The sequence below is a fragment of the Tachypleus tridentatus genome, chromosome 1, assembly GCF_004210375.1.
Source record: "Tachypleus tridentatus isolate NWPU-2018 chromosome 1, ASM421037v1, whole genome shotgun sequence".
Lineage (NCBI taxonomy): Eukaryota > Metazoa > Arthropoda > Merostomata > Xiphosura > Limulidae > Tachypleus > Tachypleus tridentatus.
The window spans coordinates 159,440,859-159,585,037 of record NC_134825.1 but is presented as its reverse complement, the minus strand read 5'-3'; the positions used below and the strand labels follow the sequence as shown (position 1 = coordinate 159,585,037).

The 144,179-nt window shown below is 32.2% G+C and overlaps 8 protein-coding genes and 1 long non-coding RNA gene across 21 annotated transcripts in view; 8 read left to right on the top strand and 1 right to left on the bottom strand.

Moving 5' to 3' along the window:
* The window catches only part of Nup133 (nuclear pore complex protein Nup133), a 60,230-nt gene extending 10,436 nt beyond the window's left edge, over positions 1-49,794 (top strand). The window contains exons 3-33 of one of the 2 annotated variants that reach the window (XM_076460457.1): positions 750-859; positions 5,941-6,162; positions 7,692-7,763; positions 10,300-10,410; positions 10,662-10,778; positions 13,542-13,601; positions 16,346-16,407; positions 16,737-16,804; positions 17,308-17,387; positions 18,179-18,281; positions 18,981-19,046; positions 21,568-21,655; positions 24,510-24,558; positions 24,900-24,977; positions 26,077-26,236; positions 26,488-26,600; positions 29,176-29,282; positions 33,812-33,911; positions 35,806-35,919; positions 37,718-37,852; positions 38,111-38,315; positions 39,510-39,643; positions 39,970-40,009; positions 40,224-40,402; positions 41,213-41,288; positions 46,349-46,410; positions 46,566-46,622; positions 47,041-47,121; positions 47,566-47,633; positions 48,981-49,066; positions 49,557-49,794. In XM_076460457.1, coding sequence (XP_076316572.1) covers positions 750-859; positions 5,941-6,162; positions 7,692-7,763; positions 10,300-10,410; positions 10,662-10,778; positions 13,542-13,601; positions 16,346-16,407; positions 16,737-16,804; positions 17,308-17,387; positions 18,179-18,281; positions 18,981-19,046; positions 21,568-21,655; positions 24,510-24,558; positions 24,900-24,977; positions 26,077-26,236; positions 26,488-26,600; positions 29,176-29,282; positions 33,812-33,911; positions 35,806-35,919; positions 37,718-37,852; positions 38,111-38,315; positions 39,510-39,643; positions 39,970-40,009; positions 40,224-40,402; positions 41,213-41,288; positions 46,349-46,410; positions 46,566-46,622; positions 47,041-47,121; positions 47,566-47,633; positions 48,981-49,066; positions 49,557-49,693 — 3,140 coding nt within the window. In that variant the 3' untranslated portion in view covers positions 49,694-49,794. Of the gene's footprint in view, positions 1-749; positions 860-5,940; positions 6,163-7,691; positions 7,764-10,299; positions 10,411-10,661; positions 10,779-13,541; positions 13,602-16,345; positions 16,408-16,736; positions 16,805-17,307; positions 17,388-18,178; positions 18,282-18,977; positions 19,047-21,567; positions 21,656-24,509; positions 24,559-24,899; positions 24,978-26,076; positions 26,237-26,487; positions 26,601-29,175; positions 29,283-33,811; positions 33,912-35,805; positions 35,920-37,717; positions 37,853-38,110; positions 38,316-39,509; positions 39,644-39,969; positions 40,010-40,223; positions 40,403-41,212; positions 41,289-46,348; positions 46,411-46,565; positions 46,623-47,040; positions 47,122-47,565; positions 47,634-48,980; positions 49,067-49,556 lie in introns of both variants that reach the window. The other variant, XM_076460446.1, reaches the window with a different exon arrangement.
* Positions 49,795-52,795: 3,001 nt separating this feature from the next.
* On the bottom strand, positions 52,796-54,659 carry LOC143228950 (uncharacterized). Its single transcript, XM_076460465.1, has 2 exons — positions 54,009-54,659; positions 52,796-52,932 (listed from the first exon to the last, which is right to left on the bottom strand). Exon 1 carries the CDS (start codon positions 54,507-54,509, stop codon positions 54,012-54,014), a length of 498 nt encoding a protein of 165 aa, XP_076316580.1. The 5' UTR covers positions 54,510-54,659; the 3' UTR covers positions 52,796-52,932; positions 54,009-54,011.
* Positions 54,660-60,766: 6,107 nt separating this feature from the next.
* On the top strand, positions 60,767-65,835 carry LOC143228925 (uncharacterized). Of its 12 annotated transcripts, none has more exons than XR_013015553.1 (4): positions 60,767-60,783; positions 62,565-62,620; positions 64,074-64,216; positions 65,182-65,835. It is a non-coding gene; the product is annotated as an uncharacterized LOC143228925 (long non-coding RNA). The 12 variants fall into 12 exon arrangements; XR_013015539.1 differs by having other exon boundaries at positions 62,502-62,620; XR_013015515.1 differs by having other exon boundaries at positions 60,769-60,783; positions 62,460-62,620.
* Positions 65,836-87,050: 21,215 nt separating this feature from the next.
* LOC143256378 (uncharacterized) lies at positions 87,051-88,482 on the top strand. The gene is made up of 4 exons (XM_076513595.1): positions 87,051-87,164; positions 87,515-87,567; positions 87,726-87,763; positions 87,962-88,482. The coding sequence occupies exons 2-4, from the start codon at positions 87,546-87,548 to the stop codon at positions 88,331-88,333; spliced, it is 432 nt and encodes a 143-aa protein (XP_076369710.1). The 5' UTR covers positions 87,051-87,164; positions 87,515-87,545; the 3' UTR covers positions 88,334-88,482.
* Positions 88,483-91,033: 2,551 nt separating this feature from the next.
* On the top strand, positions 91,034-92,234 carry LOC143256343 (uncharacterized). Its single transcript, XM_076513484.1, has 4 exons — positions 91,034-91,063; positions 91,401-91,453; positions 91,626-91,663; positions 91,862-92,234. Exons 2-4 carry the CDS (start codon positions 91,432-91,434, stop codon positions 92,231-92,233), a joined length of 432 nt encoding a protein of 143 aa, XP_076369599.1. The 5' UTR covers positions 91,034-91,063; positions 91,401-91,431; the 3' UTR covers position 92,234.
* A 2,728-nt stretch (positions 92,235-94,962) lies between these two features.
* Positions 94,963-96,254, top strand: LOC143256287 (uncharacterized). Its single transcript, XM_076513374.1, has 4 exons — positions 94,963-94,992; positions 95,345-95,397; positions 95,567-95,604; positions 95,803-96,254. Exons 2-4 carry the CDS (start codon positions 95,376-95,378, stop codon positions 96,172-96,174), a joined length of 432 nt encoding a protein of 143 aa, XP_076369489.1. The 5' UTR covers positions 94,963-94,992; positions 95,345-95,375; the 3' UTR covers positions 96,175-96,254.
* A 2,641-nt stretch (positions 96,255-98,895) lies between these two features.
* LOC143233351 (U-scoloptoxin(01)-Cw1a-like) lies at positions 98,896-100,064 on the top strand. The gene is made up of 4 exons (XM_076469522.1): positions 98,896-98,925; positions 99,278-99,330; positions 99,499-99,536; positions 99,735-100,064. Exons 2-4 carry the CDS (start codon positions 99,309-99,311, stop codon positions 100,062-100,064), a joined length of 390 nt encoding a protein of 129 aa, XP_076325637.1. The 5' UTR covers positions 98,896-98,925; positions 99,278-99,308.
* Positions 100,065-113,960: 13,896 nt separating this feature from the next.
* LOC143256245 (uncharacterized) lies at positions 113,961-127,877 on the top strand. The gene is made up of 4 exons (XM_076513237.1): positions 113,961-114,061; positions 114,466-114,519; positions 127,163-127,203; positions 127,474-127,877. Exons 2-4 carry the CDS (start codon positions 114,498-114,500, stop codon positions 127,807-127,809), a joined length of 399 nt encoding a protein of 132 aa, XP_076369352.1. The 5' UTR covers positions 113,961-114,061; positions 114,466-114,497; the 3' UTR covers positions 127,810-127,877.
* A 1,245-nt stretch (positions 127,878-129,122) lies between these two features.
* Positions 129,123-140,267, top strand: LOC143233346 (uncharacterized). Its single transcript, XM_076469507.1, has 4 exons — positions 129,123-129,213; positions 138,485-138,598; positions 139,538-139,575; positions 139,768-140,267. The coding sequence occupies exons 1-4, from the start codon at positions 129,123-129,125 to the stop codon at positions 140,137-140,139; spliced, it is 615 nt and encodes a 204-aa protein (XP_076325622.1). The 3' UTR covers positions 140,140-140,267.
* The last annotated feature ends 3,912 nt before the right edge of the window (positions 140,268-144,179 follow it).

Sequence of the window (144,179 nt, the reverse complement as noted above, 5' to 3'; positions counted from 1 at the left end):
TTGGGTAACTTATAACAAGTGCTGAATCAAATGGTAAATTTGCTTCATATTTATTCTTAGTGCTCTGTGTTTAGACAATAAAGAAAATAAGAATTAGCACTTAAGATTTCCAAATATCAAAAGCACTTTCTGAAGTAAGAAATAAAACAGTGAACTTTCTGTTAGGAAAGCTGATATGTTTGGCAGTCAATTTATGTTCAAATAATTTGATTTTGAAAGTTGATCTACATAAAAATATATATATATGTAAACATTCTGAAAAACATGGTTAACATTACTAGTGTTTAAACAAAAATAGTCTATATTGTTTGTTTTCTTAGGATAAAAAAACATTGACTTTGAGATTTTATTTAAAACAGACACAGAAAATATGACATGATCAATGCTTTCACCTCCATCAACCCAAAAATAATGTTGAATTTTAACTCGCTTTAAAAAACATAAAATTACAAAACCATAAGTGGGAAAAAAATTATAAATTTGATTCCTAGTACTTTATTTGTTCTCTAACAGTGTTTTCTGCACTTTAACAAGTAGGAAGAATTGGTCATGACTCTCACAAGTCTTATTTTCATTTTGTTAGTCAGTGTTTTTTCAAGATTGAAACTTTTAAACTTGTATGTACACAGTGCTTTTTTTGCTTATTTTATCCTTTGATACTTGGCTCATTCCTGAATGTGTTTTATATTTAGGCTTTAAGATAGTTGATAATCCAACTGTACTCCATTTCTGTCATTTTATTTTAACAGGAGGAACTGTTGTGAGTGTGAAAATATCAGAGTCTGGTTGGGCATGGTTGGTTTGTGGACGCCGTTTGTTTGTTTGGAGGTATAAACAACACTCAGGATCCCGCAGTGTTGTAAGTAGTAAAGCAAGTCTGTAAAGTACTAAGTTAAATTATGGTAGTTTAGAGACATTCTGTTCTCGTGATTAACACATTTTTGTGTTATAAAATGTAATGAAAGTAACTTTGTTTCTCTGGACACTCAACTTTGAAAGTCTCACTGAGACTTATGGAAGAACAACTTTAATTTTTATTGAAGTACAAATGAATTTTCATAAGTAGTGAGTACTACAAATTCTTGTATATTTTTTTTTGTCTATAATTATGTTTCTGAGAAAAGGGTAACAACAATTATAAACTTTTCAGGTTGGACCTAACACAACTTTAATAAAATGTTTTAAAATTCCTTAAACTCAAGGTAAACAGTGTGTTTTATTTCACTTGATGTTTGTATTTCCAGTGATGGTAACGGCAAATAGCTCCTATGATTTATTTTGCTGAGGGTGTTACTGCTTCAGAGAGTACAAGGTACTACAATAAAACAGTCATAAAATGTTAACAGTCGAGTTGGAACTGTTAAGTATATAATTTGAAATAATAATACTATTGTTATTAATGAATAATACTTGAGTCAGTTTTAATCAAAGAATATTATTAATGATTGTACTTTCCAACTGTACATTGATGATTTGTCAACAAACCAGAGAATGAATTATGTTGTTAATGTTAGGGTGGATAAAATATATAATTTTTGTGAAAAGAACATTTGATATTTAAGAGGGTCAAGTGGTTATGCAAATGAAATATGAAAACTGTAAGATGAAAAGAAATATTTAACATGAAATCACCTTTTACTTAGACATTGACTACTTAAAGACATTGGAAATTCAACCTTTTAGACAATTCTTCATTAAAACTTGTTTTACAGCAGACTTTTAATGGTTATTTAAAACTTGCTAAATTTCAGGAAGGTACATCTAGTCAGTATAGTTATAGTATGTTTAACTTCAGTTCTAATGTTGGTTTGATTATCAACTTTGTACTGAAAGTTATTCTGATTAGAAGACTACCAAATGCATATCTTTAACTACAGTTAAAGAAAGCTTATGTATGTGATGGCCACCTTTATTTACTGAACACTTGTGCAGACAGTTTGTTCTCAGCAAAACTTTGTGTGACAAATGTAATTTTCTGTCAGTTCTGGGATGCTATGAACAATAATTTTATTTTTATTGAATGTTTTTTTTGTTGTATTAAATGTATCTTCTTGGCAACTTCCAAATATCGAGTTTTTATTTATTAAGGTGCTAGTATTTTATATCAAAGTTGACAGATCCCCTTTCTTCAGTTTTGTAGTTAAATAATCTTAATGGTAAAACAAAATGTTAAAAATTCATTAACTTTTAATATGAATGTATATATAAAAATAGTGTATCTTTGTAAGAAACATGGTCATCATTTTGTAGCCTAAAACTACAACTTCCTCTTACTAACTTTGGAAAAATGTGATGAATGATCTACATCTTCCTTTGTTTATATCTATTTTTGTCAGTATTTTTGTCTAAATGATTTATCATCATTTACCTCAACCATTTGTTACTAATAGCTAGTTGAGACCTGTTATTGGTGAAATGTTTGGTAGGTATACAAGAGAAGAGAGAACCACACGGATGCTTGAATGATAGTCATTGTATTAGGGATAGTTTTTCCAATGATAATAGTTCACCATGTAATAGCTGGGTACATGTTAACTTTGGAAATCTATAACGTTTTGTTTTTTGTCAGCATTAAAATATCATTGAGTTTCATTTCTTGGATTTCTTTATATTGAGGCTGCATCTATTTCTTTATTAGGTAAAATGTAGAAAACATCTAATATTCTAATTGTATTTTTAATGTTATTTAATAATGTATAACTATGTCTATAGATAATGTATCCATATGTTTTTTTTTTTTAAGGGTATTGTTGATTATTTAAGACTGAACTTGAAACTTAACTGGAATATAAATGGCACAAAATAATGATTTTTCCTTAAGGTTAAAATAACAGATCATAATTACAACTTTTAGGTCAAACCTTGAATGGTTGTGTAATGTATTTAATATAATATCTAATTTATTTTAATAATAATTCTTGAAAAATGACATTTAAAAAAAATCTTGTTTTTAATAATAAAAAAAAATAATTTTCTTGTACTTTCTGACAAGCTATTTAGTAGATAAATAACAAAACCAACTTTAGCATTATTTGAGCAGAATTGTAATCGGGTTCAGTTTTATAAAAAAGGTTGTATAAAAACATTTATAGATCTAGTTATGACAATATTGATGTACAAAGACCCTAAAAATGACCAATTTACAAACATTTTGATGTTTTATTTGGCAATGTTATGTCTTTACTCAACAATTTATTTTATGTCTAATTTCCTTGGAAGTTTCATTACATTGGGGAAAAAAAATAAAATTAAACCATGCATGTTAATATTACCTGGTATCTTAAGGAAACAAACGATCAACAGCCTGTAAAACTTTTAAGGGAAACGGTGATCGTGGGCAATCATATTCAATGGTTTAATTCTAACCAGCTTAACCTGCCTGCCAAGTACAGTATAGTCTGTAGTAAGACTAGATTTACCATTAGAACTCTTATACATACTACTAAAATGTAATACATACCCAAAGCCTGAGTATTGCACATACTCACTCATTCTGCTGGTATGTACTGTTGTTCATACTTGTTGTTTGTTTTTTTACCTGGTCAAAAGACCACACTAACCTTATCTTATTTATTCTTCTGTTTACATGATGGATTTTCCCAGGCTAGGCCTTCTGTATTTTGTAGACGTGATTGGTTGTGTCTCTTTAACACATTATCTTAAGCCTACATTCATGTAATTGAAAAAGGGTCAGTGTTTCCACTAACGATTATTGATGAAAATTCTGAGTTTGATTTTGTAGATTTGTGTACTTTAGTTCATACTGAAGTTTTATTGGTAACATTTGAAACAACCATGTTAGTTCTATTGTTGTATGTAAGCATTGATACTAGGAATTAATCTCATTATTTATGTTAATGTTCATTTTCATTGCAAGTTACTGTCCATCCATGTTTATGCATACAACATCACACAGTAAAATGTGTGATAACTGAGCTATGTAAATTGTACTGTGCTACTACATACAGTCATTAATGCTCAGTCTAATTCCATATGAAATTTACAGGTATAAAACACCACAGAGTTGCAGCTTGTCATGATAGAAAGTTTAGTGACTAAAGCACCAATATTATTGGCCAATCACAAAAGCAAACTTTTTATAATGTTTTTAGTCCATTTTGGTGGATTGTACCAACATTTCTCTTGTACAAAATATAATCTTTTTCAAAAAACAAACAAACCAAGAGTTTTGTGGGGGCTGAAATGTTCAAGTTTGTAGTTGGGGAGCATGCTCGTAATTTTGTTAAATGCTCAGAATCAATGTTGTGTGTGGTCATGGATAATTGTTCAGTAGACTAGAATGCTGTTTCAAGTAAGGATCTGTTTCAGAGCAGTACTTGGGTATAAGTTGGTGATCTGAGGAAGTTTCAGTCATTTTGGATAGCCATTAATATGAAGCTTTTATCTTAATATGTTAACTTAAGTGAATTAAAGTATAAGTTTCTTCCATAGCTCTAATAGTGCTTAAAACAGTTGTTTTCATTTGGAATTTCTTGTTTGTTATGCAAACACAACAGTAGAAACAATTAAAATAGAAGTGTTTTCAATGTACTTGATATTTGATTAAAAAAACAGCAACAATGAATTACCAAATAAAAACTTTTCACATATAAATGTCATAAATTACTTGTATGACATCTGTGATAAGGCAGTTCACTTTAGTAGGTCTTAAATTTGAAGTAACAAGGTACAATATGTTTATGATACTAAATAATTTTAGTTTTGAATATTATACAAATTAGTAATGCTGATACTAGTTTGGTTTTACCACAAAACTGTTCTAATAACCAGTGAAAAAGACTGAAGTGCTTTTAGAGCTTCCACCTACAGAATAATCAAATCTAGTGCTTTTGCATATAAGTTTGGTAGATGTATATGTACAAACACTAACTCTAATTACAAATTATAAATCAGGGAGTGTGTGACTTCTCTAACAGACTAGTTTTGATACCCTTTTAACCTGATGAAGAGAAGCTGCTTAAGTTGTTTTTTTTCATTCAATTTGATGTGTCATTATAGCTGTTCTTGTAAAAGCATGGGTGAAAGTTCTCTGTCTGTAGAAGGAAAGATTTTAAAATGGCATGATTTAAATTTAATGTTAAATAAACATCTTTTGCATTTCATTACTAACACTGTTTTAATCTTTATTTACTTAAACCCCCAGCTGTTTTCGTTTGTATTAGGAAAGAACCATAACTTGTTAATTCAATGATAATTTTTATGTAACTGAGGTTTTGTAATTTTAATTGTGCATACATGTAAAAGGTTTCATTATTAAAATTAAATATTAAATAGCCTTACATGATTATCAAGATGGTCCATCTAGTAATATAGTAAGTCTTAAGTGATTTCTAAATTTCTTTTTACAGCAAAGTCGAGTTAAAATTTTATCATGAAAGTTGCCCAGTATAGTTCAGAATGCACCTGAGAAAATATACAACCTCAGAACTTTTGTGAGACAAGGCAGACCTCAATCTTCTTGTTAACAGATTTGTTTCACTTCAAATGAACACTTTCACCATGTAAATTTTACAACTTTCATATGTTGAGAACGTTTTTTTTTATAGGTGACTTTGGCAGTGTTTATGGTGAACATAGCTGAAATGACACTTTGAGAAGAAAGTCTTGGTAAATTAATCTACTAATAAGGCTAATAAGTTACTGAAGTAAAGGACGATCTTTTTAGAAGACTTCAATTTTTCATATTCAGGAAGTCTTTTGAAACATTGTCTCTATATCTGAGCTGCTTTTATAAATTAGTCTGCCAATACTTTCTCTTCATCATTCTGAACTAGACAGTTGCCCCACATTTCAACTTTATTTGTTGAGTAAATTGTAACTTATAAACAAATAGTTGAAGGTTTACTACTATGTAGTACTACTGTTTTTTATTTATTTCTTTTAAATTCTTATTGAATTTTAACTCGTACATGTTCTAAGGTAACCCAATGCAGGGAGTTGAACTTACCCCCAAGTGACTTGGCTCATCGAGCAGATTTGGTATGCATCTTGATGACAAAAGATTCTCATCTTCCATCAGCAATAGCAGTGTCACCAGAAGGTATTGTTCGGTATTGGCCAAACATTGCACACGAAGGGTCATCGATTGAAACAGCTGCAGACCTTCAGGGGCAAGAATGTTTCTCTCTGATCAATATACAAGTAAGTTGAAAACAACTGTACCTGTGACAAATGTTACCAGATGCACCACAGATTTCTTCTGTGACATTTTTGCACTGTAAATCATATAGCCAATGACAAAGTTCATCCACTAAAATGGATTGCTGTTCTGACACAGATTTGAATGAGCCTGTGTCTCACAGACTCACGGAAGTTTGAATTAATGTAATAAAAGCATACCATGAAGTATCTGGAAAAACTGACAGAAACCAGATTATCACAAAAGATGTTTTGTGTACAATAAAACCAGTTTTAATAAAGAAAACCAAATTTTTAACATTTTATGTAAGTAAGTGGGAGTTTCATTTGTTTGTTTTCAGTTTTTTTTTTCATCATTAGTTATAATAACTTTGCTTCTAAATAATCTGAAACTGAAAACAAATCTTCATGTAATATAACTGGTAAAATTATGTGCAGTGTGAAAAAGTGAAATAATTGATTTAATTTATTAGAATAGTGATAATAATTTTCAAATCTTGGTCAAATTCATAAAATATGTCTTTTTCAAAATGTAATGTTTAAGATACTGGATGGTGAGGTAGTTATGACACTAAACTTGCACCTATTGAATTTTCATCTCACCAAACATGCTGTCCCTTTTAGCTGTAAGGGACATGATAATGTGATAGTCAATCCCACTCATCATTGGTAAAAGTTGTCTTGGACATAGCAGTGAGTGGTGATGACTAGTTGCCTTCCCACCAGTCTTTTACTGCTAAATTAGGGAAGGTTAATGCAGATAGCCATCATATAGCTATGTCCAAAATTTGAAACCAATCAAAACAAACAACTTTTCTTGACTTCCACCAGGTCATTGAACTTAAAGTTTCTGACATGCATGCACAGGCTGAAAATGGAGTAATTATTTCTTTAAACAAAGAGGCATTTGTAGATGCCTTTGTTTTTTTTTTTCCTTGAAATAGGTAATACATCCATGCTTGTAAAGAAAGAGCATATGTCCTAGTATATCACTCTAAAATAATTCAAGGTTGAAATGATGTCCACAGGTTTAACAGTGAGTAGTTTTTCCATTGGTTTGAATCACATAAAATGTTGTCTTTGTATATTGACATATTCACAAATTGAACTGTATTCTGCCAAGTGGGGCACAGCTATATGTCTGTAGTCTTGCAATGCAAGAAACTGGGTTTTGAAACCTGTGATAGGAAGAGCACAAATAGCCAATTGTATAAGTTTGTGCTTAATTTCAAACAGTCTTTAAGCCAAATACAAACAACTAACTCAAGACCACCATTCCTTCTCTGAAATGATTTAATGTGATGTACAATACAAATTTAAATGTTTATCGTATATTACTAGTGTTTATTTATTATTTTTCTTTGAAAAGAACAACAAGTAACAAACAAACTGCATACGTTACCTAGCAAATTTCTTACATAGTAATTTTAAAATTACTTAATATTTTACAACATAACTGAAGTAATTGATTATTCAAATTTATTGTTGAAAAATTAAAGCTGAAACTTTGACCTTTTATTCTATATTCCTAGCCACTAGGATGCCTTCTGGCTACAACCACTTGTTCCTTGGTACTTTTGTCTCCTGATGTTACAGATGGTCAAGTAGGTAGACAACATTAACTCATCAGTAAATATAAAGCTATAAAAATATTTGTTTGTACATTTTTATGCCAACACTATATATATACAGCACATATCTCTATGATGATTTTCTTTTTTTTATTACACTGACCTGGTCAATCATAACTTAAACTTCTTTCAATGAAGACAGCCTTTTATATGTATAATTTGTTAATGCTTTTCGAGATTGGGTTGTGATATAAATTAATCTAATCTACTCATGGTAAGCAATGGCATGTTCAATATGGAGTATGTTTTCTGAATAAAATAAGTCTCAGTGCACTTGTAAATAGCTGTTTGTAAGTTTACAGTGTAATACATGAATAGTTGTAATTGAACATTATGGTTCTTTAGAAATGAAACTGGATTTAAATTGTTACACCTAACCCCTCTCATACAGGTTTGTATTCAGGTTGAAGCATTTATAGAAGGTTATAGCAAACTGTTTCTTTGTTTTTCATTTGTAGAAGTATGTAACATTTAATTGAAATTTTAAAATAAAGTATTTTATTTCGGGAGTATTAGCTTTAAACATTGCTGTTTTTGTTTTTCTCTCTCTCACAGTTTGATTCTTAGTGGAAGTACTTAACCAAATTGTGTGAAACTTGGTGAAAACTTTGTATCTAGTTTTGGCTTTAAAGTCATATAACTTAATTTTACTGTTTGAAAAAAAACTTGCTTGAAATTTCCAAAATTTTTTTCATCCCATAATTTCATTTTTTTGTTGTTGTTGATTAGAAAAATCTTTTGTTTTTAATACACATTAAGTTTAAACTTGATTATTTATTATTATATTTCATTTGGTACATTATTTTGCTTGTTGCAGTAGTAATCATAGTGAAAATTGACAAAGATTTCTTAATGATTTAAAACCGGACCTGTCACAATGGCTTAAGGTTAGGATAGGTAACTATTTTTTCTGACAATCTTAAACAAGATCAGTTTGTCTTACTAAATGCAGTTTCTTTTTAGATTGATAATAAATTATCTTATCTACATTGTTTTAATATGATAAATTTGATAATAATCAATAAATATGGATTTGAGTCATCAGAATATTTACCATCATCTATGGAACTCTAAATGTAGCTGAGCTTGTCCAGTGTTTGCCATTGAAACAATATTTGTTGCTTTCAAACAAATATAATTTAGTAATGTCGAGAAAACCCACTTGTAGAGAAAAATATATATGTAAAAACGGCTCGTTTGGGTTGAGAAAATATTTTACATTTGAGGAGCGAACAACGTTTCGACCTTCTTTGGTCATCATCAGGTTCACGATAACCAAAGAAGGTCGAAATATTGTTCACTCCTCTACGTAAAATATTTTGTTAACCCAAACAAGCCATTTTTACATATATAAATATAATTTGACCTGAAAATATTTCCAGATGTGAAAAGAACACTTCAATAACTTTGAAAAAAATTCTCAGATGATCTGTGGTTTGCTTCTAAGTCTTCCAAACTTCCCATTACATTCTGATCTACTTTGCATGAACTAGGTGTAGTAACTTTCTGCTGAAACCATAAATTACTTCTTACTAATTTTATTCACTCCACAATGACTCAAAGTTTAAAATATGCTCTATCCTATGGAAGTTAAATATTGCCTCTAGCTTCATTACTAGTTGACTGTTGTTCAATCACCTGCCATGGGATCATAAAAAGGTGAGACAACCAAGAGGCTGTACTAACATACTTCAGAGAAAGAAGGTTAAATCACATAAACATAACCTTGCTAATTTTATTCTTGAGGGATGATTGTAGTACAGGTCAAATACACATTTTTGCTATTGGACAGGCAGACAAATTGTACAAAAAAAAAAGTACATTGTTGACAAGTGTGGCTTCTCAATTTGTATTTTTTATTTCATGTTTCTTTAAGAATTACTTGACATAAATGTTCATATTAACAAAATATTAATCCTCAAGAATTTTTGTTAATGGTTGAAATTATTATTTTTGCCTAAATTTTGAAATTTTACATGCACATGTGCACTAGACACACAAGATGTTCATCAACACAGAAAGGACCATTGATGCTGTTGTATAAGTTCTACAGTACATCACAGGCCTTGTCATTATAACTGTTCTAAAAGATGTTGGAGAAAGTTTTTCCAATTAAAATTTCATTAATGCTTTAATTTAATACAAATACCTTTTTCACAATATTTTCCCTAAAATTTGTATTTCTAAGCAGTTATTTAAAAAAACTGTGATATGCCTTAGAATCTGATGATAAATGTTGCATTAACATTTAGGTCTTACTAGCATAGATTGTCCATTAAGTAGTACACGTACGAATGCAATTCCGAATGTAAATCTTACACCGACATCAAGATGCATTTGATATATTTCAACTGAACTAAAATATGGAGAACTTTTAATTACTAATGGAGGTCCTGGCTTTGGAATATAATTATTCTGGAGTCATCAAGGTAGTTTGCTCAACTCTTTGGTTTTTTTCCTTATGATCAAACAGTATGAAAGCATATTAATTTCTTGTGTCATGTATTAGAACAACATCTCATGTCGAACACTAAAGACTCCTCAAGGTGTGTTGGCTGGTCTTGGCAAAAGAGTGTCATCATTTATTTTTGGAGCTGTACCAAATCAGTCAATGGAATTGGTAAGTTTGCTTTATTAGTCATTTTTGTCTGTTAAATAAATATCTCAGAGAATAACCTTTAAAATATTGTGACCAATTAAACACTAGATGTCACTGTTTTATTTTATTTGATATTTAATATTTAGCCAAAGTCATGTTATTGAGCAGAATATTGATTTGTATGGTTGTACTAAAATATAATCTGTGTATATATCATTAATGTATAAACTGCTAGTCTTGTTTCAATTGAATTTCTCTGGTATTTGGAACAGAAACATCTGGTTCAAGTTGTTGCTGAGAATGGGGAAGAAGAGGAAGAAAAATATGTCTATGTTCTGAGCAGGAACACTCTTCAGAAATGGTCTCTTGATATACAACTTCCAGATAAAGTAACTATATCTTATTATTCAGTTACTTTTTCTAGACATCAAACATTATATAAACGTTAAGATACCCTCTTTAAGATGAGTAGTGTACACTGGTAACCCATTTCTCTGTTTTCATATATCTTATCAAATTGCATGAAGCTTGGTGTACAAACTTTCACAAGTTTCATGCTGTTTGAACAAACAAACAAATATCTACTTCTAAGAGGAATAGAGAGTATCATCAGAAATTATAAAACAATACCACCAAGACCTTTAATTAGCTGGTATTTCTAAACTTTGTTTCTTCAATACTATTAGCTGCACCATTTTCATCTTTACAAAAGTACAACTAATTCTGTACAACAGTATTTTATTCTTGACTACAGAGCATTAAAACATAAGCATTCCTCACCCCCTCCACTTCCCTAGTGTCTTCCAGGTGGCACTGTAAATATGATTTCAACTAAATAATTTACAGCTCTGTGTAAACAGAAAGCATAGAAATATAAAGTAAACATCAAACTAACCAAACATGTTGAATTTTATAGTGAGAATGGTGGTGTAAATGTGTTCTGAGAAGCCAGCCAAAAAAAATAAAAATCTGAAGTAAAGTTTATTGTAAGATACCTAAAAATATAATAGTAATGATGTGAACATTTTACTTTTTAAATGAACTACATAAGCATTATACAATGCTAAAATATAATTTGCTGTATTTTGAAAAAGGTATCAGAGTTCAAGGTGTTTAAAATCAGTGATTTTCAATTAGGTTACTGGAAATGTTTTCACTTGCAGTTTCCTGTTAAGGTTTCAAACCATCTTGATTACATTTAAGTGTATGTGTACAGTTCAGATACTTATTACAACAAATAGTTGTGACTTGGAACCTAGCAGAATGTGGCTTAGCACTTGTTCAGTTGGTTATGTTGGAAACTTTTTAGTAACATTTAAAGTGAATTGATTTATATAAATGTATTTCCTATACAGAGAGAAACACTTCATTGGTCTGTGGAATTGAGTGAACTTTATACAGTATCTTTATCACTGAAAATCATTTTCACATTAACAATGTCATGGCATAGATTTCACAACAACAACCTCAAAATTAAAATGAAGATAATTTGTTTAGGATAATAACACCTAGTATTTTATTATTGGCATGAAAATGTAATATGTATATATTCATGAGGTATGTATTTTATAAAACCTGTTTAATGAAGAAATTCATTAAACGTTTTTTGTGGTGTTTCATTATAACATAAAAGGCTTTTGTTATGCATCCACAAGGTCTATTGAGACATGCATGATTAATCACACAATACCTGTTACATATCCACCACTTGTGTTCAGGTTTGCATTTGGGAAGAGTTTTTGGGAATAGAGAAAGCCTGCCAATCAGACCATACATGCTAAACAAAAATTTATATTATGCTATTTGAAATTGATAATGACATGGACATGAACTACTTTATTTTTTGGGTTTTAAATCGTTTCATTATGATAGGTGTATTATTAAACTGATCCAGTGTTAATATGCAATATCTTGCATGACCATTTTTTCTGCACTGAGGATGTATGTAATAGAGAAAAAATTATGGTGTGAGAGTATTATAAAACAATTTTAAGGTATTTATTATTTGCGTACTTCACAACGTATTAGTATCTTCTCTGTTTTGAAAAAGCATTTTGACTAGAGCAGAGACTACAAGTTGAATTAACACAACAAAGTTTTCCTTAGTTTATAGTTGAGTAAGCTTTTTTTTTATGCACACTATTTTCATTATTGGCCCTTGCTAAGATTGTAAAATGATTTTTGATGAGCATTTGGCAAGTGTGTCTCATTTATCTTGGGTTTGTTCCAATATACCAATTTATTTGATATTTTTAAATTTTCACATTCTTTCACTTGTGTCGGGAATATACTTCATGGAGAATTGGTGTGATATTACTTGCAATAGGGAAAGATAAATTAATAAATTAAATTTAATGTTTTCAATATGTTAAATACTTGTATGTGAAAAATACTGCAAATGATATCTGGTTTTTAAAAAAATGCATTGCAACTGTGCATAACAGATAATACTATGAAGAAATGCACAGTTATTTCCACATGCAAAAAATATTTTTCAGCATGACAGGGTTACGCAAAGTGGAATTTAGGTACATGTTATGTTAGAAGCCTAATAGACATTCTTTAGCTCAATTAATCAAAGTATTTGTTGATCAAATAAATAGGAAACTTTGAAATAGAACATTTGATATTGCACAGTTTCATGTGTGATATAGTTGTCTGCTCAGATTAACATCATAGTTAGAACTAAATATAAACATAGCCTTTCTATGAAAGAGAGCTTTCTTATTCATAAACCGATTCCAGAACTCTGTCATTGCTAAGTTATTGTGGTGGTGCTTTAGGGGCTGCAGCCAGGGGCCTCGTTTTATGGATTGCCCAAAATATATATTATTTAGGATACAATATATAAAATAAATGAATGTAACAATATGGACTGGAACAATGTGGCAGTTGTACCACATTCTATTTTGTTGGAAATGTTTTGCAATTGTTTATCACATTTAAAAATCAGAATTGAAATAACAGATCACTTACCTACAGTGTGTATGGGAAGTGACGAAACAGTAAAGGGAAGGAACTTGAAAATCGAAGGCAGGCACATAAAACTATAACAGCTTCCCCTCCATGAAACTTGAGCTATTTTAACAACAATACAAGAAATAACATAGGTTATCCAGAACACATTATTTTTATTCTCTTATGTTTTATAGTTGCTGTTTGAGAGTGACATTGAACGACTCATGAAAGAAGGTTTTTTCCAAGCTTTATGGGTAAGTTTCTGGATGAGCTAGCTATCTACATAGTATCAGAACAAGAATTGTCACAGAAATCTTTCTAGGTTAATTAAATCATAACATTAATTATGATCAAGAGACTTGGTATGAATACTTCTTTAATTAATGCTAGTGAGAATGTGTTCACTAACAGTTATCAAACTGTGACTACCCTGGTATTCATGATTTGTGACATACCCAAACTGTGACTACCCTGGTATTCATGATTTGTGACATACCCAAACTGTGACTACCCTGGTATTCATGATTTGTGACATACCCAAACTGTGACTACCCTGGTATTTATGATTTGTGACATACCCAAACTGTGACTACCCTGGTATTTATGATTTGTGACATACCCAAACTGTGACTACCCTGGTATTCATGATTTGTGACATACCCAAACTGTGACTACCCTGGTATTCATGATTTGTGACATACCCAAACTGTGACTACCCTGGTATTCATGATTTGTGACCACTGTTGCTTGCACTCCACATTTTTAGACCTTGGTGGGACTATAAGAATCAATTAACTTTTTAAATTCCACTGTTTGATCAGGTCAATTGATGGAAGGTATTGTTGACTAGCCATTGCTCCTTTAGTTTGGTATATCTCTACCTGTGTGTTGTTAGACATGATTTATGTTGTAGAATGTTGAAAAAGTTGCACATGGGAAAAAAAGTAAATGAAATGTTTCATTTACATGATTTAGTATAGTCTGTCTTGTTTTCTCAAGGTACAAGTGTGAGAAGTCCCATTATGTTCCAATGACCTTGTACTTCACTTGGTAATAAGAGTTATGTGTTAAGCTGAGTTTTCATAATGTGCTGAGGTGGGATGTACTGCATAACCTTTGTTTTAAAGTAAGTGTGACTTGGGATGGAAAAGGTTAGGAATCACTGTCCTAGTCTGTCAGCTCAGATTTAGAGAATGCTAAGTGCAGACAGCTGTAATGTAGCTTTGCTTAGCATTTCTAAACACTTAATGTTGATGCAGTACATAAAGGCCTCTGCCATTGTTTTCCAGAAGATATTAGCTTACTGCTTTTGTTTTTATTGACTTTGATGGTTTTAATTAGTGTGTTTTCTATAGTTGTGTGATTACTGTAGGTATTTTGAATTAACAGATCTCAGATCTTGTACGTAATCATAAGAGTATAGTTAAACATAGTTCTTTTTCAAAATAATGCTGAAATGAAAGTCAAAATTCTGTTAAATTTTTAAAATTTAATATGAACTTTACAAAATGGAAAAAGGATCATTAGCATATGGACTATTTTCAGTATTCTTCCTAAGGCATTAGTTTGACATCTGTCAATCCCTAAAGTTTTGTTAAGAAGTTTAAAGAACTGATATTTTTCCATGTCGTGTATACAGTGTTTGCTCTAGTTTAGCTTTGGCTTATTTTTATGTCTATTAACCCTTAAACAGCAGGAATATTGTAGGTATTAGCATCACTTGATGATGACTGCCATGTAAGGGTTAATTAAAAATATCTGAATGAGTGCACAAGCTGTTATTAAACTTGGAAAACTTACTAAGGTAAGTACAACAAAATTAGTTGAAAGAAACATGACAGTAATATGGAAAAAAGAAAATATGAGGAGAAAGCCAGTGATATATTAAATAACAGAATCTTTGAAACCAACCAAAGATCCAAACCTAAAAGAAAAATAAAGTTGTTGTAGTAGTTTCTACATTACATAAAGAACAGTTTTAAATAAGACTGGCTAGAGAGAAACTAGACCAGTTAGTTATCGTGCTAGAATAGCTTGTGATTTAACTCATTCACAAAGCAAACTGGTTGTAAAACATAGTTTTAAACATTGATACTTTAGTTGTAAACTGTCTAATTTGTTTGTAGATATGAGTATTGGGTTCATTACTAAAGATAATCAAGTTTTTGATTTTAGTGCCATATTTTATAGTTTAATTAAAATTTGTATATAGCTAGCTTTGATGTGGAATCTCATGTTATTGTGCAACTACAAAATGGTTGATCTTTCTTCAAGCTAATTTTATCTTCTTATGAAGAGCAGTTTTTGTAAACATGCCAATGACTTTTGTAATTAAAGAATCTTGTTTGATGGAACAATTTGACACTGGATTTATGGTGTCAATAAAGGATCTAAGCATTTTATGAAATATTTGTCAGAAGTCTCCCATTGAATATAAGCCATTTTTTTTATAGATTTTTGGTAGATTGTACTTAGATTTTGTATTTCTGAATTTAAAGTATAATTTGAAAGATGTACACATGTTTTAGATTATGGAGTGTACTATGGAAAGGCTTTAGTGCACTGATTTTTTATGACCATTTATGTAGATGCAGTTATTTTGCAGTTTATTACATATTGTATATTTGACTGATTTTAGAAAAACTAGGGTGTACATATAACAGTGATAAACAGTTTGAGCAAAGATTTTTCTTAAAGCCAGATAGCTTGTATATATATCAAAATCAGGTTTAAAGTCATAGATTTTAAAGTAGGAAATTATTTTTGAAAACTTCAGTTGTGAAATTACCATGAGATGCAAATCTCTTAAATTTTAATAAATAATTCTCAGGCTTCTTATTTCAGTTGTTTGTAGCTAGTCTGTATTAAATCATAGTTTCAAAGACAGTATTAATTTTTGTTTTCTTTAGAAGTCTAATACATTTGTAAGAGCATAATTTAGTTGTCAAATCATCCTGCAATTAAAAACTACTTTTTATTATTATTTTTATTACTGTAGAACCGAGACTCCACACACTTGCACCAACTAAAAGCTTGGGCCATTGACATGCAGTTAACCAAGTAAGTTTACTCTTATATAAACATGTTTACTTAGTGTGTATATTTTGAGTAGTTTATTTTTTATTTTTAAGAAAGAAGAAATACTGTCAGTGTTGTGTAGAATGATTACAGCTGTACAATATTATATATGTAACAGTATGAGCCAACATAAGCAGCAGTGGTCTCTCTCCTCTCCCTTTTTGTTTTAATTGGTAATATCTTTAGCAGCTACAAATAAAATCTTTTATGAGTTGCATCTATAAAAAAAAAAAAAAAAAAATGTGAATTTTAAAAGTTGACAAATTATTTTAAATTTGAGGATTGAAATCAAACTTGTTTTTGTGTATCAGGAATGGAGTTTTGCTTCTCATGGTTGGATTGAATCCACAAGTTTCTCAACAGGTTTATTATGCATTTGGTAAGTGGCCCATACTATTTTAAATACTTTAAATGATACATTTTTTTTAATTATGAAAATAGCTTTATCCTGTCAGTTGCTTTTGATAATTAATTTTGATCACTTATTTTAAAAAAATCGTATCGTGTGCACGCAAGGCTGGCACTTATTAGAAATATTTTAATGTACTTTTGTGATTTCAAACATTTTAGTTTCATTCATGTGGTATTTTTAGACCAACTGTATTATTCAGTTCTGTATGTGTTTTGTATCACACTAGTATTTATTTCTGTTATAGCCATTATATCATGTTAATTCTTATATCTGTAAAAAAAATGTGTTTCTATTTCTATTATAAAATAGCTCATACTTAGTGTTGTACTTTAGTTTAATATTTTCATTTATGCACTTACATTTTAACATCTACAGATTTTTTTTTATCTTTAACTTTCTAAAACCTACTTGAACACTTTCATACATTATGCAGATTAGGCTGCAGTTTTATATGAAGTGTTGTTTTTCAGGTAAAATTGACACAACGAGAGGGAACTGTGTGGTAGGATTCTCTACTTTCTGTGTAATTAAACCAACAGAAGTTTACACGGTAAGACTGCTGATGTTTGAGATATATAAAGCATTGACTGGCAAGGAAAATTATAACAAAGACAAAAGCCTCCTATTTTATTATGTCTTATTCTTTTTTTTTTATAATTAGCAAATGTCAGAGGTCCTTTGAAAAGAGTTATTTGTAAAATATGAAACTCATATTGTGGCTAATTGTGTGATAAGTGTTAGTTCTTGGTGTTTTGAACTAATTATATCAAGTTATTTGTGTCTTTCAAATTAACATCATTACTTGGCAATATACAGTAAATTTTTTTTTACATGGTTATCTTTTGAATTATATAAATCAAATCTACAATTCAAATTTTACATTGAACTGTAAATTTGCAAATCAAAATGTTAATGTATGTATTTATTTTAAGCAGTAGTAGAATGTAGTATAAAAAATCCAGCTAAAATGTGTCATTAGAAGTTTTATTAAATAACCTTGTGCACCACAAATCAGTTTTTAAAATAGTATTAAGTGAAATCCCTGAAAAGGACATCTGAAAAAAAGGTCATACCTTGTATTCAGGTTGGCCTAATGTGTAGGATATTGTTATATGTATTGAGTTTGAAACTTATATTAGCTCAAAAAAAACCAACACAAAATCAGTTTGTTATTGAATGGTAAAATGCATTCAGTGTTTGCAGAGTTGCACTGTAGTGTATGTTTTGATTCTGTATATTGGTAGAAAACTGATTTTTATAAACAAAATGTAACCACATTGCGATATTATCACTGGACTCAACATGTGATTTGACTTGACCATTAATTATTTTCTTATACAGGAATCAGAGGAGGAGAAAATTCTCAACTACAAATTTGTTTTGCCTCAGTTGGGTTCTCAGCTGGCTTATGTTTACAATCAACATAAAGTCAAGTGTGTATCAGGTACTACAGTATAGTTCTCCCTCACTGCTGCTTCATATATATATATATATATATATATATATAAAACTGTTTTGCTTTTGACATAGTAATGTATTTTCTGGTATCTTTTTAAAAATCTACAGGGAACTCACTAACTAAAATAACATGAAGAGATGTCATAATTATCATATCTGTGTTGTGGTTTATCTCATATATATTTCTTGGTAAATGATTTTAGTTTATTAAATGAAGCTTAATTTAAAGCATTAGAGTGATCAGTGGTTTAGCATATTCTTCTTATAATTGGTTGGAAAGATGCAGCTGGTAGTTATATCTCAAATATTTCACTGATTGGTAAGCCTGTTACATTAGATAATATACTAGATCTTTGGACAAATCTGGTAACAGTTAAAACCACTTGGTTAAGCTGTTTGTACTTCAATAATAATAAAACAACTGAATTTTTAGGCTGAAGTAGGAAACTTTCTTAACATTTTTAGGTATTTAAATGGGAAAGTGCCACTATTTTTACCTACTGAGAAATTTGTAGGTTTTTTTTATTAATTTAAAAAAACAAAAACTCATCATTGATGTTGAATTTCAAAGATTCAATAATTTGATGTTTTAAAAAATGCATATCACATGTAGACAGTATCACACAATTTGTAATAAATGTATGTAGCTTCTGCATCAATATTTAATATTTGTTTTATTTAGTAGTGACCTCTAATGAAGAACCAGATGTTTTGGAGTTTAGTAACCATGGAGACAAGATACTTGGAGCAGGTAAAACAAGATATTTCAGACATCTTCTCTATACAATGGTACCTCGGTTCTGGAATGACTCCTTCTCGAACAAGTAGGTTTTCAAACATATTGTTTGAGAAAAAAATGTCTCGGTTGTCGAACATAAACTCTGTTCCTGAACCAAGCTATCATGGCTAGGACCCCTGAAATAACACGACTGATGACCTAAACAAACCTTCGACCATTTTCGGCCCACGCCAAGCTTGCCCAAAACATTTTACCCGCACCTGTTGCTCAGTCCACACCCCCACTAAAATCTGCTGTGAACGTTCTCGTTTTATTTTTTGTTGTTTTTTTTCTAAATATTCTGATTAAATAAGCCACCATGGGATCAAAGAAGGATAATGAAAGCAGTAAACCAAAAAGAAAGGTTGTTAGAGCCACAATAGAGATGAAAAAAGATCTCATAGCAAAGTATGAGAGTGGTGTTTGCGTGTCTGACCTTTCTACACAGCTTGATATGGTGAAATCTACAGTCTGCACCATACTGAAAAATAGAGGTCATCAAAGGAGCTGATGTTGCAAAAGGAGTGGCAGTGCTTACAAAACAAAGATCACAAACAATGGAAGAGGTTGAAAAACTGTTGTTGATTTGGGTAAATGAAAAACAGTTGGTGATAGCATTTCTGAGACCATCATTTGTGAGAAAGCAAAGCAGTTGCATGCTGACTTCCTGAAAAACACCCCTGGAACGAGTACTGATACAAGTGATGCCTTTAAGGCTAGTAGGGAGTGGTTTGAAAAGTTTAGGAAGAGAACTGGCATACATAATGTGGTGAGATATAGGGAGGGTGCCAGGCAGAAACAAAAATGGTGCTGATAAATTTGTTAGGGAATTTAAGGACTATGTAGAAGCTGAAGATTTTATTCCCCAACAAGTGTTTAACTGTGATCAGACAGGCATCTTTAAGAAGAAAATGCCAAAGAGGACCTACGACACCAAGGAGAAATCACTACTAGAACGCAAACCAATGAAGGACAGGCTAACTCTATTGTTATGTAGTAATGCAAGTGGGGACTTAAAACTTTAGCCTTTGCTTGTGTATCATTCTGAGAACCAGAGGATTTTTAAGAAAAATAATGTCCTGAAAAGTAAACTTAATGTCATGTGGAGGGCTAATAGTAAAGCATGGGTAACCAGGTAATTTTTTATGGAATGGGTCCATGAACTGTTTGCCCCAAGTGTAAAGAATTACCTCTTGGTAAAACAGTTGCCACTTGAGGCCCTTCTTGTGATGGACAATGCACCTGCTCACCCACCAGGCATGGAGGATGGGTTGGTGGAGGAGTATAGTTTCATTATGGTGAAGCTCTTGACCCTTAACATGACTCCTCTCATTCAGCCCATGGACCAGCAGGTCATATCGAACTTTACAAAACTCTGCACCAAAGCATTGTTTCAAAAGTGCTTTGAAGTGACCTCTGACACAGAGTTAACCTTCAGAGAGTTCTGGAAAAATCACTTTAATATCCTCCATTGCTTGAGGATCATAGACAAAGCCTGGAGGGAAGTGTCTTTGAGGACCATGAACTCAGCCTGGAAGAAATTGTGGCCAGACTCAGTAGCAGATAGGCTCAGCCTCAAAGCCTTTAAAGTCTCTGTTGTTGAGGATATTGTCTCACTAGGCAAGTGTATGGGCTTGAATGTGAGTGGTGATGATGTGGAGGACTTGGTGGAAGACCACAACACTGAGCTCACCACAGAAGAACTCCAAGACCAACTGAGGCAACTGAGTGTCTTCAGATGAGGAGGAGGGAAGGGAGGATGTTCCTACTTCACTAATCAAGGAAATGTGTGGAAAATGGGGAGAGTTACAAAGTTTTGTGGAAAATTTCACCCTGACAAAGCTGTAGCAAACTGCAACATAAACCTTTTCAATTACACTGCCATGTGTTACTTCAAAAACATTTTAAAATGCAGTCAGAAACAAACCTCATTAGACAAGTTTTTAGTGAGAAATAGGTCCAATGAGTCTCAAGCAGGTTGTAGCGGTGCAAAGAGACAGAAAATAGAAAGAACCCCAGAAGGAGAGTTACCTGACATTTTTATGGAAGGTGACTCCCCTTCCAAACAATAATAACCTTCCTACTCTCCATGTTCTTCACCACCTTTTACTTATGTCATCAGCTCTCCTCAGCACAGGTAAAGTGCAGTTAAATTTTCATATATTGTTTTTTTATTGTGTTTATAGTTTTTGTGGTTGACTTTATGCATGTAAGTATTATTTATACAGGTATAAATAAGCAATATTTTTACTTAAAATGCTTCATAATGCATAATTTTTGGAGGTTTATAACAGATTAATTTAATTTACAGTATTTCTTATGGGAAAAATTGATTAGGTTTTCGAACAAATCTGTTTCTGAACAGCCTTGTGGAACGAATTAAGTTCGAGAACCGAGGTACCACTGTACTTAAAAAATATTTTTACACTGTTTTTTTAATTTCTTGATGTATACATTCAGTTACTGTTAGGTCTGAGTCAATATTTTATTCTAGGATCATGTGATGGCATATGTTTGTTCTTCTCTAACAAATATGGCCTGTTGTCTCTTCAACCTATTGGAGCTACTGCTACAAAGATAAGGTTAGACTGTACAAACTTTTGACTTATTGTATACCTTATGTGTCAGATTGTGAGCTTCACAAAATTTATATAAAGAACAAAAGTAGAAATTAAAAAAAAATGATTTTTTTTAATGATAAAGCTTTCTTAACTGCTTCCAGGTGAAGATTGATTGTCCACATTTTCTGAGTATTCTAATTATTTATTTGAAGCATATTACTTGAAAGGTGGGAATTTTCTGCAAGCTTTAAATAAACGTCAGTCTTTGCTTTGGTGTGATCATAAATCTTTCAGACTGTTGAAGTAGTTGGTTTTGTTTAACTTAGTAATTTATAGACTCAAATTTATAATAATTACTAGTTGTATCATATATAAACATCAAAATGTTATGTTAGAAAGTAAAAGTTATATAATTGGGCTTCTGATACAGTGAGTTATACAAGAACTGTGTTGATGTAGATGTTAGCCATGTATTCATAATGTATAATTCAACATGAATGATTTAAAACAGATCTTTCATGCTAATGCTGATTTTTAGAAATAAGCTTTAAAGATTTTATGTGTAACAAAGTTTTTGATGTTTAAAATGTCTTTCAGTGACCACTGGAGTTGCTTTAAGTATGAAGTGACAAATTGGGAAACTAACAAACACTCTGATTGTTTGGTCATGTATTTGAACTGTTATCATTGCCCACATACATATTACTATCACTACTGTTACCAACTGAATTATCGAGAACCTTACCTAAAGTTTATGAATGAATGGGCTAAGAGACAATATCTATTGTTAGTTTGCTCCAGGTGATATCATATAATCCTCAAACTAAGAGACAATATCTATTGTTAGTTTGCTCCAGGTGATATCATATAATCCTCAAACTAAGAGACAATATCTATTGTTAGTTTGCTCCAGGTGATATCATATAATCCTCAAACTAAGAGACAATATCTATTGTTAGTTTGCTCCAGGTGATATCATATAATCCTCAAACTAAGAGAATATCTATTGTTAGTTTGCTCCAGGTGATATCATATAATCCTCAAACTAAGAGACAATATCTATTGTTAGTTTGCTCCAGGTGATATCATATAATCCTCAAACTAAGAGACAATATCTATTGTTAGTTTGCTCCAGGTGATATCATATAATCCTCAAACTAAGAGACAATATCTATTGTTAGTTTGCTCCAGGTGATATCATATAATCCTCAAACTAAGAGACAATATCTATTGTTAGTTTGCTCCAGGTGATATCATATAATCCTCAAACTAAGAGACAATATCTATTGTTAGTTTGCTCCAGGTGATATCATATTATCCTCAAACTAAGAGACAATATCTATTGTTAGTTTGCTCCAGGTGATATCATATAATCCTCAAACTAAGAGACAATATCTATTGTTAGTTTGCTCCAGGTGATATCATATAATCCTCAAACTAAGAGACTATATCTATTGTTAGTTTGCTCCAGGTGATATCATATAATCCTCAAACTAAGAGACAATATCTATTGTTAGTTTGCTCCAGGTGATATCATATAATCCTCAAACTAAGAGACAATATCTATTGTTAGTTTGCTCCAGGTGATATCATATAATCCTCAAACTAAGAGACAATATCTATTGTTAGTTTGCTCCAGGTGATATCATATAATCCTCAAACTAAGAGACAATATCTATTGTTAGTTTGCTCCAGGTGATATCATATAATCCTCAAACTAAGAGACAATATCTATTGTTAGTTTGCTCCAGGTGATATCATATTATCCTCAAACTAAGAGACAATATCTATTGTTAGTTTGCTCCAGGTGATATCATATAATCCTCAAACTAAGAGACAATATCTATTGTTAGTTTGCTCCAGGTGATATCATATTATCCTCAAACTATGACAGTGATTTATGCTTATCATTCAGGAAGCTACGGATATTTGACCAGGAACATTTAGAGATTTCAAATATTGCAAACTGTTCAATTTCAGCAGATTACCATCAGATGTTAGTTAGTATATATACGAAAGCATTATATAATTTCAGTGGTTAAAAACAAAAACACTTGCATGTGAAGAGTAGGCTAGCTAGCTTCCCATTAAGTGAAATGTACAGATATCGACTTGAAATTAATTTGATCATCATGAACCATCAATAACATTTTCAGTTCTAGAGTAGATAGTTTGTAAAACTTTTGTATATGAATCATTATTTGTGATAACTGTTATTATGAGTTGTATTATTGTTTGTATATTAGAATATATTTGTATCAAGAAAGAAAATTGTGTGTATCAATTGTGTTGACACATAAAATAAGTCTAACACATACTAACATTAATTAACTTGTAAATCAAAATTACAGTTTAACTCAGTTGAGGATGTTTCAAATTTTATATATATGTTTCAAATATATATATATAATATAATTATACATAACACAATAAATTGGAGACTTTTCCAGGATAAATTATAATGTGTAACATGATAAATTGGAGGCTCATTTTCAATGAATTATGGTACATAACAAAACTAATTACTCATGAACTCATGGATAATTTCATCATATTTACATTATCAACATTTTTTAAATGATTTTGCTTTTTTTAAAAAAAAAATGACCAGTTTTAATCCACATTTATTTTAGGCACTTTTTGTTGGTAAAACTTTTTTATTTTTGTGAGCTGTGTAACACCTAAATATTGTTTTGTTGTTGTTGGAGTTAAGTTAATAAAGCAAAGTATTTAAATTATTTATGTCAACTTAATAAATTTAATGCTTGACATTATGTACCAGTAATGAAGTAGTTATTTAATTATCATATTTATTTACCTTATGTGTAGAAATTGTTCATATTTTAAAAACATATCCTATATTGTTTTTTTTCAGCCAGTTAAACCAATCCATCCCAGCAGAATTGTCCATGAAGGAATCAGAGGTGATTTTATTGTCATTATTTCGAAATGGATGTTAATTACTATAATGACTTTTATTTCAATATTAATCCTGTTATGAGTTTGTTTTTGATTTAAAACAAAAATTTTTTTAATTGGTAAAATGTTAAAGTTCAGTTAGCTGAACTTTAGTTAGTTCAATTTGTAGATTTCAATTTATGAAATTTTGTAATAACTCCTTTTTCCAATTATCTTATTTTGTGTAGCTGTATGTAATTAATATCAGTTTCTTAAACAGTGTAATAGATTAATTCAAGCAGAGCAGTGAATTAAAATTAATCAAAAGTTTTGCACCAAAAAATAATGAAATGTTCAAATAATACAGGTTGAAGAGCTTTGTGTAAGTGATGAGAAAACAGATAAACTGAAAGCAGCTCTTAATCTCTACTTCAGGAATGACCTGGTATGTAGAACTTGATTTAATACAAAGAGTACTGTTAAATATAAAATTAATAACAGTATGGTAAAGAAATGTCCAGTTTGACAAATATACAAGTGATTTAGTATAGGAAGAAGCAAAAGATGAAATTACTGTTTTGAAAACTATAAATATATTTTTTCCGTTAATACAATTTCATGAATTGTTTTGTAGTCTGCTTTCTTTTTTAAATGATTGGTAATTTAAGGTAGATAAATGTTTATCCTAATTGTTTTGTATTATACAATATCTTTCTTATTAATGGTATACTGGACTGTAAATCCAATGCCGACTATCTTCGTTTCATTACTGCAAAATTACACTCTGCACATTGGGACCATAGGCATGTGCTATGAGTGAAATTCAAATTGTGCAATTCAACTTTAGCAGTGGGTGGTGTTAATTAGCTGATTTCCCATTAGTGAATATTAGCAATGACTAGTACAAGCATCGCTCATGTATTTTTGGGATGTCTTCTAATTAATATTTGAAAATTATATTTTTTTCCTACCTTATAGGACTTTTTTCATCACTGAGATTGTTTAAGTGGGTATTTAGTAACAAATTAGCATTTTTGTCAAAAATGAACTTAAGTCTAAAATAACATACACACACAATATAGGTTAAATTTTGACAGTTTTTTTTTTCTTCTGTATTTGCTATTTATAATTTTTGTTTTGTTTTTAAATTTCTGGTATGTATTTTACATTTTGACATGTTTTAAAAATCGTTAGTTTTGTCATATTTTCAGTAGTACTAAAAGTGGAAAAGAATTTAACATTTAGTAAATGAGAGTATAGGTTACGAGCATAGATTTTTAGGCTTAGAAAAGCATAATAAACAACTATACCTGATATACTGTTTGATTTTTAGTTGTTTATTATCTTACAATAGTGGAATATTTATTTGACCTTCCACTTCTACAATTCTTTGAGTATTTTTTCTTGCGTTCATATTATGTTTGCTGACGTCAAGTAAACGAAATTTTAAAGTGTACAATACTGAGTGAAAAATGTTTTATTATATGACAATACTTCCATAATTGTATTTATTGTTTAGTTGGTTATTAATTTCTTTGATTTAGGCAAAGAGCCAAGCAATAATTGATGAAATGTTTCCACCATCTCCACTGCCTGCCGTGGAAACTGACTCTTATCTGGATGTTACAGTAGCATTAGTGAGTCAGATGTTGATAGATGATTACCCAGCTTCTGACCCTCGTTGGGCAGAGTCCATTCCTGCAGGTAAACTTAAACATTCAGAGAGTCAGTAGAAAAAGCATTAGTTGAAGTCTGTAATGTGAGAAAGGGCATATTCAGGAAAGTAAAGTTTTTAAAGCTTTGTCTTTTCCTTATGGCAGGTTTAAAATTGCTCTTTGAAAGATTAATGTAAACAATGTTTTTAAAAATATTAATATAACACATTGATTTAAAAGAAAACCTAATATTCTAAACATCTGTTTTTCTTTGTTAAAGTGATGTTTGTTCTGTAACAGAAACATTTGGTTCATCTTCCACTTCTTTGATTCTTCTTCACCAACTGCAAGATAAGATGAGAGCCCATGAACTGCTGATAACATTTTTCAAAGGGATTGGACTCTGGGAAAGGGTAATTATAAAACAGATCTTGTACTTTGTGTAAGAAAACATTATGAACATAAGAAAGGTTGATGGCTTAGGGTGTACAACTTATAGTAAAGTCATGTTTGTAAATATTATGTCTTTGTATAATTTGGTAAAATAACCAATTACTAGAAGTAATGTTAAAAACTTAATAGTTTGACTTTTAAATATTAAACATTTCCATTGTTAATTAATTGTAGTTGGTCTCTAATCACACAGGTCTGTGAATTTAAACTTCATAAAAGTTGTTGTGGTTTTAATAGCAATTTTTTCATAATTCAGCTATATAGATTTCAAAATAATTTTTTTCCTTTTATAAGGATTTTTTTTTTTACATATTTGGGATGAAAAATACTTACATCAATCTTACCACAAATATAAGAGTGTTTGGGTCATTTACACAACCTTCTGTTGCCCTAGCAACAAATAAATGTGTTGAAATGAAAAAAAACATTAAAGTGCATGCACAAAAATATCAAGAAATGACATGTAATGCAACATTTTAACCATTTATAAACTATGAGTGTTTCCTGCTGGTTTGTGAATGATTCAAACTTTGCATCGTAATTGGTCTAGAGAAATCAATAGCCAGTGGTTTTTAACATTTTAAACTCAACAAAATGTGACCCAATTTCAATGAAAATGGGCAAACAAATTGTCAAACTGTAATATGTTTTCTAAGTAAATATTCCTGCTTACATATGAAACTAAAAGATGTATTTTTCTCTTTTTTTCTTTCTCTAAGTTCATTAGAAAACTTTAAAAGTTTAGTCTGTGTTCCAAACAATATTAAATCCCTTGCTAAGGCTTGCTCAATTCAGCCTAAAAACTGATGCTTAGAATTTATGTACCATGACTTTTAATATGTTTTTGTATCTTCACACAATTTTACCAGCTTTCAGTGATCCTCGAGTCATTTGTAAGAAACAAAAATCAATTTTTAATGGAGTTTGTCACAAACATTTTATCAATGAATTTTGGCTGCTGCAAGTAAAAAGTGGTTTTCATGTAAACATTTAAAATACTAATCTTCGTCTGAAAAAACTAAACTTTCATTTGTATTTGCTAAACCTGACCACCTTGTAATAGTGAAAAGAAAATTTGAAATAAATCTAAATTACACTTTCTTTCTAGAATGTCTTCAAATTTTAACATGAAACTTCATTTTTTCCATTTGAAATAGTTTACATTTGATAACAATATACATTTGTATATGCAAAAACGGCTTGTTTGGGTTGAAAATATTTTACGTAGAAGAGCGAACAACGTTTCGACCTTCTTCGGTCATCGTCAGGTTCACAAAGAAAGAAAGAGGTAACTGACTGAAAGCTGACCACATGTTTGGAAAGGGTTGTGTAATATGTAGTCAGCTTCCAGTCAGTTACCTCTTTCTTTCTTTGTGAACCTGATGATGACCTAAGAAGGTCGAAACGTTGTTTGCTCTTCTACGTAAAATATTTTTTCAATCCAAACGAGCCATTTTTGCATATATATTTCTCTACAAGTGGGTTTTCTCAACATCACTGAATATACATTTGTTTATACTTAATTTTTATTTTTACTTCCTTTGAATTGTTTAAACTAATATTCTTGCCATAAAAATTGTAAACAGTTTTAACATATTTGGAGCTTGTGTTATCCTGTAGAATTACATTGTGCATGGGCTACACATAAATTGCTTGCAAGTGTATTTTGTCCAAAAATATTATTCCTTATTTTATGTAATCTAATCTAAAATGTTTCTAATTTTAGTTCCATTTATAATAATAATTAAAAAACACATGTTAAAAACAAGAAATAAAGTATTTATTTGGGACTTCTATTGTTTTTTCCTGCATCCTGTTGATGATAAATAACCTTGGTTTTACATTTATGGTGCTACTGCACTAAATAATTTTTTATTTGATTAAATAATACACTAAAGAATACAGAATAATAACATGCAAGAGCAGATAATGTCTCTTAGCTATTACAATTTTTTGGCTTTAAAACTGAGCTTATTGGTGTGTTTTCCACAGTGATAATTTGAACTGGAAGCAAAATAGACAATTTTCTGTACAGAAAACATGATACAATACACTATTTGATGGATTAAAACCTTAGCTTTCTACTGATTATAAATAATATACTATTAAATGTCAGAGAGAACCATTGGCAATTTCTGAAAGAGAGGATGTAATAAATGGGTGTGACAAGAAATGTCTCATTTTCTGTTTTATGACTCTGTAACCAAATATGATTGACAATATTATAATGAGTAATTTATATTAAATTTCATACTTTTTAAAGGTGTTAACTCACAATTCCTGTACCAAAGAAAATTCAGGATTTGTTTGTATTGCCTTATAAAATTGAAAACTTGAATCTTGCATAATATTAAAATTTCAATTATTAACTGTGTATTTGTGCCAGTTGTATTCATATACTGTGATAATAAAGTAGTTTAAATTTTGAAAGTAACTCATAAACTTCATTACATGTGCAGAAAAAGATGTTGATAGTGAAAGTGTTAATTAATAATCCTGATGTATGTCAAATGTTCTTGTTGTAATATGTTTCAGTTATCAACAGTTACTGTGAGAGAAACTCCTATGCAGACAACAATGCTGCTTTGCGAACATGCTGAAAAGCTAATTGCAGCAATGTCTTTGAGAAACTTACATTCACAGTAAGTAACCTGGAAAACTAAAAACAAAGATAAAATAGTATATTTTTTTTTTTTCATAAAATAAACCATTTTAGTGTATTTTTTATACTTTGTCATAATTGCTTAAAAATATAAGTCATTTTCCAAAATTCCAAGTTTTCAAGACTGAATATTCCAGACCTTTAATTTTATTGGTCCAGTATATACAGAAAAGTTGTTTACAATGTATCAATATTGAGATAATCTCTGTGAAAACTTGGATTCAGCACAAAATTGGAAAACAAACACGTTTGAGAAAACTAATAACATTCATAAGACTGGATGGTAAGTGACTGATAATTTTCCAAGTGTCATGTAAACATTATATATTTTTGCTGTTTTATGTTTCTTTATTTTCCACGATGTGCAGTAAAGGTTTGGTTGAATGAACAAAGAAATCTCTCTCTACGGAAATTTTTTTTTTTTTCCAATTTGATGTGATTTCAATTTTTGTGCACTTTAATACTCTAGTATCTCCTCTGTTGTTTCTATGTCAGATGTTGATGGTTAATTAATTTAAAAGAAATGCAGGTATTACAACATAAATGCACTTTCTTTAACCTAGGCTAATATATGAAAGATCACTTTATCTTTTTGGAAATAGATTACAGATAGCACTGTCTTTAACAAAATAAATAAATGTGATAATGAGTGAGGTGATATGACTACTTCCAAGTCACCCTGGTAGAAAGTCTGACTGTGGCATGGTTAATGTTAACAGTATAAACTACTTCCAGGTCACCCTGGTAGAAAGTCTGACTGTGGCATGGTTAATGTTAACAGTATAAACTACTTCCAGGTCACCCTGGTAGAAAGTCTGACTGTGGCATGGTTAATGTTAACAGTATAAACTACTTCCAGGTCACCCTGGTAGAAAGTCTGACTGTGGCATGGTTAATGTTAACAGTATAAACTACTTCCAGGTCACCCTGGTAGAAAGTCTGACTGTGGCATGGTTAATGTTAACAGTATAAACTACTTCCAGGTCACCCTGGTAGAAAGTTTGACTGTGGCATGGTTAATGTTAACAGTATAAACTACTTCCAGGTCACCCTGGTAGAAAGTTTGACTGTGGCATGGTTAATGTTAACAGTATAAACTACTTCCAGGTCACCCTGGTAGAAAGTTTGACTGTGGCATGGTTAATGTTAACAGTATAAACTACTTCCAGGTCACCCTGGTAGAAAGTTTGACTGTGGCATGGTTAATGTTAACAGTATAAACTACTTCCAGGTCACCCTGGTAGAAAGTTTGACTGTGGCATGGTTAATGTTAACAGTATAAACTACTTCATGGTTAGGTCACCCTGGTAGAAAGTTTGACTGTGGCATGGTTAATGTTAACAGTATAAACTACTTCCAGGTCACCCTGGTAGAAAGTTTGACTGTGGCATGGTTAATGTTAACAGTATAAACTACTTCCAGGTCACCCTGGTAGAAAGTTTGACTGTGGCATGGTTAATGTTAACAGTATAAACTACTTCCAGGTCACCCTGGTAGAAAGTTTGACTGTGGCATGGTTAATGTTAACAGTATAAACTACTTCCAGGTCACCCTGGTAGAAAGTTTGACTGTGGCATGGTTAATGTTAACAGTATAAACTACTTCCAGGTCACCCTGGTAGAAAGTCTGACTGTGGCATGGTTAATGTTAACAGTATAAACTACTTCCAGGTCACCCTGGTAGAAAGTCTGACTGTGGCATGGTTAATGTTAACAGTATAAACTACTTCCAGGTCACCCTGGTAGAAAGTCTGACTGTGGCATGGTTAATGTTAACAGTATAAACTACTTCCAGGTCACCCTGGTAGAAAGTCTGACTGTGGCATGGTTAATGTTAACAGTATAAACTACTTCCAGGTCACCCTGGTAGAAAGTCTGACTGTGGCATGGTTAATGTTAACAGTATAAACTACTTCCAGGTCACCCTGGTAGAAAGTCTGACTGTGGCATGGTTAATGTTAACAGTATAAACTACTTCCAGGTCACCCTGGTAGAAAGTTTGACTGTGGCATGGTTAATGTTAACAGTATAAACTACTTCCAGGTCACCCTGGTAGAAAGTTTGACTGTGGCATGGTTAATGTTAACAGTATAAACTACTTCCAGGTCACCCTGGTAGAAAGTTTGACTGTGGCATGGTTAATGTTAACAGTATAAACTACTTCCAGGTCACCCTGGTAGAAAGTCTGACTGTGGCATGGTTAATGTTAACAGTATAAACTACTTCCAGGTCACCCTGGTAGAAAGTTTGACTGTGGCATGGTTAATGTTAACAGTATAAACTACTTCCAGGTCACCCTGGTAGAAAGTTTGACTGTGGCATGGTTAATGTTAACAGTATAAACTACTTCCAGGTCACCCTGGTAGAAAGTTTGACTGTGGCATGGTTAATGTTAACAGTATAAACTACTTCGAGGTCACCCTGGTAGAAAGTTTGACTGTGGCATGGTTAATGTTAACAGTATAAACTACTTCCAGGTCACCCTGGTAGAAAGTTTGACTGTGGCATGGTTAATGTTAACAGTATAAACTACTTCCAGGTCACCCTGGTAGAAAGTTTGATTGTGGCATGGTTAATGTTAACAGTATAAACTACTTCCAGGTCACCCTGGTAGAAAGTCTGACTGTGGCATGGTTAATGTTAACAGTATAAACTACTTCCAGGTCACCCTGGTAGAAAGTTTGACTGTGGCATGGTTAATGTTAACAGTATAAACTACTTCAGGTCACCCTGGTAGAAAGTTTGACTGTGGCATGGTTAATGTTAACAGTATAAACTACTTCCAGGTCACCCTGGTAGAAAGTTTGACTGTGGCATGGTTAATGTTAACAGTATAAACTACTTCCAGGTCACCCTGGTAGAAAGTTTGACTGTGGCATGGTTAATGTTAACAGTATAAACTACTTCCAGGTCACCCTGGTAGAAAGTCTGACTGTGGCATGGTTAATGTTAACAGTATAAACTACTTCCAGGTCACCCTGGTAGAAAGTTTGACTGTGGCATGGTTAATGTTAACAGTATAAACTACTTCCAGGTCACCCTGGTAGAAAGTTTGACTGTGGCATGGTTAATGTTAACAGTATAAACTACTTCCAGGTCACCCTGGTAGAAAGTTTGACTGTGGCATGGTTAATGTTAACAGTATAAACTACTTCCAGGTCACCCTGGTAGAAAGTCTGACTGTGGCATGGTTAATGTTAACAGTATAAACTACTTCCAGGTCACCCTGGTAGAAAGTTTGACTGTGGCATGGTTAATGTTAACAGTATAAACTACTTCCAGGTCACCCTGGTAGAAAGTCTGACTGTGGCATGGTTAATGTTAACAGTATAAACTACTTCCAGGTCACCCTGGTAGAAAGTCTGACTGTGGCATGGTTAATGTTAACAGTATAAACTACTTCGAGGTCACCCTGGTAGAAAGTTTGACTGTGGCATGGTTAATGTTAACAGTATAAACTACTTCCAGGTCACCCTGGTAGAAAGTCTGACTGTGGCATGGTTAATGTTAACAGTATAAACTACTTGAGGTCACCCTGGTAGAAAGTTTGACTGTGGCATGGTTAATGTTAACAGTATAAACTACTTCCAGGTCACCCTGGTAGAAAGTTTGACTGTGGCATGGTTAATGTTAACAGTATAAACTACTTCCAGGTCACCCTGGTAGAAAGTTTGACTGTGGCATGGTTAATGTTAACAGTATAAACTACTTCCAGGTCACCCTGGTAGAAAGTCTGACTGTGGCATGGTTAATGTTAACAGTATAAACTACTTCCAGGTCACCCTGGTAGAAAGTTTGACTGTGGCATGGTTAATGTTAACAGTATAAACTACTTCCAGGTCACCCTGGTAGAAAGTCTGACTGTGGCATGGTTAATGTTAACAGTATAAACTACTTCCAGGTCACCCTGGTAGAAAGTCTGACTGTGGCATGGTTAATGTTAACAGTATAAACTACTTCCAGGTCACCCTGGTAGAAAGTCTGACTGTGGCATGGTTAATGTTGACAGTATAATATGAATTTTTTTTTAGAAGTGGAACACTCCTTTTGAATTGATACTGTTATAATGAGTAATCAAGTCATAAAGTGTGTAGAGAGAGTTTTTATATGGTTTGTTTTTTAATGCATTGTGCTACCATGTTAAAGTAAAAAACAAACTTTTTTTGCACTCAAAGGTAAAGTCTCTTAGTTACAGCTAACTGTGTTACCAGAACTAGTTGGCTGTAACTAATAAAAAGTTTACTTTCACTTTGCCACAAAATATCAGTTTTAGTGTTTTTGTTTTGCTCTGTCTTGTAGGTTTTAGCAAAAGTACACATTCTAATCTTATTACAGTTTTGCATACACAACATACATGTAAAAGACTTGTGCTGAGCATAAGTTAACACTTCTAAGAAGTGTATAAACAGCTTGTTTGTTAAATTATGTAACTATGGTTTATAGGATTCATTTAGAAATGTTATTAATTGTTTATATTCCCCCCCCCCCTCCGTACATTTGTGTTACATAGGTATGGTAAGTTGTTGGGGGATGCTATCCAGCTAGTCTTACAGCAGAGAGGGAAATGTGCTTCTGAGAAACTGACTCATTTGGATGTTTTCTACAGAGAGGTAAGATGACTGACTTAAATATGAAACTATATTTTGAAACTTCTGATTATTACAAAATCACTAAGTGGTATAAATATAAACAACGTGGTGAAGTCATATTTCTGAATTACAACTGTTAACAGTTTTATTCAAATTTGCTAGTCTCTGGGGCAGGTTCATTATTTTTAATTATCCAGAAATTTTTTTTATTACTTGCTTTTTGTTTTAATTTAACAAAAAATTTATTTAGTAATTTATTTCACAAACTTTCAAGTTGTATAGGTGTAGTATTTACTGAACCAGAGATAAAATGAAATTTAATTTATTTATGTAATTTGGGTATCACGTATGAAAAAAACGGTAATTCCAAATATGGATTTATTTTAACACCAAATTATTCTTATGTGGATAATAGTATAGTAGAAATTTAGACAGTTTATTATTACCTAAGTTACAAACTGCATATCAGATAAGATACTAACACTCATCACTTCCTCACCATCCAGTATAATTTCAATTTTACTTTTTTATCACTATTATTCCTCTTCAACACTCCCTCCTTTCCAATTTTAACAAACTTTCAAACCCCCATCTGTTATGATATCAGTTTCTTTCTGTAATATCCTGTGAACACCATCTATTAGGTTGTCCAGAAATAAATGTTGGAATTCTCACAATGACATTTAGAAGCTGAATATTGAGTAACTTGTTGGTTGGTTGGTTTAATTCAATGTTTATCTCTTACAAGGTGTCTTAATTGTCTACTGTTTCAACTCTGTTTAAACTAAGTTTCACAACCACCAAGGCACCATGAACAAGGACTTTTGTCTGATTTTCCTCTATGACTTCAAACTTGAATGTAAAGCTACCAAAACTACATGGCCATGGATCTGTTACTTAATGTAGAGTTAAACATTGATTCCAAAGGTTGTGACATGGAAATGAAAGTCTAAAAGACCACGAAGGTTGTGGAAGGAAGCCATCATAAGATGAAAACACATTAAATGAAGCAGTTGAGACAGACCTGAGTGCAATTGGAAAGATAGAACGTTGGATAAGTGGATTCTGCATGAGCTGACTGAAAATCAACAAAATTGGCATTGAGACCTGTCAAAGATAATGTTCCAAAAATTGAATAAATTTGAAATCGAGGTTCTGCCTCATTCACTTTATTCCCCAGATATTTCCCCAACAAATTTTCATTTTTTCAAGCACTTTGAGAACTTTTTGAACAACAAACTTTTTCAAAAGCAGGCAGCTGCTGGAGAAGCTTTCAGGGAGTTCATTGACCATAGAAACTCTGATTTCTACAACAGGGGGTACAAACAGTGTCATTACACATTGGCAAAAGTGTGAAGCAAATGATGCTTTCTCTGATTAAAGAATGTTTTACAACACTGGTTTTTTCTTTTCCAAACTTCACAGTTCAAAAACAATGCTTATTTTTAAACAACCTAATAATATATCCTCTAGTTTTACTCAGCCACCTCAAGTCTTACAATGGCATTTTGTCAATCTGTGTTAGTCTTACACCATCTGCTAAGTTTTACAGTAAGTGCTTTAGAGCAGTATTTATTTGAATCTAAAGAACACTCTTGTTCTTTATATACACTTTAGAAAGCACTTTCTATAGGTTATTTCAAACTTTAGAAATTGTCTTTTGCTTATTTGAGATTTAAATATACCTACATTAAGATTGTATGAATATTTTAAGGTCACAATGTTATAATGTCCCTCCCTTTTCTTTTTGTATTGTTGGGTTTAGTATTTTTTTGGTTAATTATTTTTATAATTCAGTCTCTAAGTGTGAGTGTGCTTATTAATGCTGTTTTTTTCCTCCATTCTTAGATTTTTTTTGTGTACTGAAGTACCTTGTGTAAGTGTAACTTGTATGGTTTATTTCATGGTTTTGCAGGTATCTTTAGTAGATAGCATATTTCCTGCTCTAGTTACACAAGATCAAATCTCCAGTGATATCTCCAGTACAGAAATCTTGGACATCATAACTGCAATAAATGACATCTTTTTGGTATAAGAACAAATATTTCTTATATTTTCAAGTTTCTTAATGTCTAAACAAGTCATAATAAGCCTATTGAAGATTGTTTTCATTTCATCTGTTTATTCTTGTATTGCATAGAAAGTTTTTCAAAAGTGTAGAAGTCCTGTGTAACATTTTTGTCTGTTTATCCACTTCCATTGCTATAATATAGAGGCCAAATATTCTTAAGTTCTGTCAACCGGTTTGTGTAGTGACAAAGCCTAAATGTTACAAGTTTAACCCTATGTGCACTGCAGGATAAAAATACTTGTGTCATCAATTTAAACAAAGATGCATTCAAAGTTTGATTAAACAACTGAGTCGATGTATATCAATAACCTTGATATCAAAATATTATTTATAATTTTAATATTATTTAAGCTTTAATATCTTGACTTAAAAATAAAATAAAAAACTTGGTCTTTACTGTCCTGTAATAAGTGATGCATCTGCTCTCTAAATTTCCCAATATAGATTTTCTTTCTACCCTTGTATGATTTTCTAAGTGTTCCACAAATTAAAGCGCATATTCTACATATTAACAAACCAAAATATAAATTTAAAACATTCCATTATTTTTCTTCACTGAGATATAAAAACAAATGTCAAGCCCATATGATGCACCCCTCCATTGTCATTAATTCTCTCTGAAATTGATATTAAATTGTTTAGAACGAATAGAGAGCTGTTTTTTACTTCACCATATTCATTATAGTTTGTTTTGAAATGTATAAATAGATATTTATCTTTAGTTTCATTCTTCGTGATTGGGTTTTTCTCTTCTGAGAAATTAATGGAATTTTTTAACTATTTATAGTTTAGTTAGAAAGTGTTATTTTTTAACAATCTGTTTTAATACCTAATTAAAATGCATATTTGAAAGGAATATTAATGGTTTTGTGTAGGATGAATATAGTGTGATAAAACTAACACTAAAGTATATTCTAGAGTAAGTCTGGAATTATTTGTTTATGTATAACATGTTATACATTTGTTATCTGTTTTTAAGAAAAGTAAAGTGTAAACACAAAAAAATGAAAGAAACTGTTAAAATAATAATAATAAAAAAGTTTCACATGATCAACGAGAGCTAACTGCATCATGAGATTTGCAATTTTATTGGTTGTTTATGCTAAGTTCTCCAACTGAGGTTATTTGCCTATCATATACTAAGATAAGGTTTAGAGGGAATTGTAAAGTAATGAAATTAAAAGTAAGTAGATGTGAAAAAGGTTAAATAACTGAGGTTTTTATAGTGAATAACTGATTGTAACTTGTGGTCACTCTGGAAACAAATGTACATCGATTTCTCTTTTAATTGCTCTGCCCTAACACTAACTACAAGCTAAATACAGGGTGTTCGGAAAGTCACTGTGCACTTATATATTTATTAACAGACATGTTTAAATATAGAATACAGGAGGTATATATGAATGACAATTATAAACAATGTTGAAGGTGGCTTCAATTGGCATCAATACAGGCCTGAATCCTTCTTATTTTGTTTCTAAACACTGCTATCAGGTGCTGGCTTGAAATAGAGTGAATAAAATATGATTACAAAACTGCACAGTGACTTTCCGAACACCCTGTATAAAACTTTTGATATTGAGGTTATGCAAATGAAATTAACAACTATAAGATGAAAATTAATGATCATACATCTTAGTTGTGTTTTTAAAAAGTGGTAAAATAGGTTTCAATATTCATCAGATAAAATGTAATCTAAATGTTGCAAGTTAAAGTGAGATATACAATGTATCATACAATGAGTACATTTTTACAGACTGTACTAAAAGAGGTTTGTCAGTATCGGGTGAACAAGGCTTCTGTCTATGAATCCTCTGGAAATTCTGCACAATATATCCCATGGACAGCCACCAGTGGTGGAAATGGAATGAGAGTTATCCTGATGAAACAGGTAAGAATGAATGGTTTATTAATCTTAAATTCATATTTTAGTAACAATGGAAGAAATACCCTAGTTTTTAAAGTTATTAAAGACAAAGCACTATCACAGTTTATTAATTTTTTAAAACAAAAATTGTCATATATAAATTAGTGATTGTGACATATTTATGTATGTTAGTATTACTTAATTCACAATTTTAAAGTATTTGAGTCATGCCAGGATTTACCTCATTTTCAACAGTGATTAAACAACATTCTCTTCCACCAGCACTCTCTGACTGCTGAACATGCTGTCCCACTAGCTGAAGATACACAGTCACGTGGTGCCATCTACCAGCAGCTACTTGATATAGCTGATATAATACTAGATGGTTACAAGTGTCAGTTAAAGTCTCTGGATAAACACACTGAACGATACGAAACTGTGGAACAAAAGTATACACAGGACAGACACAAACTAATTCTTCCCTTATGTAAGTATATATCAAGATACCTTGTGCAGTTTAATAACTCAAAAATGCACAAATACAAAAACAGTAATTCCTTCTTGTGCACTTACAAACTGAATTATTTTGTCATTTTGTGCTCATATAGTCCTTCCTTTATATAAATACTAAAATATCCTTTATACCCTTTGGTTTTTTTCCCTCAGTACAGAGAAAATACCCAAACTGCATGAAACGTAAGATAACTTACAAATATCTTATTTGATTTAAAGTTCATATAATTTGATTTTAGTTTATGATAATTTCTTATTTGGTTTGTTCGTTTTTTTTTTTACAGTATTTTGAAGAAACATTAAAAAATACACCATTCTGTTTTAAAATGTAATTTTTTGATATTCATGACAGAGTTCCATTTTATATATCAACCATCTTCAAAATTATTTTCAGAAATAAGTATCAGCAATACATAGACCAGAATCTGTTTTCAGAATTTGAGGTTAACTTCAATATTTTTAATGATTCATTTATATTTAGTTCATGTTTCCCATTGGAATATTTAGCCAGTTTTAACATTTTTTACTTTTAACTCGGAGAAAGACCATTACTCTCCTTCTGTCCAGCTATAATAACCATTACATTTACCTGCCTTTCATTTAAAATATTTCGGACTTCACGCTGTGTTTATGTTCTGTTCTAATGTTAACTGTATTGCAGGCAATACCGAATTAATGTGTGTTGAAATCTTTGTTAATATGTCACTGCCACTTTAATTAACTGCATTACATGCAGGGTTAATTTTTATATCTGATATGCATATGTAGCTTGCTTTGACCTGAAAATATTAACCTTGAGCATTTTAAGATGTCAAATTTTTTCTGTATTGCATTTACTTTGTTTTTGTCCATAACCTTTATAGCACTAAAAAGTTATGGTTTTCTGAAAGTAAATTTGCACATGTGTGTGAAGCCTAACATGTTTTATGTGATTCATAAGTACTGATGTTTTTTTTTATTCAAATATTTTAAGTTTCCAAGTTTTTATGATGAACATGTCAGTATCAGACAAATGATCTAAAAATGTTTTATTTTCTTGTATATTATTGGAGAAATGTTAGAGTAATATTTCAGTTAAAAGAGAAAGGCTTATTACTATTTTTTAGCAGAAACACTTTTATCAATTAAATTTTGTAAATATACAGTTTTTTTTCCCATTTATTTCTAGTGAAAATGGGTCAGTATGAACGAGCAGCATCTTTAGCTGAGAAATACTGTGATTTTGGTATTCTTGTTCAACTTTGTGAGGATACCAATAACCAAGAAAAGCTTCAGAGATACATGCATCAATTTGTTGACCAGGTTATTGAAGTTTTAATATTTAGGTTTATTTTGAAAAGATTCTTATTAACCACAGTCTTTTATATGACTTGGACATGCAATTCCAGCCTTGATGAAGAATTTTATTTACTTTTAAATTTGGACTTTGTAAATTTTAAATCTCCTCTGAACATATTTAAAAATAATGTTAATTTCTTATGAGAATTTGAACAAGTTAAAATTCACTCCGATTTCATTCTAATATTCTTCTAAATACAGAAGTATTTCTGTCTGATATTTCAACATATATTTGCTCTTATTCAATTATTTGTTATGATTAATTATTCTTGATTGTTATTTTTTTTCAGGGCTTTTCGGACTTTGCTTTCAAGTGGTATCTTGATAAAGGTATCTTGCACTTATTTTAAATTTGTCACACCTTGGTATTTATAGGTTGTTTAAGTAATGTTAATATTCTTAATATATTAAAACCTGTATTCTGTGTCTTCATTTTTTTTACAGACATTTCCTTCGATAAAGTTCTTGGTTGAGAAACCTTTTTTTACACTAGATATATTTAGAACATTTATTCAGAAGTGTTATAAGATCTCTACTTAACCAGGTAAAAGAGGAAAGTTGTTCTCTCAACTTGGAAGTCATTCTGATGACTTGGCAAAATTTCTGCAAGGCCACAACACACTCAGCTGGCTTCATCATGTCACTACTGGTCATTTTAGTTCTGCTCAGAAAATCCTGATGGCATTAGCCTCTGAAGAAGTCCACTATTTGTCAAAGAAAAAGGCAAGAGACATATGCAAATTATTTTTTAAAATCTTTCCCAAAATTATATTATTGTTATTGTGTTGTTTTTAAGGAGGGCATTCCATATTGTAGAGTTTGGTTTTAATAATACAGAAGCATCAATCATTGCAATCATGTTGTTGTTTTTTTTTTTTTCATGTAGCAGCCATTACAAATATTTAGTTAGCTTGTGAAATATATCAAAAAATGTTTATAAATGTTGCTTTAGCAGTTATGTGTAACTTTAACATTGTCCCTTTATATATCGTCTTTATTTAGCTTTCTCATAACTGTTGCTACTTTTTGCTCGTAACCTAATCACCTAGTTAAACGTCTGTAATGTATTAACATTCCAATGAGAGGTACTTGGTAGCTACTGTAAAACAATGTATAATAAAAACATAATCTGTCATTTTAAAAATATTTCACTCTTGAATGTGTAATTATGTATAGATTTCACCAATTTAATGTTTTCTTTATCTGTGTCAAATAACATTTGGTTTGAAGGATTCTGCACACAAACCTTAATTAAATAAAACAACCATAGTGTATGCATACAGTGCAGGAAAATAACTTACTAATGTTTCAGTAGTGTAATAGAACACTCAGATACACTTAATGTAAACTGGAATGGAAAAGTTTGTCAGGAGTTTTTTAATGTAACTTGATTAAAATGCAAGGTGTTTAAACGTATGTTGCTTTGTAACATTTAAGTTATTATTGGTTGATATTTTGTTCTTAAAGCAACATAATATTGTACTGCAAGTAAAACTTAGATGTAGATAATTTTCTCTTTTTTTTTGTATACAGACTTTCCTTAGTCTGAGTAAGCTTGCATCCTTAACCAGTGATGAATCTTTTGAAACTGTTGATGCTACTGTTGAGGGTAAGTGTTTAAGATGTTTTTATTATACATTGGAATTGTGTTATTAAAACAATAAATATAAAGTGCTAATTTCAATATATTTAATGACAGATGCAACAAACATTCCTATGTGATACATTGGTCAGCAAAACATCTTTTCTTCAGTGTGGATTCCTGTACATGGTGAGGGGACCTCCCAGAGAAAGTTCTGTACTTTCAGTTTACCTCAGATCTAAACATCCACCCATGTGTTTACCATGCATGAAGACACACGAAAGGAAGGAGAGTATCCTGGTAGTTTAGGGTTCTAATAATAGATAGGCAGCCTTGGGGTGGCCCTCCAGGGTTATTCAGCTGGTCCACTTGGGCTAGGATCAACCAAGTATCAGTGCTGGGCATTCTCAACAGGTGTTGTGGACATTATCTGATGTTGATATTTGGGCATAGTGCTCATGAAACCTTGGCATTGCTGCAGTGTCCTTGTTTGGCACTGTAGTGTATCTCCTCATAGGGGTCCATGGTGGGTGAGGTCAGTTGGCACTGAAATATTCTTTCTTTATTATGGATCCCCCAAATAAAAATTTAAATAAAATAGTGAAAAAAAATAGTCCATAGGCAAATGACCACGTCTTGAAGATTCTGAGCAGCAATCTTCAACATCTGTAACACTTCTACCTCATTTTCTTACATTACATTCTCTTTCAGACAAATCTTTAGAACAAATGTCTCTCTTTTTCATTTAGAAGACCTTGCTTGCTCTCTAAGTCAGTCAAAAAACTTTGCTCTGGTGACATATTGGTGGAAACATCCACACCTAAACACAGTGAACTCCTCTTGCTTTTGAAAGTCATCGGGGATATATCTATTGAGGTTACTTCATGTGCTACTTTGAATTCATCACAGAGTTATTGTTGAGAGGGATTTGAAGAACATCCCAGAGTCAGATCCTTACTGGTTTCTCCACCCAAGGAGTTTACAGTGAGGTGTATCTCTTTTCACAAAAACCAGAATTATGATGCCAACCAATGTCCTAATTTTGACGTTTATATTGCCACGTCCACCTGCCATCATCAAGGCAGGTTATATTAATTGCAAGGTACGACCATATATGCTGAACCCTCTCAGATGTTTCCAATGTCAGCAGTTCAGTCACTCTAAGACATCATGTCGTGGTTCCTTGTGCTAGGTTTGGTGGCAAGGACCATGATCCATATGAGTGTGAAACAGACTCTCACTGCATTAATTGTAAAGACTCGCCTATCCTGCTTTTGTTCTTGCTCTAAGTGGGTGGAACAAAAAGAGGTACAGCTTTTCAAGAAGGTTCAAAACATTTCTTACCCTGAGGCTCAAAAGTTACTGTCCACCACTTCACCTCGGATGTATACTGCTGCATTTCATTCCACAACTAAAGTGGGAGTGCAGGCAGCTCTCTCTGTGCATCCAAAATAATTGTTCTCAAACTATATGAAAAGTCTTTTAACTTCCATGGTTAAGAAAGTTAATGAATGAACGTCAATACCCATCTCTGTCCCTAACTTTCATTTCAGCAGACCCCCAGATCCACTTCCTATGGTTCTGGGTACAGGTACATCTTCTTTTTTTGGCCCTGAGATGCAAAATGATCATTCATTCACATCCTCATTTGCTGGAATCTTCTTTCAATGACAGACACCTGCCCAATTGTACCAGGATAGGATACATGGAGGTTGATAGACCTCCTTTGAATAAAGAAAAGGATGTGCTCAAAAATAAAAGGGCTCTTCACCAAATTTACCTGCAGATAAATAAAAATGGTCACTTTTATACAATGGAAATGTTGAGGTTTACGTTCTAATCTGGATAATATCAAAGCACTGATTTGATTCTTACTATCCTATATGTCCTTCTTCACAGGAAACATTTCTGAAACCTGCTGATAGTCATCTTTCAGCAGTTTTCATTGTACAGAAATAAGAGGTTGTATGAGGGAGGGGTGGCACTATTGGTAAATCATCATGTGCCCATCCTTTCTTTGCCACTCGACATATCCTTGGAGGCTGTAGCCATCTGCGTTTTCTTGGGTTGCACCATCACTGTTTATTCTCTCTACCTGTCTCCTGAAGTGACCTATGATCAGTCAGACCTTGATGCTCTCATTGAACAGTTGGCATCTCCCTTTTTGATCGTGGGTGACTTTAAAGGACATAATCCCCTCTTGAGGGGTGCTGATATTGCTGGGAGGGGTTGCTCCTTAGAGCATATACTTTTCTGATGGATCTCAAACTGGCCCTTCTTCAGTCTGGCAGTACACTGGTTGGACCTGCATCATCTATCTCCTGCTTCTCTTCCTATCCTTCTGATTGTTTTTAACCAGATCTGGCAGGAGAATGTTTTCCTGATGCCTGGTGCCAGGCTATTGTCCTCCATTTCTCTAAGCCTGGGAAGGATCCCAAGATTTCTTCAAACTACTATCCAATTGCTTTAACGAACTGTCTCTGAAAGACCTTTGAGAGATGGTTAATGCTCGTCTTGTTTGATTCCAAGGAATCAAACAATCTCCTCTCATCCACCCAGTGTGGGTTCAGATAACAATGATTCACCATGGACCACCTGATTTGACTAGAAACATCAATCAGAGAAGCCTTTCTCAAATTACATCTTATATCAAGGTTCTTTGACCTGGAGAAGGCTTATGATACCACATGGAGATGTAGCATTTTGCAAGACTTCCACTTATGTGGGTTATGTGGTCATTTGTCCTTTTTTTAATTTTTTAATGAACAGGCAATTCCTAGTTTTTGTGGGTTTGACACTTTCCTACAGGAACTTGGAGTAACTCAGGGTTGTTTTGAGTGTCACACTTGCAGTATAAAGATTAATGCCATCACTGAACAACTCTCTCTTACTGTTCCAAATGGACTTTATGTTGACAACTTTCACATCTAATATCAGTCATCGAACATGAGGTATATTGAGCAGCAGCTACAGACTGCCCTCAATTGTCTACTGAAGTGGACCACAGCAAACGGTTTTAACTTCTCTCTCTAAAACCGTTTGCATGCACTTTTGCTGCCAACAGGATATTCACCCCAATCCTGAACTCCGTGTCAGTGAAGTTGTGCTACCTTTTATTCCTGAGGCAAAGTTCTTGGTGCTTATCTTTGACTGTAAACTGACTTTTATACAACACATCAAGCAGCTATGAGTCAAATGTACAAGAACATTGAACATCCTGTGTTCTGTCTTCCACCACTTGGGGAGTGGATCGATGTTCTGTGCTAAAGATGTATGGTGTTCTTATTTGATCAAAACTGGACTATGGGTCTCTGGTCTATGGCTCTGCCAGGACCTCAGCCTTGAAGATCTTGGACCCCATTCATCATCATGGACTTCAACTCTGCACTGGGGCTTTCCCCATTCCAGAGCTTGTACATAGTCTCATGAACTTCCTCTACAACTTTGCTGTTTGTAACTTTTTTTACTGTATGATTTGAAACTTCGATTATTATTTACCACAGCATCCCACCTGGTATTTTGTTTTCCTTCATCAGTGGGCCATGCTTTTTCAGAAATGCCATTGTTCCTTTTGGCCTTTGAATCCAAGTGCACTTGGATGAATTGGATCTGTCCATGGATAAAATTGTTGTATCCATTGGTCAGCCCATCCCATCATAGCTTAGTACCATCCCCAAATGTGACCTTTTTTTAAGTCATCTGAGAAAAGCAGATACTCCCAATTTGAAGTACAGTCTTTTATTTGCTGAACATCTTTCGAACCATCCCTCCATTCCCATTCATACAAATGGTTTGAAATCAGGTGACTCTGTGGGCTCTGTCATGGTTTGTTATAGTTCAGTGGTTGTGCACAGAATCCCCTCTACATTTTGTGTTCACTGCTGAACTGTATGCCATTTCTCTTGCCCTGAATCTCATAGAAACTAAGCAGCACTTGAATTTCACTATTTATACTGACTTGCTTAGTTCTCTACTGGCCCTGAAATCACTTCACATTAGCTCTCACCCTGTTCTTCCCAATATTCAAAACCAACTGGCCCATTTCTTTTTAACATCTACTTCTCTCCATTTCTTCTGGATACCAGGCTACGTTGGTATTCTTGGGAATGAGCTTACCGACACCACAGCTAAATCTGTCCACTTTGGTTCTATCACTGCTGTACCTGTTCCATAATGGACTATGATCCTATATTCAAGGCTCAGCCCATTGGCAGTTGACTTGGAGGGAGCAACGTGAAAATGTTTTCCAAATAAAACCTCTATTGGACTAGCCATCTTGTTTCTTTAAGGATCAGAATTAGGAAGTTGTCTTAACTAGATTGTGCATTGGTCACAGTTTTTTAACTCATCATTTTCTTATATCTGGGACTGATGCATTAATGTGTGGCTTGTATGACACTTGGGTAACAATAAGCCACGTTTTAATGTCTTGCCATTGTTACAACTCTCAACAACTGCAACATTTTAGATGTGTTTTGTCCCAAGCTTTATTTGTAAGATTGAACAGTATCATTGGTGATAGTGACACTGTCCAACTTAAAAATGTTTAAGTTTTTAAAGGCCATTGACCTTTTTAACATTGTTTTAGTTTTTAATTCATATTAGACCTTTTTAATATAATTTCTTTTTACAACTTGAAGTACAACTGGTTCAATATGGCCATAATGTCAAATAACTCAACCAGGACCTGAATTTCCAACCTCAGGTCACTAGCACTGATGTTTGAACTTACCAGTTAGTCATCCTGGTGAGTTACAATAATTAAAATTATGCTACAGAAAGTCCTTTACACCTTGTATTACTGTAGTTTCTTTCTTATTGCTGTAAACTAGATATAAAAACTGATTTTAATGCTATTTAAGTTTTTAATAATTTTACTTTACTTTTAACTTTGCACCATAAAATGCCAAACCAGCCAACAAAACATCTTTATTCATAGACAGGAAAATGAAGAATGAGGTATTTCTACACCATATCCATCATGGATATTATGAAACTTCATAGTCTATAGAAATGAATCCAAATCTTTAAGTTCCCATATTTTAACTGTAAAGATTAACTTGTTAATCTCATATTTTTGTCCTTAGATTTGAACAGTCAACTTGATTTGGTGCTTTATCAGGAGACTCTGCCAGGTTGTGTTTTAGAGGTGAGGACCTTGTAAAGTTCTAGACACAAGTAGAATCTGTATTAGAATATTAGTGTTACATACACATAATTTAAAAAAGACAAACTTATTTTGATGTAAAGAGAAATGGTAGTTTATTTAAAAGTAACAATGAATAAATTATACTTGTTTTATAGGCATATGGGATAGACCCCGACACAATGAGAGTTCTAACTCCGGAAGAATTAATAAAAGTAAGTATTGGTTTCCAGTACATATTGAAAATATATATAAAAAATCAGAATGATGTACCTATTAATGTTGCACTTATTATTATTATTATTATTATAAGGTACTGTTAGAGATGGGTGAATTTTTTAATAAGGTTACTTACGAGAGAAACTTGTTACATTTTTGTTTAGTAATTAAACTTGAGCAAAACGTTTAATAAAATATTTCACTTTAAAACTTCATCAGTATTTGATTTGAAATGATTAAATCATTTTTGTGAAATATTTCAACTGATTAATGTGTAGAAATAATTAAACTCAACAGTTTATGTATATTTGTATTCAAGTGGATTGTTGAAGGACCATTCATAAATCCCTTCTGTTAAATGTGGCAAACAGTTCCTATTTTAAAGCTACTGAGTTAGAAAACATGTTTTTGCAGATGTACATCAGTGAAGATAACACGTCAGCTAATGAATATGACTTCAAGAAGGCTCTCGACCTCCTGGAGTTCATGAAGAAGGTAACTTCTTTTTTTTTTACTTGGTCACAGTTGATTTTATTTATATTTTACGTGTGTTAAATGAATTAATACGTAAATGTTATATTCTCTAATTTTTTTTTTTTTTTCAATTTTCGGTTAGGGTACAATGTTTGAAGTAATAAAAGTGGGTAAATGTATATTATATATACATCCTATTTCCTTCAATGCTTTATGTTCCTGTGTAAATGTCTCGGTTTTGTTGGGAATACCTAGTATTTGATTTAGTGTACATTGTATTTAGAAGTGTTGAGGACTGTGGTGGATGACAAAAGAACTGATCAATTGTGAATGAGGAAATAGTGTATAATGAATTATTTATTGTGTGATAAAGTTGTTCTTGATTGAAAGGTACATTATTAGTTATAGAAATTTGCTGTATTGACTCGGTTCCTAATCTTGTTAACTCTGTAACCTTGATTTCAGCCTCCAGGGGATGAAGAGGTAGAAGCCTTACGACTACAGATCTGGAGTCAGGCTATATTACGAGATAGGTAAGAATCTTACTTTTGGAAGCCTCATTAGCTGTGGCACTAGTACTGCTTTGAGATTTTTTATGTATTCCAATATTAAGCATCAATGAAAATATTAAACTTGTGCTGTTGTTGTTTTAAAGATGAATGCAGTAATTTGCTTTTTTGAAATCAATATGTTAAAGTAGTTATAAAATTAGTATTCTTCTGGTATTTACAACTTTGAGAGAAATTTATTTGGAAACCTTATTAATGGAATACTTAGATAATTAAACTATGGCTGTTTTTTTTGTAAAAATTCACTGTTAAATTATTTATTACAGAAATTGCTATTTTATTGTTTATTGAAATTTTTAATAAAAGGAAATTAATTAACTAGATATCTGTAGTAAATGTTTAAATATTTTGAAGGTATAGTGAATTATGATGTAATATTTCTTAAAAATTGATTAATTGAAATTATAATTTAGTTATAAAATTAATCAACTTGTCAAAATTACTGTTTTAGATTACTGCTACATTTATTTCAACTATCCAAATCTGATGCAAGAATAATAGATTAGCTGGATATAGTCCAACAGTTATAAAATGTACAGTTTTACACTTGTGCTTTGTTAGAATTTTCTCAAGTTGTGCATCACAATCAGTCATTAGGTTTCTTGATACTGTTATTAAGGCTACATTAAGAGGTTCTCCCCTGCATCATTATTTATATTTATAAATATTATAAGAGAACAAAACTGTGCATTGTAACATAGCTAACGACACATTTATTGTATTTCTGTGATGATGAGAAAACCAACTTGTAGAGAGAAATATATATGTTAAGAAAAAAATTTCTCATTTTTTAACAAGTGATTTTTGATTTAACCAGAAAAAATTAAAGTGGTTTCCTAACTGGGCAGGACCCACACCAAATTCCAAGAAGCTGAGTAAATTACAGGGTTAGGTAGAGTGAGCCCTGCCACAAATTTTACTGCAATTTGAAAGATTCAAGGCTGTATAGGCAAAGAGTTATTTAATATCTAAGTTGAGCAGTTTTGGGTGATTTGTATACAAATGTTCTGGTTAAATCAGATCCGGTTTGAAGGTTAGATCAGAGCCTGTAGGCCCTTGAATTAATCTGTTCATAATTTTCAGTAAAATATAGTTAAAATGTAATGGTGTCCATAACATTTTCTTTGTTTTACTTTCACATCGGGATACAAGTTATGTCTCATAACTATATAATTTTAATGTTACATTTGTAAACTTAGTCACTGTTGTAACTCTGGAATCTTGGAATCACTGTTTTGAAAAGTTTAGTAAGACTACTTTTATAGCTGTTAAGCCTCAAAGTTCACACATAACTGCTACTCTTTTGTATAGTTGGGAAGATCTAGACACTGATAATCCACTAGAAGCTATCAAAGATACTATTTTCTTCAGGACAATTGAACTAGCTTTCACACAAGGTAACGACAGTTTTGAATGATGTGAAATTAATTTAACATTTCATCTTCTTATGATGAAAATTTGTTAAATCTACAAGAAACATTCTGTGAGAGAGAGACTTGGTTGTCAACCTTGTTTTTTAAAGTGTGGATTTTATAGTTATGAAATAGATGTTATCGCTAATATAATTTTCACAAAATCTTTTCTTTGTTCAAGGTTTGCTGAAATATGAAGGGTAAATAAAATTGACTAAAATAACTTGCAGGTAATAAACACCATGAACAGTTGTTACTTTTGAATGCATACTTCAAATTAAGAAGCTGAGAAAATCATCTTTTTTATAATAAAATGATTGATGTTTGTAATTCCTCTAAATGTTTACTGTGATGTAAACTTGTTTTTATTTTAAGGCAGAACAGTTTGCTTTCATTTAAAACTCTAACAGACGTTTTCTTTAAATTTCCACTGCAACTGTGGTTTAAAAAAAATTCATTTGTTTTAATTTTACAGGTGTGAAACTTCAGGAGTTTCTTCCACCAGTGGAAGATCTTATTAATGAACCAGAACTATCTTTTTACGCTGCTAACCCAAGTTTTTCTTACCTAATTCAAGCTGGATATGAACACCTTAATCGGTTAATTCACTAATATTTGGTATAAATTTCGTAGTTACATTAATGTTTTTTTTAAGATTGTATATAGAATGTTATTAAGACTGAAATAAAGTTTAGCCCTCGAGCTTTTTAAAGTGATGCAAGTATTTATTTTTGCATGTGTGTACAAAAATTCCAAACTTTGTACTTATGACTAACTATGAAAAACAAACCACATTACATTTTTGAATATAAATGAAGTTAACTGTGTTGCAAATGATTGTTTTTCAAATCTACCTACTTAATTTTATGTTACTCTGTAGTTGACAAATGAATGCATTGTGCAGGTACTTAAAGTTCCTTCTATTTAATAATATAATATGTATTGATATTTCAAGGAGAAATAACATCAGTAGCTTCCTTCACATTTTGTTGTTTATCAAACGTATTTTTAAGTATATTTTTTTATCCAAGACTAGCTTGTCATTTATTGTTCTTGGTGCAACATGTTTTTCTACGTTTTCTCAAAATAATGCACAACCTTACATTTGTTTAATTCAATGGGAAACTTTATTTTTAAGATTTATCTTTCAAACTTACAACTTCTAATATCTACCACAATCAAATATAGAAAATATCTGTACAGTTATTGACTGTGTAATATTTAGAAATATAACATGAAGAAGACTATTTCATCAGTCATATATCTGTGACCGGATACTATTGAAACTTCTTAGCTAGCAAAAATATGAAAATCAATAAACTGACAAATAACTATTGTTTCTCAGCTATAGAACAACTATGAAAAATGTATTAAGGGGCTAAACATCTATTCAAGAAATTAACTACATGTTAATTAAATGTAAATATCACATTTTCTATTCTTTCAGAATATTTCATATATGTTGAAGGTCAACGTTTGTTTAAAAAACCCTGACAGTTTTTGTTTCATGTAGCTATATTTTAACCATTTTTGTATTTTCCGAAATTACAGCATTGTTATTGAAAGTGTTTGTCCTTGGTGTTATAATTTTAGCTTTTAATGTTTTTTACAGGCTTGAAAGTATTGTGTAATTAGTAAAATGTGGGTTAATAAGCACAAAACTTTTAATGTGTTAGAATTTATGGTATATGTAACAGAATTTTAACACTTACTAGTGAATGTCATATTCCTTACATTAATGTTCTTTGACTGAATTAGTTGAGTAAAGTTTGTGACATTATTTATAGAGATTATGAAATTATGCAACATATTAGCTCTCCACAAATCCAAATGTTGCATGCCAAAAGTGTATACTGTGCATAATTAGCCCTCCACTATCAAGTAATATTTAATAAAGACGTATTACTTCGATGTGTTCTCTAACACTTCAACTGAAAAGTAAGATATTAATTCATTTCTATCATTGTATATGGAAAATTAAAAGCATATTAGCACATATTACTTTGGAAGACTGCTAAGTTACTATATAAAACTGTAAATATAGCTGTAACAGATTGTTATATGAAGTTACACCATCCACATTTTTAAAAACAAATTGTCTTTAACAGTGTATGATTAAATATGGATAACTTGCTCTGGACAGTATACAGAGATTTCCATACATGGGATAATTGTAAGATGTCGGTGTGACAAGTTACTTTTGACATGTCTGTATATGGCGAGAACAACAACTATTTACACCTTGATTATAAACAGCTTTGAGACTATAATAAATCAAACTAGACCATGTACAATCTATACTACATCACTGAGTATTCATTAGTACATTGTTATGTTTTCAGAGAAAATTCTATAAAATATTGCAGTTAAAGTCGTATTAGTCGGTAGCATTCAATTATATGATATGTTATTTGCTATCTATATTTAATCTAAATTCCTGGAACTAGTGTCTTCTGCAGGTTGTTACAGGAGTTAGATGCTGTAAACTTGACTATTTTTGTGTTAAAATTTAATGTACAACACCTAACCATTTGGTTCTTTTATCAAGCTGTGTGCCCATGTACATTAATCTGAAACAAGGGAAAATTTTAAAAACTCTGTACTACTTTCAGTCAACTAATGTTTGAACTACCCTGACCAGTGTTGAGTTGGTCACTACAAAAAAAAAATGTCCATGGATGACACGTGTGTATAAGGAAGAACAGAAAATATAGTCGTTGTACTATGTTTTAGGCCCACTGTTTACCATAAATTAGATCTTGTGCTGGAAAGCATGATTTAAAAAAATTCATTTTCACAGAAATATTTCCTCGAAAACAACAACAGCTAAAAATTGTGTAAAACTAAATGAAAACTGTTTTATAAAATAACTTTAATGTCAATAAATAGAATTTGTATGCCAGAAAATGCCCTCATTTGACGAATAACTCAAAGGAAGATTTCTTTATTGAAATGTTCTGTAAGTCAAATATTGTGTGCAATAATATGATTGTTTAATCCAAAAATGTGTTTGTTTCTACATTTTTCACTTCAATGTTTTCCACATTGTTGCTAGTCTTTAGTAACGACACCACTGATTAATTTAATGAAATTATTCAGTCGCCCTGTCCCCTGCTGGGTGCAGATAGTTTATTTTATAGCTCTGTGTTAAAACGATAAACAGACTAAACAAATTATGCAAAAATACACCATTAGATCCGTATCTACATCATAACCTCTATCGTCGATTGTTTATGAAAACTTTTTATAATAACCTATTTTAGTAACTTAAGGGTTGGTATTAATAAAATTAATTGAATCTTATAGCTATAACTCTAAGTTCGCTTATAAGACAAAAGCTGGAGAAAAAATAGATGAAACACTGAGGGTTATAATTAACCTGAAACTAAAACTTCGTAACGAACGACTGTTTCAAATGATAAACATAAACTTAGGTTTTCTCCTACATTACAATCTGGTGCCCAAGGTGCTAAAATTGTGTATTTAACAATTTATAAACGCATCTTGACACAGTATGCCTAAGTTAAGTCTATGTGTATGTATATATGACTCGTCCGATGGCTTTTCTTGAGATCTGCCGTATTTATCGGAACTGCAGTAAAATGAAATATTTTATTTATAATGTCTCTAGTATATTATTTGAAACTAAAAACGTTAAAAATAAATGTGTTAAAAACCTAAGCCATCTATCAGTGTCTAACGATAGTTTAAGTATTTAGAAGTTTTAATATGTTTATAAGTCTGGCAATTCTACAATTTCTTCTTGGAACCGATGTCTGTTAAGAAACTGGATAATTAACACCTTGTTAGGGAATGTATGTCAAAGTCCATAATCTTTTTGGTTCTGCCACCTAAAATAAAGATATATATGTATCATGTAAAGTCCGGAAAGATAAGACAACGTTTTTCTTTACTTTATTTCACATATATATTAAAATTAAATCAACAGTATTGTTTCTCGTTTGATATTATTTATTGCAAAAGAACTTGGCTACGAGTAACTTTCCACGTATAAGACAACCTAACATTAGTTTTATTTGTCAGGTATACCTTTGTTTTTAAACTTGACTATATATTTAGTTAACTTAAAGATTCCTACAAACAAATTCCAGGGAAACGCGCACACTTATAACCAGCTATGAAACTTCTAAAGCTAATTTCTAATCCTGTGATTTTGTTATTTAACAGTGAGGCCAACCAGTTTCTGATACTTTCTATTGTTTAGACCACTCGGTTATGGTCTCCGTCGCGTTTCGATAACTAACATCGACTTAAAGTGTTAGAGGTAATTTAATTGTGATTTGAAAGCAATTGTAAACGTAAGTAAAGTAATAAAACCGAAGTTATATTCACATTACAAATCACCGAGTTTTTTACAGATGTCAATAAATATTCTGTATTTGTAAACTTGTTGTCTGCTGAAACGAGAAAAAAAATTACGAGTAGATAATTCATAAAAGCGATAATAATACATCGCATTAGTAAATGTATCTAAAATAATTTGATATTATCAACCTGATGGCCATCCTGTTGGGTGAACTGTCAGATTGCGAACCCTAAGGTTTAGTTATAGTTAATTGTAATTTAGAAGTGTTGATTATAGAAGGAAACGTAGTAACTATTCGGTAACATTTGTCGTCAGCACAGCTAGTTGTTTCAGGTATTACGACACCAAACCTCTAGTCAGCGAAATATCGCGTCTTGGATCTTTCTAACCGTAGGCCATGCCTACCCCTCGCACAATTAAGAAGAGTTGAAAACACAGTATCAAACAAAAGGGGTTGATTTATTTAGACAACATAGATGTATTTTTATATTCATGAAACTTACTTTTGTCACTAGTAATGACACGCTCGTATTACTCTATTAGTATAAATATTCTATTATGTTTCAGGATGTTAAAGCAATGTTTACAGCAAAAAATTACCGTTTAAAGTTTTCTTGGATTCTCGGGCAAGACAGAATTTCGGTCGTCCGTCTTTCTACGAGAAAGTTGTTTTTCGGCTCTCTCCGTGGTGTAGTTGCCCTTAAGGTTCCAGTTTATTTCAGCTAACTTAGGTTTGGTTTCAAAGTAAGCAAGATCGTCGCCAGAAACCGATTGCTCCGTAAAGTGTGGAGATACCTGAACATATTGGAAGGGAAATTCAAGTTCTCTGTTAGCAACAAGGGCTTGTGGAGTAGCTGGAGTTTCGCTTTCTGTATCCATCGCTGGATCCCAGAGGAATACATAATAAAGAGACAAGACTATTGCTGCTAAAGAAACAGAAAACACGTATGCGAACACAGTCATAAGTCGTATGATCTTTTTGTTTCTCTTCGTTTCGTAAATTTTGGAGGGATTCTGTTCGTTAGAGAGTTTCACTTCACCATCTCTTTCAACTGTCGTTGTCCCGCGTTCGCTATCACTCATACTGTTAGGTACACTCATCTTGAGCTCGATGTTTGATGATATGGCGGTAAAGACACAATATTGTAAACTGTTGTAATGGAGGAAGTAAATTACCAGCCAGACTTTAAAGACAGACGAGTTTCAAGGAGCCAGAAAGACTAGAGACGATTAAAATAATATAAAGATAGCTGATTAATAAGATTAGTTGCAGGTAGTGCACGAAGGTTTGTTGTTAGTGGTGAACGTAGCTGTTATATAACATATTGATCCATAACCGAACATTTCTGAACTAGCGCTATCTTCTGGCCGCCGAAACAACGACAATATTTAAGTTACTAGCGAATAGCCATTGCGGTATTATATAATACAATGCAGGGTTTCAGTTTATTTGGACGCAATATCGATTTTGTTTTTTAGTTTATTGACGAAAACCTGTATATAAGAGGCAATTAAGAAACATAATACTTAATTGAATGCAAAATATTTATTACAAATCAACCAACTCGCCTAAAAGATACAAGCATCGTTATTGTTTAAATCGTTGCTAACGTAATTTTGTATTTTTATACGGATAGAAAAATAAATTGTATTTAAATATAAGTAAATAGACTGGACGTAGCCTAGTGATTAGCATATAAATCTATGGATTGCGGTATACAAGGTTCAATCTGGGACGCTACTGAATTACTGAATAAATATCTTTCGTGCTTTGAATTGTTGTCGCTTTTATATTTATTATTTACGTAAGTGATAGTTCAAAGAAACACACAAAAACCTACTGGCGGCAAAGAATACTGACTGGCAGTCCTCGCTCTGGTCAGCAGATGAAAAGAAAAGACAGTTATATGTGGATACTAATGATCTCTGACATGCTTCTTCATCCTATGTGCACGAGCATATGGTGCCATTGAAGTTGAAAATTCCGATTTCATTACTAAATAAATTAATAATGTGTTAAAACCTGAATAAATAAATTGTTTTCGTAAACAACACCAAGGGTTTTCTTAGTGTGCAGTTGATCACAAATTGCGCACTCACCTGTAAAAGTATTTGCGCCGTTCAGACGCAGAGCAGTATGTCTGCGAACTCATACTGCTAAAAACGGAATTTCGATACCCGTGGTGGTCATAGCACAGATAACCTATTGTGTAGCTTTTTGCTTAATTCTGAATGAACAAACAAACAAATAAAAGTATTTGTGTAGTTAAAATTCAACTAAATAAGTTGAAGTGGATAAACAATAAAAAACAAACAAAAACAAGAGATTACTTAATACCGGTCGACTCGTAATCTGAGGGTTGCGGGTTCGAATCCCCGTCGCACCAAACATGCTCGCCCTTTCGGCCGATGGGGCGTTATAATGTGACGGTCAATCCCATTATTCGTTGGTAAAAGAGTAGCCCAAGAGTTGACGGTGGGTGGTGATGACGAGCTGCCTTCCCTCTAGTCTTACACTACTAAATTAGGGATGGCTAGCGCAGATAGCCCTCGAGTAGCTTTGCGCGAAATTAAAGAAAAATTCTAAACAATAGAAATCCGGAGTAGATGAATAAATGTATTTATCAAAATATTCTTCGTTGTTTTTTCATAATTTGTTACTAGGCCTGTGTATGTTAGATACAATACGTCCTATGTATGTAAACAAATTAAGTAAAATGTTATTTTGTAGTCTAAAAAAATCATTACGAAAACTTCGAAGTAACAGATAAAGTTTTTATTACGCCTTAATCCTGAATTTTTACAGTAAGTTTCTAGAAGAGGTCATAAAGTTATGGAAGGTAAGTGTTTGTTTGTTTGTTTTACATTTCGTATAAGACTACACGAGGGCTATCTGTGCTAGCCGTCCTTAATTATAACGCCCCCACGGCAGAAAGGGCGAGCATGTTTGTTGTGGCAGGAATCCGAACCTGTTTACACAGCGGGCCACAATTATTCTTTATATATATATTTTTAAAAGCAAGTCCAGTTAGTAGCATAAAAGCGTGTGTTTTTCTTGTAACAAAGCCACATCGGGATATCTGCTGAGTCAACCGAGGGGAATCGAGCCCCTCATTTTAGAGTTGTAAATTCGTAAACTTACCGCTCTAACAGCTGGGAAAAGCATAAAAGGATACCATTATAACAACATTCAGGCTAATATTTATTGTTGATTTACATATTTCTATATGAGAGGACTAACATTAATTATCCTCAAACATACAATCATAATTACATTTTCTAAACGATATTGTTTTTTTGTTGTTAGGCAGAAATTACATCAACGGCTGTCTGTGCTGTGCCTACCACCGATATATAAACCCAGTTTTTTTGTGTTATAAGCCTTCTGACTTACCACTAAGTCACTAGGTCGCTCAAAGTGACTTATTCATAAAGGGTAAACATTTGAAATATATATATATTCAAATTTAAGCTTGTGTAAATGTAGGCTCGTTTTTTATTTTATAGAACTATTAGAAGTTACTTAAAGTAAAGCAATTCGAAACTACAATAAGCTATTTTATGCCAACCTCGCGAGTTCGAACCCCTGTCACACCAAACATGTTCACCCTTTCAACCGTGTAAGCGTTATAATGTGACGGTCAATCCCACTATTCGTTGGTAAAAGAGTAGCCCAAGAGTTGGCGGTGATGACTAGCTGCTTCCCTCTAGTCTTACACTACTCAATTATGGACGGATGGCACTTTGCGCGAAATTAAACATACAAACAAACAAACCCTTAAATTGACTGGTGAGCCATCAGAAAACTTTCAAAACTTTTTTGGTTGGTATAGATTGAAAGGATGAGCATGTTTGGTGCAGCGGAGGATTCGAACCCGCAACTCTCAAAATAGGAATCGAACGCCTTAACCCACTTGGCCATGCAGGGCCTGTAAAAGTTTGTGATAATCTAAAATTCGAGTATAGATAGTTTCAGTTGCCATAGCTACACCATTGTGTAGTTCTGTGCTTAATAAGAAAATTAAATGCATGACAGTTTTATCTGTTTAAAGTTATTTTGTAGTTGTCTAATGCACCAACTGGGAACTGTTAAATCATTTATTGTTCGAAGATTTCAGTTGTCGAAAACTAGTTTCTTTTCCTTATCTTAACCTTAATAAACATTACACTTGCTAAAACAGTAATTCGTTGCAATAATTAAACGATATTTTTCAGTGGCATTCTGTAAGGCTTTTGTTATTTTAAGACAGACACGTGTTAAATGCTTCAAATACTATTTCGACAAACTAGCAGAGGCTGAAATGATAACCAGTTCTCGAAATCAAAACCTTTCTCAAGCAGAATCTTTGAAATTATCATAATGTAAGTTATCCTTTAATATTGCTTCAAAATACGTCACACGTTATTTCAGAATACAATATGCAAAAGAACTTTCGCTATACATCAAAGATGTGGATTGAACCCCAGAACCACTGTTACATTTAGATTATGTATATATGTAATATTGGATATTATAATATATACATATATATATATCGAATGTTATGTATCTCAGTTTCTAGCCACAGTTTTATATATTACTGAAATTCTCTCTGCAATCATTTCTAGGTGATTAACAGTGTTGAATCTCTAAATTAATTTCATCAGTTTTCAAACGATAAGTACTCCTGTATAAAGTTCATTGTCTTAAAATTAACAGGATGACAAATTCTCGTTGTGAGATATTTATACCTTAAATAACCAGAGCTTACTTATCACTCAAGTGCATCACCAAGCCATGTTCAATGGGCTTTTATTTAAATTTTGAGAGTTTCGCTCTGTCAATCTTTTTAAAAAATCTGGTTAAAGCTTTGCTAAATAGTTTTAAAATGTCAGGAAATAAAAACATTTTCGAAATAGAAATTTAGGGCATTAAAGAAATGTTCAAGAGAACTGTTCCCTATTGTCGTTGTTAAACAGAATAATCCACACCAAAAGTGAAAACTAAATATTCCACCCAATGTTATATTAGACGTTTCAAATAAAACTCTTACTTTATTCCTGTTCTAATTAGACATTGTTTCATATATGAATAAAAATAAAATAATAAAACAGATATATTCACAGGCTCAGTGGCACTATGACTTCAAAACAGAGTCTAGGCCGAAAGGGTTTTGCAATTTTAAAAACAAACAACACTCATTGAATACCTAGCTAGTGGTACGTAAGGAAGAGAAAAGCGAAAAGTTTCTGACCTCTGGGTTGTCTTTAGGCCTAAAAATCTTTTTTGAGGCTAGAAAGATTTTTAAACGTAAATTTCTGCCACGTATTTGATTTGCAGAGTATTAACAGCAAGTGACTAAATGAACATAATATTCTGCCTACCTACAGTTTCTTTCATCGTCATTCTTCATTCTGGGGAATAATTCAATCTTATTTATAATAATATTTTGTCATTAAGCAAAGAAATTAGCTCTTAACCCCTGCCACAACATTTTTGACTGTGAAAATGTAAAAAACAAGAAAAAAAGAGAGGATAGAACATCGATCTTAAAAAACAACAACATAAACACAAGTCATTACGGCTGATTTAAAAGAATCGTGTTGTGTACTTCATCAAATTAACGTGTAATACAACATGTTAGTCATATTTATACTCATGGTTTCTGAACGCTGGTAATGCACGATGTAAAACGAACTGCCATTTTTATAGTAGAAGGTCCACAATTCGAGTGAAATGTGTTGCTGAAATGGTTGATGAATTTTTCAAAATCCGGAAATGATTATTGCACGCTAAATAACAGCATTGAACTTGTGTAATGTAGTCATTGAACACCGTATGAGCCAACAAAAGGAAAATTACCAACGAATTGTCCTTCAGATGCTTAAATCTATAACAAAAAATAAAATATATAGAAAATACATCAAATGATGCCGAGAATCTCACTGTTTTGTTAAGTTTTAGACTTAATGCTGATGGAATAGTCTTTGAGGATCATTTTAAAACCGCCAAGTCGAGCATTAGATATGAAGTCGTTAACGTTTGTCATTCTTAGATTAAAGAAAATATGTCAATGGTATACGAAAGTCTGGCCCATTCCGTGTTCTTACATTTGAATAATTGATTCAAGAAAACAAACAACAACTAACCCTTATATTATGCTGTATTGATAGACCAATAATATCAAGGGAAGATTTTGTAGGAGTTTTGGATTGTGAAGACTGTGTATCGGGGGAAGCACCTGCATAGTTAATTAAAAAAACAAAGAATCTTGACTTGGACATTATAGAACTATATAACAAATATATAGATAATGAGTGTATCAGGCAAGTACAAATGTGCCTCTGCAATAATTTGGAATCACTATCCTCATTATTTATATTCAAATTGTATAGATTATTGGCTCAGTCTTTGTGTATTTAGGATTTGTAAGCTTCAAAGCATTAAACACTTGGTGATATAAATAAATACTCTTTCTTATCTTCTACCTGATACAGGAATTGTTTCTAAATATGAAACTTATAAAAATTCTTTATGCATGTTAGATCAGCTAAATTTAAAGAATCAGTGCCACAGAAATGTTTTCAACATTACACGAACCAATATTACTACTACTACTACTATGGATTACACAGGGAAAGTGGAGACAGGGAGTGTAAAGTTGGGACCTGAAAATGAGTGGATGTCGCTTTAAAATAATAAATTTCTAGTTTATCACAACACTAACAGTAGCTCGTGAATGTTTAAGTTTTACTAATGGAATCATGCCGTCATCATCGTGATGTTAAATAGCACTTTATTGAATATGTGCACTGCCTACTTCAATATTAAATCTACTTTATCACGTGTAAGATCGCACATTGATAATGTATGGGATAATTGTATACTTTATATTACTTATTAAAAATGTATAAATGTCATTATTCCTTCTCACCCTTACTCGGTGGGCTGAGCAGATAACCCGATGTGGCTTTGCTATAAGAAAAACACACACACCTTCTCACCCAAACCACAAAAGTATGCTGTATTATTATCCAATGCGGATTATACAATTTACAACGCTAAAATCAGGGGTTCGATTCCCCCGGTGCGCTCCGCAGATAGTCCGATGTGGCTTTGCTATAAGAAAAACACATACACTCCAACTTTTTTGCCTTATAAATTATGCCAAACCTCCCTTAGAGAATTATGTCTGCAGACTTACAACGCTAAAAACCGGGTTTCGATGCCCGTGATAGGCAGAGCACAGATAGCCTTTTGTATAACGTTGTACTTAATTCAAAACAACAAGAGCCTCAGAGAATAGTTTCTGCAAACGCCGCCGTCTCGTTTGTTATAAAATAGAAATGTGCCTGTATGTTTAGTGTAACGAACACCTTCACACTATTCCTACAGGTAATTTCGCGTAGCTTTTGCAGTATTTCTTGAAAATGTTCGATAGTACACTACCGGTAGAAATGTTTTTTTTTGTTTGAAATGTTATTTCAAATCGTTTGTTATATGAAAGTTGCGTATCAGATATTGTAATTTTTAATATTAAGGTTGGATGCCTTACATTTTATTTCATCGCGAAAACGTAGCCAACTCGGGTGTATAAATTTATATTTGTGTTAGTGTTACTTTTATGAACGTATGTTGATGAATATATTTTAGTATTTCTTGAAATATTTAAGGAAATTGTCAAATCACAGTTTAATTAAACATAAGTACAATTGTAAAAACGTTAATTTGCTGGTGTTTACTTGTACTCAAATAAACAAGTCACCCAATTCATATAAAGAATTGTACAAAAGCATTAATCAAGGAATGTCTATAAATACAATGCTAATACTAGTAAGAGTGCATTATGTATTGGTATATGCAATAATGTAGTTTAAAAGTAGATCAATACCCGAACGACATTCAAAGGCATGCACATAGAGAAGGTTATACCAGCAGTTTGAATAAAAGTTTGCAATAAATCACTTGTTAAAAAGGAGAGTACCCCTACCATGTAGTCATACAACTAAAATTAGGCTTAAAAAATAATATTCACTAGCAGTACTGGAATGAGGGTGAGTTGTTAAGGGCTCAAAATTTTTAAGACAATAATAGATAACTAAAAGCATTGAGCAATAGCTATTTTTTTTGCTTATATATTTTACAAATACTGTATTTCTTTACATTTATGTAAGGTGATAATTGCCCCAACTGGCTATAATTGGTCTAAACTAAAGTGAAAATCACCACTTACGTTAACATTTTGATGGGAGTTACAATGGAAGTACATAAGAGAATTGCTCTAATAATAATGGTACTACTAATAATGAAAAGTTGTAGAAAATACAACTGTTTCTTCCTTCATTCACTCAAAAGAAATTGCATTTTGATTTTTACCTTTTTACTAAGAACCTGTGTTAGCTGTGTGTCTTGTGAAAAGATATATGTAGCTGACATAATTAACCCTAGGATTACTGATGTCACTATTTACACACCATGTTATTTGCAGATACTAGACGTACTGGTTACAGGGTCCCAGAAATGCCATTCATATTCTAAGTAATACTACTATCTACAGCTGGGGTACACTGTTTATTATTTAAAATATGAGTGATTTCACCAAACTTATCACAGTCAGTTGTTCATGCTAAGTGTTTTAACAGTCAAAGACATAACATTTTTAATATGTAAACCCCATTAGTAGTGAATGATAAAAACATATTAGTCATTTGAGGGTTAAATAAAATCTTCCAGATATTTTGTTATATTGCCATTTGGAGCTAAAAGCTGCTTGAGCTGGGCAAGATGTTATTAGTATTACATCCAAGAGATTAATCAGAGCATCCTAATAAGTAATAGCATGTTTTTATCATTTTGCATTCACCTTGTAAAGTAGCTTCCAGTTAAATTGTCTGGACTTGTTTTGTGGATGTTTTTACTTGGTTGTATGTTAGGTTTAGACAATAAGTTTTGTATAAGAAGGATAGATTGCTAAAACAGACAGTCACAGTTAATGTTGTTTTTTTTTAGCCTAAGTTGTCATCTTTACAAATGAAATGGAAATATGTATCCTAAGACTATTGTTATTTCAGAATCTAGAAAGAACAAATACTTTAGAAAATATATTTCTTTAGCTGAATACAAGCAGTCTCTTTTTTTTATACCACATTGTTATGATGTGTTGTTCTTAATACCAGCTTCCAACCAGAATAAGCTTCCTACTTAAAGAGTGAAACTACAAATCAACCTAGTAGTGTGTACAGCTAATTAAGTTTACTTTTTTTGTGTATAAAGATTAGAATCCAGTTCAGAAGACAGTTTAGTTTTTCTAAGAGGGTGGTTGAGCTTTGCAATGGATTGCCTTTAAATGTGTTAGATGGTAGATATAATAAATTTAAGTGAGGGTTTGATAAATATTAGACTGAGAAGGGTTGGCCTTGAGTCTTTTATTTTGATTTAAATGTACAAATGGGAAGGCCTAGCTGGACCAAGATTCCTTGTTGTCATTAGATTATATGCTATATCAATTTTTATTATTTTAATGTTTATTAGTAAGAATATAACAAAAGTATTATTTCTTAATTATACTCATTACTGTGGCAACCATGTACTTACACTAATTGCGTACGAAAATACGTTGATCTTGTAAGTGTAGACCATTAAAAGGGGGAAGTAGAAAAAGGCAGAAAAATAAATAGTTGGAATGCAAATACCCAGACAAATATTTAGAATATGTATTATAGGTAAGTGTCTACCCGAATTACATTAAATATCACAAACATGTAAAAACAAATCAACAGTTTGCTCTAAAATGTATAGCCAATCTATGTCAGAACAAATTTTTCTGTACCTTGATTATATTATTGTTACAGTACTTAAATACATGTAAATAAAGTGTGGTTATTCTTGTAATGGAAATTAAATTACTCAAAGATTTATTATGCACTTAGTTTTTAAGACCAATAGGTAAGTTTTAAACATTGCTGTAATAAAACTGTTAAGAAAACAAGTTATATATAAAAGTAGAAAATTACAAAAGTGTTAAGAATAAAGAAATTAGACTTTTGGACGTAACTCACGTTAAAAGAAGCTATGGTTGTAGTTTATTTGTTGGGGGATGTTTTGAGTAAACACTTTTTAAAACTATGGAAAACCTGTTAATTACTGACAACTACAGGAACATATTGTATCATATAAGGGTATTGTTTCATTTCAAATAAACTGCAACCATGGTTTTTAAGGTGATTTATCTCCAGAAGTCTAATTTATATATATATAGTTTTTCAAAATTATAGTTTTGTATTTCTTCTTACAACCAGAAAATATTTTATACCTACAATATTAATACTTTTCTAGTGGCAGACACTAAATAAAAAATATTTGTATCACTTAGTGTATTAGGTTAAAAAAAAAATGTTTAATTATGGAAAATAACCACATGTGCTCAAACATTCGCAATCTCATACAGGATAGAAATAAGGTGTGTAATGGATTAGGAGATTTAACAGTAAAGTTTGAACTTATATAGAATGTAGTGGAATAAATAATAATCTTGTTCTGAATTTATAGAAATATAGTGGAACAAACAATAATGTTCTGGTTTTGAATTTATATAGAATGTAGTGGAACAAATAATAATGTTCTTGTTTTAAATTTATAGGAATGTAGTGGAACAATAATGTTCTGGTTTTGAATTTTTCATTTAGGTTTACCGACAGTGTTTTAGAATCCAAACGTGATGTATCAGTTGTCAAGAAGCCTGAAATCAGTTTTATATATGGGAATTTCAGTATTTGCTGGTTTCATGTTTGTTTACGTGATATCTCCTAGTCCCAGTGAAATATTGAGGGTAACTGTATGGTTTCAAAAATATATCTTAAGTTGTTACACTAATGTACTTCATGTTTTATTTTACCTTGTGAGATTAAACTAAATGTGGACAGCATATAAATATATATATATTAGTACATTAAGAATAAGCACAGAGGGCTTTTTTGTAGCTTTGTATGAAATTCAAAAACAAACGTTAAGTCTAAATGTGAGATTATTATTATTTATATGATTGTGCTGAGTGTTTGTGTACCTACTATGATTTTTTTAAAAACTGAATAGTAGTTTTACTGAATATTTTTAACTGTAGTAGTTATAATAGCTAATAGTATCAACCTTCATGACCAGTGTAGAATATACCTTTATTCATGTATTCAGTGTCTGCATCTAGTTAATCACTTTATGTTGACCAGATGTTGGATGGTTATATACATGCTAATCCTTTTATCGACATAAAGGTTATATACAGCATTCTTTGCTTTTTTTAAGTTTCAAGGTATTGTGTAGGTGTTTCTGTATAGATTTCTAAGAAGGTAGATAGCTTGTTGAAACCAGTGATACAGAAACTTGTACTCACCAGTTTGTTGTAGATTACATTCATGTGTAGACTGTTGATTAATGTATTTAACCTAATGACTTTTAGGATACCAAGCTAAGATTTCAGTGTGAATATAAAAGTTTAGTATTTCCATGAATCTTTCTCTTGTTTCTGGTCCTATTCACCTCTTGTTTTTCTAACCTTGAACTTATTAGATAGACAGTAGTCATACAGATTGGAAACCAACCAATAAAGTATTTCAACATACAGTTTTGTGAATAAAGATTGTGTTCATTTGTTCACTAGTGTGTTTGTTTCTCCTCTTCTGTCCTTGCTCAGTTTATGCTTAACCTATATTTTGCAGATACTATAGACTTGTATTTATGGAATCTGGAAATATCCAAACTTATCGCTTAAGATACAAACCAGTTTTTTATTTTCTCCAGAAACTACCTTGGATTGAAATGACAGATGAAGAACAAATAAGAGGAAATTTTTTGGACTTTCTGGAACAAACATCAAACAAGAGTGAAGAAAAACAAGAATCACAAAAATAAGAAGCAAAGTAGATCCTACAAAAATGTTTTTTAAAGTACATTAAATATGAGTGGCATAGACCAGTTTACTTTTGTCATTTAAACAATGTTATTGAGAAGCCAACATTATTCAAGTATACTTCAGATGTTTTAAATGAGACAGATGCAATTTTTCCTACTTGTAAAGGAGCTGCCAACAATAGTAATTATAACTTATTTGTAATATTTTATTATAGCTAACAAATGATAGTCATTAAAATGGCAAATGTATGCTTCCTGAAGCAATTGCCAAAATAAAATCATTTTTGGGTTTTTGCATTAGTGGATATTAATTTAATCACTGGATATATTCTCATGCATAATGTAAAAAACAAAGCATTTGTTCTATTGTGTATCATAGCAGAATGTAAATAAACTTTTGTCTAAACACAAGTTTCTTCTTCCAAAAATACCTCGTTGGTTGAATACTTGAGTGAAACAGTTTATTAATTGTAAAATGTCTCTTCCATAAGTGAGGTTAAAAAATGTAACCATATTTTAAATAAAATTATAGTGAATCATTAACCTGTTCTTGCAACCTTTTTTACCAAAGTGAAGGCCTGAAATGGATAGCATCTTCTAATATTGTAAATAAACTAGTTTTCAAAAGTGTTACAAGCCAACAACTGAATCATGTCACAAATTCTTACTTGTTGTGTTGCATGTTCCTGACTTTTTGTTCTCCTGTATGATTGTCATTGTCAAAAGTGAGATAAACTAGTAAGCTGGTCATTTCAGCCAAGATACTGGACAACTAATTCAGAGCTGAGTATTTTTACATATAAAACCTTTACCATTGGTTTACAGATTATACCTGAAGCAAATGGATCAGTGTTCTGTTGAAACGTCTAGTATGTTTCCAGCATGAATAAATCACCTAATTTTGCTTATAAATCATTGTTGCCTTCTTATTTTAATCACTACATCGAAGATGCTCTTTATTGACTCAGAGGAATAATGCTAAAAATTGAGTTTTTATTCTCGTGGTTTCAAAAAGAAGACCCGTTGTAATATATTTATGCTTTATATTAAAAATATAAAATGCACTATGCGTTTCATTGAGAAAATAATCCATAGCTTCATAATCATTCTCGTAAAATCTTACGTCTTCCTGTTTATTTCACATGAATTATTTATATTAGATCTTTACAAATACACTAATGTAACTCAGACAACTTTTCCCTTAAATACATTTCATCTGAGAATAAAACATCCAGATACTGTGCTATTACGATTATCAAAATTACTTCTAACATTGTAAAAGAGCAGATTTTTATCCTTAAGACAGAAATATTTTAAAATAAAACTTTAAAAAAAACATCGAATAGAAACGTTTTGTTTTTATAAAAGAGGTGAATTAATAGCTTCTGAACTTTTTGCATTTTTTAATTTTTACAGTAGCTTCATCGATATAAAAATTTGCCATCTTCTCACTGATCACACAGACAATTAACTGGCATTTCGTTCATATTAAAAGATATCCGAAACGTCGTTGCTCATTGTTTGATTATTTCTGTTATTCAGAAGATTCAGTGTATCCAACGTTGTTGGAATCTATGAGTATTCATCTTAAGATCTTAGGCCTAATAAAGATGTAAATTATTTTATAATAATTTGAGTAAAATATTATCCCATTTTCATAAATTCAGAACCAAACTTATAAGTGCTGAGTGCACAAACACGTTTCAACTAATCACATAAAATATTATTAGTAATAAAAACTGATCTAATTTCGAACTTTGAATTTTGCTATGAAAACAATATTTAAGTAGATTAAGAAAAGGCGAGCCTAACTTGGTCTTACAGTAAAACTATGACAAAAACAAAATTATCAAGACACTGAGCGACAGGTTTTGGCGAAGATAAGCTAATCTTTGGGAGTGGAAATATAATTTAGGCTTTTAGTTTATTCTGTTATGACCAATGCGGGCATATTTCTAATTTCAAAAAAAAAATTTTTTTGTAAAAATTATTGTTTGGATCTGATTTGTTCGGTTTGTTTTGAATATCGAGTAAAGCTACTCCAGGGCTATCTGCGCTAGTCGTCCCTAATTCAGCAGTGTAAGACCAGAGGGAAAGCAGCTAGTGATCACCACCCACCGCCAGGTCTTCGATTACTCTTTCACCAAAGAATAGTGGAATTGGCCGTGACTTTATAACGCCCCCACGGCTGAAAGGGCGAGCATGTTTGCTGTGACGGGGATTCAAATCCGCGACACGTTTAGATCTAACGTTTCAAAGATAATGATATTGAAACTAATCTTAAAGCTAGCTTTTCAGGCCTGAATAGATGGTGTGTTAATTCAGGAACTAACCCTTAGTTCTAAGAAATTATTTTACCCTTTAACTTAAATTATACAAACTATGAAACTTCTTATCCCGTAAGAATATAATATTTTCTCATCAAAGTTTGTTTAGTGCAAGCATATTCCTTAATGATTTATTTTTCAAAAAAACTACAATTATATTTGCAAAGTAATAATTATAGTTCCTAATATTTAATAATGGGCTATTTCATGTGTAACAAGGCATAACTATTACACTATGTAATACAAATTTTGTTCCTGGATAGTATGTGTTATTTCTTAACTGCTTATGTTGTAAAAGTACAGAAAGTGGCCATTATTCCCTTCAAACTTTGTTTTTGTGACCTGGATAATGGAAATATAGAAACTAACCTATTTTCTATGTAAAAACGGGCAAATTTGCATATTTTCATTTACATAAGGTCTAAATAAAACAACATATGAATCAAGATTTACATGTATTTATACTAAAGTTATATAAAAATGTTTAGAAGCGAGTAGTGTTTCGAGATTTGCGACTGTAATTTAAATCACTTTCACGTATCAGCCCCCAAATATAGTCTCCCACCATGTTTTCGTTATACGCTCCCAGGTCACAAAAGCAAAGTTTGAAGAGAAAAATAGGTCTTTTCCATTTACTTTAGGCATAAGTAATTGGGAAATAACACTTTTTGCCCAGGAACAAGAAAAAGTAAAAATTTTGTTACATAGTATTAACACGAGAATATGCAATACAATTTAGTTTGAAGTCAAGTTACCATAAATAGAATTATAAATTGTACTTTAGGGTGTACCTTATTGTTATGATTTTTCATAAAATTATTTTTTTTGTGAAAAATGATATAACTTATAAAAGAAGCGAATATTGATATAAAGATGAATTTAATTCAGGTTTGATAATAAAAAACGATCACTCTATTTTATGGGACTCGGACGTAATGTAGTTAAACAAGCACAGAAAGAAAATTGCGTTTTACTATTATTGCCCCCACATACATTGGTTTGGTTTATTTTGAATTTCGCGCAAAGCTACTTGAGGACTATCTGCACTAGCCGTCCCTAGTTTAGCAATGTAAGACTAGAGAAAAGGCAGCTAGTCATCATCACCCACCGCCAGCTCTTGGGCTACTCCTTTACCAACGAATAATGAGATTCAGCGTCACATTGTAACGCCCCTACGGCTGAAAGGGCGATCACGTTTGGTGCAACCGAGATTCAAACCCGCGACCCTCAGATTACGAGTCGAACGTCTTAACCCACCTGACCGTGCCGGGCCTCTATTAAAACGAACTTTAATTAATGTATAGTTGCCTAAAACACATTTCTTTAAGTCACATGATTAAACGAAAGCGTTTTAAGTGGCATTGGAGATTGATAAAGTAGAATATATTAAGCTGAAGATTTATCTTATGGAAGAGAGACGACTGGTAGAAGTGCAACATCTACAATGAAGCATGCTGGGTAAGCAATGAAAGTGTGGGCTGCATCTGAGCCGATAACGCTGGAGACCTGCGTAAGATGGATTGCACCGTAACAGCTGAAAGGTACGTCAAGTTCTTTTTCATAACAACATTCTTTCAGAAATAATATCTCTTGGGCAGAAATGCATCCTCCTGGAAAACATAATGCCAATAAAACGTGTTTAGACGATACTAGGAAAAAATGCCGATCTGACACTCAGGGTTATGAACTGAACTGCATATGTCTCAAAACACACGCAGCCAGATGGACACTATTTTAATGCTATAAAGTTACAAACCAAATTTAATAATTACAATATAATTATATAAAGCTAACAAAAAATTGAGTGTTATTCAAAATATTATGTGATATTATGATAGTTTAAGAGCTAAGTAAGATTTCAAATTACATTTTATTTTTGTGAGTTTTCAGGTTTTAAAATCAGTGCTTAACTCTGTGACAGTCGCTAGTTCGAGGAACAACTTTATTTCCGTGTATTAATCTAGTAAATGTTCTCGCACTTCGCGCGATATTTGTTTTGTTGTCCTCAAATTTGCAAACTTTCGGACTTTGAGGCAATAGAAGAAAAAGAAAAACAGGTATTGGAAACTGGCTGGTTAAAGAATAGGGAAGAACAATGAGTTACTTAAAATTAACTGGATTCAACGAAGAAAAGAAACAGTTACTGTACAGAAGTAGGGCTAGACTGGAAAGAAACAATTACTTTACAGAAGTAGGGCTAAACTAGAAAGAAACAATTACTGTGCAGAAGTAGGGCTAAACTGGAAAGAATTAATTACTGTACAGAAGTAGGGCTAAACTGGAAAGAATTAATTACTGTACAGAAGTAGGGCTAGACTGGAAAGAAACAATTACTGTACAGAAGCAGGGCTAGACTGGAAAGAAACAATTACTGTACAGAAGTAGGGCTAGACTGGAAAGAAACAATTAGTATACAGAATTAGGGCTGGACTGGAAAGAAACAATTACTGTACAGAAGTAGAGCTAGATTGGAAAGAAACAATTACTGGATGGAAACTGTTGGATTAGACAACAGAAAGAAAGGTCACTGGAGAACGGTTAAACTAAACAATGTATATAAAAGTTTCTGCATGTTCACTGGCCAAATCAGCTAATTTGTAACTTCAGGTAAACTGACCTATCTGGACAAAGGAAATAAACGATCATTGGAAACTGGTAAGGTTAGACAATGGAAAACGGTTAGACAATAGAAGGTTATTGAAAACTGGTGAAAGTAGACGATAGAAAGAAACAATTATTGGAAACTAATGAATCCAGATTAGACGTAGAAAATAACAGTTAAAGAATGACATATTACAGACTAATAAAAACGGACAACAGAAAGAAACTTTTACTTGAAGGTTGATGAAACTAGACAGTAGCAAAAATTTCCTATTTAGTAATATCAAGTTTATAAGTCTCAATATACTTTACAATGCTGACAGATATTTCTTATATTTAAAACTTTGCCACCAGAGGTGTAGTTATTAAGAGACGCTATACTATCTGTGAAAACAAACAAACAAAAATATATAAATCATTTTAAATAATTACGCGTATCAATTATATTAATATAATTTGAAATTTTCCTAGCTACGAATAATAAAGTTATGAAATTATTTTGTTTGAATTCAGACATGCGTCGTATTTAATACAAGTACAAAAAAATAATACATCACAATGTGTGTCTTATTCTGAGGGCGCTGCCTGTAGCTACAATAGTTTGGTTTGGTTTGTTATGAATTTCACGTAAAGCTACATGAGGGCTATCTGCGCTAGCAGTCTCTAACTTAGCAGTGTAGGACTAGAAAGAAGGGAGTTAGTCTTCATCACCCACCGCCAACTCTTGGTTACTCTTTTACCAATGAATAGTGTGATTGAACATCACATTATAACGTCCTCACGGCTGAAAGGGCGAGCATGTTTGGCGTGACGGAAATTCGAACCTTCGACCCTTAGATTACAAGTCGAGCGCCGTAACCACCTGGCCATGCCCACCTAGCTCCAATAACTGTTACATCTGAGTATTACTGTAACAGAACGTGGCCTATGCATCTTTGAATCTATACATCAGGCACGTTAACTACCATGCCGCGTTATGTTCAGATTATTTAACGAAAGTAACATAATTACAATGTATATAGCAGAAATGAATTAGTTCATCATTACGTATTCGACCAGTTGTAGCACAACATACAAAAAAAAAACAAGCTACAAAAAAGACATCGTGATAACATTCAACGCATTAGTGAATAACGGATAAAATCGCAATGACAAGAGGATTCGAGTACCTGGATATTGATTAAGAAGTAGGGATGTGTGTAAGAAATGGTTGTCATTCGAAGTTCTGGAAATGGATCTTGTAAATGTGTTGAACAAATTCATGAGCGCCTTTTTTATGAATCACCACAAAAACTTTATTTTCACAAAACACAATATATATTCTATCTAGAGTTTAGTCCCTTTACGGCTTGGCTTGGCCAGGTGGGTTAAGGCGTTCGACTTGTAATCTGTGGGTCGCGGGTTCGAATCCCCCTTACACCAAACATGCTCGCCCTTTCAGCCGTGGGGGCGTTATAATGTGATGGTCAATCCCACTATTCGTTGGTAAAAGAGTAGCCCGAGAGCGGTGGGTGGTGATGACTAGCTGCTTTCTTTCTAGTATGCGGGTTCGAATCCCCGTAACACCAAACATGCTCGCCATATCAACCATGGGGGCGTTATAATGTTACGGTCAATCCCACTATTCGTTTGTAAAAGAGTAGCTCAATAGTTGGCGGTGGGTGGTGATGACTAGTTGCCCTCCCTCTAGTCTTACCCTGCTAAATTAGGGACGGCTAGTGCAGATAGCCCTCGTGTAGCTTTGCGCGAAATTCCAAAAAACAAACAGTCCTTTTGTGGTTTGTTAAGTGTTTAATAGCTTAGATATTAAGCTTTGAATAAGTAAAGGATTTGTAATTATTGTCCAAATTTAAGTTTAAAACAATATTTTGAATGCAAAAAAAAATCAAGAAAAGCAAACGTATGAAGTACCTTGTTTGAGACCAGCTTATAGGTGAATTCTGGCATAAAGTATTAAAGAGCACCCGTCTGGTACTGGCTAACACATATATTTATGTATTGAATGAGATATAACACCCACTTGAACGAACATACGAACTACAAGCAGTAATTCAGAATAACTTGGAAATATAATTGCTTCAAACTAATTCCACCTATCACAGCAGAGGATTAGACTTCACTGTATTTCCATAACAACGTTAAAAAAGTTCTCAGATATCCGATTAATCAGCACGTGTAAAGACAAAGACTAGACTCCCCTAGTGGTACAGCGGTATGTCTGCGGACTCACACCACTAAACATGGTGATACTGGTGGTGGGCAGAGCGCAAATAGCTCATTGTGTAGTTTTGTGCTTAATTCTAAACAGACAAACTCTCAAGACAAGAGCTTAATCAGCAGCTAAAGTCTTAAAGTGCATGTGTATACAGTGAAATCCATCAGTAGCAAACTCATCGAGACAAATTAAAGTCAAGGAAATTGTCAAGGAACGGAGGGCAAAATTGTCAAGGAACGGAGGGCAAAATTGCCAATAGAAAACTTCTATTGACGAACAAAAGTCTAGAATTATAAGAACATTATCAAGGGGCTGGCATAGTGGGAATCAACAACAGCAGACTTATAATAACAAACTATAGCCTAACATCCCAGAAACATTATCAAGATGGAGGTGTAGCGGAAGTCAGTTGCGGCAGACTTATAGTTATAAACTATAGTCTAAACGAACACAAAGTTCTCAAGATGTAGTCTAGTTGTAGCCAGCAGAATCAGCTGACAAATCAAGTACAGAAATATAAAAAATTCTCAAATGGCAGGCGTAGTGACAAACTTTAAGACTGGAAGTCTAATAAAATTCTCAAGGTACTGGCATAGTCTAAAATAGCTCACCAACAATAGTTTGCAATTAATCACAAAATTCAATGGGCTATCTGTGTTATTCCCACCACGGGTATCGAAATCTAAATTCTAGAGTTATAAGGCCGCACACACACCGCTGTGTCACTGGTGTGGGGGTGAGGCGCCAACAATAGAAACTACTATAAGAAAAGTTTGAGTCTACAATTAAAATAAAATGTTTTGTAAACGTATAAATTGTGTAAATGACATGAGGAAAAACCAACAACTACTAAATAGTGAGTGTCTCCATTTGGACACATTAATTGAGTGAAATACTTAACTCCCATTGCTTTGGATTTGTGGCATTTCACCACATTCACTACATTTGGATTACCATCTTATTAAAAGATTAAGATATTCCCAAGAGGTCTTGTTCTTGGGTGAATGACATGATGGATAAAAAGATAATTATTGTACCTGTCAGCAGTCAGGGTGCCATCAATTTTCTGTAGATCCGAAACATTAACGACCCACAACGCTTCTCTACAGATTTTTTTTTAAATTCAGTATGATACAATTTCTCTCTCTGTCTTGTTGAACAAACTAACACTTACTCTATTACCAGTTTATTATTAATTAAACATTAGTTTTATAATTTATGTCATAAGGAGTCTAGAGTAAAGTAATGCTCGTATATATACGTGATTACCTATACACTATTTCATATGTTTTACTTATTAATAGGAAAACGCTGTATATAGCGCCATTTCAAACTACTTTTCAAATAATTTCATAAAATAGTGTCTGAGCTGTGTACTTGTCAACTTTTTCAAAATAAAATATGGTGATAAAAATTGGTCTTTTCTGGTGCCTTTATATGTCTGTTTTTATCACTTTTAAAAAGTTACATTGGTTTCAAATGTTTTGTTGTTTAAATCAAAATATTTGCAGTTTAATGGAATAAGGAATATAATGTGGCCGAAGAAAATTTAAATTATGAACACAAGATGGCAACAAAATCATTTAATTTTCCGTGTTGAACTAGTGAGTGCCCCAATATTTACTTTAGTATCTCTAACTAACTATATTTGAATATTACAGATGATACATATACTGGAAATCCTGGAATGATATCTTTAAATACATATAATAGAAATCTCCGACATATAGTGTGTGAAAAGTATGTACACATATGTCATAAAATTTGTGTAATAGCTTTACTCGTGGCGTCTGTAGTAATCTATAATAGTTTAGTTTTGTGTAATCTGTGAAGTCTGATTCAGAAGTCGAGTTCGTTATATGAAAATGATTTTATAACTTCGCTACTTTATTATATATATGAGGGGATGTTTTAGATGGATCAGCATGGGCACCTTTTTATTTTTCAAATACTTTAGGGATGTGATAGTGTCAATGGATATTATAGTGAAAGCAGTTTGTGTGAACGTAAATTGTGTCGCTTTTCCAGACAGGATTTTATCTTGATTACGTTGTTTACTGTTTATTTCAGTAGATACATGTACACCCCTTTCCACTGAAGTTTATGTTCGTGAAATCTCTCTTGTTACAACACAACGTACTTTACTTACTACAACAGTGCAGGTCTATTTCATGGTGTCCTATGTTAATTCAAATTTCATCATTTTCAAATGCCATTAATCATAAAGGGTACTTCGTATTAAAAATATTATAATAAATTTTTTTATGATCTGAGTGTATTGAATATTTAAAGTTGGAAAGGGCTATTGCAAATTCTGTGAAAAAGTGCTCAATGTTCCATGGCATCACACTATTTCCGCAAAAACAATGTCAAAATGTAGTTCTTATACATTCCGTTCTACCGCAACTTTATACTTACTGTGTGGTTATCCATTATTGTTGTCCATAATGTTAGTGGAAGTCCTCTGACATTCTTTTTAAGATAATAGTGTTGTTCTATTTCATTGTAATAGCGACTTTTACGTCTCTTTGGAGCTTCAATGTGGATATTTGAACTTGATTATAAGCATTTCGTCAGGAGTCAGTCTCTCATCAGCACTCAAACCCATGTTTTAGTAATCATTATTCTTAACAAAATAGTAGAATTTTCCTTAAACTGATGTGATTTGTTAACTTGGAGTTTTTCCAATCCCCCAAAGACAACCTGAAAAATATATCAAGAACTCTTATCATGTGTAAAAGTAAATTGTAATAAAACTTTATGTTTTGTCTTCCTTCTCTCAAAAATTGATTGGGTAAGTGAGAAAAACATCTCTAAGCAGTTTAGTTTGTTTTTACACATTAAAGATATTACAAGATTTGTATAGTATATTTATAAATATCGACATACACGCCTTTCTTAAACAGAGTTTGGCTAATTTGACTGTAATGTAATATTTATATCTGAATAACAACTGTCCGGATATCGGTGTAACATTTCAAATTTACTTTACAAGATTGTACTGGGCATTTAATAATTCAGCTCAGCTAAAGGTGGGACCTGGCATGGCCAGGTGGGTTATGGCGTTCGACTCGTAATCTGAGGGTTGCGGGTTCAAATCCCCGTCGCACCAGACATGCTGGCCCTTTCAGCCGTGGGGGCGTTATAATGTGACGGTTAATCCCACTATTCGTTGGTAAAAGAGTACCTCGAGAGTTGGCAGAGGGTGGTAATGACTAGTTATCTACCCTCTAATCTTACACTGTTAAATTAGGGACAGCTAGCACAGTTAGCCCTCGTGTAGCTTTGCGCGAAATTTAAAACAAACTCAATCCAACCTCCGCCCTCACACAACCAAATAAAATACTAAAAGATTTTAAATACAATTATCTTAAATAGAACCACAAGTTCTACCTTAGTATTTTTATATAAATCACACTCCTATATTTATATACTTCAAATGTAACTTCACACAACTGACTACAGACAGCAAAAGTCAGAAGAAGTTGAGACGTTGCAGGTGTAAGCACTCAATTCCATACCCTTAACTGTTTTTATATAATTACTGTCTAGGTTAACATCAACGTTTGGATTTCATGTGGTAGATGGGACATCTCCAATGCTTTTGGGAGCTATTACCACAGAGAATATTCGTTATTAATTCAAAGTGGTGACTGTAATTAACAATGAATTTCGCAAAATGTTTCTTAATTAATGTTTGTTATATATATTCACACACACACACATGTATTTTGAAGTTTACGACACTACATGTTATATTATTCGAGATACATATAGTAGAATAGACCATTTATCTTCATTTCTATACGTAATTATTTTTATTTTCGTCATGTTTATTCAAATTGGAGTATCTATAAATCTTTAAGGCAAAGCTTAATGACTTTAACACTGGCTTGAAATATTGAGATGTATTATAAATAGTGAAAAATTACAAGAAACGACAAGGCAGCATTGAGATGTAAAACTTTGTGTGTTTTGTGTTTTTTTAATGCAAGAATACATATATACAGTTTGGTTCCAAACTTCAATATTCGTAAACATGTGATTTTCTTTCTCTGAGAGGAAGACACAGATTTGTTTTAAATTCTACACCACACCAGATTAAAATGTGTTGGAATCCTGGTTGCAGCTGAAGCTAGTGAACCTTTAGGTTTGGTAAGTAAAATATTCATAGTTTATGTGACTTGGTCTTTTCAAGGTGACGTCATTACATCAACATTTGTTAGTTCAAAATGAAAGAAAACTCCTAGTGTTTTCAAGTAGTTATGATACAGAATTTTTTATTAATTTGTATGATCTAACATTTTATGAACTTTGACATATATCAATAAACGTTTTATCTTGATACTGTTTCCCAAAACGATAGTCGTAATTTATGAACTTTGAACTTTTAGATTATTTTTAAAGCTTATGAGAAAGTATGTCGTAGCAAAAAAACCATGAAATCTTCTGAATTAAAAGTTTTGGCCACTGCTTCTAAAATAGCTGGATCAGCATCACTTACCGTTGTATGATTTCTTCTTGCAATGTACCTGGTTCAGCATCAGTTACCGTTGTATGATTTCTTCTTGCAATGTACCTGGTTCAGCATCAGTTACCGTTGTATGATTTCTTCTTGCAATGTAGCTGGTTCAGCATCAGTTACCACTGTATGATTTCTTCTTGCAATGTAGCTGGTTCAGCATCAGTTACCGTTGTATGATTTCTTCTTGCAATGTACCTGGTTCAGCATCAGTTACCACTGTATGATTTCTTCTTGCAGTGTAGCTGGTTCAGCATCAGTTACCGTTGTATGATTTCTTCTTGCAATGTACCTGGTTCAGCATCAGTTACCGTTGTATGATTTCTTCTTGCAGTGTACCTGGTTCAGCATCAGTTACCACTGTATGATTTCTTCTTGCAGTGTAGCTGGTTCAGCATGAGTTACCACTGTATGATTTCTCCTTGTAGTTTTATCGAATCTTACTCATTGTATTCAGATTTTTGTCTCCATGATATCCAGGCAATGGTAGAATAATTTACATGTAAATTAAATGGCTGAACTCTCTTATTAGTGTCTGGTTAAAGTAACTACGCGAATATTATTCTATAAGAAGCTGTGTGAAGTGAACATTCTCTATTATTTGGAACAAATGTGCTTTTGTGTGGAGAGTATGTTTGTCATGAACGACATAAGTTACGCTACGTGCGTTACACCTATAACCAGGCCTTTTTTATCCCATAAAGGGAGTCACGTCGTGACCGTTGGGTCGTGACTTCTACTTTATCCAAACTGAAATTTTAAGCTATCAAAGGTTGCGTTGACTTAGAATTTTCTATCCTAACATGTTAATGAAGGCATGAACATTGTCAAGTGACTGACAATCCATTGCATTCAAGAGAAAACTGTGGTAAATCGCTCAACATACTTCAACCTAACGAGTTTCCAAATTATAATTTTATTTCGGCTATGTCTATTTTCAATTTTGATTTTACTGGCAGAACAGGAAAGCAAAATGGCGGAAGAGAGAAACAAGCTGGCAATAGGGAAGTCAACGAGCCCACTTTTAAGCCGTCAGTAACGGACGTAATATCTCATCATAAAGAAAAATAAAGCGAGAAAAGACGAGAACGAAACTCAGATAAGTAACGTTATTTCTTTGTTAAGTTCTAGTTTACAATTGTCCTGTTTAAGTAGCAGCATTGACGAATTTATTAGTGACTCAGGTTGACTCAGATAAGCGTATCTTATCCTTGTCGTCAGCGAGGACCAATATGAAAACTTCGAAGTCTTAATATTACGGCTTTGGTTACCTCATATTTACGTCTTCATTTAGTTGTTCTCATTACCATAACTTGGGTTGTTTTACAGGATCGGGTGTATTGTATTAAAATGATTTTAAACACGCAAATCAGCAGGTCGAGTTACAGCCACAGTTGATGTAAAGTCGCAGTGGAACGACATGTATCAGAACTACATTTTAGTAATATTTGGAGTTTGTAGGTAGAACGGTGTCACCGATAATACAATTCCTAAACATTGACTGAAATAAAATATTGTTCTTCCTATTTTCTAGAGAGTAGAAGTCGTTTTTAAATATAATTTATTATCAGTATGCAACACGATGAACAAGAATCTTCATCTAGAAAAATGACACAATTCATGTTCATACAAACTGGTCCCAAGACAAATATGCCCCCCAGTGACACAGCGGTATGTCTGTGGACTTAAAACGCTAGAAACCGGGTTTCGATACTTGTGGTTGGTAGAGCACAGATAGATCATCGTGCAGCTTTGTGCTTAACTACATATAGTCTTAGTCTTAATAAGCAAGACACGTTTATTGAACTGTTGCAAACCCCAACACTGAAACAGGCTTTCACGCTGCTCCATATGAAGATAACACTACATCACATAATCAAGTGACAGAAGTTACTTCCATGCCATATCTGTTCAACCGACCCTATCCTGAAGATATACCAGTCCATATTCATGCTATTCCATGTGAAGATATACCAGTCCATATTCTTGCTATTCCATGTGAAGATATACCAGTCCATATTCATGCTATTCCATGTGAAGATATGTCAGTCCATATTTATGCTATTCCATGTGAAGATGTACCAGTTCATATTCATGCTATTTTATGTGAAGATATGCCAGTCCATATTCATGCTATTCCATGTGAAGATATACCAGTCCATATTCATACTATCCCATGTGAAGATATACAAGTTAAATTGCCGATGAATTTCTGTGTGATCGGATTGTTGAAACGAACGTTAGAAAACAAGATTCATGATAGAAAGATGGAGGAATAAGGGGTGTACTTTAAACACGATAGCCTTATGATGGAGACTTCAGCAATAAAAGGTACGCTTCTGGGGTATAATCAAGAATAGAGCCTCACTACAGGTGATAACATCGACTGTAACAGCATGGCAAGTCTTCATAGATGACCTCAGTATCAAGCGTTTCAGTGCTAACCTGAAATCCCAAACTATCAGGGGAGAATAACGTCCCATTTCTCTTAAGTTCTTCCCAGACGGCCCGGCATGGCCAAGTGTGTTAAGGCGTTCGACTCGTAATTCGAGGATCGTGGGTTCGAATCCCGGTCGCACCATACATGTTCGCCCTTTCAGCTGTGGGGCGTTATAATGTAACGGTCAATCCCACTATTCGTTGGTAAAAGAGTAGCCCAAGAGTTGGCAGTGGGTGGTGATGACTACCTGCATTCCCTCTAGTCTTACACTGCTAAATTAGGGACGGCTAGCGCTGATAGCCCTTAAGTAGCTTTGCGCAAAATTTAAAACAAACAAACTCAGCCGTCTTGCGGAACCATTATATTAGGTAAAACGCTTTGTTAGATTTAGACATGGCAGCTATAGGCTGATTGATTTATTATTACATGTTATTCTTGACTTTTGATAAAAGTTAAGAAATAAACGACCAGCTTTATACTCCAGATAAATTTAAACCAACGTTTCGCGTTTGAGGCTTTTACAGTGTTAAATTACATAACTCTTTAATATTAGAATGTTCTTTTCTTTTTGTTGTACGTCTTGTGGTTTAATCGATAAAAATTTCTTGTACGTGTTTGAGATTAAGTCTATCAGTCAAACTAATGAGCTTTTCAACACATCTCTCTAACACTCATGTGTACTCAATAACCAGATCTGGGTCGCCAAGGGTTGAAGCTTTGACCAACATCGATCCAAGAGTGGGGAATTTAAGAAGAGATAATAAGACTTGACCGTATATACATGGATGTTTTATTGGACTTGACGGTCAACTTCAACTAGTTGACGGGGAAAATTTGTTTGTACTTGACCTACACTCAGGAAAATGGACAATGAACCATAATATTGAAAACTTGAACTATGTAGGTCATAGTATGTATCGTGATTACCCCGAGTGAAAGATCACTTGACGTGCTGGTACTGGTTCTACAAAAATAGACAATGCATGCACGCAGTATCGGAGACTTTAACTATATAGGTCACTTTTGGTAACATGATTGCCCTACATGTAAAATTGCTTTCTTCTGTATATGGTTTACGTTAACGATGAGGGTTAACAAAAACTGTCGAAGACTACAAATTCGGAATTTTTCGTCTCAATAATTTAATTAAATTTGTAATGTTTGGAGTGTGGGAGCCCTCTGGTGGTGGGATGTGACAAATTAATATCTCCATTCCGTCATTGTATTCAGTAAATAGTGTATCTCTTGTTACAAATTATATGGTGTATACGTTTAAATTATTTTAAAACATTTTGTTGTTCTGTAACTTTAAAATGTTCAGATATCGTGGAGGTAGGAGATGACAATTTTATGCTTATATTCTAACACAAAATAGGCCTAGCATGGCCAGGTGGTTAAGGTATTCGACTCGTGATCTGAGGGTCACGAGTTCGAATCCCTGTAACACCAAACATGCTTGCCCTTTCGGTCGTGTAAACATTATAATTTGATGGTCAAACCCACTATTCGTTGGTAAAACAGTAGCCCAAGAGTTGGCGGTGGGTGGTGATAACTAGCTGCCTTCCCTCTAGTTTTACACTGCTAAATTAGGGACGATTAGCGCAGATAGTCCTCGCGTAGCTTGACGCGAAATTCAAAACAAACAAACACAGAGTATCGAGTTTATTACAAAATTTAATCTTAACCTCAGCTTATAAAGTGCCACGCAGTATTTCATTCACATTTATGCACAAGTATGCAAACATAGATACAGTATCCGATAGACTCTTGCATAATGCACTAAATTATTTTAATAAAAATTGGCATAAAAATGATATATTGTGTGATCTCGATAGATACGACGTACATGGCTCTCCCACTAATACAGCGGTAAGTCTACGGATTTACAACGCTAAAATTAGGGGCTCGATTCCCCTCGGTGAACTCAGCAGATAGCCTAATGTGGCTTTGCTATATGAAAACACACACACACACACGCGCGCGCGCACGCGTACATAATGAACATAGTCCTAAGTACCTCTCTCCAATGAATATATATTTAAGAAATATAAATCAAGCTGGCCATCATGCGGTAGACGTTTAGAACTAGTATAATATTCATAGCTTTTTTTTTATTTTCTTCGTTAAATATATATATATATATAAATAGATTTAAAAATAATAAAAAATATAAAAGAAGAAAATAAAAAAACGAAAACATACAAAAGGCAACTTGAGACAAAACATGGACATTACCCTGAAAAGGGCCAGAGTACTGTGGGTTACTCTGACCCAAAAGCACTACAAGAACAACGTACTAGTAGCCGACATGAAAGTTAGGGATGGAGGAGAAGGTCTTATGCACCTGACCCTCCTGGGTATCTAAAATCCAACACAGAAATACCCACAAAGAAGAATCGAAGCGAGTTGATTAAATTAATCAAATTTCATGAACTTAGTGATAAGGAAAAAATTTAAAGCTAAATTTTAGCTACTACGTAATACGTGTATGGAAACATATTTACTGTATTACAAGTATTAATATGGGCATATAATAAAATGCTGTAAGGCAGGTCAGTCTTGAAATATTTTGGTAGTTACGAGTAAACAAACATGTTTCCCACAGAGAAAAGTAGCCAGTATAGCTACTACTGTGCAAAGAAGACAGTCAGCCTTGTTAATAGATCCCTTAATAGACCACTAGAGGGCCAAACAGTGTGTAGCAATAATGCAAACGCAACTGGCGTTACAAAAAAACACAGAAAAACATAAAAAACTTGAAAACTTAGGTAATGGTAGGTTTACCAGGTTGTAGTAACAAGTCGTGTTTTTATTTTAATACTAGACCCACACTTCAATAACATGTAGAACTCATAAAGCAATAAAAAAAATGTTGAACCAGTTGTACAAAATGTCTCTAAAACTCACGTGGTTATGTGGATGAAAGTTACAACCAAATAATCTACATTTATTGTTCCGTTCTTTTTAAGTACTTGAGGAGAAATGAAAGGAAATCACTCTTTTTCTCTATAAAAGCTCCCTGTTGATATAAATTTTAAACTAATGTAATGTTTCGCCTAAATACAAAACAAAACGTTTTGCTCCGAGCGAAAGTCTGCTCAATTTTGAAGTCTCTACTGAAATCCGTGTTGTTTAACTTGGTATTTTAATCATCAGTTGATGGTTGCCATGAAACTGGACGAACAAGAGCATAAACAGAGTTGACGTGATGACCGCGTTATACATGATGTTCAAACAGTTGTTAAAATAGAGGAAGATTTCTCCGATGACCTCTAAGGTAAAACTTCTTTAACTGGAGTGTTTACGAACCTAAATTTTCTTGCTCGGTGAACTTTGAGTTTATTTGTCTTGGGTCATCTTACGTGTTATGTTACACGTCATTCGGGTAATAGCGAGACAGCATGATTTTCATTTTGTATTGAAAGTATACTGCAATATTGCGAAAGAAATATAGGAAAATAATTTAACAAATAAAGTTTCGCATTTATTAGACAATTACATTCAAGGAAAATCAAAGCACACAAATTCAAATAACTATAAGTTGATATTAAAGACTAAAGGTAATTCTGGGTGAAGTTGCGCTAAGTAGGATAAATAGTAAAACGTCTGACAATATATTAAAAAAACAACACGAAGTTTGTACGTTGAATTTCACGCAAGACTACTCGAGGACGATCTGCGCTATCCGTCCCTAATGTAGAAGTGATAGACAAGAGAGAAGGTTGCTTGCGAGCAGTTCTCACCTCCAGCCCTTTGTCCACTCTGATCGAATAGTGCAATAATATAATAATGCCAACTCAGTACTGTATACAATTCGTTGATATTTGATGGATTTGACGGATGCAACTCTCAATTTCCAATAATATAATAATGCCAACACAGTACCCAGTTTCATCAAATAAAAAAGCTTGAATAGTGGGATTTGACCTTCAATTTTATGGCTGTGCACTTATGGCCCCAAAGTGGGTAGAGCGTGTTTCAGAACGAGGCAAAAAGTTTCAGGTTCATTTTCTATATGACTAAAAAGCTAAGGTCACGCCCAGCCCCTTTTAATCGAAATGTTAAACATATATTTTTATATTAGTTTAAAATATATTTTGTCACTTTGTTAGCGAAAAATTAATTCAAAACTTTACATCTCACAAAGAGTTATATCAAGCGTTTATTTTAAGATAGATGAGAATATATTAGTTTACAAATGAATGGATATTTTCACGTCATATGAGCGTGTTTGTATACGTTTTTTTCTTATAACAGAGCCATATCGGGCTATATGCTGTGTCCACGTCATAAGTGATCATTGTGAATTATTCAGCACAATGCGTAATTTTCATTACAATATTTCTGTTTCAAACCTTTAACCCTTTATTATAACACAATACATAATAACATAAAACAAAATGTTCTCAAAAGTTACTTAAGTTTCACAAATATTTTGTTTACATTAAGTCGAAGTGGATTAACAAACGACACAAAAAGTTATAGCTTCGATCAATGACGGAAGACGTTGACCAAAGTTTATCTTGTATTCGACAAGGTTTTAGCGAACTTAATCTAAACAGTTCATGGACCGAAACCATGTGATTTTGTTTAAATCGTAGAGGGGGTATGCGTAGATCAAACCAAACTAGAAAGACAAGTTTCAAATTTTTCACAAGTTCATATTCTAAATTGTCAAAACGAGGTCGAACTACAAATAACTACTAACCGTTGACCACTGTCCACAACAACGAAACCCTCTACTCGTCTAATTTCTGAAAATGTGAACTTAACTAGGAATAGGGTCAGGGAAAGTAACACACGATATCTAGGTCACAGGCAAAAGTATGTGATACCTAAACGGAAAAACAGATTTCAAATTGAACACAAAAATCCTAGAGGTAGAAACACAGTCAACACAATTAATATTGTTTGTTTTCATACTTTTATTCAAATATCTCGTATTTTAAATCATAACTGTAATGATAAAATAGATATACATGTGAGAATGGTACAAAACAATAAAATATTAATAAAAGTAGGTTCTTGGCTTTAATAGACTGAGGCCTGGCATGGCCAAGCACGTAAGGCGTGCGACTCGAAATGCTCGGATCGCGGGTTCGCGCCCGAGTTGCGCTAAACATTCTCGCCCTCTCTGACGTGGGGGCGTTATAAAGTGACGGTCAATCCCACTATTCATTGGTAAAATAGTAGCCCAAGAGTGGGCGGTGGGTGGTGATGACTAGCTGCCTTCCCTCTAGTATTACACCGCTAAATTAGGGACAGCTAGCACAGATAGCCCTCGAGTAGCTTTGTGCGAAATTCCAAAAACCAAACTATTAATGGACTGTTCAAGTTAGTTTCTAGAGTGGACTAGTAACGGACAGAAAAGTGAAGAGAATCACGTCTACGCTGCTCAAAATAACCTCAAAACCACAAGAAAAGTATTTACATTAATTACTGAGTAAGAATAGTTTAAATATTTTACTTTATATTTTACAGTTTTGCGAGAAATGCCAGTAAAGTACATTATTTTTTCTTTAAAAATACTTTTGTTTTCACTAAAAAATAAGTTTGTATGTATCAACTAAGCGGAATTATTGTTTATTTAAAAGTATTAACCAAAAATAATTTCTTGACAAAAACAAATTACAAATTTCTGATATGTTGAAAATATAATTCGAAGTCCCGCTTGCTAAAGTCCAGGCCCATCAATAATAAATTGTGACGCTTAGAGCAAATATACCAGTAACACAGACTTGCCAACGGAATAGACACTGCAGACTATTCAAAAATGTTTTAAAAATTCAGCTATGATGTTTATTCTATAATCTTGATGTTTCTGTGTCTTTTATAGATTAAATAATATTAAAGTTAATACAGTTTTAATGCCAAGATGATTATCATGGTATTAATGCTAATAGCTATAATAAGTTTAATATAGCATTATTTGTTAATTTGTTAAGCATAGACGTGGTCATTATAATTTACAAGCATATATTGAAAACTGAGTTTTAATGTGTTTAATAAAGTTATAAAAAATGACATGAATTGGTTTTGATCGAAATGATCATTAAAATATTAGTGTTAATATGGCCAATCTATAAGAGATCCCATATTGACATATATTATGTACCGTATAAGAAACAAAGTAAACATATAAATCTTATAAACGGTTTATATTAAAAATGACGTATGTCTTATTAAAAACAAAGTAACTCCAAAATAATATGCTGACCGAACTGCTCATTTGGTCTTGAAAGATAATACCGTGTTTCTCCGAAAATAAAACAGGGCTTATATTAATTTTCACTCCAAAATATGACACCAGGGCTTATTTTCGGGGGATGTCTTATTTTGATATATTAAAAAAATGAAGTTACAAAGTAAAACTATTAAATTAACTATTTAAAATAAACTATTATTAAACTATTAAACTAACTGATTAATACTTAAACAAATTAATTAATTAACTATTAAACTAATTAATAAATTAATTTTTTTTTATTTCTTTCCTCTTCCTGCCACTCTTAACTAGGGCTTATTTTAAGGGTAAAGCTTATATTAAAACTATCCCCAAAAATCACACTAGGTCTTATTTTATGGGTAGGTCTTATTATCGGAGAAACACGGTAGTCGCTGTGTTGGGTTTGGAGTAGGGAACTGACTATAATCATGTCAGTGAAACAGATGCTTAACCAATGTGTTCTCTAATATACACTACAGATAAATGTACCATTTGACAAGATTATCTAGTTGATTAAGTAATAATATTATAAAATAATATTTTGTATTGAATTTCATTTGTTCTTTTTATAATACCCGTTTAAAGTAACTACTTTTTGTTCATAAAATGCATCCCAGATTCGTAACCTCAGAAAACAATATTTTAATTTCATAAGCTTGAAACGTCACACACCTTATATGTAAGAGAAGATCTCCATGAACACATTGCAGTTTAATAACTCTGTACAATCTTTAGTTCTATAACTCTGACACTTTACATGTTTCACTAACACAGTTCACTACATTATTTCCTTTCTAACTCTCTGCACTGTTCACTTTTACAACTCTGTGCATTCTTTATTCACTTTTCTATTTGTAAACACATTGCTTACTTCTATAACTCTCAAAACTCATCACTTTCATAACTCTACATTTCTTACCTATGTACGTGTTACGCTTTTTTTCAGTTTATATATACTTGAGTTTTATAACACTGTATATATCGCCCTTTTATCACTCCGTATATATTTCACTTTTATTTGTCCGTACACTTCTCTCATTTTTAACATATTTCAAAGAATATCGTAAAATTCTCGATGCTTATACATTTATATACATGTAAGTATATTAAAAATCTGTTGAGTTTTTAGTTTTTATGTGAAATGTAACAACTGATGTATTGTATATTACATAAAATTCCCATAAAACCGGGACAAATAAATTCACAAATATTTCATCTTCCATCCTGAACTTTTTATTAATCTATTTAGTTGTATATATATATATATATATAAATCCGTACTAGTATACTCTTTCTTCGGTGTCACTTTCACTAAGCAGTAATACCTTAATGATTAAATAGAGTCTTGAAGACCCAGTCAGTGTGGTGAGTTATTTCAACATCAACGAGTTTAACCCCGATTCATTTCATTGGACACTGACCAGTGCCATAATTTGGAGTTCAAGAAATGTAGCTCTTGTCCACTATAAAAGCTGACCACACCGTTTCAGTTCTTCAGTTTCTACCACGTGAGGATCGACTTCAGAATCTTGCCATCTTAAGTATATTTAGCATATTTACATATTTCTATTTTATATAATTTAAAATGTTTTGTTTTACCAATGTTTTAAAGTAAAATTTTATGTGGAAATATTGATGAAAAATGCTTAGTAACACTTTAATAAAATAATTTATATTTTTTAAACAATAAATTAAAAATACTTTATTGAAGTTAATGAGTATTGTTTAACTTCCGACTTACAGTAAGGGTTAACTTTGTCGGTACAGTCTTATCAACTACAACATTTTGTAAAATATTCCAAGAATACCCTGATGTTTTAACACCGAATGAAAAGACAAAAATTTGTTAAGTTATCCTATGTCTAAACATGAGTTCATCTCGTGTCTTTAGGTTCCTGTTTCAGTAGATATCTCCAGTAACTATGAAGTCTGCCATTATCATCGGTAGGTGGTAAAACTAGTTTCTAAATAGATCGTGTCTGTTTGTTCTGTAACAAACTACAAACTGTATGTTTGCTATTCACAAACTATGCTTAATAACGTTGCTATTTTATTTTACTTGTCTTTACAAAGTTGTTTATCAACAATGTTTATTTTTTCAGCTGTCTTGTGTGTTGCTGTAGCCACTGCTTTACTTCGGGTATGTTAATATCTTCATTTATATTGATTGAACAGCATTCTTTGTACATTATAATGACTATAACCTAGGATTACCTTTTCCAGCACAAATTTAAGAGATTTTAGTATGTAATTGTAATATCTGTATACCTTCCATAGTGGTAACTAGCTTTATTGTGCATCATTTCACATTATCAAATACTGATTTGTCCTTCAACAGGCTAAACGAACAGCTTTCGAACTTCCACCTGGAGTTGAATTTATTGTTGGACAAATCAGAACGAGCTTCTCTTGCGATGGTCTTCCTTCAGGCTATTACGGTGATGTAGATAACGACTGTAAGATATTCCACATCTGTCACACACAGACACTTCCTGATGGGGACCTAAGTGTCAGACATTGGAGCTTCTTCTGCGGTAATCAGACCATTTTCAATCAGATGAGCTTTACGTGTGCTTTCCCAGAAGAAGCCGTACCTTGTCGTTACGCTCCTGATTTCTACTATCTGAATAACAACATTGGAGTTGAGAACGCTCCCTTCCTAACTGATGAAGACATCGCTAGAGCTTACGCAGTCATCAGCAAACAATAAGAGTTACACACTAAGTTATCAGCAATGCTGCACAAAGAAATTATTGTAACGCAGAGAATGTGGTGGGTTGTCGTTAATGTATCTCGTCATTTTATAACTGTTTTGTACACAAGTGTATTTGAATAATAAAATCATTTTACTAACCGATACATCCTTATTCTAGTGACTATCGTTTTTTATGCTTAGCACAATTACTAAAACAATGATCATTTTGATAAAAATCAACTGAAAAAAATGTTCAACACTCATTTCATGTATATTCACATTTTAATATGTAAACAAAAAAGTCATGTTTTGTTCTTATTTTATTTTACCTGGAAAATTAGCACTGTAGTTTAAACTTTTATTTTAGTATTGTAGTCTTTCACCATATGCCATTTTGTGAGACCGGTAATTCGTCCTTGAATATTTTCTACCAGAATACTTTATAATTTGAACTTTACGTTGTTCTAAACATGATACAATCATAGTTTACAGTAATGTGTAAAAAGATACAGGTGATAAATGCTACGAGTTTAAGGGAAACACACGAGCATTTATCATGATTTCATGAGGGACAGAGCAGCAAGAAGATAAGTATAAGTGTTTTCTAGAATGTGAAAGTTTAACACATACTCTATTATTACTCGCTTAAGACTTGGGCAGGGTTTCTTATGTTGTAAAACCATGGAAGACGAAAGAGGGTATTCACGAAATGGATTGGGTGTAATCCGTAGACAAGTAAGAAACAAAACAACCGGTCGATAAGTTCAGAAACATACATTTTAACTCACTGATGTTAAACAACCTGTCTCACTGGGGTCAAAATACTTTAGATTTGTGAAATGATTTATGAGAGAATACAATTTTCATGAATGAATAACACATTTAGTTTGAGAATATATTTCTAGATTTTTCATGCTCAGGTTTAGGCACATCAATAATAAACTATGAAGTTTTGAGCCAATGCACTTGTAACACAAACTTGCCAAAGGAATACACACTGCAGACTATCAACTGATGTTTCAAATATTCAATTAAGATGCATCTTCTATAATCTTGACGTTTTTTATGTCTTATAGATTAAATAATATCAAAGTTAATACAGTTTTAATGTCAAGATGACCATAATGGTATTTAATGCTAAAATACTTGTAACGGGTATTTAATGACGTTATTTGTGAATTTTTTAAGTATAGACGTGGTCATTATAATTTTAAAGCAACTATTGAAAATTTAGTGTTAAGGAATAAAAAGGGCATTAATAGGTTTTAATGCAAATGGTCATTAAAATACAAGTGTTCACACGGTCATTTTGTGAAAGTTGCACATATTGGTATATATTATGTATTTTGTTGAATTAAGAGAATAAATAAACATATTAATCTCATAAACAGTTTATATTAAATATGACGTATATCTTATTTAAAACAAAATAACTTTAAACCTATAGGTTGATCGAAACGCTCATTTGAATTTCGTAGATTATTGTGGGGTACATTCACTGAGTATCTGCTGGAGTGAAATTTTTTTGTTACTTTATAGTAATATAAACTCAAGGTAAAAGTATCGATTGACAATATTTTCTAATTGATTGTATTATAATATTGTAACCTAATATTTTCTACTGAATTTCATTTGCTATTGTTATAATACCCGTATAATGTAACTCATTTCTGTTTACAAACAGCATCTAGAGTATCAAAATTTGATTGCCATGTTCATAAGATGAGTAAATCAAGGTTTTTCTCGTATAATGAAACATTAATTAATTAATACTGAATATGGTTTAACTTATCCATTGTTAACTGATCATTTTTTACTTAAAACTTGATATAGTTTATTAAATTGGCTCTGAAAGTTGTTTAGTTTCTCAAGCTTTAAACGTCACACACCTTATATGAAAGAGAAAGTTCTCCATCAACACATTGCAGTTTAATAACTCTGTACAATCTTTAGTTCTATAACTCTGACACTTTACATGTTTCACTAACACAGTTCACTACATTATTTCCTTTCTAACTCTCTGCACTGTTCACTTTTACAACTCTGTGCATTCTTTATTCACTTTTCTATTTGTGAACACATTGCTTACTTCTATAACTCTCAAAACTCATCACTTTCATAACTCTACATTTCTTAACTACGTACGTGTTACGCTTTTTTCAGTTTATATATACTTGAGTTTTATAACACTGTATATATCGCCCTTTTATCACTCCGTATATATTTCACTTTTATTTGTCAGTACACTTCTCTCATTTTTAACATATTTCAAAGAATATCGTAAAATTCTCGATGCTTATACATTTATATGCATGTAAGTATATTAAAAATCAGTTGAGTTTTTAGTTTTTATGTGAAATGTAACAACTGATGTATTGTATATTACCTGATAAAATATCCATAAAGCCGGGACAAATGAGATCACAAATCTTCCATCCTGAACTTTTTATTATTCTATTTAGTTGTATATATATCCCAACTAGTATACTGTTTCTTCAGTGTAACTTTCACTAAGCAGTAATATCTTAATGATTAAATACAGCCTTGAAGACCCAGTCAGTGTGGTGAAGTTATTTCAAGATCAGTGAGTTTAACCCCGATTCATTTCATTGGACACTGACCAGTGACATACTTTGGAGTTTAAGAAATGTAACTCCTGTCCGCTATAAAAGCTGACCACACCGTTTCAGTTATTCAGTTTCTACCACGGGTGGATCGACATCAGACAGAATCTTGCCATCTTAAGTATATTCAGCATATTTACATATTTCTATTTTATATAATTTAAAATGTTTTAAAGTAAAATTTTATGTGGAAATATTGATGAAAAATGCTTAGTAACACTTTGATAAAAAATAATTTATATTTTTTAAGCAATAAATTAAAAATACTTTATTGAAGTTAATGAGTATTGTTTGACTTCCGACTTACAGTTAGGGTTAACTTTATCGGTACAGTCTTATCAACTACAACCTTTTGTAAAATATTCCAAGAATACCCTGATGTTTTAACAGCAAATGAAAAGACTAAAAATTTGTTAAGTTATCCTATGATTAAATATGAGTTCATCTCGTGTCTTTAGGTTCCTGTTTCAGTAGATATCTCCAGTAACTATGAAGTCTGCAATTATCATCGGTAGGTGGTAACACTAGTTTCTAAATAGATCGTGTCTGTTTGTTCTGTAACACACGGTAAACTGTATGTTTGTCAAACTAATACAAGGCCATTCACTAACTATGTTCGTTGCTATTTTATTTTACTTCTGTTTACAAAGTTGTTTATCAACACTGTTTATTTATTTTTTCAGCTGTCTTGTGTGTTGCTGTAGCCACTGCTTTACTTCGGGTATGCTAATATATTCATTTATATTGATTGAACAGCATTCTTTGTACATTATAATAACTATAACCTAGGATTACCTCTTCCATCACAAAGTTAAAAGATTTTAGTATGTGATTGTAATATCTATATACATTCCATAGTGGTAGCTAGCTTTATTGTGCATCATTTCACATAATCAAATACTGATGTGTCCTTCAACAGGCTAAACGAACAGCTTTCGAACTTCCACCTGGAGTTGAATTTATTGTTGGACAAATCACAACGAGCTTCTCTTGCGATGGACTTCCTTCAGGCTATTACGGTGATGTAGATAACGAGTGTAAGATATTCCACATCTGTCACACACAGACACTTCCTGATGGGGACCTAAGTGTCAGACATTGGAGCTTCTTCTGCGGTAATCAGACCATTTTCAATCAGATGAGCTTTACGTGTGCTTTCCCAGAAGAAGCCGTACCTTGTCGTTACGCTCCTGATTTCTACTATTTGAATAACAACATTGGAGTTGAGAACGCTCCCTTCCTAACTGATGAAGACATCGCTAGAGCTTACGCAGTCATCAGCAAACAATAAGAGTTACACACTAAGTTATCAACAATGCTGCACAAAGAAATTATTTTAACGCAGAGAATGTGGTGGGTTGTCGTTAATGTATCTCGTCATTTTATAACTGTTTTGTACATAAGTGTATTTGAATAATAAAATCATTTTACTAATTGATACATCCTTATTCTAGTGACTTTCGTATTTTACGCTAAACACAGTTACTAAAACGATGCTCACTTTTGATAAAAGTCAAACTGAAAAAAATGTTCACTCATTTCATGTTAATTCATATTTTATTAGATAAACAAAAAGAACGTGATGTTTTGTTCTTATTTTTATTTCACCTGGAAACTTAGCACTGTAGTTGAAACTTTTATTTTAGTATTGTAGTCTTTCACTATATGCTACTTTGTGAGACCAGTAAATCGTCCTTAAATATTTTCTACCAGAACACTTCATAATTTGAACTTTACGTTGTTCTAAACATGATACAATCATAGTTTACAGCAATGTGTAAAAATATACAGGTGGAAAATGCCAGGAGTTTAAGTGGAAACACACGAGCATTTATCATGATTTCATGAGCGACAGAGCAGCAAGAAGATAAGTGTAAGTGTTTTCTAGAATGTGAAAGTTTTACACATACTCTATTATTACTCGCTTAAGACTTGGGCAGGGTATCTCATGTTGTAAAACCATGGAAGACGAAAGAGGGTACTGACGAAATGGATTGGGTGTAATCCGTAGACAAGTAAAAAACAAAACAACCGGTCGATAAGTTCAGAAACATACATTTTAACACACTGATGTAAAACAACCTGTCTCACTAGGGTCAAAATACTGTAGATTTGTGAAATGATTTATGAGAGAATACAATTTTCATGAATGAATAACACATTTAGTTTGAGAATATATTTCTAGATTTTTCATGCTCAGGTTTAGGCACATCAATAATAAACTATGAAGTTTTTAGCCAATGCACTTGTTACACAAACTTGCCAAAGAAATACACACTGCAGACTGTCAACTGATGTTTTAAATATTCAACTAAGATGCATCTTCTATAATCTTGGCGTTTTTATGTCTTATAGATTAAATACTATCAAAGTTAATACAGTTTTAATGTCAAGATGACCATAATGGTATTTAATGCTAAAGTACTTGTAACGGGTATTTAATGACGTTATTTGTGAATTTTTTAAGTATAGACGTGGTCATTATAATTTTAAAGCAACTATTGAAAATTTAGTGTTAAGGTGTTTCATACAGGTTAAAAAAGGGCATTAATAGGTTTTAATGCAAATGGTCATTAAAATACAAGTGTTCACACGGTCATTTTGTGAAAGTTGCACATATTGGTATATATTATGTATTTTGTTGAATTAAGAGAATAAATAAATATATTAATCTTATAAACAGTTTATATTAAATATGACGTATACCTTATTTAAAACAAAATAACTTTAAACCTATAGGTTGATCGAAACGCTCATTTGAATTTCGTAGATTATTGTGGGGTACATTCACTGAGTATCTGCTGGAATGAATTTTTTTTGTTAGTTTATAGTAATATAAACTCCAGGTAAAAGTATCGTTTGACAATATTTTCTACTTGATTGTATTATAATATTGTAACCTAATATTTTCTACTGAATTTCATTTGCTATTGTTATAATACCCGTATAATGTAACTCATTTCTGTTTACAAACAGCATCTAGAGTATCAAAATTTGATTGCCATGTTCATAAGATGAGTAAATCAACGTTATTCTCGTATAATAAAACATTAATTAATTAATACTGAATATGGTTTAACTTATCCATTCTTAACTGATCATTTTTTACTTAAAACTTGATATAGTTTATTAAATTGGCTCTGAAAGTTGTTTAGTTTCTCAAGCTATAAACGTCACACACCTTATATGAAAGAGAAAGTTCTCCATCAACACATTGCAGTTTAATAACTCTGTACAATCTTTAGTTCTATAACTCTGACACTTTACATGTTTCGCTAACACAGTTCACTACATTATTTACTTTCTAACTCTCTGCACTGTTCACTTTTACAACTCTGTGCATTCTTTATTCACTTTTGTATTTGTGAACACATTGCTTACTTCTATAACTCTCAAAACTCATCACTTTCATAACTCTACATTTCTTACCTATGTACGTGTTACGCTTTTTTCAGTTTATATATACTTGAGTTTTATAACACTGTATATATCGCACTTTTATCACTCCGTATATATTTCACTTTTATTTGTCCGTACACTTCTCTCATTTTTAACATATTTCAAAGAATATCGTAAAATTCTCGATGCTTATACATTTATATACATGTAAGTATATTAAAATCAGTTGAGTTTTAGTTTTTATGTGAAATGTAACAACTGATGTATTGTATATTACCTGATAAAATATCCATAAAGCCGGGACAAATGAGATCACAAATCTTCCATCCTGAACTTTTTATTATTCTATTTAGTTGTATATATATATATATATATAAATCTCAACTAGTTTACTCTTTCTTCAGTGTAACTTTCACTAAGCAGTAATATCTTAATGATTAAATACAGCCTTGAAGACCCAGTCAGTGTGGTGAAGTTATTTCAAGATCAGTGAGTTTAACCCCGATTCATTTCATTGGACACTGACCAGTGACATACTTTGGAGTTTAAGAAATGTAACTTTTGTCCGCTATAAAAAGCTGACCACACCGTTTCAGTTATTCAGTTTCTACCACGGGTGGATCGACATCAGACAGAATCTTGCCATCTTAAGTATATTCAGCATATTTACATGTTTCTATTTTATATAATTTAAAATGTTTTGTTTTACCAATGTTTTAAAGTAAAATTTTATGTGGAAATATTGATGAAAAATGCTTAGTAACACTTTAATAAAAATAATTTATATTTTTTAAACAATAAATTAAAAATACTTTATTGAAGTTAATGAGTATTGTTTGACTTCCGACTTACAGTTAGGGTTAACTTTATCGGTACAGTCTTGTCAACTACAACCTTTTGTAAAATATTCCAAGAATACCCTGATGTTTTAACAGCAAATGAAAAGACTAAAAATTTGTTAAGTTATCCTATGATTAAATATGAGTTCATCTCGTGTCTTTAGGTTCCTGTTTCAGTAGATATCTCCAGTAACTATGAAGTCTGCAATTATCATCGGTAGGTGGTAACACTAGTTTCTAAATAGATCGTGTCTGTTTGTTCTGTAACACACGGTAAACTGTATGTTTGTCAAACTAATACAAGGCCATTCACTAACTATGTTCGTTGCTATTTTATTTTACTTCTGTTTACAAAGTTGTTTATCAACAATATTTATTTTTTTCAGCTGTCTTGTGTGTTGCTGTAGCCACTGCTTTACTTCGGGTATGTTAATATATTCATTTATATTGATTGAACAGCATTCTTTGTACATTATAATAACTATAACCTAGGATTACCTCTTCCATCACAAAGTTAAAAGATTTTAGTATGTGATTGTAATATCTATATACGTTCCATAGTGGTAGCTAGCTTTATTGTGCATCATTTCACATAATCAAATACTGATTTGTCCTTCAACAGGCTAAACGAACAGCTTTCGAACTTCCACCTGGAGTTGAATTTATTGTCGGACAAATCACAACGAGCTTCTCTTGCGATGGACTTCCTTCAGGCTATTACGGTGATGTAGATAACGACTGTAAGATATTCCACATCTGTCACACACAGACACTTCCTGATGGGGACCTAAGTGTCAGACATTGGAGCTTCTTCTGCGGTAATCAGACCATTTTCAATCAGATGAGCTTTACGTGTGCTTTCCCAGAAGAAGCCGTACCTTGTCGTTACGCTCCTGATTTCTACTATCTGAATAACAACATTGGAGTTGAGAACGCTCCCTTCCTAACTGATGAAGACATCGCTAGAGCTTACGCAGTCATCAGCAAACAATAAGAGTTACACACTAAGTTATCAGCAATGCTGCACAAAGAAATTATTGTAACGCAGAGAATGTGGTGGGTTGTCGTTAATGTATCTCGTCATTTTATAACTGTTTTGTACATAAATGTATTTGAATAATAAAATCATTTTACTAATTGATACATCCTTATTTTAGTGACTTTCGTTTTTTACGCTAAACACAATTACTAAAACGATGCTCACTTTTGATAAAAATCAAACTGAAAAAAATGTTCACTCATTTCATGTTAATTCATATTTTATTAGATAAACAAAAAGAACGTGACGTTTTGTTCTTATTTTTATTTCACCTGGAAACTTAGCACTATAGTTTAAACTTTTATTTTAGTATTGTAGTCTTTCAGTATATGCTACTTTGTGAGACCAGTAAATCGTCCTTAAATATTTTCTACCAAAACACTTCATAATTTGAACTTTACGTTGTTCTAAACATGATACAATCATAGTTTACAGCAATGTGTAAAAATATACAGGTGGAAAATGCCACGAGTTTAAGTGGAAACACACAAGCATTTATCATGATTTCATGAGCGACAGAGCAGCAAGAAGATAAGTGTGTTTTCTAGAATGTGAAAGTTTTACACATACTCTATTATTACTCGCTTAAGACTTGGGCAGGGTATCTCATGTTGTAAAACCATGGAAGACGAAAGAGGGTACTGACGAAATGGATTGGGTGTTATCCGTAGACAAGTAAAAAACAAAACAAAACCGGTCGATAGGTTCAGAAACATACATTTTAACTCACTGATTTAAATCAACTTGTCTCACTAGGGTCAAAATGCTGTAGATTGGTGAAATGACTTATGAGAGAATACAATTTTCATGAATGAATGACACATTTATGTTGAGAATATAATTCCAGATTTTTCATGCTTAAGTTTAGGCACATCAATAATAAACTCTGAAGTTTTGAGCCAATATACTTGTAACACAAATTTGTCCTAGGAATACACACTGCAGACTCTCACCTGTTGTTTTATATATTCAACTAAGATGCATCTTCTATAATCTTGACGTTTTTATGTCTTATAGATTAAATAATATCAAAGTTAATACAGTTTTAATGTCAAGATGACCATAATGGTATTTTATGCTAAAGTACTTGTAACGGGTATTTAATGACATTATTTGTGAATTTTTTAAGTATAGACGTGGTCATTATAATTTTAAAGCAACTATTGAAAATTTAGTGTGAAGGTGTTTCATACAGGTTAAAAAAGGGCATTAATAGGTTTTAATGCAAATGGTCATTAAAATACAAATGTTCACACGGCATTTTGTGAAAGTTGCACATATTGGTATATATTATGTATTTTGTTGAATTAAGAGAATAAATAAACATATTAATCTCATAAACAGTTTATATTATATATGACATATATCTTAATTAAAACAAAATAACTTTAAAGCTATAGGTTGATCGAAACGCTCATTGAATTTCGTAGATTATTGTGGGGTACATTCACTGAGTATCTGCTGGAATGAAATTTTTTTGTTAGTTTATAGTAATATAAACTCAAGGTAAAAGTATCGTTTGACAATATTTTCTACTTGATTGTATTATAATATTGTAACCTAATATTTTCTACTGAATTTCATTTGCTATTGTTATAATACCCGTATAATGTAACTCATTTCTGTTTACAAACAGCATCTAGAGTATCAAAATTTGATTGCCATGTTCATAAGATGAGTAAATCAACGTTTTTCTCGTATAATGAAACATTAATTAATTAATACTGAATATGGTTTAACTTATCCATTCTTAACTGATCATTTTTTACTTAAAACTTGATATAGTTTATTAAATTGGCTCTGAAAGTTGTTTAGTTTCTCAAGCTTTAAACGTCACACACCTTATATGAAAGGGAAAGTTCTCCATGAACACATTGCAGTTTAATAACTCTGTACAATCTTTAGTTCTATAACTCTGACACTTTACATGTTTCGCTAACACAGTTCACTACATTATTTCCTTTCTAACTCTCTGCACTGTTCACTTTTACAACTCTGTGCATTCTTTATTCACTTTTGTATTTGTGAACACATTGCTTACTTCTATAACTCTCAAAACTCATCACTTTCATAACTCTACATTTCTTACCTATGTACGTGTTACGCTTTTTTTCAGTTTATATATACTTGAGTTTTATAACACTGTATATATCGCACTTTTATCACTCCGTATATATTTCACTTTTATTTGTCAGTACACTTCTCTCATTTTTAACATATTTCAAAGAATATCGTAAAATTCTCGATGCTTATACATTTATATACATGTAAGTATATTAAAAATCAGTTGAGTTTTTAGTTTTTATGTGAAATGTAACAACTGATGTATTGTATATTACCTGATAAAATATCCATAAAGCCGGGACAAATGAGATCACAAATATTTCATCTTCCATCCTGAACTTTTTTATTATTCTATTTAGTTGTATATATATCCCAACTAGTATACTGTTTCTTCAGTGTAACTTTCACTAAGCAGTAATATCTTAATGATTAAATACAGCCTTGAAGACCCAGTCAGTGTGGTGAAGTTATTTCAAGATCAGTGAGTTTAACCCCGATTCATTTCATTGGACACTGACCAGTGACATACTTTGGAGTTTAAGAAATGTAACTCCTGTCCGCTATAAAAGCTGACCACACCGTTTCAGTTATTCAGTTTCTACCACGGGTGGATCGACATCAGACAGAATCTTGCCATCTTAAGTATATTCAGCATATTTACATATTTCTATTTTATATAATTTAAAATGTTTTGTTTTATCAATGTTTTAAAGTAAAATTTTATGTGGAAATATTGATGAAAAATGCTTAGTAACACTTTAATAAAAATAATTTATATTTTTTAAACAATAAATTAAAAATACTTTATTGAAGTTAATGAGTATTGTTTGACTTCCGACTTACAGTTAGGGTTAACTTTATCGGTACAGTCTTGTCAACTACAACCTTTTGTAAAATATTCCAAGAATACCCTGATGTTTTAACAGCAAATGAAAAGACTAAAAATTTGTTAAGTTATCCTATGTCTAAATATGAGTTCATCTCGTGTCTTTAGGTTCCTGTTTCAGTAGATATCTCCAGTAACTATGAAGTCTGCAATTATCATCGGTAGGTGGTAACACTAGTTTCTAAATAGATCGTGTCTGTTTGTTCTGTAACACACGGTAAACTGTATGTTTGTCAAACTAATACAAGGCCATTCACTAACTATGTTCGTTGCTATTTTATTTTACTTCTGTTTACAAAGTTGTTTATCAACAATATTTATTTTTTCAGCTGTCTTGTGTGTTGCTGTAGCCACTGCTTTACTTCGGGTATGTTAATATATTCATTTATATTGATTGAACAGCATTCTTTGTACATTATAATAACTATAACCTAGGATTACCTCTTCCATCACAAAGTTAAAAGATTTTAGTATGTGATTGTAATATCTATATACGTTCCATAGTGGTAGCTAGCTTTATTGTGCATCATTTCACATAATCAAATACTGATTTGTCCTTCAACAGGCTAAACGAACAGCTTTCGAACTTCCACCTGGAGTTGAATTTATTGTCGGACAAATCACAACGAGCTTCCTTTGCGATGGACTTCCTTCAGGCTATTACGCAGATGTAGATAACGACTGTAAGATATTCCACATTTGTCACACACAGACACTTCCTGATGGGGACCTAAGTGTCAGACATTGGAGCTTCTTCTGCGGTAATCAGACCATTTTCAATCAGATGAGCTTTACGTGTGCTTTCCCAGAAGAAGCCGTACCTTGTCGTTACGCTACTGATTTCTACTATCTGAATAACAACATTGGAGTTGAGAAAAGCTCCCTTCCTAACTGATGAAGACATCGCTAGAGCTTACGCAGTCATCAGCAAACAATAAGAGTTACACATTAAGTCGTCAGCAATGCTGTACAAGAAAGTATTGTAACGCAGAGTATGTCGTGGGATGTCGTTAATGTATTTCGTCATTTTATAACTGTTTTGTACATAAATATTTTTGAATAATAAAATCATTTCACTAACCGATATATCTTTATTCTAGTGACTTTTTAGTGTTTTATAGAGTTCTAAAAGAAACAATATTTTTTATCTTTTTCTACCTTCCCAAAATTGCTGTCAAATCGCTAGATGCATTCGTTTACTGTTAATCGAATTTGAGTATTTAGCAGAGGTTACTTTTCTCTTTGTTTAAGGCTCGGCATGGCCAAGTGTGTTAAGGCGCTCGACTCGTAATCTGACGGTTGCGGGTTCGAATCTCTATTACACCAAACATGCTCGCCCTTTTAGCCGTGCGGGAGTTATATGTTGCGGTCAATCCCATTATTCGTTGGTAAAATAGTAACCGAAAGAGTTGGCGGTTGGTGGTGATGACTAGCTGCCTTCCATCTAGTATTACACTGCTGAAATAGGGACGGCTAGCGCAGATGGCCCTCTGTGTAGCTTTGCGTGAAATTCGAAAACAAGCAAACAAAATGTGCAGTGTAATTTCTAAATTGTAATCATTTTAGGGAACATAAAAAACATATTGGAACCATTCCAAGTCTAATATTAAGTACAAAACCTTTCTCCATTAGTATTTATATCACTCATAAAAGCTGTTAAATATGATAAATTAGAGCATTTCGATGAGCCTATAGGTTTGGATACATCTTATTCTGATTAAAACATGCGATATATTGAATATAAACTGTTTATTTATTCCCTTACTTTAATAATTACACCGCTGATGCAGCGGTAGGTCTACATATTTACAACGTTGGAATCACGAATTCTATTCCTTTCGGTGGATTCAGCCAAAGCTTGATGTGGCTTTGCTTAAGAACACACACTCTTAATTCAACAACGTACATAATATATACCAAAATGTGCATTTTTCACAATATGATCTTGTTAACACATTTTAATGACCATTTGCATTCAAACCCATTAATGCCCTTTTAAAAAAAAACTGTATTAAACACAAGAACATTAAATTTTCAAAAGATGCTTTAGAATTATAATGAGCACATCTATACTTAACAAGTTAATAAATAATGTCATAATAAATCCGTAATAACTACGTCAGCATTATGATCACCCTGACATTAAACCTGTATTAACTATGACAGTATTTAAACTATAAATGACACAAAAATGTCAAATATTATAGAAAGTACATTTCAACTGAATATTTAAAATATTTCTGGATAGTCTGCAGTGTCTATTCAGTTGGCAAGTTTATGTTATAAGTACACTTGCTCTAAGCTTCAAAATTTATTAATGATCTGTTTAAACTTTATCATGAAGGATCTCGAATTATATTATCAAAATAAATGTGTGAATTATTCATAAGCACTGTAGTCTCTCATAAGTCGTTTCACCAGTCTATAACATGTTGACACGAGTGAGACAAGTTGTTTTACATTAATTAGTTAAAATAAACGAGCACTATATAACGTGTGTTATTGAACTTATCGTCCAGTTTTCTTCTGTTTTTTTTTTTTAGTCTTCATTAATTGAAATATTCATTGTCTGCCAATATCTTCCAAACCCTTTCGTCAACACATGCTTTGCCTTGCATCGTTTTACATAGAGATGCACTCTGTCCTGGTTTACGGTGAGTTCTAATAGAGTATGTGTAAAAAGTTTACTTCCTGAGAACCACTTACACACATCTTCCTGCCCTGTCACTCACAAAATCGTGAAAAATGCTCGTGTTTTTTCCCTTCAGCTCGCGACATTTTCCACTTGTGTCTATTTACACGTTGCTGTAAACTAGGATTGTATCATGTTTAGAGCAACGTAAAGTTCAAATTATAAACTGTTTTGGTAAAAAAATATTAAAGGATCGAATTATTGGACACGCAAAATATCATATAGTGAAAGACTACAGTACTAAAATAAAAGTTTAAACTATAGTGCTAAGTTTTCAGGGAAAGAAAAATAAGAACAAAACAGATTTAAAGTTATTTTGTTTTACATAGGGCGTAGGTCATATTTAATATAAACTGTTTATAAGATTAATACCTGGCATTGCCAGGTGGGTTAAGGTGTTCGACTCGTAATCCGAGGGTCGGGGGTTCGAATCCCCGTCGTAAAAAACATGTTCACCCTTTTGGCTGTGGGGGCGTTACAATGTGACGGTCATTCCCACTATTTGTAGGTAAAAGAGTAGCCAAAGAGATGGCGGCGGGTGGTGATGTGTAGGTTCATTCCCTCTAGTATTACACTGCTAAATTAGGTACGGCTAGCACAGGTAACCCTCCTGTAGCTTTGCGCGATATTCAAACAAAACAAACAGGTTAATATGTTCCCTTCTGAAAGTAACAAAGGTATAAAGATTTATGGAGTTGCCCACCTTTCTTCTTCCGGAGTCACTTTTCTACTGACGATAACTATCATATAATAAAAGGTGAAATATTTGTGACCCTGGTTGTATCGGCCATAGAGCTATTTAATCAGATAATATACAATACATCAATTCTTACATATCACGTAACAAATAGAAGTTCAAGTGGTTTGAAACTTAAATATACATATACATTTTGTTTACGATTTTATTTATAATATGTTATAAAGGGGGGAGTGTACTGACCAATAAAAATGAATATATACAGAGTGAAAAATGAATTATATTCAATGTTATAAAAGTAGATGGTATACAGACAGACTAAAGTGAAATATAAACTGAATTATGAAATTCAGGTATATATAAACTGAAAAAAATCGTAACCTGAACATAGCAAGGCAATGTAAACAGTTGTGAAAGTGACGAATTTTGAGAGTCGTAGAAGTGAGAAGTATGTTCCCAAATACATAAGTGAAGAGTATATACAATTATAAACGCACAGAGTTGTGAATGTGAAACGCGCAGAGAGTCAGAAAGGAAATAATGTAGAGAACTGTGTAAGTGAAACATGTAAAGTGTCAGAGTTATAGAACTAAAGATTGTACAGAGTTATTAAACTGCAATGTGTTCATGGAGAACTTTCTCTTACATATAAGGTGTGTGTGGTTGAAAGCTTGAGAAACTAAACAACTTTCAGAACCAATTTAATAAACTATATCAAGTTTTAAGTAAATAATGATCAGTTAAGAATGGATAATTAAAACCATATTCAGTATGAATTAATTAATGTTTCATTTTGTCAAATAAAATTATTTATACGAGAAAAATGTTCGTTTACTCAAATTGTGACAATCTAGATGCTGTATATAAACAGAAATGAGTTACATTATACGGATATTAAAACAATAGCAAATGAAATTCAGTAGAAAATATTAGTTTATATATTTATTTATTCGCTTAATTTAACAAAGTACATAATATAAACCAATATGTGCATCTTTCACAGAATGACCATGTGAACACTTGTATTTTTATGACCATTTGCATTAAAACTCTTTAATGCGCTTTTTAATCCTGTATTAAACACATTAACAATAAATTTTCAATAATTAATAATGACCACGTCTATAATTAAAAATTTAACACATTATGTGATTATAAACCCGTAACAAGTACTTCAGCATTAAAATCATTATAGTAATCATAACATAAAAACTGTATTAACTTTGATATTATTTAATGTATAAGACTCAGATGTGTCATGATTATAGAAAATACATCTTACTTGGATATTTAAAACATCACTGGATAGTGTCCAGTGTGTATTCCATTGGCAAGTTTGTGTTAAAAATACATTGGTTCTGTTTAAAACATCAGTGGATAATGTGCAGTGTGTATTCCTTGGGAAACTTTATGTTACAAGTACATTGGCTCTAATCTTCTTAGTTTATAAATGTGTTATTCATTCATGAAAATTGTATTCCCTCATACGTCATTTCACCAATCTACAACATTTTGACCCTAGTGAGACAAGTTGTTTTACATCAATGAGTTAAAATGTATGTTTCTGAACTTATTCTGAACAATATTTGCTATTGTTTTAATACCCGTATAATGTAACTCATTTCTGTTTATAAACAGCATCTAGATTATCACAATTTGAGTTAACGAACATTTTTTTCGTATAAATAATTTTATTTGACAAAATGAAACATTAATTAATTCATACTGAATATGGTTTTAATTATCCATTCTTAACTGATCCTTATTTATTTAAAACTTGATATGGTTTATTAAATTGGCTCTGAAAGTTGTTTCGTTTCTCAAGCTTTAAACGTCACACACCTTATATGAAAGAGAAAGTTCTCCATGAACACATTGCAGTTTAATAACTCTGTACAATCTTTAGTTCTATAACTCTGACACTTTACATGTTTCACTAACACAGTTCTCCACATTATTTCCTTTCTGACTCTCTGCGCGTTTCACATTCACAACTCTGTGCGTTTATAATTGTATATACTCTTCACTTATGTATTTGGGAACACACTGCTCACTTCTACGACTCTCAAAATTCGTCACTTTCACAACTGTTTACATTTCCTTGCTATGTTCATGTTACGATTTTTTCAGTTTATATATACCTGAATTTCATAATTCAGTTTATATTTCACTTTAGTCTGTCTGTATACCATCTACTTTTATAACATTGAATATAATTCATTTTTTCACTCTGTATATATTCATTTTTATTGGTCAGTACACTCCCCCCTTTATAACATATTATAAATAACATCGTAAACAAAATGTATATGTATATTTAAGTTTCAAACCACTTGAACTTCTATTTGTTACGTGATATGTAAGAATTGATGTATTGTATATTATCTGATTAAATAGCTCTATGGCCGATACAACTAGGGTCACAAATATTTCACCTTTTATTATATGATAGTTATCGTCAGTAGAAAAGTATAGTGACTCCGGAAGAAGAAAGGTGGGCAACTCCATAAATCTTTATACCTTTGTTACTTTCAGAAGGGAACATATTAACCTGTTTGTTTTGTTTGAATATCGCGCAAAGCTACAAGAGGGTTATCTGCGCTAGCCGTACCTAATTTAGCAGTGTAATACTAGAGAGAATGCACCCGCAGCCATCTCTTTGGCTACTTTTTTACCAACGAATAGTGGGAATAACCGTCACATTGTAACGACCCCACAGCCGAAAGGGTGAACACGTTTGGTACTACGGGGATTCGAACCCGCGAACCTAGGATTACGAGTCAAACACCTTAATCCACCTGGCAATGCCAGGTATTAACCTTATAAACAGTTTATATTAAATATGACGTACGACCTATGTAAAACAAAATAACTTTAAATCTGTTTTGTTCTTATTTTTATTTTACCTGGAAACTTAGCACTATAGTTTAAACCTTTATTTTAGTATTGTAGTCTTTCACTATGTGATATTTTGCGAGTCCAATAATTCGATTCTTTAATATTTTTTTACCAAAACAGTTTATAATTTGGACCTTATGTTGTTCTAAACATGATACAATCATAGTTTACAGCAACGTGTAAATAGACACAAGTGGAAAATGTCGCGAGCTGAAGGGGAAAACACACGAGCATTTTTCACGATTTTGTGAGTGACAGGGCAGGAAGATGTGTGTAAGTGATTCTCAGGATGTAAACTTTTTACACATACTCTATTAGAACTCACTGTAAACCAGGACAGAATGCATCTCTCTGTAAAACGATGCAAGGCAAAGCATGTGTTGACGAAATGGGTTGGAAGATATTGGCAGACAATCAATATTTCAATTAATGAAGACTAAAAAAACAGAATAAAACTGGACGATAAGTTCAATAACACACGTTATATAGTGCTCGTTTATTTTAACTAATTAATGTAAAACAACTTGTCTCACTCGTGTCAACATGTTATAGACTGGTGAAACGACTTATGAGAGACTACAGTGCTTATGAATAATTCACACATTTATTTTGATAATATAATTCGAGATCCTTCATGATAAAGTTTAAACAGATCATTAATAAACTTTGAAGCTTAGAGCAAGTGTACTTATAACATAAACTTGCCAACTGAATAGACACTGCAGACTATCCAGAAATATTTTAAATATTCAGTTGAAATGTACTTTCTATAATATTTTACATTTTTGTGTCATTTATAGTTTAAATACTGTCATAGTTAATACAGGTTTAATGTCAGGGTGATCATAATGCTGACGTAGTTATTACGGATTTATTATGACACTATTTATTAACTTGTTAAGTATAGATGTGCTCATTATAATTCTAAAGCATCTTTTGAAAATTTAATGTTCTTGTGTTTAATACAGTTTTTTTTCTAAAAAAGGGCATTAATGGGTTTGAATGCAAATGGTCATTAAAATGTGTTACCCAGATCATATTGTGAAAAATGCACATTTTGGTATATATTATGTACGTTGTTGAATTAAGAGTGTGTGTTCTTAAGCAAAGCCACATCAAGCTTTGGCTGAATCCACCGAAAGGAATCGAATTCCTGATTCCAACGTTGTAAATATGTAGACCTACCGTTTCACCAGCGGTGTAATTGTTAAAGTAAGGGAATAAATAAACAGTTTATATTAAATATATCGCATGTTTTAATCAGAATAAGATATATCCAAACCTATAGGCTCATCGGAATGCTCTAATTTATCATATTTAACAGCTTTTTTTGAGTGATATAAATATTAATGGAGAAAGGTTTTGTACTTAATATTAGACTTGGAATGGTTCCAATATGTTTTTGTGTTCCACTAAAATGATTATAATTTAGAAATTACACTGCACATTTTGTTTGTTTGTTTTCGAATTTCACGCAAAGCTACACAAAGGGCCATCTGCGCTAGCCGTCCCTATTTTAGCAGTGTAATACTAGATGGAAGGCAGCTAGTCATCACCACCAACCGCCAACTCTTTCGGCTACTCTTTTACCAACGAATAATGGGATTGACCGTAACATTATAACTCCTCCACGGCTAAAAGGGCACGCATGTTTGGTGTAACAGAGATTCGAACCCGCGACCCTCAGATTTCGAGTCGAACGACTTAACCCACTTGGCCATGCCGGGCCCCACTGCACAGTTTAATTGAGAGTGTGTTTCAGTTATTTCAAGCTATATGTGATGTTGAAAAGGTCGTGGTTTGCATCCTGTTGGCGCCAAAACTTTTCCCACACCGTGAGGTCGTATATATATAGTGTAGAAGTGACGGTCGTATCCCACTAATTGATCATAAAAGAGTAGGTCTAAGCTTAGGCGGTGGGTGCTTTTCATAAACAGCCTTCACTCTGATATATTTGTTACAACGTTCCGAATTGTAACTCTTTACATACGAAACATCAGCAACAGACAAACATATCTGGATAAAAGTATCTGTTTCTGACTGGTTTTGAAACAAGGAAGAAGTTTAAACAAAGAGATTTGTTTGTTTGTTTTGAATTTTGCACAAAGCTACTCAAGGGCTATCTGTGCTAGCCGTCCCTAATTTAAGAGTATAAAACTAGAGGGAAGGCAGCTAATCATCACCCTCCACCGCCAACTCTTGAGCTACTCTTTTACTAACGAATAGTGGGATTGATCGCACACTATAATGTCCTTACGGCTGAAAGGGCGAACGTGTCTGGTAAAACGGGGATTCGAACCCGCAACCGTCAGATTACGAGTCGAGCGCCTTAACCCACCTGGCCATGCCGAGCCTTAAACAAAGAGAAAAGTAACCTCTGCTAAATACTCAAATTCGATTAACAGTAAACGAATGCATCTAGCGATTTAACAGCAATTTTGGGGAGGTAGAAAAAGATAAAAAATATTGTTTCTTTTAGAACTCTATAAAACTGTCATTATTGTCTCAGAGAGAGAGCTACGACAATGTTTGCTATTGCGAAAGTGAAATCCGAAAACACGTAACCTAAACATGTCACCTGACTCACGAATGGAAAATATCTCTGTGTAATTTTATTTCGCTATTCTGCTATTAAGCAGTCTTTCCCACGATAAGTCCAATGCACGTGACATCAAAGAATGAACCAGACCAACATGTAATTAGATATAACCTATTGTTTAAACTACACATGCAGTTGTAAACATATGAAAATCAAACTTTCATCTCACTAAACTGAAACGAGTAGGAACTACTCAGTATACTTTACATATCGCAAGCTGTTTATAATGTCCGGGAGCCGAGATCCAGTTACAGATAGAAAGACATCATAAGCCTGCAAATAAGTAATTTGATGATATAATGAAAAATGAACTTTAATGTTCGTGATTTATTAAAACAAAGTCTACTGTATTCCTTTTGTTCACTTTCTTAAGCAACTCTGAGAAGTCGTGATTACTGATTTTTATATTTAACTTAATTTAAGCATTAAACGAAGATTATAAAGTGACCATTTTTTTGGTCCATTGTCACGCTTTCAGTGTAAACTTTTCAGAACGTAGCTTGTGACTAATATGAAAATTCCTGTATGTGTTGCATGGAATTGTAACAACACACCAAGAGTTGGACCATTATCGTTTAACTTAATGTTATTTTTATCCCTTAGTTAATAATTAATATAAACCGATCACATTGTTGGATAGAATAACTTAAGCCTAACGTCTGGAACGTTATTCAGTCAAACATTGACTTTTGAGCACTTTTAAGTTGAAGTTTTTTGACATTAAGTTATTGTCGATTCAACTCATTCCACGTATTTTCAAACTCTCCCATTTATCCATTGAGACAACGCAAACTGTGAACCATGAATCTTTAGACAGGTACAAAACAATGAAAGCTGAACATTTAGAAAAACAACGATTTTACAGAACAAGTTCAAAACGTTCTTTTGAGATGCAATACTTTATCCGTTGTATTTTGAATTTTGAACTCCTACAAAAGTTACATTTTAATTATTTTAGTTTGTTTTGTTATTAACCACAAAGCTTCACAAAAGTCTTTTCATGTCAGGCACACCACGAATACTGAAATTCAGTTTTTGCGTTGTAAGCCTTCAGGCGCACCGCTGAGTCACTGATCGGTTTACGAGTATGAATTATATATATTTTGTTTTAATGATTTAAACTGTTTTTAGTGAATTGAAAATAGGTTGAGTTTATATATTTGAGAAACATCTCTTAATGTTCAGCTGCTTAGATTTTTAACTTGTTATAATACAAAGTGTTGAAATCTCTCTCTGTGGGTAGTTTAGTATAAGTAAACTTGCTCGCAAATAAAAACAAAAAGATGTTACACATAGGCCTACAGTATGTTCTAGAAACTAGTCAATAAAATATTGATAGTATACTTGCAAATATCTACGCATAATAAGTTATTCTGTATTTGACTGAGAATGTAATATTTCTATGGAATCAGTAAGAATATACTTACGAATTTACGAAGCAGTTATGATACCATTTAATATTTTAAAGAATATTCATTTCTGTATGTAAGCCTAAACAATTGTGTTCTATGCTATACCTCTCAAGAATCTCTCTAGGGGAAAACGTCAGACTGTAAAAAATATCTATATTTTTTAATAAGATATGAATACTGCAATTACTAACCAATTATTATATATTTATGAATATTTCATTGTTACTTTTAATTATGTCTGTTTAACGTTCTTTTTTAATCAACTTTTATAACCCATTTTTACTTCACTTCATCAAGATTGAACTTAGTCTCTCTTGACTTTTAATCTTTTTATAAAACAATACATCTCTCTAATTTCGATGACGTCAATAAAAATTCACTTTATCTTACACTGTGCTATGTTTAGTCGTAGCTAGTTTGTCTTTGAAGAAGAAAGTCCATCTTTCGAAAGCACTCAGGTTATAAGGCCATATTCTTGTTATTTGGACTTCCTAACTGAAGCTGTTAGCTCATCTCGGAAGTTTCGACAAAGAATTTTGCCAAGAATTAATTAAGCCTTTAAGAATACAATAGGTGGTAATTTGAATAAAGCCATATTGGTTTGTACTTTGACATGATGTTGATGTTGTGGGAAGAGGCCGAATAGCTGAACATCAAGGAAAGTTTCTATTTGAGAAAATTCACTATTGTGCACTCTTAAAATGTTTGTAGTTTGATTAACATATATGTTCATGCTTTATTTCAAGCTATATAAATTATTTTCACTCTATGTTCATTTATGCTACCGATCTATACAAATAAACTACATATTTTATGTGACTATTATTTCTAATAAAGTATAATTTCTGTTTACAATATATACTTTAATTTTTAATTGCAACTCTAGAGTAAAAATAAATTTTGATAACGAATAGTTATTTTTCTTTCTACTTAGAAGAAAGATAATTACTTCATTAATGAGATGACTATTAAAATGAGTGGAATTAATTGAAATAAGTACCAAAATACTTTTCTAATTACAAAATAACCATCATGTATCCAACGAACATTAAAGAAATGTTCAATAATTTACTTCAGTTTTAAAATATTAAACTCATTAAATAGTGTTCTATATTCTTCTATATAAATACTTCACAGTTTAAACGCCACATATTATATACAACCGATTGATGGCTCTTAAGAGAAATAGAAAGGATATGTAGAAAGCTGTTAATCGCGGTTTAACCAATTAAAGAATCCTTTTCAGTGAAGACACGTGTAAATTTTCATTTCTATTCTGATAAAACTTCATAGCATCTGCTCATTCACACAATTAATGAAAACTATAAACAAAAATATTGAATAAACATATTAATTTTATGAATGGGCTATGAACGAGGAGGATAATTCCATTAAAACCAAAAATCTACCATGTTAAAGCTGCATAAGATACCCTTGAAATTATTTCCAAAACCATTAGAAATAAACATTAAACAAATTAATATGATATAGAAAACTAAATATTAGTGAGAAAATATCTCGAATTTATATTTAACCTTTAAAATTATGCAGATGATCCCTTTTAATTATTTTCCCAGTTCTTTTTGTTTTATTTTTACTATAAATTTTTATTTCTTGTTTCCACTTCCAATTTCTGTTGTTTCACGACAAAATTAGCATTCACTATTAAACGCTGTTTTGTTATGAAAAAGGTTTTTAATTATACTCTCAAGTGTCACTTATTTATCATTAAAGGTTTATATTTTCACTATCAGTTGCTATTTATGGAAATAAAGGTTTTGCCATTCTTATCAATATTTATTCCTCATGAGAAACGTATTTTATTTGCCAGCAGAACTGCTGTTTATTTATATTAAAAAAAAATCTATTTTCAATGCCAGCCACTATTTATGAAAAATAGTGTTTTTGTTATCACAACCAATGGCAGTTTCTTTATAGGAAAAGTATTCTATTTTTAATTGTCAGTTGCTATTTGTTTTTATGAAAAACGTTTGTTTTCAATAGAAAGCGACTGTGGTTGATCATTCGGTTTTGGAAAAGGCGGAAAGACAGTCTCAGAACTCTTCCACAAAACAAAAATAAACAAAATAATATTTCTCTTGTGAAGAACATCGTATATTTGCGTGAATTGTTTGTTGAGTTCGTAAAATGAGAATTTCAGTGCTTTAATTTTCGATGCATAACCTACTGGACAAAATATCTAGATATTGATATGTCTTTTTCATTATCTATAAATAATGCACCTCTATTCCATTAAAAATGATAACATTTCTTAAATTGACTATCAAAATTGTTTCATTTGTTTGTAAAGCTTCAAACGTTATACATCCTCTAAAATTTGAATGAAGTTCAACATCTACAATTCCTCTGTTACCTGTTTACTGTGCAGTTTTACAACGTCGTTTGTTACTCGTTTTTGTGCATTTGTGTGACCTCTTTATTTTCATAATTTTTTTCCTTACACCTCTCCAATTAATAACTATGTACGTTCTTCTTTCTTATGTACACATCTCAATTAATAACTATGTACATTCTTCTTTCTTACGTACACTTCTCAATTAATAACTATGTACATTCTTCTTTCTTATGTACACTTCTCAATTAATAACTATGTACATTCTTCTTTCTAATGTACACTTCTCAATTAATAACTATGTACATTCTTCTTTCTTATGTACACTTCTCAATTAATAACTATGTACATTCTTCTTTCTAATGAAGACTTCTCAATTAATAACTGCATACATTCTTCTTTCTTATGTACACTTCTCAATTAATAACTATGTACATTCTTCTTTCTTATGTTCACTTCTCAATTAATAACTATGTACATTCTTCTTTCTTATGTACACTTCTCAATTAATAACTATGTACATTCTTCTTTCTTACGTACACTTCTCAATTAATAACTATGTACATTCTTCTTTCTTATGTACACTTCTCAATTAATAACTATGTACATTCTTCTTTCTAATGTACACTTCTCAATTAATAACTATGTACATTCTTCTTTCTAATGAAGACTTCTCAATTAATAACTGCATACATTCTTCTTTCTTATGTACACTTCTCAATTAATAACTGCATACATTCTTCTTTCTTATGTACACTTCTCAATTAATAACAATGTACATTCTTCTTTCTTATGTACACTTCTCAATTAATAACTATGTACATTCTTCTTTCTTATGTACACTTCTCAATTAATAACTATGTACATTCTTCTTTCTAATGTACACTTCTCAATTAATAACTATGTACATTCTTCTTTCTTATGTACACTTCTCAATTAATAACTATGTACATTCTTCTTTCTAATGAAGACTTCTCAATTAATAACTGCATACATTCTTCTTTCTTATGTACACTTCTCAATTAATAACAATGTACATTCTTCTTTCTTATGTACACTTCTCAATTAATAACTATGTATATTCTTCTTTCTTATGTTCACTTCTCAATTAATAACTATGTACATTCTTCTTTCTTATGTACACTTCTCAATTAATAACTATGTACATTCTTCTTTCTTACGTACACTTCTCAATTAATAACTATGTACATTCTTCTTTCTTATGTACACTTCTCAATTAATAACTATGTACATTCTTCTTTCTAATGTACACTTCTCAATTAATAACTATGTACATTCTTCTTTCTTATGTACACTTCTCAATTAATAACTGCATACATTCTTCTTTCTTATGTACACTTCTCAATTAATAACTATGTACATTATTCTTTCTTATGTACACTTCTCAATTAATAATCATGTACATTCCTCTTTCTTATGTACACTTCTCAATTAATAATCATGTACATTCCTCTTTCTAATGAACACTTCTAATCCTAGGGTCGCGGGTTTGAATCCCGTCGCACCAAAGATGCTCGCCCTTTCAGCCGTGGGGGTGTTATAATGTAACGTTCAATACCACTATTTGTTAGTAAAAGAGTAGCCCAAGAGTTGGCAGTACATTGGTAAATTAGAGACGGCTAGCGCAGATAGCCCTTGAGTAGCTTTGCACTTAATTCAAAACAAACAACCCAAAGAAACATGTAAAAATTTCAGATTTCACTTTAAATCTGTAAAAACTACCAACGTTTTAAAAATATTGTAATTAATGTTGAAAATTATAATTATTTAGGATTATTTATATGTTATCATGCTTTAAATATTAAATGTTTTCTGCAGAACTAAAACACACATTATTCGTACAGTGTTAATACGTATTTTCCTAAAGGTAGTGTGCAGTAATATACGTAACATTTTCTACTTGTGCCTAAACGTAGTTTCTATTATTCTAATTAACAGTTGTATATTACTAATTGCATATCTTTTTGGTACGGTGTATATTTCACTAATATGACCCAATTTATTCATTGAAGACAGTCTTAACAAACCATCCAATGAGAAGAGGCTATTCTGATACAAAGAACAATAATGAAACATGAATAATATTTAATTACACACTGCCCCTATCATGCTATGAAGATCAAGGAATCTCGCGTCGAAACACTATAAAAATTGAGCACCTTGCATCAGTTATTCAATATCTACAAAGTGTGATCCGAGATCGGAGACTTGTCATTGAAGGTAGGAACATTTTCCTAAGTTCTGTCTTCTATGAACTAAGTTTGTTGAATTGAAATGTGAGTGCTTAAGAAAAACTTACAGTTTGATTAGAAACATTTAGTGCATCATTTTAATTGTACATTTATTCATTTTAACATAAACATTAATAATCATCTACATAAATTTAAAACCTTTTGAAATATTATATATGCCGCTGTTCTTTGTTGTTAAAATGACTAATTCAGAAACTGACTTATGTACAAGTTATTACTAAAGCTACGTTTGTTAATACTGTTGTATGTTTTATGCCTTTATCTAAAACAGTTTGAGAGGATGGCCTGATCATTTAGCCTTTCATTTATAAGACGAAGACAACTCGTCAGATTAGCTTACACTACAGTTTAAATTTTTCTCTCTTTCCTCAGTTTTCCTGGTTCATAAGAAATTTTCAGCCACTATGAAGTTTCTTATTTTTAACGGTAGGTGACAATTTATAATTTGAATGTAGTGCTTATTTGTTTCTTCACTGGTATTTGCTGTATGAGTATAGTTATAAGACGGAAATACTAAACTTTTCACCAAACTACTCTACGTATTCCTTCTTCTTGATGATAGAACATTTTTATTTTCTATTGTTACTCAGATATATTCTAATTTTGTGCAGGTTAAAACTTTTATTTCTTTTCCAGCTATCTTCTGCGTTGCTGCCGCTTTATACGACTTTCGTAAGGTATGTTGATATTCTGAGATTTATGAGTAAATAGACGGTATTAAGTTTACCATTTCCTTTAGGTATTACAAAATAACTTCAATACACATTTCACTATAACCTTAACTTTTTCAATGCGTTTAGCTCATAATATTTGCTTAAATTTTTATTTCCTTTAGCTGTGAAAGAGATATTCGTCCATTACGTATAACATGTAAGTTCCACAGTGGCATTTATCTAAAGTATTCTGCTTTATAGTAATAAATACAAAAATATCGTGTTTTTCAATAGAATACACTATCGGGTTTTAGGATTCCTGATGGAGCTGTGTTTATTGACGGAGACGCTGGATCCTCTGACCTTTGTGATAAGTTTCACTCAGGCTATTACGTTGATTACAGATACAATTGTAAAGTTTTCCACATTTGCCAGACGGATTTTCTCGACGATGGATCCGTGGATGTCAGAGGCTGGAGTTTCTTGTGTGGTAATCAGAATGTTTTCAGTCAGGACCTCTTAAAATGCGTTCCTGAAGACGAAGCCACACCATGTGTTAACTCTGTCTTAAGTCGGAGCATCACAAGAGTGGTACCTCATGAAATTACGGAACCTACCTTACTTACTTGACGAGGTCTACGCTAAGATGTTGATGGAAGCATAACCAAAATATTAGAAGGATGACGCTTCAAAAAAATAACGACTATTAATCATTCAGTTAGATACATAGTATATATAAGGATTTCTTTACTGTACTTTTCATTTAATTACTGTTGAACAATAAAGTAATTTTACTAAGCAGAATTTCCCTTTCATTTAACTTTTGGTGTTCAGTCTATCTAATGATGTTCGTATCCAGTTTGATATCTCATTGAACAAATTGAGGCATGAAGAATTGTTCACATCTAATAAAACAATTTTAATACTTGGTTCTGCTATATTCCATCTGCTCACAAAAAATATATTTTTATTTTTACAAACTGCCAGAACGAGCAGATAATTTCTTGGAACGTTTCAATCACTTTGTAGTGTTCTATACTACTCGCCATACACAAACGTGTCTTGTTTGTTTGTTTCAGAATTTCGCGCAAAGCTACACGAGGACTATTTGCGCTAGCCGTCTCTAATTTAGCAGTGTAAGACTAGAGGGAAGGAAGCTAGTCATTCTCACACACTGCCAACTCTTGAGCTACTCTTTTACCAACGGCTGAAAGAATGAGCATGTTTGGTGCGACCGGGATTCGAACTCGCGACCCTCCAGTTACGAGTCGAACACCTTAACCCAGCTGGCCATGCCGGGCCCAAACATGTCTTGGTCTGTTTACTGAGGTGGATGAGGAACGGTTGTCCATTAATCCTTCTATTTAAATTAACGGACGTGTACAAGGGTAGACAAAAAATGATTCTGTTCCCATTGAAAATGTTAATTTGTTTAGTAGATAACATAATATATGTAAAACCATGTGTCTTTAGAACGCACTGGAATAGGTCTGTTCGAATAGAAACCTAATATTAAAATTGTCTTTTGTTAATACCTGAACTAGTCATGAATTTAGTTCGATTTTCTCGTAATAAAAGGCCCGGCATGGCCAGCTGGTTAAGACAATCGACTCGTAATCTGAGGGTCGCGGGTTCGAATCTTCGTCACAACAAACATGCTCGCCCTTTCAGCTGTGGGGGCCTTATAATGTTACGGTCAATCCCACTATTCGTTGGTAAAAGAGTAGCACAAGAGTTGGCGGTGGGTGGTGATGAATAGCTGCCTTCCCTCTAGACTTACACTGCTAAATTATGGACGGCTAGCACAGATAGCTCTCATGTAGTTTTGTGCGAAATTCAAAAACAAACAAACAAACCAATCTTTTTCCTTCACATTTAGCTGCTATTCTAAAGTGGTATTAAAGCATCATGGGAAACCAGAGTTGGCACAAGAAACATTATATGTATTATAACAAATGACAAGAAAAGGAAAAGACAGAATTAGTAAAAATGTTTGTTATTTAATGCTCCATTAAGTGGCCACAAGAAAACATGTATAGTGGGATTGAATGATATGTGTTGGTGCAGATAGGTAAGACTGCCACAAGACCAGTTTCGCAAGCGATACATCAGTGTTTATAGCTGTTATTGTGAATACAACTGGAAGACGCGTCTTGAATAATTATCTTTTAGTAACTTGACAGGACAAGAACTGGTAAACATTGTGAAAATACGTGCGCAGCAAGTGTCAGATGCTCAGATTACAAGAGAGTCACTCAACCGTCATGGTCTAGGCTGCAAAATTTATGCTATATTTAATATATTCTATAAGTTAAAGTCCATTCGAAATATTTTTACTCCTGTGAAAATTATAGAAGCATGAAAGCTTACACGTAGAAAATAAATTACGACCAATTCGTATTTAATGACGTAATTTAAAGAAATTTAAAAATAATACGTATAGATATTGTAATGTACCTTAACGTACATTGGTATTACACATAGTTTATTAGTCTACTTGTATAGGTATATTATATTGTAGTCAGAATACTATTGTCATGGTGTATTGCTGAACAATCAGCTCCAACACTCAATGGTTTTGTTTCGTTTGTTTATTAATACTTGTATTGTGCTTATACTGTTTGTTTAATTTTGAATTTCGCGCAAAGCTACGTGAGGGCTATCTGCGCTAGCCGTCCTTAATTTAGCAGTGTCAGACTAGAGGGAAGGCAGCATGTCATCACCACCCACCGCCAACACTTGGACTAAATTTTTACTAACGATAATGGGATTCACCGTCACAGTATATTCCCCCACGGCTGAAAGGACGAGCATGTTTGATGTGACGGGGATTCGAACCCGCGACCCTGTTAATAGTGTACTTTCTATCATGGTGTATTGCTAAACAATCAACTGCAACACTTAATAGTTTGTTCCGTTTAATTATTAATACTTGTATTGTGTTTATATCATAGTTTATATTTTACCATACATTTGTTTATAAGCTTCTATCAAACTTTGCCACTTTCTTCTTAAAAATATAATAAAATCAATCCAGACCAACACAATAGTACCAGTTATTTCTATACTTTATTGTAAGAATGCAAATTTCAATTTTGCAATTTATTTTCCATGTTTATTTTTTATAAGAACCAAAAATGTTAATACATAAATACGCTGTTAAATCATCACATGGATGTACTTAACATCAACGCGATTAACACTCGCCATTAAAGGACCAAAAGTATAGCTACCATTTGAAGACAAATATAAGTACAGTAAAACTATTGCAGACCAATTCAATATAGAAATAAGTGATTGTGACTTGGCGAAACTATTGTCTGTGTGTATATATATATATAAACATATACCCATCTACACAATAGAGACAGCTGATATGGGTATTAAAAACTTTTATTTAAAACACAAAAATGTAATACCGTTTCGACCTGAAGATGATGTAAAGAGGTTGAATCGTTGTCATTTGTTTTGTGTTTGAAACAAAAGTTTTTAATACCCATATCAGCCGTCTCTAATATATATGTTTACTTCGAAATGGGTCTTCGTCGTCAAGAAGTTATACTTTACTATAAAAGAAGTCGCGAATCAAGTGAAAGTACCCACTTTATGGGGAAAGGATGCGTTTGTAATTGTAATATATTGTCATTGAAAAGTTTGAGAATGCTAACTTAGACTTGACTTGAAAAAGGTCAGATGAAATTGTTTTTTTAAGATACTTGTACAAGCATATTAGTTTCTAGTGTTGAAAGCCAGCAGCTACCAGCTATAAATAAATTAAAATGAAGGGGAAAGAAATATCGCTAATGTTGAAAGCACCGAAACTAAAACGTTAAACCCTCACATGGGTGTACTTAACATTAAGGCCCCGGCAAGGCCAGGTGGGTTAAGAGGTGCGACTCGTAACCTGAGGGTCGCGGGTTCGCATCCTCGTCGTTCCAAACATGCTCGCCCTTTCAGCCGTGGGTGCGTTATAAGGTTTCGGTCAGTTCCACTATTTCTTGGTAAAAGAACAGCCCAAGAGTTGTGGCAGTAGGTGGCGATGACTAGCTGCCGTCTCTCCAGTCTCACACTGCTTAATTAGGGACAACTAACGCAAGTAATCCTCGCGTAGCTTTGCGTAAAAATTCAAAAACAAACACAAACAAAGAAATCTCTGTCTTCATTACTTGCTTTAAAAAATTGTGTGCTGCAATGTCGTCCATAAGTACTTAAAGAAATTTAAGCAAAAAACCTTTATTTTTTTCAAATAATTATTTTTAAAGATTTTTAGAGAAATATTGCTTACGGTATTGAAATACTCTCTTACATATATTTAAAAGCGCCATCTTGTATCATAAAATGTGGTTAATAAAGTATTTGTTTGTTTGTTTTGGACTTTCGCACAAAGCTACTCGAGGGCTATCTGTGCTAGCCGGCACTAATTTAGCAGTGTAAGACTAGAGGGAAGGCAGCTAGTCATCACCACCCACCGCCAACTCTTGGGCTACTCTTTTACCAACGAATAGTGGGATTGATAGTCACATTATAACGCCCCCACGTCTGGGAGGGCGAGCATATTTGGCGCGACTGTTTTATGACATAGTGGTAGTCCTTGTTATATAAGATAAATGACGTGAAATAAATGCTACATTAGGAACTCGTCTAAGCTAGTGAAACTAAACATGAAATTGTTTATGGATTAGCATCACAACAGAGAATTCTGAAGTAAAAAAATAATAATAAAAAGATATAGTGACGTTATTTTCAGATAACGACATTCATGTTGTTGTTAATCTCATACATACAGTTTTAAATACTACATTTTTCTGTCAACATTTAAGCGTTTTCATTCTGTTCATGGTGCTTTAGATTTAAATTTTCGCTAACAATCTTTAGAAAGAAGATGAAAAAATATTAGTAATAATTGTGAATACTAGATGGCAATAAATTACCTGCTTTTCAACGTGCAAACTGAAGTACATTATCGGACATAAATTTCACAAGAGAAACAACTTTGAACTTTATAGAGATGAAAATTGTTTTTATTTTTGTCATTAAGTATTTCCAAGATTTTATTTACCTCTTATTGGTCTTGATTTATTTTATGGAGAAAATTTATATCTTTTTCTTTTGCATGCTGTGTGTTTTGAATTTCGCACAAAGCTACTCGAGGGCTATCTGCGCTAGCCGTCCCTAATTTAGCAGTGTAAGACTAGAGGGAAGGCAGCTAGTCATCACCACCCACCGCCAACTCTTGGGCTACTCTTTTACCAACGAATAGTGGGATTGACCGTCACATTATAAGGTCCTTATGGCTAAAAGAGCGAGCGTGTTTGATGTGACGGGAATTCGAACTCGCGACCCTCAGTGTTTTAACCACCTGGCAATGCCGGGATCTTTTTGTTCTTTTAACTTACTCCATGGATGAATTTAAAGGGAAACTCGCATTACGGTTTTGATGTGGTGTTAACATCCTAACGATGACAACCGTAGACTGAAAACAACTAGAAAGTAACTCTTTCAAAAAATAGAAATTGGTATAGAAACAGAGGAAAGAATATGTAAATTATTTTTATATATCTCATTTTTGTTTTTCTCCCATGTTATTATAAATAGAATTTAACGTCATAAACCTGAAACGACATTTCTTACCTAACGTATAATCCTAAAAGTGTTGTTTGTGAAGTTTAATTATTGTCTTTTTCACTCGCTACTTTATAATGATTTATGTTGTAATTTAGAAATTTACATTCAAAAAATTAGCACGTGAATTTAAGTTTGGAATTTTCTTTAAAATTTTTGAACAGATTGAGCCAGATTTTAATCTAATTGTTTATAAAACTATCACTCGACCACAACCACCTTATTAATCTCATTGTATATAAAACCCTCTCTTGTCCACAACCAACGTATTAATCTGATTTGCTATATAATCATCTTGATCAGAACTCTATGCTCACACAAGGGTATATACTGGTACATGCGCGTGCAAGTCCGTATAATCGAACAGTACTATACAAAAGTATTACGACAAGACAAAATCAAATTTCAGGATATTTTCAAAGAACAATGGAAGGTAAATCACAAGTGAAACATCGATATGTTATTAACCTTAATATTCAGTACAACAGAAATTCAGTGGAAATTCTTGAGTTCAGCAAACAGTTAATATTTTGCTGTAATAACTACAGACAGTCTTTCGTGTATTATCGCTAAATATTTAATCAAAATACCCTTTGGGATTTTACTCCAAGTGTTTCTAATACACTCCCATAAAGTTTGTTTGGCAGTAACGTTTGGATTTGTCAGGCATTTTATCTATCAGTTCCGAGATATGCTCAATTTGGTTGAGAGCTGGTCTTTGTAGAAGCTATTAGCATCACTTCAATGACTCCAGCAGCTTCTTTCTTCCCTAAGTACATTCTGCTTAGGTTAGATGAGTGTTTGTGGTAATTATCTTCTTGCTAGTAGAATTCTTTACCAATACTACGTAAACCATTGGCTATACCATCATGGATCAATATTTAATGGTACTTGTGATGGTCCATTTTTCCATCTATTTTGCAAATATTTTCTGAAATCCCAGCAGTTAAACACCCCAAACCATCATACTGTCTCTTCCATACTTCATGATAGGTATGCATTGAGGTAAGTATCTTTCATCTTGGAACCAATTATTTCTTACTCGGACTCATCGATTAATAACACCATTTACAATCATCAGCAGTAATGGTTTTAACTTTTTAGCAAATTTCAATCTTTTAACAATATTTGAAGATCAAAGTAAAGATTTTCAAAACTGATACGCGATCAGATATTCAATTTTCTTGATACTGTAGATCTGGACAGTTTACTGTCAGTTGGTACATGGTCGTTTATGCCCTGCCTGAGATCAGTAGCAGTCTTCCTTCTGTCCAGAAGGCTGTATAAACAAAGATACTTAACATCAGTATAAATAAGTTTAGGTGTTCTGTCTCTTCCTTTCCTAGGTTCAAATTTACTTGTCTTTATCTCAACATGTAGGATGTACCTGACAGTGTTTGGTGAGCATTTCAAGTCTGCATCAGTTTATCGGAGAGTACAGCCAGCATAATGTAAAGTATTTATACGAACTCTCTGTACTAATGACAATTCTCTAAGCTTTTTTAGCAGGACAACAAAACTTAATGTTTAGTGTTAAACACTGTTGTTATCAGGGATTACGTGTGGCTTTCTATTAACTTGATTTTTTTAGCATATACTAATACCATATACAAGCATCTTGCTAACTTCTTCCTTTAAAACATAGACACTGCATGAGGTAAAACAACAATTATTTCAGACCCTCAAACTGTTCATTATGTTCATTCAAGCAGAACCTTTATGACATGCCCTTGGTACAAGTATGTGAGAAGTTTGCAGAATGACAAGTATTCTCACCCTGGTTCATTCACTCATCACCAAAGATCAGTGAAACATTACCATAGTGCTGAAATTTACATTCTGTAATGGCATGGAAGAATTAGCCACATACAACAGAAAGAATGACAAAATGATCTATTGTCCTAACATTCTTGCCCCCCGCTAGTACAGCGGTATGTCTCCGGATTTACAACGCTAAAATCAGGGGTTCGATTCCACTCGGTAGGCTCAGCAGATAGTCCGATGTATCTTTGCTATAAGAAAACACAAACACACCTAACATTCTTACACAGTATAATACATGCGCGAGCACGTGTACGTATTTGTACATACGCACGCGAGTGCGGATATAATAATACATGCGCACATAGGAGCGTTTATCAGTGGATACATGCACATGTGTGTACATTGGTACACGTGTTAGCAGGTACGAATAATGGTACATGCGCGCATAAACTACGAATTTGGGTTCCTTTACGATATGAATACTACAATTACTAACCAATTATTATATATTTATGAATATTTCATTGTTATTTTAATTATGTCTGTTTAACGTTCTTTTTAATCAACATTCATAACCCATTTTTACTTCACTTCATCAAGATTGAACTTAGTCTCTCTTGACTTTTTATCTTTTTATAAAACAATACATCTCTCTACTTTCGATGACGTTAATAAAATTTCACTTTATCTTACCTTGTGCTATGATTAGTCGTAGCTAGTTTCTCCTTGAAGAAGAAAGTCCATCTTTCGAAAGCACTCAGGTTATAAGGCATCATATTCTTCTTAATTGGACTTCCTAACTGAAGCTGTTCGCTCATCTCGGAAGTTTTGACAAAGTCTTTAAGAATACAATAGGTGGTAATTTGAATAAAGACATATAGGTTTGTACTTTGACATGATGTTGATGTTGTGGGAAGAGGCCAAATAGCTGAACATCAAGGAAAGTTTCCATTTAAGAAAATTCACTATTGTGCACTCTTAAAATGTTCGTAGTTTGATTAACATATATGTTCATGCTTTATTTCAAACTATATAAATTATTTTCACTCTCTGTTCATTTATGCTACCGATCTATACAAATAAACTACAAATTTTATGTGACTATTATTTCTAATAAAGTATAATTTCTGTTTACAATATATACTCTAATTTTTAATTGCAACTCTAGAGTAAAAATAAATTTTGATAACGAATAGTTATTGTTCTTTCTATTTAGAAAAAGATAAATACTTCATTAATGAGATGACTGTTAAAATGTGTTGAATTAATTGAAATAAATACCATAATACTTTTCTAATTACAAAATCACCATCATGTATCCAACGAACATAAAAGAAATGTTCAATAATTTACTTCAGTTTTAAAATATTAAACTCATTAAATAGTGTTCTATATTCTTCTATATAAATACCTCACAGATTAAACGCCACATATTATATACAACCGATTGATGGCTCTTAAGAAAAATAGAAAGGATATGTAGAAAGCTGTTAATCGCGGTTTAACCAATCAAAGAAACCTTTTCAATGAAGACACGTGTAAATCTTCATTTCTATTCTGATAAAACTTCATAGCATCTGCTCATTCACACAATTCATGAAAACTATAAACAAAAATCTATATTAAATAAACATATTAATTTTATGAATGGGCTATGAACGAGGAGGATAATTCCATTAAAGCCAAAGAGTTTACCATGTTAAAGGTGTATAAGATACCCTTGAAATTATTTCCAAAACCATTAGAAATAAACATTAAACAAATTCATATTATATAGAAAACTAAATATCAGTGAGAAAATATCTCGAATTTATATTTAACCTTTAAATTTATGCAGATGACATCTTTTAATTATTTTCCCAGTTCTTTTTGTTTTATTTTTACTATAAATTTTTATTTCTTGTTTCCACTTCCAATTTCTGTTGTTTCACGACAAAATTAGAATTCACTATTAAACACTGTTTAGTTTTGTAAAAGGTGTTTAATTTTACTCTCAAGTGTCACTTATTTATCATAAAAGGTTTATATTTTCACTATCAGTTGCGATTTATGGAAAAAAGGTTTTGCCATTCTTATCAATATTTATTCCTTATGAGAAACGTATTTTATTTGTCAGCAGAACTGCTGTTTATTGATGTAAAAAAAATTGTATTTTCAATGCCAGCCACTATTTATAAAGAAAAGTGTTTTTGTTATCACAACCAATGGCAGTTTCTTTATAAGAAAAGTATTCTATTTTTAATTTTCAGTTGCTATTTTTTTATGAAAAACGTTTGTTTTCAATAGAAAGCGACTGTGGTTGATCATTCGTTTTGGAAAACGCGGAAAGACAGTCTCAGAACTCTTCCACGAAACAAAAATAAACAAAATAATATTTCTCTTGTGAAGAACATCGTATATTTGCGTGAATTGTTTGTTGTGGTCGTAAAATGAGAATTTCAGTGCTTTAATTTTCGATGCATAACCTACTCCATAAAATATCTAGATATAGATATGTGTTTTTCATTATTTATAAATAATGCACCTCTATTCCATTAAAAATGATAACATTTTTTAAATTGACTATAAAAATTGTTTCACTTGTTTGTAAAGCTTCAAACGTTATATATCCTCTGAAATTAGAATGAATTTCAACATCTACAATTCCTCTGTTACCTGTTTACTGTGCAGTTTTACAACGTCGTTTGTTACTCGTTTTTGTGCGTTTGTGCGACCTCTTTATTTTCATAATTCTTTTTTTCCTTATGAACACTCCTCAAATTAATAACTATGTACATTCCTCTTTCTTACGTACACTTCTCATTTAATAACTACGTACATTTCTTTTTCTTAAGTACACTTCTCAATTAATAACTACATACCTTCCTCTTTCTTATGTACACTTCTTAATTAATAACTACGTACATTCATCTTTCTTACGTACACTTCTTAATTAATAACTACGTACATTCCTCTTTCTTAAGTACACTTCTCAATGAATAACTATGTACATTCCTCTTTCTTAAGTACACTTCTCAATTAACAACTACGTAGTTCTTAAGTACACTTCTCAATTAATAACTATGTAATTCCTCTTTCTAATGAACACTTTTCAATTAATAACTATGTACATTCCTCTTTCTAATGAACACTTCTCAATTAATAACTATGTACATACTTTTTGTACCTTTTATATTTATTAACGACCGTCATGGCCAGATGGTTAAGTCACTTCACTTGTAATTCGATGATGGTGGACTGAAATATCCTTCACGCGAAACATCTTTGCCCTTTCAGCTGTTGAATCGTTATAATGTTTCAGTCAATCCCACTGTTCGTTGGTAAAACAGTATCCCAAGAGTTGGCGGTGGGTAGTGATGATTAGTTGTCTTACACCACTAAATTATGGGCGGCTAACTTAGATGTCCTTCGAATAGCTTTGCGTAAAATTTAAAAACGAAATCATTTCTATACGATATTATATAAAATTGCATAGATGTATATTTTTAATATATCACAAAATTTAATTTTTGTGCTATTCTAATCTCTGTGGTAAGATTTTATTATACTAAGCTACACAAAGGAAAGTGCCCGGCACGGACAAGTGTGTTAAGGAGTTCGATTCGTAATCCGAGGGTCGCGGGTTCGAATCCCGGTCGCACCAAAGATGCTCGCCCTTTCAGCCGTGGGGGTGTTATAATGTAAATGTGAATCCCACTATTTACTAGTAAAAGAGTGGCCCAAGAGTTGGCGGTACATTGGTAAATTAAAGACGGCTAGCGCAGATAGCCGTCGAGCATCTTTGCACTTAATTCAAATAAAACAGACAGAGGAAAGAGAAACAAGTAAAATTTTCAGATTTCACTTATATCTGTAAAAACTACCAACGTTTTGAAAATATTGTAATTAATGTTGAAAATTATAATTATTTAGGATTATTTATATGTTATCATGTTTCAAATATTAAATGTTTTCTGCAGAACTAAAACACACGTCATTATTCGTACAGTGTTAATACGTATTTTCGTAAAGGTAGTGTGGAGTAATATAAGTAATATTTTCTACTTGTGCCTAAACGTAGTTTCTATTATTCTAATTAACAGTTCTATATTACTAATTGCATATCTTTTTGGTACGGTGTATATTTCACTAATATGACCCAATTTATTCATTGAAGACAGTCTTAACAAACCATCCAATGAGAAGAGGCTATTCTGATAGCAAGAACAATAATGAAACATGAATAATATTTAATTACACACTGCCCCTAGCATGCTATGAAGGTCAAGGAATCTCGCGTCGAAACACTATAAAAATTGAGCACCTTGCATCAGTTATTCAATATCTACAAAGTGTGATCCGAGATCGGAGACTTGTCATTGAAGGTAGGAACATTTTCCTAAGTTCTGTCTTCTATGAACTAAGTTTGTTGAATTGAAATGTGAGTGGTTAAAAAAAACTTATAGTTTGATTAGAAACATTTAGTGCATCATTTTAATTGTACATTTATTCATTTTAACATAAACATTAATAAACATCTACATAAATTTAAATCCTTTTAAATATTATATATGCCGCTGTTCTTTGTTGTTAAAATGACTAATTCAGAAACTGACTTATATACAAGTTATTACTAAAGCAACGTTTGTTAATACTGTTGTATGTATTATACCTTTATCTAAAACAGTTTGAGGGGATGGCCTGATCATTTAGCCTTTCATTTATAAGACGAAGACAACTCGTCAGATTAGCTTACACTTTAGTTTAAATTTTTCTCTTTTTCCTCAGTTTTCCTGGTTCAAAAGAAATTTTCAGCCACTATGAAGTTTGTTATTTTTAACGGTAGGTGACAATTTATAATTTGAATGTTGTGCTTATTTGTTTCTTACTGGTATTTTCTGTATGAGTATAGTTATAAGACGGAAATACTAAACTTTTCACCAAACTACTCTACGTATTCCTTCTTCTTGAAGATAGAACATTGTTATTTTCTATTATTACTCAGATATATTCTAATTTTGTGCAGGTTAAAACTTTTATTTCTTTTCCAGCTATCTTCTGCGTTGCTGCTGCTTTATACGACTTACGTAAGGTATGTTTATATTTTGAGATTTGTGAGTAAATAGACGATATTAAGTTTACCATTTCCTTTAGGTATTACAAATTAACTTCAATACACATTTCACTATAACCTTAACTTTTTCAATGCGTTTAGCTCATAGTATTTGCTTAAATTTTTGTTTCCTTCAGCTGTGAAAGAGATATTCGTCCATTACGTATAACATGTAAGTTCCACAGTGGCATTTATCTAAAGTATTCTGCTTTATCGTAATAAATACAAAAATATCGTGTTTTTCAACAGAATACACAATCGGGTTTTAGGATTCCTGATGGAGCTGTGTTTATTGACGGAGACGCTGGATCCTCTGACCTTTGTGATAAGTTTCACTCAGGCTGTTACGTTGATTACAGATACAATTGTAAAGTTTTCCACATTTGCCAGACGGATTTACTCGACGATGGATCCGTGGATGTCAGAGGCTGGAGTTTCTTGTGTGGTAATCAGAATGTTTTCAATCAGGACCTCTTAAAATGCGTTCCTGAAGACGAAGCCACACCATGTGTTGAGAACATCTTAAGTCGGAGCATCAAAGGAGTTGTACCTAATGAAGTTACGGAACCTACCTTACTTACTTGACGAGGTCTACGCTAAGATGTTGATGGAAGCATAACCAAAATATTAGAAGGATGACGCTTCAAAAAAATAACGACTATTAATCATTCAGTTAGATACATAGTATATATAAGGATTTCTTTACTGTACTTTTCATTTAATTACTGTTGAACAATAAATTAATTTTACTAAGCAGAATTTTCCTTTCATTTAACTTTTGGTGTTCAGTCTACCTAATGATGTTCGTATCCAGTTTGTTATCTCATTGAACAAACTGGGTCATGAAGAATTGTTCACATCTAATAAAACAATTTTAATACTTGGTTCTCCTATATTCCATCTGCTCACAAAAAATATATTTTTATTTTTACAAACTGCCAGAACGAGCAGATAATTTCTTGGAACGTTTCAATCACTTTGTAGTGTTCTATACTACTCGTCATACACAAACGTGTCTTGTTTGTTTGTTTCAGAATTTCGCGCAAAGCTACACGAGGACTATTTGCGCTAGCCGTCTCTAATTTAGCAGTGTAAGACTAGATGGAAGGAAGCTAGTCATTCTCACCCACTGCCAACTCTTCGACTACTCTTTTACCAACGGCTGAAAGAATGAGCATATTTGGTGCGACCGGGATTCGAACCCGCGACCCTGTTTATAGTGTACTTTCTATCATGGTGTATTGCTAAACAATCAACTGCAACACTTAATAGTTTGTTCCGTTTAATTATTAATACTTGTATTGTGTTTATATCATAGTTTATATTTTACCATACATTTGTTTATAAGCTTCTATCAAACTTTGCCACTTTCTTCCTAAAAATATAATAAAATCAATCCAGACCAACACAATAGTACCAGTTATTTCTTTACTTTATTGTAAGAATGCAAATTTCAATTTTGCAATTTATTTTCCATATTTATTTTTTATAAGAACCAAAAATGATAATACATAAATACGCTGTTAAATCATTACATGGATGTACTTAACATTAACGTGATTTACACTCGCCATTAAAGGACCAAAAGTATAACTACCATTTGAAGACAAACGTAAGTACAGTAAAATTATTGCAGACCAAATCAATATAGAAATAAGTGATTGTGACTTGGCGAAACTATTGTCTGTGTGTATATATATATATAAACATATACCCATCTACACAATAGAGACAGCTGATATGGGTATTAAAAACTTTTATTTAAAACACAAAAAAGTAATACCGTTTCGACCTGAAGATGATCTAAAGAGGTTGAAACGTTGTCATTTGTTTTGTGTTTGAAACAAAAGTTTTTAATACCCATATCATCCGTCTCTAATATATATGTTTACTTCGAAATGGGTCTTCGTCGTCAAGAAGTTATAGTTTACTATAAAAGAAGTCGCGAATCAAGTGAAAGTACCCACTTTATGGGGAAAGGATACGTTTGTAATTGTAATATATTGTCATTGAAAAGTTTGATAATGCTAACTTAGACTTGACTTGAAAAAGGTCAGATGAAATTGTTTTTTTAAGATACTTGTACAAGCATGTTAGTTTCTAGTGTTGAAAGCCCGCAGCTACCAGCTATAAATAAATTAAAATGAAAGGGAAAGAAATATCGCTAATGTTGAAAGCACCGAAACTAAAACGTTAAACCCTCACATGGGTGTACTTAACATTAAGGCCCCGGCAAGGCCAGGTGGGTTAAGGCGTGCGACTCGTAACCTGAGGGTCGCGGGTTCGCATCCTCGTCGTTCCAAACATGCTCGCCCTTTCAGCCGTGGGTGCGTTATAAGGTTTCGGTCAGTTCCACTATTTGTTGGTAAAAGAACAGCCCAAGAGTTGTGGCAGTAGGTGGCGATGACTAGCTGCCGTCTCTCCAGTTTCACACTGCTTAATTAGGGACAACTAACGCAAGTAACCCTCGCGTAGCTTTGCGTAAAAATTCAAAAACAAACACAAACAAAGAAATCTCTATCTTCATTACTTGCTTTAAAAAAATTGTGTTCTGTAATGTTGTCCATAAGTACTTAAAGAAATTTCAGTAAAAACCTTTACTTTTATGAATTAATTATTTTTAAAGATTTTTAGAGAAATATTGCTTACGGTATTGAAATACTCTGCTAACATTTATTTAAAAGCGCTATCTTGTATCATAAAATGTGGTTAATAAAGTATTTTTTGTTTGTTTTGGACTTTCGCACAAAGCTACTCGAGGGCTATCTGTGCTAGCCGGCACTAATTTAGCAGTGTAAGACTAGAGGGAAGGCAGCTAGTCATCACCACCCACCGCCAACTCTTGGGCTACTCTTTTACCAACGAATAGTGGGATTGATAGTACATTATAACGCCCCCACGTCTGGGAGGGCAAGCATATTTGGCGCGACTGTTTTATGACATAGTGGTAGTCCTTGTTATATAAGATAAATGACGTGAAATAAATGCTACATTAGGAACTCGTCTCAGCTAGTGAAACTAAACATGAAATTGTTTATGGATTAGCATCATAACAGAGAATTCTGAAGTAAAAAAATAATAATAAAAAGATATAGTGACGTTTTTTTCAGATAACGACATTCATGTTGTTGTTAATCTCATAAATACAGTTTTAAATACTACATTTTTCTGTCAACATTTAAGCGTTTTCATTCTGTTCATGGTGCTTTAGATTTAAATTTTCGCTAACAATCTTTAGAAAGAAGATGAAAAAATATTAGTAATAATTGTGAATACTAGATGGCAATAAATTACATGCTTTTCAACGTGCAAACTGAAGTACATTATCGGACATAAATTTCACAAGAGAAACAACTTTGAACTTTATAGAGATGAACATTGTTTTTATTTTTGTCATTAAGTATTTCCAAGATTTTATTTACCTCTTATTGGTCTTGATTTATTTCATGGAGAAAATTTATATCTTTTTATTTTGCATGCTGTGTGTTTTGAATTTCGCACAAAGCTACTCGAGGGCTATCTGCGCTAGCCGTCACTAATTTAGCAGTGTAAGACTAGAGGGAAGGCAGCTAGTCATCACCACCCACCGCCAACTCTTGGGCTACTCTTTTACCAACGAATAGTGGTATTGACCGTCACATTATAAGGTCCTTATGGCTAAAAGAGCGAGCGTGTTTGATGTGACGGGAATTCGAACTCGCGACCCTCAGTGCCTTAACCACCTGGCCATGCCGGGATCTTTTTGTTCTTTTACTTTACTCCATGGATGAATTTAAAGGGAAATTCGCATTACGGTTTTGATGGGGTGTTAACATCATAACGATAACAACCGTAGACTGAAAACAACTAGATAGTAACTCTTTCAAAAAATAGAAATTGGTATAGAAACAGAGGAAAGAATATGTAAATTATTTTTATATATCTCATTTTTGTTTTTCTCCCAAGTTATTAGAAATAGAATTTAACGTCATAAACCTGAAACGACATTTCTTACCTAACGTATAATCCTAAAAGTGTTGTTTGTGAAGTTTAATTATTGTCTTTTTCACTCGCTACTTTATAATGTCTTATGTTGTAATTTAGAAATTTACATTCAAAAAATTAGCACGTGAATTTGAGTTTGGAATTTTCTTTAAAATTTTTGAACAGTTTGAGCCAGATTTTAATCTAATTGTTTATAAAACTATCACTCGACCACAACCACCTTATTAATCTCATTGTATATAAAACCCTCTCTTGTCCACAACCAACGTATTAATCTGATTTGCTATATAATCATCTTGATCAGAACTCTATGCTCACACAAGGGTATATACTGGTACATGCGCGTGCAAGTGCGTATAATCGAACAGTACTATACAAAAGTATTACGACAAGACAAAATCAAATTTCAGGATATTTTCAAAGAACAATGGAAGGTAAATCACAAGTGAAACATCGATATGTTATTAACCTTAATATTCAGTACAACAGAAATTCAGTGGAAATTCTTGAGTTCAGCAAACAGTTAATATTTTGCTGTAATAACTACAGACAGTCTTTCGTGTATTATCGCTAAATATTTAATCAAAATACCCTTTGGGATTTTACTCCAAGTGTTTCTAATACACTCCCATAAAGATTTTTTTGCAGTAATGTTTGGATTTGTCATGCTTTTTATCTATCAGTTCCTAGATCTGCTCAATAGCGTTGAGAGCTGGTCTCTGTAGAAGCTATTAGCATCACTTCAATGACTCCAGCAGCTTCTTTCTTCCCTAAGTAATTTCTGCTTAGGTTTGATGAGTGTTTGTGGTAATTATCTTCTTGCTTGTAGAATTCTTTATCAATACTACGTAAACCATTGGCTATACCATCATTGATCAATATTTAATGGTACTTGTGATGGTCCATTTTTCCATCTATTTGGCAAATATTTTCTGAAATCCCAGCAGTTAAACACCCCCAAACCATCATACTGTCTCTTCCATACTTCATGATAGGTATAAATTGTGGTAAGTATCTTTCATCTTGGAACCAATTATTTCTTACTCGGACTCATCGATTAATAACACCATTTAAAATCATCAGGAGTCATGGTTTTAACTTTTTAGCAAATTTCAATCTTTTAACAATATTTGAAGATCAAGGTAAAGATTTCTTAAAAACTGATACGCAATCAGATATTCAATTTTCTTGATACTGTAGATCTGGACACTTTACTGTCAGTTGGTACATGGTCGTTTATGCCCTGCCTGAGATCAGTAGCAGTCTTCCTTCTGTCCAGAAGGCTGTATAAACAAAGATACTTAACATCAGTATAAATAAGTTTAGGTGTTCTGTCTCTTCCTTTCCTAGTTTCAAATTTACTTGTCTTTATCTCAACATGTAGGATGTACCTGACAGTGTTTGGTGAGCATTTCAAGTCTGCATCAGTTTATCGGAGAGTACAGCCAGCATAATGTAAAGTATTTATACGAACTCTCTGTACTAATGACAATTCTCTAAGCTTTTTTGGCAGGACAACAAAACTTAATATTTAGTGTTAAACACTGTTGTTATCAGGGATTATGTGTGGCTTTCTATTAACTTGATTTTTTTAGCATATACTAATACCATATACAAGCACCTTGCTAACTTCTTCCTTTAAAACATAGACACTGCATGAGGTAAAACAACAATTATTTCAAACCCTCAGACTGATCATTATGTTCATTCAAGCAGAACCTTTATGACATGCCCTTGGTACAAGTATGTGAGAAGTTTATAGAATGACAAGTATTCTCACCCTGGTTCATTCACTCATCAACAAAGATCAGTGAAACATTACCACAGTGCTGAAATTTACATTCTGTAATGGCATGGAAGAATTAGCCACATACAACAGAAAGAATGACAAAATGTTCTAATGTCCTAACATTCTTGACCCCCGCTAGTACAGCGGTATGTCTCCGGATTTACAACGCTAAAATCAGGGGTTCGATTCCACTCGGTAGGCTCAGCAGATAGTCCGATGTAGCTTTCCTATAAGAAAACACAAACACGCCTAACATTCTTACGCAGTATAATACATGCACGAGCACGTGTACGTATTTGTACATAAGCACGCAGGTGCGGATATAATGGTACATGCGCACACAGGAGCGTTTATCAGTGGATGCATGCACATGTGTGTACATTGGTACACGTGCTAGCAGGTACGAATAATGGTACATGCGTGCATAAACTACGAATTTGGGTTCATTTACGATACGGATACTACAATTACTAACCAATTATTATATATTTATGAATATTTCATTGTTACTTTTAATTATGTCTGTTTAACGTTCTTTTTTAATCAACTTTCATAACCCATTTTTATATCACTTTATCAAGATTGAAGTTAGTCTCTCTTGACTTTTATCTTTTTATAAAACAATACATCTCTCTAATTTCGATGACGTCAATAAAAATTCACTTTATCTTACGCTGTGCTTTCTTTAGTCATAGCTAGTTTGTCCTTGAAAAAGAAAGTCCATCTTTCGAAAGCACCGGTTATAAGGCATCATATTCTTGTTATTTGGACTTCCTAACTGAAGCTGTTATCTCATCTCGGAGGTTTCGACAAAGTATTTTGCCAAGAATTAATTAAGTGTTTAAGAATACAATAGGTGGTTATTTGAATAAAGCCATATTGGTTTGTACTTTGACATGATGTTGATGTTGTGGGAAGAAGCCGAATAGCTGAACATCAAGGAAAGTTTCTATTTGAGAGAATTCACTATTGTGCACTCTTAAAATGTTTGTAGTTTGATTAACATATATGTTCATGCTTTATTTCAAGCTATATAAATTATTTTCACTCTATGTTAATTTATGCTACCGATCTATACAAATAAACTACATATTTTATGTGACTATTATTTCTAATAAAGTATAATTTCTGTTTACAATGTATACTCTAATTTTTAATTGCAACTCTAGAGTTAAAATAAATTTTGATAACGAATAGTTATTTTTCTTTCTATTTAGAAGAAAGATAATTACTTCATTAATGAGATGACTATTAAAATGAGTTGAATTAATTGAAATAAGTACCAAAATACTTTTCTAATTACAAATAGCCATCATGTATCCAAAGAACATAAAAGAAATTTTCAATAATTTACTTCAGTTTTAAAATATTAAACTCATTAAAGAGTGTTCTATATTCTTCTATATAAATACTTCACAGTTCAACCGCCACATATTATATACAACCGATTGATGGCTCTTAAGAAAAATAGAAAGGATATGTAGAAAGCTGTTAATCGCGGTTTAACCAATCAAAGAATCCTTTTCAGTGAAGACACGTGTAAATTTTCATTTCTATTCTGATAAAGCTTCATAGCATCTGCTCATTTACACAATTAATGAAAACTATAAACAAAAATCTATATTGAATAAACATATTAATTTTATGAATGGGCTATGAACGAGGAGGATAATTCCATTAAAGCCAAAGAGTTTACCATGTTAAACGTGTATAAGATACCCTTGAAATTATTTCCAAAACCATTAGAAATAAAGATTAAACAAATTAATATTATATAGAAAACTAAATATTAGTGAGAAAATATCTCAAATTTATATTTAACCTTTAAAATTATGCAGATGACACCTTTTAATTATTTTCCCAGTTCTTTTTGTTTTATTTTCACTATAAATTGTTATTTCTTGTTTCCACTTCCAATTTCTGTTGTTTCACGACAAAATTAGCATTCACTATTAAACGCTGTTTTGTTATGTAAAAGGTGTTTAATTTTACTCTCAAGTGTCACTTATTTATCATTAAAGGTTTATATTTTCACTATCAGTTGCTATTTATGGAAATAAAGGTTTTGCCATTCTTATCAATATTTATTCCTTATGAGAAACGTATTTTATTTGCCAGCAGAATTGCTGTTTATTTATGTAAAAAAAATTCTATTTTCAATGCCAGCCACTATTTATAAAGAAAATTGTTTTTGTTATCACAACCAATGGCAGTTTCTTTATAAGAAAAGTATTGTATTTTTAATTGTCAGTTGCTATTTTTTTTATGAAAAACGTTTGTTTTCAATAGAAAGCGACTGTGGTTGATCATTCGGTTTTGGAAAAGGCGGAAAGACAGTCTCAGAACTCTTCCACGAAACAAAAATAAACAAAATAATATTTCTCTTGTGAAGAACATCGTATATTTGCGTGAATTGTTTGTTGTGGTCGTAAAATGAGAATTTCAGTGCTTTAATTTTCGATGCATAACCTACTGGACAAAATATCTAGATATAAATATGTTTTTTTCATTATCTATAAATAAGGCAACTCTATTTCCTTAAAAATAATAACATTTCTTAAATTGACTTTAAAAATTGTTTCATTTGTTTGTAAAGCTTCAAACGTTATATATCCTCTGAAATTAGAATGAATTTCAACATCTACAATATCTCTGTTACCTGTTTACTGTGCAGTTTTACAACGTCGTTTGTTACTCGGTTTTGTGCGTTTGTGCGACCTCTTTATTTTCATAATTCTTTTTTCCTTAAGTACACTTCTCAATTAATAACTATCTACATTCCTCTTTCTTACGTACACTTCTCAATTCATAACTTCGTACATTCCTCTTTCTTAAGTACACTTCTCAGTTAATAACTATGTACATTCCTCTTTCTTACGTACACTTCTCAATTAATAACTACGTACATTCCTCTTTCTTAAGTACACTTCTCAATTAATAACTATGTACATTCCTCTTTCTTACGTACACTTCTCAATGAATAACTACGTACATTCCTCTTTCTTATGAACACTTCTCAATGAATAACTACGTACATTCCTCTTTCTTAAGTACACTTCTCAAATAATAACTATCTACATTCCTCTTTCTTACGTACACTTCTCAATGAATAACTATGTACATTCCTCTTTCTTATGTACACTTCTCAATTAATTACTACGTACATTCCTCTTTCTTAAGTACACTTCTCAATTAAAAACTATCTACATTCCTCTTTCTTACGTACACTTCTCAATTAATAACTTCGTACATTCCTCTTTCTTAAGTACACTTCTCAGTTAATAACTATGTACATTCCTCTTTCTTACGTACACTTCTCAATTAATAACTACGTACATTCCTCTTTCTTAAGTACACTTCTCAATTAATAACTATGTACATTCCTCTTTCTTATGTACACTTCTCAATTAATAACTACGTACATTTCTCTTTCTTATGTACACTTCTCAATTAATAACTATGTACATTCCTCTTTCTTAAGTACACTTCTCAATTAATAACTACGTACATTTCTCTTTCTTAAGTACACTTCTCAATTAATAACTATGTACATTCCTCTTTCTAAAGTACACTTCTCAATTAATAACTACGTACATTTCTCTTTCTTAAGTATACTTCTCAATTAATAACTACGTACATTACTCTTTCTTACGTACACTTTTCAATTAATAACTATGTACATTTCTATTTCTCCCGTACACTTTTCAATTAATAACTATGTACATTTCTCTTTCTCCCGTACACTTCTCAATTAATAACTATGTACATTCCTCTTTCTTAAGTACACTTCTCAATTAATAACTATGTACATTCCTCTTCCTTACGAACACTTCTCAATTAATAACTACGTACATTTCTGTTTCTTAAGTACACTTCTCACTGAATAACTACGTCCATTCCTCTTTCTTATGAACACTTCTCAATGAATAACTATGTACATTCCTCTATCTTACGTACACTTTTAAATTAATAACTACGTACATTCCTCTTTCTTAAATACACTTCTCAATTAATAACTATGTACATTTCTCTTTCCTAAGTGCACTTCTCAATTAATAACTTCGTACATTTCTCTTTCTTAAGTAACTTCTCAATTAATAACTAGGTACATTCCTCTTTCTTATGAACACTTTTCAATGAATAACTATGTACATTCCTCTTTCTTACGTACACTTCTCAATTAATAACTATGTACATTCCTCTCTCTTAAGTACACTTCTCAATTAATAACTAAGTACATTTCTCTTTCTTTCGTACACTTCTCAATTAATAACTACGTTCATTCCTTTTTCTTGAGTACACTTCTCAATTAATAACTATGTACATTCCTGGTCTTTTATAATTTTGGATATTTCTTTCTATTTGTAACTCTGCACACTTTTAACTTTTATAACTTTTTGTACCTTTCATATTTATTAAGGATCGTTATGGCCAGATGATTAAGTCACTTCACTTGTAATTCGAGGTTGGCGGACTCGAATATTCTTTACACGAAACTTCTTCGCCCTTTCAGCTGTGGGAGCGTTATAATGTTTCAGTCAATCCCACTGATCGTTGGTAAAACAGTATCCCAAGTGTTGACGGTGGGTAGTGATGAATAGTTGTCTTACACTACTAAATTAGGGACGGTTAACTTAGATATCCCTCGAATAGCTTTGCGTGAAATTTAAAAACGAAATCATTTCTATACGATATTATATAAAATTGCACAGATGTATATTTTTAATATATCACAAAATTTAAATTTTGTGCTATTCTAATCTCTCTGATAAGATATTATTTTACCAAGCTACACACAGGAAAGGGCCCGGCATGGCCAAGTGTGTTAAGGCGTTCGATTCGTAATCCGAGGGTCGCGGGTTCGAATCCCGGTCGCACCAAACATGCTCACCTTTTCAGCCGTGAGGATGTTATAATGTGTTGGTCAATCCTACTATTCGTTAGTAAAAGAGTAGCCCAAAAGTTGGCGGTACATTGGTAAATTAGAGACGGCTAGCGCAGATAACCCTCGAGCAGCTTTGCACTTAATTCAAAAGAAACACACAGAGGAAAGAGAAACAAGTAAAATTTTCAGATTTCACTTTAAATCTGTAAAAACTACCAACGTTTTGAAAATATTGTAATTAATGTTGAAAATTATAATTATTTAGGATTATTTATATGTTATCATGTTTCGAATATTAAATGTTTTCTGCAGATTTAAAACACACGACATTATTCGTACAGTGTATTACGTATTTTGGTAAAAGTAGTGTGCAGTAATATACGTAACATTTTCTATTTGTGCCTAAACGTAGTTTCTATTATTCTAATTAACAGTTGTATATTACTTATTGCATATCTTTTTCGTACGGTGTATATTTTACTAATATGATCCATTTTATTTATTGAAGGCAGTGTTAACAAACCATCAAATGAGAAGAGGCTATTCTGATACAAAGAATAATAATAAAACATGAATAATATTTAATTACACACTGCCCCTAGCATGCTATGAAGGTCAAGGAATCTCGCGTCGAAACACTATAAAAATTGAGCACCTTGCATCAGTTATTCAATATCTACAAAGTGTGATCCGAGATCAGAGACTTGTCATTGAAGGTAGGAACATTTTCCTAAGTTCTGTCTTCTATGAACTAAGTTTGTTGAATTGAAATGTGAGTGCTTAAGAAAAACTTACAGTTTGATTAGAAACATTTAGTGCATCATTTTAATTGTACATTTATTCATTTTAACATAAACATTAATAAACATCTACATAAATTTAAAACCTTTTGAAATATTATATATGCCGCTGTACTTTGTTGTTAAAATCACCAATTCAGAAACTGACTTATGTACAAGTTATTCCTAAAGCAACGTTTATTAATACTGTTGTATCTATTATGCCTTTATCTAAAACAGTTTGAGGGGATGGCCTGATCATTAAGCCTTTCATTTATAAGACGAAGACAACTCGTCAGATTAGCTTTTACTACAGTTTAAATTTTTCTCTCTTTCCTCAGTTTTCCTGGTTGAAAAGAAATTTTCAGCCACTATGAAGTTTGTAATTTTTGAAGTTTCATAACTCTACATTTTTTACCTATGTACGTGTTACGCTTTTTTCAGTTTTTATATACTTGAGTTTTATAACACTGTATATATCGCACTTTTATCACTTCGTATATCTTTCACTTTTATTTGTCAGTACACTTCTCTCATTTTTAACATATTTAAAATATAAATATAAAATATTCCAGGAATACCCTGATTGTTTTAACACCGAATGAAAAGACTAAAAATTTGTTAATTTATCCTATGTCTAAACATGAGTTTATTTCGTGTCTTTAGGTTCCTGTTTTACTAGATATCTCTAGTAACTATGAAGTCTGCCATTATAATCATTATAATCGGTAGGTGGTAATATTAGTTTCTAAATAGATCGTGTTCTGTAACACACTATAAACTGTATGTTTGTCAAACTAATACACGGCTAACTAAGTTCGTTGCTATTTTATTTCTGTTTACAAAGTTGTTTATCAACAATGTTTATTTTTTCAGCTGTCTTGTGTGTTGCTGTAGCCACTGCTTTACTTCGGGTATGTTAATATCTTCATTTATATTGATTGAACAGCTTTCTTTGTACATTATAATAACTATAACCTAGGATTACCTTTTCCAGCACAAATATAAAAGATTTTAGTATGTAATATCTGTATACGTCCCATAGTGGTAACTAGCTTTATTGTGCATCAGTTCACATAATGAAATATTGATTTGTCCTTGAACAGGCTCAACAAACAGCTTTCGAACTTCCACTTGGAGCTGAGTTTATTGTTGGACAAATCACAACTAGCTTCCTTTGCGATGGACTTCCTTCAGACTATTACGCTGATGAAGATGACGACTGTAAGATATTCCACATCTGTCACACACAGAGACTTCCTGATGGTGACCTAAGTGTCAGACATTGGAGCTTCTTCTGCGGTAATCAGATCATTTTCAATCAGATGAGCTTTACGTGTGCTTTCCCAGAAGAAGCCTTACCTTGTTGTTACTCTCCTGATTTCTACTATCTGAATAACAACATTGGAGTTGAGAACACTCCCTTCCTAACTGATGAAGACATCGCTAGAGCTTACGCAGTCATCAGCAAACAATAAGAGTTACACACTAAGTCGTCAGCAATGCTGCACAAAGAAATTATTGTACCGCAGAGAATGTCGTGGGTTGACGTTAATGTATTTCGTCATTTTATAACTGTTTTGTACATAAGTTTATTTGAATAATAAAATCATTTTACTAACCGATATATCTTTATTCTAGTGACTTTCGTTTTTTACGCTAAACACAATTACTAAAACGATGCTCACTACTGATACAAATCAAACTGAAAAAAATGTTCACTCATTTCATGTATATTCATATTTTAATATGTAAAGAAAAAGAATAAAGGTGGAAAATGCGATGAGTTAAAGTGAAAACACACGAGCATTTATCATGATTTTATGAGCGACACAGCAGCAAGAAGATAGGTGTAAGTGTTTTCTAGAATGTGAAAGTTTTACACATACTCTATTGAATCTCGCTGAAGATTTGGGCAGGGTATCTCATTTTGTGAAACCATGGAAGACGAAAGAGGGTACTGACGAAATGGATTGCGTGTAATTCGTAGAGAAGTAAAAACCAAAACATAACCGGTCGATAAGTTCAAAAACATACATTTTAACTCATTGATGTAAAACAACTTGTCTCACTAGGGTCAAAATGTTATAGATTGGTGAAATGATTTATGAGGGAATACAATTTTCATGAATGAATAACACATTTATAAACTAAAAAGCTTAGAGCCAATGTACTTGTAACATAAAGTTTCCCAAGGAATACACACTGCACATTATCCACTGATGTTTTAAACAGAGCCAATGTACTTGTAACACAAACTTGCCAATGGAATACACACTGGACACTATCCAGTGATGTTTTAAATATCCAACTAAGATGTATTTTCAATAATCGTGACATTTCTGAGTCTTATACCTTAAATAATATCAAAGTTAACACAGTTTTTATGTTATGATTACCATAATGATTTTAATGCTGAAGTACTTGCTACGGGTTTATAATGACATAATGTGTTAAATTTTTAATTATAGATGTGGTCATTATTAATTATTGAAAATTTAGTGTTAATGTGTTCAATACAGGATTAAAAAAGCGCATTAATGGGTTTTAATGCAAATGGTCATTAAAATACAAGTGTTCACATGGTCATTCTGTGAGAGATGCACATATTGGTATATATTATGTATTTTGTTAAATTAAGCGAATAAATAAATATATAAACTAATATTTTCTACTGAATTTCATTTGCTATTGTTTTAATATCCGTATAATGTAACTCATTTCTGTTTATAAACAGCAACTAAATTATCACAATTTGAGTTAACGAACATTTTTTTCGTATAAATAATTTTATTTGACAAAATGAAACATTAATTAATTCATACTGAATATGGTTTTAATTATCTATTCTTAACTGATCATTATTTACTTAGAACCTGATATAATTTATTAATTTGGCTCTGAAAGTTGTTTAGTTTCTCAAGCTATAAACGTCACACACCTTATATGAAAGAGAAAGTTCTCCATGAACACATTGCAGTTTAATAACTCTGTACAATCTTTAGTTCTATAACTCTGACACTTTACATGTTTCACTAACACAGTTCACTACATTATTTCCTTTCTGACTCTCTGCACTGTTCACTTTTACAACTCTGTGCGTTTATAACTGTATATACTCTTCACTTATGTATTTGGGAACATACTGCTCACTTCTACGACTCTCAAAATTCGTCACTTTCACAACTGTTTACATTTCCTAGCTATGTTCATGTTACGATTTTTTCAGTTTATATATACCTGAATTTCATAATTCAGTTTATATTTCACTTTAGTCTGTCTGTATACCATGTACTTTTATAACATTGAATATAATTCATTTTTCACTCTGTATATATTCATTTTTATTGGTCAGTACACTCTCCCCTTTATAACATATTATAAATAAAATCGTAAACAAAATGTATATGTATATTTATAGTTTCAAACCACTTGAACTTCTATTTGTTACGTGATATGTAAGAATTGAAGTATTCTATATTATATGATTAAATAGCTCTATGGCCGATACAACTAGGGTCACAAATATTTCACCTTTTATTATATGATAGTTATCGTCAGTAGAAAAGTATAGTGACTCCGGAAGAAGAAAGGTGGGCAACTCTATAAATCTTTATACCTTTGTTACTTTCAGAAGGGAACATATTAACCTGTTTGTTTTGTTTGAATATCGCGCAAAGCTACACGAGGGTTATCTGCGCTAGCCGTACCTAATTTAGCAGTGTAATACTAGAGGAAATGCACCTACCCATCACTACCCGCCGCCATCTCTTTGGCTACTCTTTTACCAACGAATAGTGGGAATGACCGTCACATTGGAACGACCCCACAGCCAAAAGGGTGAACATGTTTGGAACGACGGGGATTCGAACCCGCGAACCTCGGGTTACGAGTCGAACACCTTAATCCACCTGGCAATGCCAGGTATTAATCTTATAAATAGTTTATATTAAATATGACGTATGCCCTATGCAAAACAAAATAACTTTAAATCAGTTTTGTTCTTATTTTTATTTTACCTGGAAACTTAGCACTATAGTTTAAACTTTTATTTTAGTATTGTAGTCTTTCACTATATGATATTTTGCGAGTCCAATAATTCGATCCTTTAATATTTTTTACCAAAACAGTTTATAATTTGGACTTTACGTTGTTCTAAACATGATACAATCATAGTTTACAGGAACGTGTAAATAGACACAGGTGGAAAATGTCGCGAGCTGAAGGGAAAGCACACGAGCATTTTTCACGATTTTGTGAGCGACAGGGCAGGAAGATGTGTGTAAGTGATTCTCAGGATGTAAACTTTTTACACATACTCTATTAGAACTCACTGTAAACCAGAACAGAGTGCATCTCTATGTAAAACGATGCAAGTCAAAGCATGTGTTGACGAAATGGATTGGAAGATATTGGCAGACAATGAATATTTCAATTAATGAAGACTAAAAAAAAACAGAAGAAAACTGGACGATAAGTTCAATAACACACGTTATATAGTGCTCGTTTATTTTAACTAATTAATGTAAAACAACTTGTCTCACTCGTGTCAAAATGTTATAGCGACTTATGAAAGACTACAGTGCTTATGAATAATTCACACATTTATTTTGATAATATAATTCGAGATCCTTCATGCTAAAGTTTAAACAGATCATTAATAAACTTTGAAGCTTAGAGCAAATGTACTTATAACATAAACTTGCCAACTGAATAGACACTGCAGACTATCCAGAAATATTTTAAATATTCAGTTGAAATATTCTTTCTATAATATTTGACATTTTTGTGTCATTTATAGTTTAGATACTGTCATAGTTAATACAGGTTTAATGTCAGGGTGATCATAATGCTGACGTAGTTATTACGGGTTTATTATGACATTATTTATTAACTTGTTAAGTATAGATGTGCTCATTATAATTCTAAAGCATCTTTTGAAAATTTAATGTTCTTGTGTTTAATACAGTTTTTTTTTAAAAGGGCATTAATGGGTTTGAATGCAAATGGTTATTAAAATGTGTTAACAAGATCATTTTGTGAAAAATGCACATTTTGGTATATATTATGTACGTTGTTGAATTAAGAGTGTGTGTTCTTAAGCAAAGCCACATAAAGCTATTGGCTGAATCCATCGAAAGGAATCGAATTCCTGATTCCAACGTTGTTAATATGTAGACCTACCGTTTCACCAGCGGTGTAATTGTTAAAGTAAGGGAATAAATAAACAGTTTATATTAAATATATCGCATGTTTTAATCAGAATAAGATATATCCCAAATCTATAGGCTCATCGAAATGCTCTAATTTATCATATTTAACAGCTTTTATGAGTGATATAAATATTAATGGAGAAAGGTTTTGTACTTAATATTAGATTTGGAATGGTTCCACTATGTTTTTGTGTTCCACTAAAATGATTATAATTTAGAAATTACACTGCACATTTTGTTTGTTTGTTTTCGAATTTCACGCAAAGCTACACAGAGGGCCATCTGCGCTAGCCGTCCCTATTTCA

Coding starts and splice junctions, on each gene's coding strand:
- LOC143256343 (XM_076513484.1), top strand. CDS start 91,432: ATGAAGTCTGCAATTATCATCG. Junction 91,454..91,625: donor GAAGTCTGCAATTATCATCG/GTAGGTGGTAAC, acceptor TTATTTTTTCAG/CTGTCTTGTGTGTTGCTGTA. Junction 91,664..91,861: donor TAGCCACTGCTTTACTTCGG/GTATGCTAATAT, acceptor GTCCTTCAACAG/GCTAAACGAACAGCTTTCGA.
- LOC143256245 (XM_076513237.1), top strand. CDS start 114,498: ATGAAGTTTCTTATTTTTAACG. Junction 114,520..127,162: donor GAAGTTTCTTATTTTTAACG/GTAGGTGACAAT, acceptor TTTCTTTTCCAG/CTATCTTCTGCGTTGCTGCT. Junction 127,204..127,473: donor CTTTATACGACTTACGTAAG/GTATGTTTATAT, acceptor GTTTTTCAACAG/AATACACAATCGGGTTTTAG.
- LOC143256287 (XM_076513374.1), top strand. CDS start 95,376: ATGAAGTCTGCAATTATCATCG. Junction 95,398..95,566: donor GAAGTCTGCAATTATCATCG/GTAGGTGGTAAC, acceptor TATTTTTTTCAG/CTGTCTTGTGTGTTGCTGTA. Junction 95,605..95,802: donor TAGCCACTGCTTTACTTCGG/GTATGTTAATAT, acceptor GTCCTTCAACAG/GCTAAACGAACAGCTTTCGA.
- LOC143233351 (XM_076469522.1), top strand. CDS start 99,309: ATGAAGTCTGCAATTATCATCG. Junction 99,331..99,498: donor GAAGTCTGCAATTATCATCG/GTAGGTGGTAAC, acceptor TTATTTTTTCAG/CTGTCTTGTGTGTTGCTGTA. Junction 99,537..99,734: donor TAGCCACTGCTTTACTTCGG/GTATGTTAATAT, acceptor GTCCTTCAACAG/GCTAAACGAACAGCTTTCGA.
- LOC143256378 (XM_076513595.1), top strand. CDS start 87,546: ATGAAGTCTGCCATTATCATCG. Junction 87,568..87,725: donor GAAGTCTGCCATTATCATCG/GTAGGTGGTAAA, acceptor TTATTTTTTCAG/CTGTCTTGTGTGTTGCTGTA. Junction 87,764..87,961: donor TAGCCACTGCTTTACTTCGG/GTATGTTAATAT, acceptor GTCCTTCAACAG/GCTAAACGAACAGCTTTCGA.
- LOC143228950 (XM_076460465.1), bottom strand. CDS start 54,509: ATGAGTGTACCTAACAGTATGAGTGATAGCGAACGCGGGACAACGACA.
- LOC143233346 (XM_076469507.1), top strand. CDS start 129,123: ATGGGTCTTCGTCGTCAAGAAGTTATAGTTTACTATAAAAGAAGTCGC. Junction 138,599..139,537: donor TCAGAGACTTGTCATTGAAG/GTAGGAACATTT, acceptor TTATTTTTTCAG/CTGTCTTGTGTGTTGCTGTA. Junction 139,576..139,767: donor TAGCCACTGCTTTACTTCGG/GTATGTTAATAT, acceptor GTCCTTGAACAG/GCTCAACAAACAGCTTTCGA.